The sequence below is a fragment of the Beta vulgaris genome, chromosome 9 (genome assembly GCF_026745355.1).
Source record: "Beta vulgaris subsp. vulgaris cultivar EL10 chromosome 9, EL10.2, whole genome shotgun sequence".
Taxonomy (NCBI): domain Eukaryota; kingdom Viridiplantae; phylum Streptophyta; class Magnoliopsida; order Caryophyllales; family Amaranthaceae; genus Beta; species Beta vulgaris.
In genome coordinates, this window is record NC_079210.1 from 51903787 (window position 1) to 52045985 (window position 142199).

The following is a 142199-nucleotide window of genomic DNA, read 5'->3' on the forward strand; positions in this document are numbered from 1 at the left end:
TCATAACATATTTTCTCCACAAAAATAGTACAAGAATATTCCCTTTCACTTAGAAGGAAAATACAATGAGATCCTTAATAAATAAAATGTTTCAATTGAATTTGGTTCATCCATTGTGGGTGCCCCATTAACTCAAATAAAATTTGCCTAAGTTAAGTGATCATGGGTTTTTATTCATCACCAGTAAATATGGGTAAGCAATACATTGAAACTCCGTCCTCTCGCCGCGTATAGAGGAAGAGGACATCTTAAGTTCCTTATCATTATTTATATTCCTTCTACACTTTATTTATGAATAATCGAATGAAAATATGTACTCTATTCATTTAGAATCTATTGTCATAACTCATACATATCAATTGGGTTGGTGTTAGTGGTTAAGGGTCTCTCGCTCCTTAACTAAGGTTTCGAGTTCGAATTTTGGATATGGAAAAAATCACAGCTGGGAGGGATGTTACCCTTTGAGGTACCCACTACCCATGCAAACTCTCGCAAGAGATTAGTGCACTCGCTGAAGGCGGTGGGAAACTTCTCGTAATAGGGTAAAAAAAAAAATCTATTTTCATACATTCTAATTACTTTGAACGGAAGTAATAACTAAAATTAGAGACAGTAATGTAATTTTAAATAATTTTTAATAATAACTATGCCTAAGTGAAGGTCTTCATTCACCGTCATCTGTAATCAGAGGTTAAGGTATTATAATTAGTCATACTCTAATTATCATTTTTCTTTAGCTTTTTTGGGGTTAAATCCTTAATTAAATTTCACATTTGTGTGACTATGTTCGTGAAAAGAGTAGTTATATATATCAAGAATTTAATTATAGTATAGATAGGACATATATCAAGGACTTTGAGAAAATGAACTAAAAAGAATGAAGGGTGGCTATAAAGGATGAGAAATTTAAGGCTTACTTAACCGTAGTTAATTATAGTTCAATTTATTGCATGTGACTACAAGAGGAATGTCTATAAGTGTAATTATATTGCAATAAAACGTGATGTAAAATTGCTTGAAAATTTCGAAAATGTTACTTATTCCCATTATAATTAGGAGTGCGCCAAATAGAATTCTGATTTGGTTTTAAGGTTTCTGATAACAAAAATTATGATACATCTTTGATAACAAAATTTCGAAATTGAAAATTGAATTATCCAAAGCCAAGTTGCTGATAAGGCTTTTGAGTCGGCAAATTATAATAATTATACTTAGAAATAAAGTCAATTTTCGGATATGCATGCCGCTATAGATTAATTGATGTTACAATAATATCACAAAACATGTCATTTACTTAATTTAAGGGGTATAACATAGCAATATCTAGTGTACAAATTATTCCATTACTTGGCTACTATCAAGCATTATTTTTAGGAACATCTATTTACTTATATCTGTCTAATAAATTGGTAGTTTTAAAGTTTTAATACTACACTCCCTTTTAGAATTTTGGTCCATATTCAGTCTATTGAATGAAAGTCATTTGGAAGATATTCTCTTGCCATTACATCACTAGTGGTTGCTCAAGTCAGGTTGGCAGAAGGCATATTTAGTGAAGTTGAATAAGCGGAAACTTTTGACTGGCCATGATTCCCTAATTGACAACCAAAATATTGGCTAAAACTTTTAACCATCCATCTATATATGTTTTGATTTATTTTCCACAACAGAAGAATTTTCAATTCTCTAGCTAATTAGCTACTTCTTTAACATATATTGACCACATATATCATAAGGCATAGCATAGCTAGGGTTAAGTTAGCATGATCCAGAATATCCCACCAAACTTGTTGAGCAACTAACTAATAAGTTAATCACTTAAGGTAATAATGTGAAATTTAATTACTAATTGAAGGGGGCGAGCTTTTTTTAATTTCTTAAATCAAGTGGATGTATGATTATTTGTATGGAAAAAGTATGAGTTTGTCTTGTAAGAGACCGCCTACTTTAAATAGGCAATGATAAACCCAATATTAAAAAGAGTATTAACCCAATAGTGACTAGGTTAATTTCTTTCGGTAACTAGTTTAATCCATTTAGTGACTAGATCTACTTTTATATTAAAATTAGACTGTCTCTTTTATTTATTTGAAGTATTCTACATTATTGTATTTCTAGCTCGTTTTTATTTTCAGAGTAGAATGACTTGTATGGTCAAATATGTTATTAATAAGATTATAATTTTATATGACATAGTATCTACTAGAGTTAGGTCACTAGTTCATCAATTCAATGCTAGCAAAGTGATACTTAAATTTGTTCAAGAAATCACTAACAATACTAAAACTTTAATTACCGGTTGTTTATTGATGTATCCTTTGGAAAGGATGTGTAAATATTTAATGAATCTTTCATAATTTACTTGACTGATATCTAAAAGCTTATTATTCTTTCGGCATCAAAACTAGTTAGAAACTAAGAATAGAGTACTATAGAGGCCACCCCTCCCACAAGAAGATTAGTTTGTGTGGCTCTTGGATATGACTCTTGGGAACTTTAATACAAGCAAATTATTGAAAAGACATAAACCTAATGTTGCTTTTATTGTGTTTGTAGAGGTGTTTAGGAGGCATGTGTAGGCTAAGGGTTGCTTGAGTAGTCAAGGCACGACCATGCGAAGTTTGGCATGAATGTACAAAATGAAAAGATAGCGAGGGAAGTATCAGCATAAATTTGCGTGGTTATCTCCCGTGCCAAAGGTTGCAACATTATTAATAATATCTTCCTCAATAAGATCTCTTTTTTGGTTTGTAGAAAGCCAACGTAGAGTATTTCTCGAGTATTGAATTGATATGATGAAACGAAACTCGATTCTAAGTTTTAGTTTTAGGGCATCACCCCCCTAAAAGTTCATCAATTAAACTAGTTGATATATCTATAGTCAGTAAAGACCCGACTCGAAATATCCGATACAAAACCGTTTTTCACCGGAGAATAATGACCCGAAATAATTTGATCGGAAAGTAAAATAGACTTGAATATGACCCGAACCCAGCCCCCGAAATTGACTCTAACCCGAAATTGGCCCGATAATGATGACCAGAACCCGAAAAGTTGTCATATTAGTTATTTTTTAAACAAATTAAAGGAAAAAATTATCATGAAATAATATATATGATTTAGCCATTGTCCATTAATTATTTAACTTACTCTCATTAGTCTTATATGTGTTTTATATATATGTGAGATTGAAAACCCGAATTCACCCGAACCCGTTTCGAAACACAAAGTTGATCCGATTACCACCCGATCGACTCGTTATGACACGACACATACCCAACTCGTATGACCCGTTTGTCACCTCTAGACATATCTTATAAATGTCCAATCAAATTATTACTTTTGTGTTTTGAGATGTTGTCCTCATTTAGAAAGCTTGTGAGGATACAAAGAGATCTTGGAAATCCTTGTACACACCAATAACCATCAAATGTTATAAAGTAGAGGTGAAGTATAGTGTCGTAGTTTTTCTTGCGGTTGTCATTAGTTATTTGCGGGATTGAGATTTGCCTAGGTCCTATCCGTCCTAACTCCTAACTGCCTATATGTTCTTTTTTTTTTTGTGATTGAACTTAAACTTCACTTAGATTTTAGACTAGTACGCAAGTTATAAGAGCCAATGGGCTAATACGCAAGTTATAAGAGACATTGTTGGAATGTCTTAATAATTAGATTTGTAGGTGATATATATATGTGCACCAAAATGAGGGATTAGGTTAAGATATTTAGTTTATCTTTAGAGAAAAAGGTCGAACCTAACAAATCACATGAAACTTTACGATCAACTAGTTATAATCCTTAGCTTCTTTTTTTTTGACGGAAGTTGTTATAATTCTTGAAAAAAAGACCTAGCTAACATATTCCTAACGTTGAAATTTTGTCTTCCTTTTTTTAGTATTAATGAGTTATGCATCGATAGGAAGACATCATGTATAACGTTTAGAACTTTTAGAGACCGGCCAATGACTATTGTAATTTGTAGATCATATATAAAATAATCTTGCTCACATTACATGTCTTAGTATGCATGGATACATACAATTCAATTAGAAGGTTCCGTAGTATTTAAAGGTCAAGAATCATAATCAATCGATATCGGAGGGTTGATTTTAGTAATTTTTTATAATTTTGAACTTGTAGGACTAATAATAAGTTGGGAACTTACCTAACCTAATAAGAGAGTGAAGGTTGTCTGTATATAGAGTAATGGAGGTTGAGTAAGTTACAATTCATTAAGACAATATATATAAGGTTTGAACTTGTATATTAGAGTTGGTTTTTCCCTTTTTTTGGGGCCAGACTACTAGTTTGATCATTCACATGTCTATTTTTGCTAACCAATTTATCGATTTCTTTAATAAATACATGGGTTAAATCGTGCTACTTTCGGGTTAATATCTCAATATTAACTAGACCCATTAATTACATCGATGTAAATCGAATTGACTCATTTAATTAAACCGGTTGAAGACCTTAGATGCTAACTCAATCATTTCATGTATTGGATCGTTATAAAATGTTAATTACTATATCATATTAGATTTTGCGAACTCTAGATAGAATAGACCCAATTATCATAGCAAAGAAGATCTCACATCTTAAGCCAACTTGCCTTCTAAAGATCTTACCTAGAGCTTTATGAGATTTTCCCATGACCAAGAACACTTTTTGGAAGGTTTTTAGTTAAAAATATCTCTAACTTCAAGATATACTTTTTACTACTAAGTAATTGAAACGTTTGAGAAAATAATCAATTATTGTTATTTTTCCCTTTCTGTAGTTTTTTAATATAACACATATATTAGGGGGCGTTTGGTTCGTTGAGAGGAAAGGGAAAGGGTTTGAGAAAGGGTTACAAGAGGAATAGAAAGGGTTTCCCTTTGATTAAAAATGTTGTTTGGTTAGGAACATCAAAGAAATTGGAAAATTATTATAATAGATAATAATAAATAAAAATAATTAATATTAATAAAAATAATAATATTTATAATAATAGTTTTTAAATAATATTAAATAATAATAGTAATAATAATAAATAATTATTTAAAATAAAAATTATTATAATAATAAAAAATAAAAAATAATAATAAATAATAATAAAATAATAATAAATAATTATAACAATAAATTATAATAATAATAATATATGATAATAATAAATAATAATAATAAATAATAACAAATAATAATAATAATTATTATTAAATAATAATCATAAATATAAAAATAAATAAATAATAATAATAAATAGTAATATTAATAATAATAAATAATTATTATTAAATAATACTAATAAATAATAATAAATAATAAATAATAATATTAATAATAATAAATATTAAAAATAAAAATAAAATAATAATAAAAATAAAATAAAATAAATAAATAAAAATAAAATAAATAAATAAAAATAAAAATAAAATAAATAAATAAAAATAAAAATAAAAATAAAAAAAAAAAAATAAAAAAAAAAAAAAAAAAAAAAAAAATAAAAAAAAAAAAAAAAAAAAATAAAAATAAAAATAAAAAAAAAAAAATAAAATAAAAAAAAATAAAAATAAAAATAAAAATAAAAATAAAAATAAAAATAAAAATAAATAATAATAATAATAATAATAATTTCATGGTAGAGGGATATGGGGTAATCCCAAACCTTGGGGGTGGTGGAGAATCAATCTAAGGGAAAGGAGGGTAATCCTAATAAGAAAAAGGGGTAAAGGGTTTGAAAAAACACACTAACCAAACACTTACAAAGGGAAACAAGGAACTCAATTCCCTTTCCCTTTCTTGAAACCCTCTAACCAAACGCCCCCTTAGTTTCTTCCTATGTCCTCTCCAAAAAGTTCTTTTTTTTTTTAAATTTCCTTTGTCATGTTGATGTCTGTAAGAACATTTCACCCCAGATGACTGAGCCTAATCAACTAATTAATCATGTATATATATGGTCAATTGAGCTACTTTTGCTAAATCAGAATGCACTAACTAACTTCTTTTTTCTCTCTTTGTAATTAAATAGTAACATTGACGTACATTGACACATTAAGTTTTATGGCGAGTACAGTACGTATAAGAATTACCTCAGTAGATCACACTAATACGCAGGTTAGATTTAGTAAATTATCAGTTAGATATTTCAATTTTTTCCCATTGTAAAACATAACTTACATTTATCTTTTAGGGATGCAATTGGCAAATTTGGATAATCTGTCATCCTTAAAAACTGTTATAAAAGAGTGCAGCTAAACTCAATCACATGTCACTACTAATTAGTCTTTTTATGTGTTTGTTGAACCAACTTAGACTAAAAATTTATTAAAAGCTAACCTTTTGGAAACTTCAATAAATTTCAATAACATCCAATAAGTAAAGAAAAGTTCAATTTAAACTAGTTTAGGAGAAATAAGGTGAAGCGAACCCAACCCCTCAAAAAAATAAAGTTGAAGCGAACACATCCTTAATTTTCTAAAACTTTGTACACATACGTACATCTGTTGTATTATAATAGACTTGTTCAACTTTTGCTATACATGCCGCTAAAGCAACTTTTGCTATACATGCCGCTAAAGCAACTTTTGCATATATTTAGTTTCTAGGAGTAAATATCTATCTTAACTCGTAATTTCTTCAATTGCAATGTATCTCATAATTTCGGCACAAATGAATGGACTCAATTAGTGAGATGAGAGAATCAAAAGAACAACAAAAAAAAAGCAAACTTAATACAAATCAAGCAAACAATTTTGTAAAAAATTACAAAGTTAACTTGCCCTAGCTTGAAGCTGAATAAAGAGGATAAATAATTATTGTGGTTAAATTAAACTTAAACAAAAGTGATAAAATTAAAAGAGTATATAGGACTATTCAGGGAATAAACCATAAAACTGTTTGCTAAAGAGCAAACAATAAACAACAAGTATAAAAGTAAGAGAAGCCAGTGATTTATTTGGAAGGTCAGAATCTATTGTACTGGCATTAAACTGTTAGCATAAAAGTGAACGATCTATATTTAGATTCTATAATTTTTGGTGCAATTGGAGTCAGTATTGTCACTCAACAACTCGAGTAAAGTAACGTGAGAGTCTAAAATGGAGAAATACAGTAAAAGTTTTGCATGTCATAAAGAAGTAAGTTTCATACAAATTGTTTTGCTTTCTTTTAAGTGCAGAATTTAGATATTTAATTAATGTTGTTTTACATCAACAAGGACAGAAGAATATTACTATTAGGAAATTGGAATAAAGGATTTGCGCGATAGTACATGTAGAACCCGAAATTTTCCTTAATTCCTTTAAAGTAACTAGCTAAAATTTTAAATTCTAGAGGGGATTAGGTTAAAAAAATTAACCTATTTTTGAAAAAATTAAAGGAAGGAAATTTGGATTAAATATTAAATGCATTAATATGTGCTAGGGTTAGGGATCCTGATGGTCAATCTTCACTCCTAAATTTTGCAAAATATTGCCTTTAACATTCATTCGATCTTACATCTATTCGGTGAGAAACTGGGTATCCGATCTATAAAATCCTAAATTTCACAATATATACTAGAGATATGTCATGAAATATAATCTAAATTCATGAGTTGAATTTTATTATTTATTAATGTCTATATTTAACGGAGCATCTATCCAATAGATTGACAAAGCTCGTAACCTATGTGGGAGTAACAAAGTAGTGGATATGGAAATGCCGTATAACGATCGACAATTTAATTTACACCATGCATGATGACCTTGGCATTCACCCTAACAATGACAATGTCCAACAATTAGAGGCCATCCCCGCATATGGCTGGCAAGTCCACTCGTGGCATCCAAGGTCACCTACGGTGTAGGATCAATGACACATATATGAAAATGATGCATTATAGACGAACATATTTATTCAGAGTATACATTGCCATCCTTGTTGACTTAAGCATTAGAGGCGGGTTTCTCTGATCAATCTCCAAGATTAGTCGACCTTGTTCAATTGTGCAAGTAACTAACATTTATATTATACGACCAACAACACCTAAAGATATCATGACCTACCATTCCTCGAAGGCTCGAACGTCATCTCTTAACAACCTTGTTTCCACACCTAGAATAGTGGAACATGATGATCTTAGCCTTTTAGGGCAGGCCATTTATTAGCTGAATGTTCGCTTGCCTTATCCAAGTTATGAGTTGGTCCATTTGACTTGGGTATAGGTCTGGATTTCACAAGGCCCTAAAATAAAGGGTAATAATGCATGAGGATTTCACAACACTCAGTTGTACTTATCTAAAATTATATTACAACAATTAGAATTTCGTTGTTGTATTTACTTTCTAATTAAATTAGTGCGTTCGATTCAAACAACTGTCACATTTAAGATGCATGCCAAGTTCAATTTTTTCCCCAATTATTGCTTTACTTTACTTTGTTAAATAAGTTATTATCGCACAAGTGCGAAACATGATTATTAAAAGTTTGCAAATCATCATTATAGGATACTTTTGTGAATTATCACTTACACCTCTCTGTAATATGACACTCAATAATGCCAAATATTTTCATTAAGGACCTTGGACTTTAGGCCGACACAACAAAATAGAGGCCATCGGATATCTGACCGGGTAAGGCAGCCCTTAAATAATTGGCCACTAGTCGGACCACACCTAATTTCGGGCGATTTTATGGCCAAAAAACAACGGCCTTTTCGGGCCAAATTCCGAACTAAAAAGTTATTTTTGAGTTGCCCAAAACCCATACCAAGCCAAAAAACAATTCAGCCCCACCCAAGTTCGGTCCCAACAAAATATGCCCAAATCCGAGTATTTTTCGAGACAGACTCGTACGCTGATCTCACTTAATCAGCTCTACGACAAGGCTTATGAGCCAGGATGGCTCAACACGTACGACACATCAAAAACCCTATGGCTACTCGTCTTACCATAAAATAATAACCCCGTCCTAGTAACATTTAGTAAGAAAAAGTTCAAAATAACAAAGATAAGATGAAGTTGTAAAGGGCCCCAAGACATAGTTCGTACGATACTTGTACAGTTATACTGATCATTTGAAACTAGCGGAACAATACGATACAAGTCGGCAAAACAAAACCCATATCATACAGCAACTCGTGCGTAGCTGATCCGTCGACACAAAGACCTGCCCAGTGCATCCGTAGACTCACACGGCGCCAAAGCAAACATACTATATTAGTCTTAGAATAACTTTAACCTAGTTAAAGCATGTGGCAAAAATCTTGTAGCAACATCATTTAATTAGTCCACACTACCTGAAAAAATCCCCTTTAATACATACACCCAACTAGCATAAATGTAATGTTTGTCTAAAAAATGGAAATAACTTTTAAGTGAAATACCCAAAATACCCTTTACTCCACAAACATCATTCCTCACCATGATGTCCACTATAAATCCCAATACCAACCCCTTGTTTCCTCAACCAAACAAGCCACAAAAAAACAACTTAAAAACATTTCATTTCAAACTTTTTTAGTTTCTTACCAAAAAACAAAAAATGGGTGTAAACTCAAATAGAGTGGAAGATCTCTCAAGCCATAATCATGCATGTTTTGAAACCACAATAAACATCTTAAATTCAACAACACAACTTAACCAAGCAACAACAACAACAACAATGATACAATTACCAAACAATTCCACCACTCCTACAGAGATACACCGTGTTTGTTTGCCACCTAAAAGAAGTACACTCCAAAAACTAAAACATAGAGTTTCAGAGATTTTTTTCCCTGATAACCCACTACATAAATTCAAGAACCAAACATGGCTTAAGAAACTTGTGCTTAGTCTTCAGTTTTTTTTCCCTGTTTTCTTATGGGGTCCCACTTATAACCTCAAACTTTTGAGGTCTGATCTTATCTCTGGCCTCACCATTGCTAGTCTTGCTATCCCACAGGTATTGTAATTCTAAGTTTCTCTCTCTACTTTCTCTCTCTAAGTTTTTTCTATGTTTTGGCTTGTGTCCAACACATGGCAACATTTTTTCTCAGGAAACTTTATTGCAGCATTTATAAGTTTACATATGGCTATATGGGTTTTACTTATTTCATATTGAAGTTTACAAAAATCTTGTTTTTTTGTACTCTTTCACAGTTTCCCAAAAATACTTAAACTGGTTATGTCAACGGCTTGTTCGACAACAGCTTTTTAAGTAGCTTTTTGAATTTCGACACATTTAAAACTATAGTAACGGAAAAAAGCGGTGTTTTGATTACTTAATACTTCATCCGTCACATATTATTTGCATGTAAAAAACTCTCATATTTTTGTTCAAAACTACTAAAGTATTTTAAGTTGCATTTTGGCATAAATAGTGAGAAATTTTGTAGTAGGTTCAAAGTTACAAATATAGTTTCTTATACTAATCTCTCTAAGAACTAACTTTTAATAGTAAAACAGCTAACCGCTAACAACTAACGTAACAGCTAGAGCTATCACAATAGCTACTGTTGGCTTTTGCCGAACAAACCCTTAATAAAAATTCAACCTTTGAGTAACTTCCTTTTATTAAAATATCAAGTTTTTCCGAATTTATGATAGAATCTGTGGGTATTAAATGCAGATATCAAAAAGAGAGAGTAAGAACAAAAAAAAAAAAACAGAGAATAAGTCATAATCAAACTTTGATGAAATTAATTAACCAAATCTTTACTTACTTGAACTGCAGGGAATCAGCTATGCAAAGCTAGCAAATTTACCACCAATCATTGGATTATGTAAGTTTATTTACATCATTCTTACCTTAAGCTTAATTAAATTTTTATTCTTCCAACATGCATGTAAAAAAATGTAGTTAAAACCCAAAAAAAATAAAAAAAAAATAAAAAAGTTAAATGGGTAATTGGGAAATTGAATGCAGATTCAAGCTTTGTGCCACCATTGATATATTCAATTCTTGGGAGCTCAAAGCATTTAGCAGTGGGTCCAGTTTCAATTGCTTCCCTTGTGATGGGGACTATGCTGAGTGAAGTTGTTTCTCCTACTCAACAACCAATTCTGTATCTTAAGCTGGCTTTTACTTCTACCTTTTTTGCTGGTGTTTTTCAAGCTGCTCTTGGTTTTCTCAGGTTATTTTTTCATTTTTACTATTGTTACACCATATATATATATACATATTTACATGAGAAATGAGAATGAATTTTATGTGCTATAACTCTAATGAACAAGTGATGTAACTCTTATGAAAAAGTAATGTAACTCCAAAAAAAGAATATTAGAAAAAAAATCGGGCTCAAAGTTTTTTCGGAGGTACGTATAACTGTAATAAACAAGTGTTGTAACTCTAATCCAATCGTCTGGTTGAGATTCATTCTCATTTCTCATGTAAGGAGTATTCTCATGTGATTTTGCCCCTATATATGTATATATATATATATTACTTGTTTTTGTCTTGTGAGTTGTGACTTCATCTTTTTGGAATGTTATTATGGTTGGGAAGAAATTAAAATTGGTGGAATTACATTAAATGGGATTAATAATTTTATGGTTTAGATCATCATGATGTATATGAATCTTACATATTTCTTCCTATGACATATTGTAAAGTTGCAAGTTTGTAAGTGGTTTGGACAAGGTGGATTCACTATAGACTCATATGTTTGTCATGTGTTTCACAATTGTAACATGCTATGGGAGTTCTAGTATTCTTTTTTTTAAAAAAAAAAATCATTTGATGGGGAGCTTAAGTGTTCACTATACCTAACTGTTGTGAAGAAAAAAATTGTGCTTGGAACAATGGGGAAAAGTACATGGGTTTTTGAGCTAGGTGAGAAAAATATGGAGGTATATTGAGTAGTTTGGAAGAAAGGTATATTAGAGGTTATGTTTTGCAATGTTGAACAGTTCATTAACAGTTAGAAAATTTGAGTTTCCTCATTTTGGGAACGGAGGAACTTAAGGGGTGAAGATTCAAATCTCCGTCTTAGGGGCGTAAGATGATGCAGCTACCAATTTGGCCTAGTCTTGAATACAACCCTTAGTGGTTTTATGAGATAAGAAGGGGGATAGCAACCCATAAGGAAACTTCCAGAGACTGGTAAGGATTTATATACGGAAGCAAATATTTACACAAACTCCCCAAATTGGGGCTAATGAGAGTCGAACACTCGACCAACAAGTTGGGAAGTGGGAGCTCCAACCATTGGGCTCCCACATAATTCTTGCTTAAGATGATGAGATAAATTATCTAAACAAAAGTTGCCCCAAGTATTGGATACCCACCCAGCCACCCTTAAGGAGTTTACAAAGGTAAACTCATTGAATCCATCCTTTACACAAGGTTAGGAAAGTTCATAAAATTATTAGAATCGATTCGATACGAAAAAGAATTATGTTTAGTGATAGAAATTGGAGGTATAGAAAATGCCTTTGATGGAAAGGAATCAAGATTACACCAAAAGGGAGATGAAACCAAAAAAATAAAAATCATAATTATAGTTGCAATTTGTTATAACTAGTCCATAAAAAAAAAAAAAAGCATCTTGTAATGAATGTAAATTAAATCTGTGGATTTCATTGCAGGTTGGGATTTGTAATAGATTTTCTGTCAAAAGCAACCTTAATTGGATTCATGGCTGGGGCAGCAGTCATAGTCTCATTGCAACAACTCAAAGGTTTGCTTGGGATGGTCCACTTCACTAACCAAATGCAAATCATCCCTGTTTTAGCCTCTGTTTTGAAGTACAAAGATGAGGTAATTTATGCTTCTATTATTCTCTCATTTATATTTAGATTTAAATTTAGTGCCTAGGCCTACAGGGGTGAACATCGGGAATTAGTGCCTAGGCCTACGGGGGTGAACATCGGGAATTAGTGCCTAGGCCTACGGGGCTGAACATCGGGAATTAGTGCCTAGGCCTACGGGGTGAACATCGGGAATTAGTGCCTAGGCCTACGGGGGTGAAAATCGGGAATTAGTGCCTAGGCTTACGGGGGTGAACATTTTTTTAGTTTAACTTACAACCTTTGATTTTCAAATTACTATGCATTAGGGTTGATTTTGATATAATATTTTTGGTGGCAGTGGGCATGGCAAACAATTTTAATGGGCTTCTGCTTCCTTTTCTTTCTTCTTAGTGCAAGACAAATTGTAAGTTGTTCTTCTTCTTCTTCATCTTTTTCTTAATTTATGTTTGTTATTTTTCAACTACATTTGACACAATTTTTTTTTCTTAATTTCTTACTCAGAGTGCCAAAAGGCCCAAGATGTTTTGGATATCAGCAGCTGCACCTTTAATATCAGTTATCCTCTCTACCATCATAGTTTTTGCTGTCAAACCTACGCCTCGCCAAATCCCAATTGTAAGTGATATTTAACTTCAATTTCATGCATACAAAATCTTAATGTCATACTAAAAGTTACTTCATGATTTTGCATACAATCTAATAATATCATGGCCTTTTTCTGCAATCTACTAGATTGGTTACTTGCCTAAGGGCCTCAATCCACCTTCATCAAACATGCTCTATTTCCATGGCTCTTACCTCGCTCTTGCTATCAAAACCGGCATTGTTAGCGGCATTCTTGCTCTCACTGTAAGCTTTCTGAATAATTGATCCTTCTCATTTTAGAAAAGTAAAAGATTTTTTTTATTGCTTGCGACAAAATCGAACTTATGAAATGGCTTTTGCTTCCTTACAATCCTGTAGGAAGGAATAGCTGTTGGAAGAACATTTGCAACCCTTAACAACTACCAAGTCGACGGAAACAAAGAAATGATGGCCATTGGTCTCATGAACATGGCTGGTTCTTGCTCTTCTTGCTATGTCACCACAGGCAATCAATTCAAACTCTGATCTTTTTTTTTTTTATCTTTTCCTAGTTAAATGATCAAACAAATTCATTTCAATTTTCAACTTATTTATTAATTCTTACGAACCACAAACTTGCAGGATCATTTTCCAGATCAGCTGTAAACTATAACGCAGGAGCTCAAACCGCAGTCTCAAACATAGTCATGGCGTCAGCAGTGCTCATTACTCTTTTGTTCCTCATGCCTCTGTTCTATTACACGCCTACTGTCATCTTAGCTGCTATCATCATCACAGCAGTCATTGGTTTGATTGATTACCAAGCTGCCTTCCGATTGTGGAAAGTTGATAAACTTGATTTCTTGGCTTGTGTTTGCTCCTTCTTCGGTGTCCTCTTTGTTTCAGTTCCTCTCGGACTTGCTATTTCTGTAAGTATAGATACTCCTTTTTCAAGTAATTTTAGCAAGTAGTTATTCAAGTAGTTATTTCTCTTACGTAGGTCAATTATTACGATATTTCTCTTTAGATTTTCCCTGAATCATACCTCATATCTATGATATTGATAACTTTCAGGTAGGAATATCTGTGTTCAAGATTCTACTTCATGTCACAAGGCCAAACACAACCGCTCTAGGAAATATACCTGGGACTCAGATTTACCAAAGCCTTGGTAGATATAGAGAAGCAATGAGGATCCCTTCGTTTCTCATCCTCTCGGTTGAGTCTCCTATCTACTTTGCAAACTCGACATATTTACAGGAGAGGTTCGACTGTAATCCTAATTCCTCCTAGCCAAGATTCATATATATATCTCATGGAAAAGTCATTGTCCAATCAAATAGACCCTTAAGTCCTTATTTAAAGAACTAAAACCTGATGTTAACTGACATATTACTTGTTTTACAGGGTACTAAGATGGGTTCAAGAGGAGGAAGAGCGAGTGAAAGCTAACAGCGAGAGCATGATGAAATGTGTAATCTTAGATATGAGTGGTAAGCTTAAAATCAGGCATCTCTTGCTTACTCTAGCAGTCTAGCTTGTTCAACTTCTTAGCATCAAAAGTTAAAACTCTATGTTGCATACTGTATCATGATCAGTATACACATATCTTAAATTTGTGCACCATTTTATTCAAAAATTTTGAGATAAAATGAGATATTAACCATTTTGCTATTTCTTTCATGCAGCGGTGACAGCTATAGACACGAGTGGGATCGAACTGCTAAGTGAGCTCAGGAAGATACTCGAAAGAAGGTCACTGCAGCTTGTGCTGGCAAATCCTGCAGGAAATGTGATGGAAAAACTGCATTTTTCAAAAGCATTAGAATCATTTGGTTCGCAAGGACTTTACTTGACAGTCGGAGAAGCAATAACTGATATTTCCGCGTCATGGAAAGCTCAACCTTGAACAACCTCCAAGAGGCCATATATGTAGATTTCAAAAAGAACTGGAATCGGATCTAGGTTAGAAACTAGCTGAGCAGAGTTGTAGCATCGATCATATATACTATATCTATATGTAACTAATGTAAACCATGAAGTTCGAGGTCTTTAAAGGAGAGTTTTTGTGATGAACTTGGTCAAAAACTAGTTGGCTATGTCCCCTTCACATAAAGAGCCTCATCAAAAGAATAATAGGAAAATTCCCAAAGTATCGAGCTCTAACGACTTATTTGGTAGTCGGTAATTAATTATAGTAATAGTTACAGATTTAGATGTAATTCTGTAAACAGAGAAAGAAATCTCATGGTAATGGAACATTGTCTTAAAACATGTGATTTTCTTACTAAATTTCCATTACCACGTAGTATCACCTCTAAAATGATGACGATAATGGACAGTAATGATTTATATATATATATATATATAAAAAAGATACTTAAAATGAACAAGCATTATCATAAACATTGTTGTAACTTTCTTCACGCAATTACAAATTCATTACTTTACTACTCTATTTAGAATTGTCTACCAAAGAGCAAACGAACTGTAAAAATTTAGCGCAACAACCAAAAATACCCAATATTTTGAATATCATGTAGTAACTAATTTTAAGGTGGTCGGTTGTTTAATATCCAACATTTTATAGTACACCCGGGTGTACCATGAGTATGGTACACCCATGGGTATTTTTGTAATAAATTAGAACTTCAAGTGCTCATTTGACACCAAATTTACTCATATGGACATTTTGCTCATTTGCTCATTTTGCTCATTTTGTAATAAAAGTGTTTGCTGATTTTCTTAAATGAGTAGAAATATTTGTTCATTTGATCATTTTGCTCATTTGCTCGTTTTATCCTTGGTCTTTTCTACCGGGCTTTTTCCGGCCATGAATGAAAACAATTTAGGTGAGTTATGTCAAAAAAACTCCTCATTAAAGGATTCAGGTGCTGCTTCTCGAGTTGAAGCTGTTGCCCTTCCATTAACAGAATTAGCTTCTGCGAGCCTAAGCGCTCCTCCATTAGTTCCAAACCTTGACGGTAGGGCTCATTTGCTCATTCGCTCGTTTTGCTCATTTGGAGAAAATAGTCTTGGGTGTACCATGAGCATGGTACTCCCAAATGTATTATAAATATTCTCTACTAAGAGTGTAAGACCATATTCCATTATTTTTCTTTCCTTTCTCCTCTTCTATCTTGTCTCTTTCTCTCATGTTTAGAAAGAAAGGAAAATTGTAGGTTTAAAAATTGTCTTATTTTATCAAAGAGTGAAGAAGAAAGTAGAAGAAAAATGTTGATATACTTTTTGTGATTGGTATAGATTATTTGGCAAAAAAATGGGATACCCTCCATTAACAAGATTCTAAAGGAAACACTAGATGAGATAAATAGTGACATACCATTAAATCCTATGTATGAATGATGATAAGCATATTTAGACTAAGTAACCCTACCACATTCTACTTTTACAAAACAGAATCAAAGATTTTCAAAAGAACCAAAAAAAATGAAAATTGAGAAGTGGCAATTCGATAAATAGAAGCCATGAACATTGCCTTCTCATCTTAAAGATGAGTCAATCTCTATCAACAAATATAAAGAAGGAAAAGATAAAAGCACTAAGAATTTTGAAATGACTTAGAATTCTCTGCTTATCATCTACTTTTAGTAAAATGCAATATGTGAGATGGGGCACAACTGACATGGTGCGCTGACTCTAAACCGTGCGCTGACTCTAAACCATTAAAAGTCGGATTTAGTCACCCAAGAAAAATGACCTGCTCTTTGACACTAGTGTGAATGATTTACGGCAGATAGGAGGTTAGAGTAGTGGGCTAACTTTCCGACTTTTAAATGGGAGGTCAGGTGTCAAATTTCACCAAGCTCGTTGTAGGAAGGAATTCCCCTTATTCTCCCGGCTTAGGATAGATCTAGAGTTGATCATTTTGGCCTGGCCCGTGGGCTCGGCTTGAGTTTTGGGCAGAATTTTTTGGCCCGCGGTCAGGCCGGCCTGGCACGCTTTTTCACTTTGGATAGGCTTTAAGCAAGCCAGAAATGACTTTTTTGTAATCAACCCGGGAAACCCGCTCATTTTGGCTCGAAATAGCGGGCTTGGGCACAAAATGTTGGCCTGATCCAACCAATAGGCAAATTTTTTCACACACGATCCATCTCGAACCGGTCCGGCTCATAATCATCTCTTCTTCTTACCCGAAAAAGAGGGAATGATTTATGTATGGTAACAATAAATTATTGAATGAGAAGTTATGCAGTGTAAAGTATTGAATTAAAGTAGAGAATAATTTACTAAAGTTGATTAGAGTACAAATATCTAAATTAGTAGATCTTTTGAGAAGTTGACACCTATGCTAAAACATACTTATCCAAAACAATATCATAAGCTAAGGTGTTCCATACAATCTCCATCATGAAGAACTATTACACAATTTGGTTTATTGGGGGTTTCTAGTTTTCTTTTTTGAAAAAAGGTGGTAATAGATGATAGTTACATGTAATGTTGAAAGAAAAAGCTGTAAATTAATATTCATGGTGATGAAACTCATTCTCAAACATGAGTTTTATTCAAAATTTTGTTTTTAAAATGGTCATGGTGGTAATCATCTATTATTATTCTTCAAAAAAAAAAAAGTAATAATTTAGTACCTAAAAAAATTAAGATAATTGAGAGTGGAAAAAGGGCACCGTACTTTATCAAACAAATTGACATGAGCTTTCCTTTCAAGATCATATATAAATTCATGTAATATATCATCGTTTATAATTACCTAGCGAACATGTCGTAAATCTAATCAAATTTCATATATATATATATATCGTCAATAACATATGTTGTTCCTTAGCTCATATGCCAAATTTCTACATTTTAAGTTTTTAATATCCTTCTTTTACAATTAAGTTGCAACACTTTAACGTTAGAAAAAAAAAATTGCGACACATTTTTATTGTTACCGTATCATTGAGTTATGAAACCTATCTATCTACGTGCTAATCACATGGGCACATTTTACATTATTCTGTACACAACAACTCAACATTCATCGAACAAACATAAGATCTGATCGAAACTTATAAAACCGACACTTTCTAGTTAAGAGATTAAGGTAAAATAACATAACCATATTAAACCCCAAAAATATAAAGTTTCAGAAAGCAAATACTAGGATAAATGAATTCCTATTATGAGGTGAATCTGCAAGCTACGTGTTTTAACGTTAATCAAGCTATGTACCCCTCTTCATAGAGAAGCTTATTATGCCTTTAGGTAAACTAATAAGTGTGGGTGTTGAACTTGAAGACGATGTTGATAGGACGAGATATTAGGACAAAATTCCAACCAAAACTTCAAGTTGTTGGGGATTATAAGGGAGGGAAATAATTAGATTTGGAGAGGAATCAAAATTGTTGAGGATAATTATGGGGTTTTTTCATTTTTTTTCTTTGATGGGGTGGCTTTTTTAGTTGGTGGGTATAAAATATTACTTTTGCTATTTAATGTGCTTTTAAATGATTAAATATCAATTTTTGAATAAAGATAAGTACCACTTTCAAATCTATACAAATATATTAAAAGGCGTTCCTAAGCAAACAACGATGTCATGTGACGCCTTCGCTTAGAGTGTTTTATGCCATGTAATCCACATACACTAAAAAAAAAATATAATACGCATTACGTAAGATTCAATTCCATGACCACAAACATATATATTAATGTCTTAACCACTAAACTAAGTAATATTTGATGTCATTACTTCAAAGTATAATATTTATAAATGAATGATATAATTACATGGGGTATAACCAAACCTAAAAACTAGTTTTATAATTTAAATATAATGCTAAAACTATGTAGAGTTTTTGTTATCTTATCTTGGGGTGTTTAGTTGGTTCGGTTAACTCCCCCAAGATAAATTAGTGTGCTGGCCTAGCCCAGCACGATTTTGGCCCACTCGAGGCCCGATCGACCCGTTGTTCGCTACGTGGGCCGCGGGTCGAACGATTTTTCCTTTATTTTTTAGCCTAAAACTGTCAAAAATCCAAAAAAAACAACATAAAACACGGAATAGCCCGCAGGAGGCACGAACCCGGCCTGCGGGCCTGGGCCAGACCATGGACAAAATCCGAAAATTTCAGGCCCGACCCGACCCGTCATTTCCCCAAGCCCGGTCCATGCCTAGGTCTAGTTGCTATGATATTTCGCACAATTTTTTTGAATAGTTATTTAGGGTTTAACATTAGAAACAAATACTAGTATAATAATAGACTTGTCTAAAATTAACAATAAATCGAAACATTGTAAAAATGGACATAAAACAATTAATTTCGAACAAAGGAAATGTATTCTCATATCTCTCTCGATTCTCACCTAGAGTTTCTTTCTCTCCGAGTGTATTAATCATACACCCAGGTGTATTATACACATGGTACACCCAAAGCTATAATTTTTGCTCATTAGTCATTTGTTCATATGAAACCTCCAAATCAGCATAGTGATAGCTCCACATGAACATATGAGAAAAAAATAACATTTGATGTACCATGATAAAGATTTTCTTTTTCTCCCCCTCCGTATTTATGTTCTTTTTGACTCTTTTCATTTTTCATTATTGCTCGAGAGTAATAGTTGCTCAAATTATACTCCTACTTTAAATCACAATCTTGAAATGAGTCATTCAACATGATTATGTCACAAATTTGTAAATTAATATTATTTTAAAAAATGTGTTTAATTTTTTAAGGTTACATATATCAATCCATTAAGGTTACATATAAATATTAAATACATTTTCTAAAATAGTATTAACTTAAAAATTTATGACATAATCATATGTAAGTGGATGTATTTATGCTTATTTATAGATTAATATTTCATTTTTAACTGTTGCATATATCATTTTCCTTTTACAACTTAAAGGTTACATATAAGCATTAAATATATTTTTTAAAATAATATTAGTTTTGGAGATTTATACCAAGTAGTATATGGCCGACTTATCAAAGATTTTCTTATAACTTGAGATCACTGGATTAAACCCTCATAATCATGTTTCTCCTAATCTAGATTAATATTTTCACAACTTCGTAGGTTTCAATCTCAAAGTGTCTTGCCTATGACAACGAGTGTCCAATAGGATATTTCTCTTTAAAGAAAACCGGAAAAAAACAATATGCAATAGAAGCGAGTGCACGAGCGTGTGCTCGCGCGCGTGTGTATATATATAGGGGGGGGGGGGGGCTTTATCATATCACATAGCAAGAAGATATATAAAGGATTTCATGTTGAAGACGGAATTTTTCTTGCTGTTATCAAGAAGATATATCCCCCCAAATGAAAAGAATGCACAATCACATCCAATTAGAGATAGTTAAACAAAATCCAAACAAAAATATTCACTTGTTGGGAAGCTGCCTAGAAAATTATACAAGTTCTTGGAAAGCTATTCATACCTAGAAACAGCAAGGCTCTACGCTTCTAAGTACTCACTTGCCAAGTGCTGCTCCCATTTGTAATCAATCAAAACAATAAGAGACGCCATGAAAAGCGCTTCAGTCCATCCTTCGTGAAATATGACTTGATAATCCTCGAAGTATTCACAAGTTGCCGCCACGACCTTCTTGCGATCAAACGCCACCGATCACAAGTTGAAATAACATTCCTCCCACCTAATGAGTTTATAAGATCAATCATACATCTGCACATGTAGAGCGTCAATTAACACCTAACTATCATGAGATATTTTTCATTTGTACTTCTCACTTGATGACATGACAGGATGTTCATCCTACAACCAGGTGAAGTTTTACACACTCTCACGTTCTCTACCATCTGCTTTGCGCATGATCATAAGGGTGATGGTAGAGAATGTGCAGGTGTAAAATCACACCCGAGTTTAGAAAGAAAATTGTAATGACATGATGTTAAGAGTCGATGGACAAATACACAAACAAACCAGAACAATTGCCCAAGAGTTGCACGGCCTCAACTTCACACTTCACATAATATGCACTCTCAAACATGAACAATGTAGCACGTAGATATCAAACCTATATCCCGAAGAAGAAAGAGGAAATAAAGTTCATACAAAAATACTGCAACCAAACCTCTAACTTATAATAGGTCACTGCCATCTTGCCCCCAAAAAAGCTGCAGAGGTGATATGTTACCAAGTGGCTAGTGTACCTATAACTAAGGCAACACTCTCAAGTCTCAAGGCCAAAATTGACTGAGGTCTGAGCCTATTTTTCGAAGTGGAACTGAGCCTGAAATAAGCGTAATCATTTACTTTTCCCTATCTAGCAGTTCGGTTTCCATGGGCAACAAAAAGTCCCCTATATATCAATGCAACAACATCAACAAACATCCTGGCCACAGAAACATAAAGTTATTGCATATGGCCCAAAGAATCAGAATTACTTGTTTACCATCCTCTCTTTCTTCTTCACTATAATATCTCCGCCCTCTTTGTTCCCAGACTCTCAAAATTCTTTTGATAATTGGCAGAGTTCCGTTTCCATTCAGAATTTAGGTATCTTTGACAGAATGTGATACAGACAAAAATAGTCTTTGCTTCACAAACTTTACGCTACTTCTTTACTTAGTGTTACCTTTAGGCAGATGTGGAGCCCGGTTCAGAAATTTTTCCATTGGCTTAATATTTTCTTGGGCTTTCGTTGCCCTAAATTTGAAGGACATGTTCCCCATTTGTCTCCTGGGAAACTTCATGCAGCTTTATTAAAGGTCAGATTGTTCTAAGCCTGGGTTGGCATCCACGTTGACTATTGATGGCCGAATTTCAAAAGCCTATCATCTTCACAGTAAATGGTTGTTGTTCACCCTGTTAACCCTCCACTGGCACAACAGAGGCTGGCATGTTAGCATATTCCATATTTCCATCCATTAGGACTAATATATGTATCTGGAATTCCAAGAATGAAGTGGACATACTACCTCAAGCAAAGATTATTTAGTTCCAGCAGAACCCTACTTCCCAGTTCCCATAATCCAATTCAATCCCATCAAGGCAAAACAACAAGAAGATTTAAATTTAACCACCAAAAAACTCCCAACAGAAGAAAGATTTGACTATCGCCAGAAGAATGTAACTGAGCACACCCAGACGTACTACTTTATTCAATATCTGCCTAATCAGATTGATCAAACCTAATCCTACTTGAAATCTAGAATGGAGATGTGAAGCCAATGATGATCCAAGATGGCCAAATGAGAGTATCAATACAAGGTCATCCAAGATAATGTCAAGACCAGAATTACTAGCACCACGTGCCCATATGTACTAGAACATCTAAGACCAAAACATGACTAACCATCGGAAACCCCGACTAATTAGAAAGGAGATTCTATCACTAACAGTCTGCAGCTAACATCTCTAGTATTCACAGTAAATCAGTCTTAGCCCAACAAAAATCCAAGTGCGGTCAGAAAACCCCTGATCGACCTTAAGCTATCAAAAGATCAGGGAGAAACAAGAAAATCAATAAACAACAGGACTTTATAAGCAAAACCAGATCTAAGGTTCTCCTTCAAACCCAGACTGCTCATCTCAAATCTAGTGGGACATGATCTTCCCTAGATTCAAAATCACTCCCTTGTTCTCTAACTGTAAGTGCAAATCATAAGCGAAAAGAAAACTAAAGAGAAGCTTTTAGACTAGGAGTCTAGGACCACAATACAAGATCTCCCATCATGATGTCTGTGGATGTAAAGATAAGATCATCATTAGTGACAAGCAAAAAGGAAGGGCTCATATCACAAGCTCATTCTGGTTAGCATAAGGGTAACATATCTGATATCTCAGGGTAGACAAGAATGCCAAAATCATCAAGCTACTTAGCCTATTTGCTATCAACTCGTTAGGTGCAGGTATTCAACAAAAAATGAACTCTCCACACCAAAGCGACGATAAATCCAAGGAAACCCCGTTCAGAGTTCAGACCATGCAAATCAAGGATAAACAGCAAAAGAACACAGCATTAAGTTTCTTCTTCCTGGGTGGGAAAGACAACATTGTAATATTGATATTCCATTACTAGTCACTAATAAAAAGGAAAGTGAGAAGATAAAGTAGACAGCTGAAATATGTAATCTCACATGCCAATTATTGGCATATTCTAATTAGAAGAACAAAAGAACTAGAAGATCAAGAATCAAAAACACCTATTGGAGCAGCCATATAACTGCACCGATTATAACAAGCAATATGGGGATTTAAAAAGGATAGGTGGTAACTAAAAAGAAAATTAAAACAATAACAATAAAATATAAATGCAAAGTATCTTGATGAGATCATATGTATTACAAAAGTCATCAGCTTACTTGGACGAAAGCGGGCAATAGGAATTTCCCGAAGTTCACGTTTTATGCATAAATATTCACCAAGCAATGCCATAGTAGCAAGTCCAGCTATATTAACAAGCCACCATGTGAACGTCGAAGGCCATCCACCGTATACCACACAAATGAAGAGATGGATGATGTACAGAGTTGCAGAGAAATCTAAACACTTTTTTGCCCTCTCAACCAGATAAAGCAAGTAACCAGCTCTGGTCAAACATAAAATTTCACATATTAGATCATTAAAGCATTTACGAAGACATGACTCTTCTAGCTTTTTGTAACTCACCATTTCCTAACCAATACTCAACGAAGTCAAATCAAACTCTTTATCAAATTACGATGCATTCACTTCGGTAATATTGTAAAAAAATTCCAACAGAGATTTCTGAACCCAGCATACAAATTATTCTGCTCTCCTCCATACAGCATACACCACATCATTATCAATCAATGCAACACCTTAGATGTGCCTAACTCAACAAAAGTCCTTCATAAATTATCCCTAAACTTAGAATTAGGACAAAATATTGTGAAAAAACTTCAACAAAGTCTAACATAAACTTTCAAAGCCAAATTACAAATCATCTCCTCCAAACATCATACAACACTTCATTATCAACTAATGCAACACATAAAAAATGCTTGCCTCCACAAAAGTGCTTTCAGTCCATGAAGTAGTCCTAAAAGAAAACAACAAAACCTGGAAATCACCTTAGCATGGTTCTTATGCAACACATTATTAAGCCCAAACATTATCTCTCTTGAGTGGAGCAATCATTCAAAGGAACCAGCCTATCTCCTAGCATCATGTATCTTCAATAGTAATCCTAATTGAGACATTCTAAGAAAGCAAACAATAGAGGAGTCCAAGCTCAAAATTCATGTTAGCAATAGCCTACAACCTCCTCCTCCCAAAAATTTGTGTCATCCACTACTTTGTCTTGGTAACCACCCAAAATTAATTCAAAATGATAAACAAGTCGTCTCATCTCAAAATTTGGCTACTAAATGACGTAATTTAGTTCACCTTATTGGACCTGAACTTATCTAAATTGAACTTATTGGACATGAACTGGACTTATTAGACTTGATTGGACCTGATTCAACTTATTGGACATGATTGAAACTTATTGACCTGATTGGAACTTATTAGACCGTATTGGACCTGATTGAAACTTATTAGACCTGATTAACTTTTAGCAATTGGAACTTATTGGACCTTATTAGACCTGATTGGAACTTATTGCACCTGATTGGAACTTATTGGAACTTATTAGACCTGATTGGAAGTTATTGCCTTGATTGGACCTGATTGAAACTTATCTGAACTTATTAGACCTGATTGAAACTTATCTGAATTTATTGGACCTGATTGAAACTTATCTGAACTTATTGGACCTGAAACTTAATTTATTAAGGTGAAGAGAACGCACCCTTAGTGATTGTTTCACTGGGATACTGATGTATCTTCATCCTCCCTTAATTCATGAACAATATATATCCTTTCGTTAACTTTTGGGAACTAAAATTAAATAGCTTTTCCTTACTTTATACATTTAGTTTTCGGTTGCAATCTAGGAAAACTTCTAACTAGTGCTTAAGAACTATGCTCTCCTTCAAGAGCTTATCTAGTACTGGTACATGCCCTCCACTGAAACTCAACATTTCTAACAATCTCCTAACTATCAAAAGAGCCTTCCCTCTATCACATTAGACTTTACAGACTTCAACATCCTCATAATAGTGAACCCATCGAACCCCTACACATATGATTTCAATTGAGTGTTGACAAAAGGATGTGGAATCTATATATTCACAAAGCTACATTCCGGTAAGCAATGACCCTTGGCAGTAGGGAGACTTCAACATCCTCATAATAGTGGACCCATCGAACCCCTACACATATGATTTCAATTAAGTGTTGACATAAGGATGTGGAATCTATATATTCACAAAGCTACATTCCGGTAAGCAATGACCCTTGGCAGTAGGGAGACTTCAACATCCTCATAATAGTGAACCCATCGAACCCCTACACATATGATTTCAATTAAGTGTTGACATAAGGATGTGGAATCTATATATTCACAAAGCTACATTCAGGTAAGCAATGACCCTCGGCAGTAGGGACACTGCAATCGAACTTCCTCCAACTTTTGAACAAAACAATCCAACTTTGGGAACACATTATCGTCGCTTTCTACCAACACACACAACTACTCATTAAACAGAAACACATCAAACGCCATAACCAAGCACCCAACCCTCTACAATCATTTCTTATGATCTGTACTGCAACTTTGTTTTATTTTAGGAAAAAGTTAATTATTCAATTAGTTTATCACAACCTTCTCTGATGACTAATAATCCAAGCAACAAAAGTCTTTCCTCAAATCACATAACTCTAACAACAACCTAATACATAAAACAAGAGGTCTCATAAAACATTAAGAAATTATGACAGCATACCTACTTCACAAAACATTATAGAATTATGACAGCATCGATAATAAGGAAAGATTAACAAAATCCTAGCACATCAAATGATCGAATAAACGATGGCAATGACACACCACCTATTTACTCTACCTACCTCACTTATCACAAAACCTTCCTCAACCAATTCCCTATCACTACCTAACTAATCACAACTCGCCAACATGAACCATCATTAAGCACCTAATCAAAGCGATCAATATTCATCCTGAATCCCTCTTTATTCCGGCGTAACATTACGAAATCAATTCAACTCAATCAACAACATAAAGCATCATAAAGAAGCTACCTCCTTACCCTTAAATTAGATCATACTCAATCTAACAACAAAACCTACCAAACTAAAAACTACAAAAAAAACTAACCGAAACAATTAAAGGACATATTCAAAGAAAAAAGAAGCTTACCCAGCAAGGGAAGTGAGGAGAAATGAAGCAATGACACAAGAACCAGTGACAGTAGAGGCGGTTACAGCGGCGAAATCAAAGAAATAAAAGAGACTCATTCTGGAAACCCTAGTTCCGACTAAAAGGGCAAAAATTAATCCAAGTGTTACGTAATATAAACATTGCAAACAAACAATTTGAGCGACGATTAGACATGGGTCCCACACTACTGCTCCATAGAACATGACTATTTTCTCTCTCTCCTATTATTTTCGATGAAATTCGCCGGAATTTTGATTCCGACGGGTTGAACAAGGTTGTAAATTAATTAGGGTTATGTGAACCCATGAATTTGATTTGGGGTTTTTTTTTGTTTGATGAAAAATGATTATGATGAATTTGATGTGAAGAAATAGAAAGATTTTGGGTAAGAAAAGAATGATTTGATGATGTTTTCGAGTGATCTGGAATTTGATAATTTAGGTGAAATTTGAGGATTTTTTTTTTTTTTGAGAGTTTTTTTTGGAGTAAAAAAAAAAAAATGAGTAAGAAACACACAGAAAAATAACGGCAATAACCAGTTGGAATGGTTATTATTTTATTAAGAGACCGCATAGCGCAGTGGATTAGCGCGTTTGACTTCGGATCAAAAGGTCGTGGGTTCGACTCCCACTGTGGTCGACTTTTTTGTTTTCAAAAATTAAAAGTAAAAAACGATAACAAACCAATCTGTAATTTTAGAAAAGATTTTCAATTTTTTTTTTTTAAAGACAAATTTCATTAATTGAAGGCCAAACGGCATTACAATAGGTATTTTAGAAAAGATTTTCAAATGTTTTTTTTTTGGAAGAGAAATTTCATTAATTGAAGGTCAAACGGCATCTACAATAGGTATTAAAGTAAAACAAGATACAATTAAACAAGACTAAATCAAATTCGTCTTCGAAGAAACTACATTGAAGTCGACCACAGTGGGTTCGACTCCCACTGTGGTCGACTTTTTTGTTTTCAAAAATTAAAAGTAAAAAACGATAACAAACCAATCTGTAATTTTAGAAAAGATTTTCAATTTTTTTTTTTTAAAGACAAATTTCATTAATTGAAGGCCAAACGGCATTACAATAGGTATTTTAGAAAAGATTTTCAAATGTTTTTTTTTGGAAGAGAAATTTCATTAATTGAAGGCAAAACGGCATCTACAATAGGTATTAAAGTAAAACAAGATACAATTAAACAAGACTAAATCAAATTCGTCTTCGAAGAAACTACATTGAAGTCGACCACAGTGGGTTCGACTCCCACTGTGGTCGACTTTTTTGTTTTCAAAAATTAAAAGTAAAAAACGATAACAAACCAATCTGTAATTTTAGAAAAGATTTTCAATTTTTTTTTTAAAGAGAAATTTCATTAATTGAAGGCCAAACGACATCTACAATAGGTATTTTAGAAAAGATTTTCAAATTTTTTTTTTTTTGGAAGAGAAATTTCATTAATTGAAGGCCAAACGGCATCTACAATAGGTATTAAAGTAAAACAAGATACAATTAAACAAGACTAAATCAAATTCGTCTTCGAAGAAACTACATTGAACCAGATCGAACAATACAGCACAACCCTAGATTTTCAAATATTTTTTTTTTGAAAGAGAAATTTCATTAATTGACGGCCAAACGACATCTTCAATAGGTATTAAAGTAAAACAAGATTAAATCAAATTCGTCTTCGAAGAAACTACAATGAACCAGATCGAACAATACAACACAACCCTCTTGTATTTGCTGAATCAAGCAACTATTGATGAGGAAGTCTATCATTCTGATATAGTTTGGGAAAAACATTCTTGATCGAATCAGGTTGACCGCATTCGAGATTCCAATACCTTCATGTTGAGTCTCGAATTTCAACCAATGAGAATAATTTCTCATACCTGAAAACAAAAGAACCATACTCACAACTCCCATAAGGGAGAAGGAGATTTCCAAAACAGAAACTAAAAACCCCATAACAGGGTTTGAGAAAATCTCATAAAGAGAGACTAATTTATTGAACAAAACAAGAAAATGAATTAAAAACTGGAAATAAAAGGGTAAAAGGGGCTTACCATGGATGAAAACATTCATGACATCCCCTAATTGATAAAGAAGGGGTAGAGGAGGCTAGGGTTTGAGAGAGAGAAAAAGAGAGAGGAGGCTAGGGTTTTTTTGTTGTTAGCACGTTGCAATAGAAAAGATTTTCAAATAGAAGTAAAGGTTGGAAAGTTTTTTTTTGGGTGTAGAGATTCTACATTTCCATAACAATTTGACATCAATAGCATTCAATTGACCATAAAGAAAAATTGTATTTTTATGTGCGCGTCTTTTAATATAATTTTTTGAATTTAAATATCTTTCATTATCTATTAGTTAAATTATAACGATTGAATATTCATGATGTATTAATTGAGACGAATCAAACAAAACCTTACATAATTATATTTTTTCTTATAAATTGAAAAAATTCGAAAAAATTCCCTATAAATATGAATAGTGCCAAAATTTCAGGTGAGAAAGATTAAAAAAAAAAAAACAGAAAAAAATATTTTTTCTCCTAACAAACAAATAAAACAAAAGCACTTGACATTATCCGTGGTAATTGTCATAAATTCATGATTCATGAATGGTCCTTCCACCGATCAATATAATGTAGTATAGTCTTAGTCATGAAACCTATTAGCCTTGTTAGTTGTTGTAAAGCTAACTCCAGTTACTCCACCAAATGCATATATCATCATACAACAAATTTGTTTGTGTAACTTGTACTCCTCTCTTCTTAGATGCTTTTCACTAGTTGTAGCACAGAATCAAGAAGAATATAAAAGTTAGTAAAACTTAAGTCTCTTTTTAATGTTGGATAAGTGGTGGAAATTTGTATAAAGAGTATCACTTTGGATAATAATTTTAGATTAGTAACTAAACTAATTCATTATTTGCTAATGAAATACATAACATAATTACGAAACTTAACAACTTGACTTTAAGCTGAAAATGATATATACTTTATCTATTTCTTTATAGGTCTTATCAAGCACAACAGACAATTTTTTTCAACATCATAAAGAGGAGTGATACGGTTATTAAGTGTTAATCCCTCCGTCTTCTTTTGTTGTTCCTACTTGGAATTTTTCTGTGAGAAGAAATTGGTTAAAATAAGAAGAGCTTTCGACCGTGCATCACATCGATCTACAGCTAGCGTAGAACGATAGAATCATCTGAAGATTAGACGTCCGAGAAAAAAGGAGAGCTTCAAGCAGAGGACTAGAGGGTATTTAACTCAACTTTCAGCATCAGGATACACAAGAGAACATGGGAAGAATGTCTATTGATCTTGACAAAAAGGATTTACATACATCCGTATCCAATAACTCAGCTTTACATGGCAATGGCATTAACAATATTACAGAAGCCGTAGAAAGTACAGGCTCAAGTTACGAAAGAATCAATTATAAGTACTCACCTAGGTGAATAAGTTACCCGAGAGTTCCTCCTCGGGTACTTGTTCTTTTCTTCCGCGTTGTCTTCTTTGCAGGTGCTGCAGTTGTATTAAGAACAGGCTCAGCTTCTCTCTCAGGTTCGTTGTCAGAAACCTCCTGAGGTTTAGTTTCTTCCTCAGATTCACTGTTAACAACAGGCTTCTTTTCTTTCATAGGTTCACTGTTAACTTCAGTTTTTAAGGAGTTTACTTGAGCCCTCAAGCGTAAGATTTCACCTTTTGCAGAAGCTAAATCCTCCTCCATTTGTCTGACTATTTTCTGCAAGTTCTCCCTTTCGGTACCCAGCCTCATTATAACACTCTGGGCATCTTCGAGGTTTTCGCTGGCAGTTTGGGCAATTTTCTTTTCATTTTCAAGAGAACTATTGAGAAATTCTTTCTCCTCCTCGAGTGTAGAAATTTGGGAGTTAGACACCTCAATATCTTTAGCAAGCATCAATGCTTGTCGATTCATCTCATCAAGGGATCTAGCAGTTTCGTTGAGATTGGTCTCAAGAGATGTTCTTGCCTCCTTGTCCTTCCCAATTTGTTTTTCCAAGGTTTGTACTTCATTAGTTAAGGAAGCAACCATCTTCTTTTCTTCTTTCAAATCATTAGTAGCACTTTCAGCCTTATTATATGCTTCAACCAATTCCTTCTGTAGGCTGTCACAATTTGTTGATGTAGCTGTCAAATCCTTGGACACAATTTCGAGCTCCTTTTTAGTTCTATTCAAAGCTTCCTTCACCAGACTTAACTCCCCAGCTAGCGTTTCTGAATGTAACGTTGCCTCATTTAAGCTTTTCTGAAATGAATCTCTTGCTTTTGAAAACTCTGCCTGAACTTTCGAGAGTTCAGCCTCAAGCTCTGAAGACAAATTTCTGGACTCTTTTAATTGCTTATTTAGATCAGATGCTTCCTCTTTGGATAACTCAAGAGCGTCTTTTGTCAGTTCGACCTCCTGTTTCAAACTTCGCACACTATTGACCTCTTCATCGAGCATTTTTTGGAACTTGTCCCTATCTTGGGTGAGATCAGATATCTCATCCTGCTTAGCACTAACTTCGCTCACAGCCTGCTCGTACTTTTCTTTCAATTCGCGTAGTTCATTCTCTCTTTCCTCCAGAATTTTTCTATCACTGGCTTCCTTTTTCTCAGATAATGATCTGAAACCATCATACTCATGCTCTAGCGTGCTAAGCTTCAATTTAAAATTGTCTCGCTCAACTGTCAAAGAATCAAAAGTAACATTTAAATCTTCCAACATTGAATTTTTCTGCTCTAGATCACTTCGAAGCTTCGAGAGCTCTCCATTCAGATTCACAATCTCTAATTCAAGAGCATCCACTTCATCCCGAGATTGCTCATAGGAAGAGTTCAACCGTGTTAGATCAGAATCCTTCTGTGCGAGGGAAGAGCTAAGATTTTGTATAGTTTCCTCTTTCTCTTTTACTTCTGAACTCAACAGGTTTGTTCTTTCTTGTAAAACTGCAATTGAGCTATCCTTCTCCTTCACTTTCTCTTCCAATGAATTTTTTTCTTTCCCAGCCTTTTCAAGTTTCATATCAAGATCTTCAATGTTGATTTGAAGTTGTTCGATTTTCTGTTTTTCAGCTTGTAGCTCTCGTCCAAGGCCAGTTATTGTGTTGTTGGCTGATTCTAAGCGATTCACCAAAGACAACTGTTCTTCCTTTCCTTTGTTGAGTAGCTTTTTCTGTTCTTCCTGTTGGTATGATAGTTTTGACTCAAAATTTTTCTCCAAGGAAACAATCGCAGCATCTTTTTGCTTCAGTTGGTAGTTGAGCTGCAATTTGAAGACAACTGTGAGAAAGTGAAACTAACTTACCAAGAGATGCAACATTGCATCAGCGAAATATTTACCCAAAAGATAATTTCAGTACCAAATATTTGTCAGCTTTATGTATGACATGAATTTGAAAGAAGACATCAGGAAATTGTATGAGAAAGTCTAAACGTAAACACGAGGACAACTATATGGGGAAAATCGAAAAAGTAACTATGACGTACAAAGAAAGGATGTCTTACTGAGTAAATATACAAATGCAAGTAGACAATTGATTGAGAGAGAGAGAGAAGAAATATTAACCTAAAAGAACTGAAGGTACCCTTTCTGATATCTAAACTCAGTAAGAAGACATGGCATAGAAGATGGCTTACAGATTCTATCATCTCTTCTGATGTTGCCTTGTCCTTTTGGGCCAAAGAATAGAGAGCAGCAAGCACACCTGAGCTGAGAAGTCCTATTGCATTCAATAGAGATAGAAAGGAATTTGGTGGAGGGCGCGTTTGCTGCCAAAAAAAATTAATTAATTTTAGCAAACATCTAATTGCACCAAGACAGACAGATAGCTCACTGATTGCAGTATCTCATCACAAAGCAAAAGATGGATAAGCAAACCTCGTCGTTTTGTTTTTCTTCTCCCCTTCCTTCTTCATTTTCTGCAATGATAGATGAAGTTATAGAAGCACATAACAAACAGAAGTCAAAGGAAACTGGGGTTAGCACTCAGGGTTACATAATGAGAAACCACGATAAGAATCTGCACAAACAACTTTTCCCCAAGAGTCTGTTCGTCTGTTGCATATGAAAGAACTACTAGGTGGTATTAGGAACCTTGATGAGCAATATGGAGTGTCCAAGATAATTTAGACCCAGAGCCCTCCAAGATGTTTCCAGAAACTTGGAGTCCTGATGACACTCTCATTCATAGATTGTAAAAAAGGAAGAATCTAGAAGCAACTAGCATTTAGCAAACAGCATCAGACATTAGAATACATCAAGCTTTCAAATGCACAATGAGAAATAAAACAAGGGAAGCCCTAAGCGCTAGATGATCTATATAAAATTTTATTTTGACAGATGTGCTCGGATGATGCTATAGAACATGACAGCATAACTGTACTAACATAAGAGGGAAGATGCTCTAAGAAGACAAGAGCAGAGTTTATGGCAGAACAAAATTGACATGTCATACAGCTGACTCAAGTAAATATGAGTTCAGGATCTGCAAGCATATTGAGATCACCCTTCTTCTGAAACTTTTATGTGGTTTGTCACTCATGAAGCCACCATTAGAACGAAATTAAACTCTTCTGCAAAGCTCTGTTATTCGCATTGTACCAACGCCAGTTTGGAAACCAAACAGACCCCAAGTGGACATGATAATCCAATAGCATAAAAAAACCTTCACCATAGAAGACATTGTCTTTTGTCTTCTGCCTCCCATGGCTTTAAATAACTTCTAAAGAGAAAGGAATATTTTGTTCCTCCAACTACTTGACGACCTCATCCTAATTTTATTTAAAAAGAACAAGGGACAGAACAGCAAGATTAGGACGCAAATGAACAGCTCAAAGTAGCCTCGAACGTGCAAACGAATAGGAAATAGCTGCAATATTGGGAAAATAGACCATAACTAACCTAATTACATTAAATCATCGATCCAATTCTGTACTTAATGATCACTGTTCCTTCAAGAGAGACTGGAAAAGGTAGACAGCTTTACTAAGTTCCTATAATATACTTCATCCGTGTTTTTTTCACTTGCAACATTTCCCATTTTTAGGAATTTGCATATTACTTGCAATGTTGACATTTTTGGTCATATGTTCTCTCCGCTCTCTTGTAGCACATGGGGTCCTTGTTTTTATCTCTATCTCTCTCCTCTCCTTAATTCTTGTGTCATGTTTCAATGTTGCAAGTAAAAAAAACGGGGGAAATATAAGCCGACGAGAGATAATTCATTCAATCCCAGAATCCATTTAGTCATCTTCTTTTATGGTAAGTTACAGTACCCATAGAATGCGAACGAATCATCATGAGTATGACTCTTAACTTCCATAGTTCCATACATGAAAGCAAAAGTTTTCCCCTTCACCTTTGGCAGCTTTACTTTCTACCTGCTATAGCATTTACTTGAATTTAACAGAATCTCATATCCATAATGCTTTCCGTATTTTCTTACCCTTTCTCCTCCTTACCTCATCTCCTCCATCGACAGCAAGTACATATCGTGTTCTCTAACCGTTGATAAAGAACAATAAGGAGAGGGGACAGGGATACAGATAACGTGAAAAAACATGTCCGCCTCAGTAACTCAAACGCCTCATTTCCACCTCAAAAAGAATTCCTGTCCGTTCATAACAACATTTGTATATGGCACGTCATTTGAAAACTTTAGATTCAGCCAATTAACAAAATTATATCCAGCAACAGACTGATTGGCTAAGTCACTGCCTTCTGTTCTTCGGTTTTCCCGACAGTCAAATTGGCAACTTGCATATATAACCATTCGCCACCACCAAAACCTCTCTCAATGTATTCTGAAGTCTGAACACCATCATTAAAGGGGACTATAACTACATTTGAAAGTTTGTCCTGTATGTTGATCCTTCATAAGCATCACATTTCTGTCAATAGATCACCTACCCAATCATTGACCAACCCCCCCTTAGGATTTCCAATAGCATAGAAAAGTCAAGGAGCTAACAATTAATATCCAAGATTTATGAACTCTGAAAATCCCACCCCACAAATCCCCAATCTCCTACAAAATTCTAGGCCCAATCATGTTATCACACTGAACTCTTGTGCCTCAAAACATTACCGAAAAGTGAAAACAACCCCAACTTATCATACAAACAGTAAGAAATGAAACAGCAGCTAAGCAAATATATATACTTTAAGAGGGTCTAAATACAACAACAAAATGTCAAATTTAAAGCTTGAAGTCTCTAGAAAATAAAGTACTGAGGAACCATTTCATTCAAAAACCCAGAAAAATTACAGCATTTTCAGGGAAAACAATCAACACCCAACTCATCAAATTGAAAAACAATCAACACCCACCACATCAAATTGGAAAACAATCAACACCCAACTCATCAAATTGGAAAACAATCAACACCCAACTTATCAAATTGGAAAACAATCAACACCCGACTCATCAAATTGGAAAATAATCAACATCCAACTCATTAAATCTACATTATTTTCTATATCAAATAAAAAAACAACAACCTACAAATACAAAGAGAGTAAAAAAAAATTACCAGCGGCAAGAACTTCGGTTTTCCAAGGCAAAAGGGGGAAAACTGAAATGCCCAGAATCATAAAAGCTCTCCTATTGCAAGAATCAACCTCTTGTGGGGTCACTTGATGATGCAAGGAAGCCATTGGAGCTCTGCAAATTCTGCTGTTTTTTCTTTTAAGTTCTGCATTTCTATGGTAGAAGAAAAGTGGAGGAGAAGAGAGGGGAAGAGAAGAAGAGGAAGAAGGAGGAGGAGAGAGAAAATGATGGAGGGGAGAGTGCAGAAAGTAAGAACTCCCCATCGTTGAGGAGGACTGAGGAGTTGAAGAGTGTAAAAATGGCGGAAGTTGGATATTGTTGGTAAGTCAGATTTTCTTAGATAAAAGAAGAGCTCAGAGTTTGACACCTTGGTTGATTCTTTCTATCTCTAAATTTCATTCTTTTCTTGCTGTGTTAATAGTTTGTAGGTTTGTACAGATTTGTCTGATTACCACTGAGGTACAATCACCAAGGATGTATTGGCCCAATGGTTAACATGTTGTGAACGTTAGATCATAGATTTGAATTCCGCTCATATGGATCAAAAAAAAAACTGAGGTACAATCGCTATGCCAGAATTTGGGGGAAATTAATGAATTATGATTTCTAATTTCTCCTCTCTTTGTTAGTTGCAATAACTGGATTTTTACACGATTCATAAATAATCCTATCACAATATTTATGTACGATGTACATTGAAAAGCGTGAAAATTCAGATATAGGCATGTAGCAATTGATGAAAAAACAAAGGAAGAAAATTTCAAAAATCCTAGTAACCCTACTATCTCCTCTTAATATAAGTGCTCATACTTAAAAGGATAATTAATTAAAGATGGTGGGAGTATTTCATACCATTTAGAAGACTTTATATTGCCATAACAATATTTATACTTATAATAATACCTTAGAAACGTTGGAATTCAATTTAAACTCAAATGGATAGCGGTTAAGTTTTTTCTTTCCGTCAGTCACACATATTTTATATTATACAACCGAGTTTACCTACTCTTAATTATTCCGAGGCTAAATTACGCTCATTCTAAGTCCTACCATTATTTATATCCCTATTTAGAGCTCTCCTATAAGCAAATTCACAAAAATATCAATTCCCTCTTTTACAAACTCTGCTTGAACTAAATTGAATTGATAAACTATATGAAATTGAACCGGATAAAAATAAAAAATAAAAAACAATCTAAACAAATACTGCTTTACACCCTAGTTTTTTTAGACTTATTTTCATTTCCGTTCAGTTTCTTTCTACAATTCTGTTTCTTTAGTTCAATTTATCTCAATTCAGTTCAATTTCTTTAGACTTATTTTCATTTCTGTTATTTTCTCTCCTCGGTTCAATTTATCTTAATTCAGTTCAATTTCTTTAGACTTATTTTTATTTCAATTCAATTTCTCTCTACAGTTCTATTTCTCTCGATTCAGTTCAATTTATCTCAATTTACTTCAATTTCTCTCAATCCAAAATAACTAACCTTAATCTCTTATAATCATCTCTCTGTTCAAAGTAGGAAGTGGAGCCCACGTATGATTGCATGGCATGGACGGTTAGGATTTATGAGCTGAAGCACAAATGAGATGATGAATGATGATTAAATTATCAGGAGAAGGATAACGCACTCAGCTCACTTTAGCAGGGGAACACATTCACATTCCCTTCCTTCCAAAAATCTTCACTTTTTGTGCTCCACTCTCTCTCTCTCTCTCTCCCTCATCATTTCTAACCTTTCAATTCTTCCGTCTTCTACTCATCTGAAACTCTTTAATTGCAAATTCCATCAAAATCTTCAATTGGGGTTTCCAGAAGTCCTGATTTTGGGCGTTAATCAGGTGAGATTCTTTGGATTTCTTGCCTTTTTTAATCAATGTGATGTAGAATTTTTGTGGGTATCTAGTATTTTTTTGAGAAATTTAAGGTTTTTGTTGTTTATTTTAGATTTCTTTTATACATTAATGATGGGTTTTGGATTGCATGAACTATTCACTGGTAATTTTGAGCAGATTTCATTACTTTAATGAGAAATTTTCTTTCTTGGAAAATATTGTTGTTGTGCGATTATGGAAATTTGGTGCAAAATTAAAAGTTAGTTGCAATATGAGCTGTTGTGAGTTGTGAATTTTGGGTGTTTTTGGGGTTGGAATTGCAATTCCATTAAGATGCTATCAGTGATACATTTATGATGTTTGGGATATTTCCAAGTTTTTAACTTGAGAATTCTTGTAAGTTTTGCTGCATTAATTGAGAATGGATGATAAGGAGAATGATACAAGATATCCTCGAAATTCGTCGTATCAACAAGATTATGATTCAAGGTACCCTAGGGAAAGTAATCAATTTACTGGTGGAACGGAGGAAGATTTAGATGATGAAACGGGGGAGGAAGAAGTCGAAACGAATGGAGTTATAATGATAGGCAAAGATACCTTTGATGATGATGAGGAAGAGGATGATGAGGTTACTGATGATGATGAGGAAGAGGAGGATGATGGTGACCAAGGTGATGGTGAACAATTTAATGAAAAGGAGGATATTGGCAATGGAAGGCCTCAAAAGAAGCGAAAGTTAAGAACCCTAATATCGAATTATGAGTTTGCTCCGCGTGTACCCAACCCACATGTTCAGAAAGCTAAGGTAACTCAGCCATTATCGTGTGGGACGCTGTGTGTGGGAGATTGGACTGAGAGAGAGACATCTGCGTTATTAGATGCATGGGGAGAGCGGTTTCTTAGACTAGGAAGGAAGAATCTTCGTGCCGAGGAATGGCAAGAGGTTGCAGAGAAGGTATCACATCAGACTAAAATTGAAAGAACTGATGCTCAGTGTCGAAATCGATTGGCTACGTTGAAGAAGAAGTATAAGAAAGAAAATATGAGATTGGCAGCCCGTAGAAGTGGCAGTAGCAGTAGCAAGTGGGTTTTCTACAGAAAGATGGATACGTTGCTTTCTTCTCCTTCACAGCAGCATACTGGTCTTTCATGTGGAATCGACTCAGGGGAGTATGTTTTTATGAACCCTAACACTTACTTGAACCGTGCAAATGGATTGGATGAGATGAGAGATAGTCCGGAGAATTCAGAGTCGCGGAGAAATGAGAAGGATGATTCAGATGGACTTCCTCCAACCAAGGGAAAGAGGAAAAGAGGAAGAAGAGTTGACGATTCTTTCCAATTGCTTGCAAATTCTATGCAGAAATTCAGTGATATGTATGTGAAGATTGAAAGTAAGAAGAGAGAGCAGATGGTAGAGCTGGAAAACATGAGGATGGAATTCCATAAGCAAATAGAAACAGAAAGGAGACAGATTTTGGAGAGAGCTCAGGCTGAGATTGTGAAAATAAGGCAAGGTGATGATGATGAAAATGATCTCTCTGCTGAAAATCTGAGCGGATAAATTGACACTATTAAGATCATAAGATGTAAGAATTAGTTAGTATTCAGCTGTAACTAGTAAATAATGTAGTTCATTGATTGCCTGTTAAATGTTGTACCATATTCTGTAACTACTTTGCCAATTCCATCTTTAGATTAGGAAGATGTAATCAAGATTAATATGATAACACGGTCTCTCGCTCGACCGTCTGTGTGTTGTATCGTGGCTTCTGTGGTGAATGTAACAGATTCGAGCATTCAGCTTATCAAAAGTTTGTACAATTGGCATTATTTTGATTCATAGATTAACGAAGTTGTTGCGCTTGTTTTCAGTAGTTTCCACTTAGCTGCAGAGAGCTTTTTTACCAGTATAGTTGCGAGATCAGGGTTTTCTGACTTCAGTAGTTATACCTTTTTTTTTGGGGAGGGGGGGGGGGGTTCTCCACTGGGAACCCTTGCTAAGAAGAAGGACCCTGCTGGAACAACACCTATTGCAGATCAGCCAGCCTAGCTGCACAGGTTGGCGCTTGAGAATAGGGGATTAAGAAAATCCCTACTTCCAAGCACAAGTAAGTGGGTTCGAACTTGTGACCTCAAAGCCACAAGGTGAGTTTCACATCACCTCCACCAAGCAAAGCTTAGTCTTCAGTAGTTATATAAGTATTTCAATTCTCTCAGTGTAAACAAAGTCATTATTTGTTCTACTCTGATTCTACCATCGTATATCATTATGCCTAACAAATTAGGCACCTCATAAGTAACTGAATCCGTATGCCTATCAACTTAGCCATTTAACATTGCTCTTTTTGCAATCAAGACTAAGTTATTGTTATTTGCTACATGAGACTAACACTGGGTTTGGGTGTGATTTTACAATAGACTCAAGGAAAAAGTAAAACTGTGAAATAAACTTCTTCTCATTGGTCTGGATGTTTGATGTGGAAAACTATTGCAAAGTAAGTTTTAGTTAGTAAAGGCTTTAGGAAAAGGCGTAACTGTTCTTGTCGGAAGGGCTGGGCTATAGATAAGATTTCGTTCTTTATTCAAGTTAATATATATTACATTACTTATGCAGTTGATGATAATCTAGTGGTATTAACATTACTCCCGAACCCAAACGTCTTGTAATCTGAGTCTCATCCCATGCAAAAGAGGCATCTCCAATTTCCCGTTGCAAGGAATTTCAATTTACCTATTAAAAAATATATACTTCTATAGTATATTACTTGACTTGCAAAAGATAAAAACGAGAGGATATATATAGCTAAAATTGCCATAGAGAATCCTAGTCCGTTTTTAAACACAGCATATAATTTTCGATATCCATTATCAAATCAACGAAACAAGGTGAGGAAGGCAATAACTGCTCAAAGTACTCCATATGGACCGAATTACAGCATTTGAGTAGTAAAGGGCCCGTATGGATCCTGCCATCAGCAGCTGAACTCCATTCAATTTCAAGCTCAGTATACCCTAATTTTTTGATGGCCTGATGTTTTTCTCACCTCCGAAGATCCTGTTACTTTTGCTGAGTCAAGGTGCAAAACAATCTGTTATAAATTTTACCGAAAGCTAGTGTGAAGCTCTCCTTAACTATCTTCCCAAACCATAAGATCAGGCCAGATTGAGCAGCAGCTGCACTTTTAGGGGTTTCTGACGTTGCCAATACCCTCAAAATCAAAGGGCAATCAATCAGTCAGAAACAGAGAAGCACCGAACAAAAGAAAAGAAGAGAAAGCAAACGCTTTGCTCCTACTTCTGCCATTATTGCTGTCAACGCCACTCCTGCCACATCCTCTCTTCGAGCTCTCTAGGATTTCATAGTCAGCTCTTATGTTACTTGGACTCTTCATTTTACCTCAAGTATCCATGTTAAATACTCAGCATTTCAGCTTATTTTGACACCTGTCCCATGCACAAGCTATATCTTACAGGACAAATTCCCAATCCTCTATCACACATCATAGAGTTGTGTTTCCGGTTTCAATTCATCCCTTGCATTCATCGAGTAATGATGGCTGACATTAGCCCGAAACTTCACCAAAAATGGGTTCAGTTCTACAACAAACAATAAGTTTGCCACCTTTACTACTTCTTGATTAAAGCACACTCTGAGCTAGGTTAAGGACATCACTAAATATTGCCAACCAAAGAACATCTGCAACATCAATGATAGTACTCAATTATCCAGGCCCGATCATATACAGCTATAGAATAGCTAGAGAAAAAATATACTTATACAGAAGATAATTAGACAAACTAACATAAATGATGGTTACCGATCATTAAGGGGCTTTATCTATTCAGAACCAATATCTTGTGTATAACTTTTAAGGGCTCTACAATCATATTATGCTCCCTGTGTACCCCAAATTCCATTTGTTTATTCAGGGTCAAAGTTCATCAACTTTGCGCATCTATTTCTTACAATTTAGAAGTATATTCTTATACGTTATGGAGTGAGATTATGTTAATTTGCTTCAATATGTATTTTGAGACAATAACTTTGTTTTCTTTTTTAATAATAGAAATTAGAAAAGTGAAGAATAATGGACAAAGTTTGTTCCTGGAGACCGTAAAAAAGCAAGTGAGAAGTTAAACTTGGGACGGAGGAATTATTTCATATTCTTTAGCGTAGGATTACACTTACAAGTTTAGCTGAAAGCATGAGATGCCAGCACGCAAAAGATGTAAATTTGGAAAAAATAAAGAGGATACTGACCTTGATATTGTGGCTTGTTGTCAACAAAGAAGATTCACTTATGATAGCAGCATAACTCGACGGATGATGGGATCTGCAGCAATCTATTTGCAATAAGGACTATTCTGTTTGATGCTAGGGATATAAGATAGGAACACTAGGAAACATAAAAAACAAGCAGAAAATCAGAAAAAGCAAACTAGCCTGGTTGTCAAAGCCAGAAAGGGAGTTGCAGAAGGGATGTTTTCTTATCACAATGAACCTAGGGTATTGCAGCCTCACTTCATCTGGTACTGAAAATCTCCATGGCTCATCACATTAGTCTGAAGACAGAAGGAACAACTGCCTTTCAGTGCAACATAAACAGAAAGAACTCATAGAATCGGAGAATATGGACAGAGAATATCGACCAGTCCATTCACTGACACAGAATCTTTTCTCCTACTAATGATAAAAGCATTATTTTGTAAAAACAACAAGCAAGTGATACCTGGTTATTGTCAAAAAGTTGGTGGCAGAGAGTCATCATCAATCTTGCCCACAGCCTCAAGTAGTGATGAGTAGGTAATCATGTCATACTTGAAACCGTTGTTATTCATATCTTTCATCAACTTTACAGACTCCTCAAACATACCGGCACGACTAAGACAACTAAGCATTGTATTGTAGGAGACAACATCTGGCTTAGTGGATGAGTGCTTCATCTTCTCAAACATTTCCATTGCTTGATTTGGACCACCTGTTCGAGCCACGCCATTTAAAATTATATTTTGTGAGTTTGTATCTGGTGCACAGCCATTTTCTTCCATAGTTTGAAGCAACATTTGTGCTTCATTTATCATGCCAGCCCTCACCAATGCAGACATTAGTGCATTATAGGCATAAACGTTAGGACTGCAGCCAAGTTTCTTCATCTCATTGAACAGATCCACAGCTTCATCAAGACAGCCCCTTTTACCAAACTGTTTGATCATTACTGCATATACTCTAGCACTTGAGGTTCCACAGGTTTCTTTCAATTCTTGGAACAGCTCCTTTGCAGCATCATAACGTTTTGCTTTTCCAAGGCTATTAATCAGACTGCAATATGCTGCTGGACAAGGAGGGAAACCTTTCTCATCCATCTCTTCAAGAAGCATCAAAGCCTTCTGAATTTTAAACTTCTTGCAAAAGCCATCAATCAGAATGGAGTAAGTGTACGAGCTAGGGGTAATCCCAATTGCCTTCATTTTCTCAAACAATGCAGAAGCCTGAGCTGCCGGAGCATTGGCTTCAAACAAACATTTAATTACTGTATTATAAGTGACCACATTCGGGATACACTGCAGAGATTCCATATCTTCAAAAACCTTAAGGGCCTCAGCCAAAAGACCAGACCTGCCCAGAACATTTATTAAGTTGTTAATTAAGACAACATCTGGCTTGCACCCCTCTTTTAGCATACTCAAAAAGGTGCCATAAGCCTCATCCACTCGGCCAAGTTTACCAAGTCCCTTAATTAATTCAGTGTAAGTGTATACAGTTAGAGAACAACCCTTTTCTTTCATTTCTTTTAGCAAATCTAATGCCTTATCAGCCTTACCCAGCTTGAAATGAATGGCCAATATTGTTGTATAGATCTTTGCGTTAGGAACTAATCCATTCTCCTTCATCTCATCAAACAACCTCACAGCAGCATCATCACGGCCCAGTTTTCCAAATGCTTGTATCAAAGCACCATATGTTATTGTATCAGGAAAGCAGCTATCGTCATCACACATCTCGGAATAAAGCTCATGCACCTTTTCATAGTGACCTTCTTGCATCAACATTGAGATGAGGAAATTATAAGTACTTGATGTTGGTTTGCACTTGTGCCGTTTAATCTGATAGAATATTGAGACTGCTTTGTTCAGCATCTTAGCCTGACCTAGAACTCTCAGAACTTCAGAAAATTCAGATGGGCTAATAAGACATGAGCTTCGGACAAGGTCTTGGATTGTCTTCCACAGTTCACCAACTGACCCAGCTTCAAGCAAACAATGGATCAGAGACATGTAAGTGGAAGAATCATGCTCAAAATTCCTCCTTTTTCCTACCCACTTAAAGAACTGAATCTTGACATTTACATCAACATCTATTTTAAGAACTTCGCACACCAATCTATGATCCACCTTTAGCTTAAGTACTTCCAAAGCCTTTTCAGCATCAGGCCCCCACTTAAAAATTTTCAATATTCGGATGAATCGCTCGTCTAATATTCGAGCAGATTTTTTTTGATTAGGTGAAGTGCTATGGGAGTCAGATACTGGGTTTCGTACGAGAAACATTTTGACAATCTCGTTATCTGCAGTGTGAAAAAAGACATGCAGAAGTGAGGACACATTACTCTATTGTTTAGAGCAGAGGACACATGACTAGTAGAAGATAATGACCACATCGTACAAATCTATAAATCACTCAACCAATAGAAAGACCAGAACTGATGTTCCATTAACCATCAAAAATTCTTTAGCGCACAACTTGATGCTAGGTAAATTGGCTAAAGTCCCCAGTCCCCCTTACATGCACAATTGAGTCAATTCAGTTCTTTTTTCTATTATTACGTTGAATACAATTAGTAGAAAGTAAAATAAGTGAAAAAAACGGACAAAAAAAAAGGAAGCAAGCGGAAACGTCATGATACCCCATTAGGCTTTAAGTAATAAGATCAGGGAATTAATAAGAAGGTTCTTTTAAGGTATTACTTTCCACTGGATTGGCAAAAAATAAATGGAAAGAAAAGGGAAAAGGTGAAAACTTCTTTGCACTTCACTTCTTCCAATGCCTTTAGATTAGAGCACCAGATTTTTCATAAATTTTGCAATTACTAAACCAAACAACCCATATGTAACTTCCTTCTTTATCTCTTTTCTTCTCTTTTGCCTTTTTCCTTTGCACTCATCTTAGGTAAAAAAAGTAACAAGAAGCAGTTCAGAGAAAAGAATGTTCTTTATTGCCAATTAAAATACCACAAATGCACTAACATAACCAGTTCCTATCTTCACATTTGAGCACTTACTCTTTGTTTTGATAGCAATATAGGTGGTAAAGAAAGGGGAGGGATAGTGGAGGAATGGGACGGAAAAGAAAGGGAGGGGGAAGATGCTGCTCCATTCTCCATCCAAATTTCTCCAACTCCGGAAGGATGATATCCCTTATTCAAACAAGGAAATTTGATTTCCTAACTTTCCCTTCCTTCCTTTCCTCTCCATTTCCTCCTATCCAAACAGAGTCTTAAACTAAAAGAAGCATAAAAGACCGAACCCCTCCCCCTTATTTCCCCATCATGCAAATTTAATCGTCATTCACAGAACTACAACTTCCCATTACATCATCGTGTTTGGGAACTTAAACTTAATGAGGAAACTAAGTAGATAAATAAATGGAATCCTTAACCTCACAATGTTAGTTTAATCGTAAAGAAAGCAATCAAAAAGTAAAAAGCTACAGGAATCCCTAGAAATCTTCTGTTCATACTTGGTCCAATCAATTACCCATATTTTCAAATCAATACAAAAAACATGGAATTGTTAAACTTACATTCAAATTCAATAGTTTTTCCTCATTGAACAGACCAAACAATCGATATCATACTATGCAAATCATTTACATTCTAATAATTTCCTCATCAATTAACCAAAACTCAAGAAACATAGATATTTGGACAACATCCACTATAAACAACACATACTTACTACTTACTACTCCCTCCGATTTCGAAACTTCTTCCTACTTAGTTTCCATGTAAGGTCATTCCATAAAGTTATTCTTACTTTCGCTTTATTAGTAAATATAAGTGCAATACATAATTCTACACTCTCTCGCAACCACATTCTCTATCCGAATTAAATAAACAAAGACAGCAAACGAAAGTGCAGTCTAATTCTAATAATTTCCTCATCAATTAACCAAAACTCAAGAAACATAGATATTTGAACAACATTCACTATAAACAACACATACTTACTACTTACTACTCCCTCCGATTTCGAAACTTCTTCCTACTTTGTTTCCATGTAAGGTCATTCCATAAAGTTGTTCTTACTTTCGCTTTATTAGTAAATATAAGTGCAATACATAATTCTACACTCTCTCGCAACCACATTCTCTATCTGAATTAAATAAACAAAGACAGCAAACGAAAGTGCAGTCTGATTCTAATAATTTCCTCATCAATTAACCAAAACTCAAGAAACATAGATATTTGAACAACATCCACTATAAACAACACATACTTACTACTTACTACTCCCTCCGATTTCGAAACTTCTTCCTACTTTGTTTCCATGTAAGGTCATTCCAGAAAGTTGTTCTTAATTTCGCTTTATTAGTAAATATAAGTGCAATACATAATTCTACACTCTCTCGCAACCAATTTCTCTATCCGAATTAAATAAACAAAGACAGCAAACGAAAGTGCAGTCTACCTGTTTGCTTAATCCGTTGGCAGAAACTAGGAAAAGTTGAAATTGCTCGTTTTCCGACAGCAGCTGCAAACATCATTGCTAATTTCCTGCAATTTAAGAAAATTCATATCAAAAATCACATCAAATGATGAAGAATCGCTCTTTCATCTCCGTAAAATTAAATTTCGATTGCAGAATGTTGTATACAAGTGCAATTTACCGTAAATCTTCGATTACCAACTTTAAACTAGAAAGACTAATTTCAATTCAACAATGAATAAACGAGACTCGAGAGAATCAGCTACTGCTTACCTTTGAGCCTTGAAGCGTAAAGACTAAACAGTAAACTAATACTCCATTTGTTCCTATATAGTGCAACATTTCGACTTTTGTAATATTCACACACTTCACTCTAATTGTATTTTTTATTAATATATAGAAAATAATCTTATAAAATATTATTTAATTTGTTTCAATAAATATTTTTATATCAACGTTGTGTAAGTTTTAACGAGAGTATAACTAAAAATATTAATGGTCAAGTTTATTTATTGGCAAGCATGAAAATCTAAATATTACACTTATTTAGAAATAGAGGTTGGTATTTTTAAGACTATACTCCCTTCTTTTTGTAAAGATCTTCTGACTTGTGATTTACATGGTCTCTAATGCACTACTCCCACCATTAGTATTTTATTGTATAATATAAAAATTATAAAAAAAAAATTAACAATAAAGCTCTCAACTTTAGATGACAATTTTTAAAAGGTCTGAATTATTAATTAACTTATATAGGATTCAACTTTAGGAGATCTTAACTTTTAACAAATCATAGTAACTTGAAACTGACTTAATAGATCATAATTGTAAAACTCAGATCAAACTTAAAGGGTTGATTGAGGCCTGAGGATTAATTGGGTCTCCACCTCCTCTCATTTAAACTTAATTAACAATTCCCTCCTTTCCGAAAAGATATTTCCATAAGAAATATTAATACTATTCTAAAATTGAGACTCTTTTAAGTTTTTAGAGAAGACATAATCATACATATCTTATTTTGATTCATCTTCATTTGCATTACAAAAATCAAATTTTATATTTTTTATTAATATATATTTATTTTTTTGGTGTTTGCACCCGGTTCACCCTTCGGACTACATCCGGATTAAGGCCAAGTTCGGGATGGTTAGGTTTCATTCTCTCCCAAGGGTGTTGCGGGGATTCGAACACGAGTCCGTCCTATCAAAGTCAGTCCCCATCACCACTGGGCCAACACTTGATATTTTTTCATTAATATATAAGTATATATATATAACCAAGACACATTAATAATATAAAACATGCATAGCATGAATGAGAGAAATAGGAATGTCTTTTCAGAATGAAAGAAGTTATTACCAATCGATGTTAGGTTGACAAATGCGAATTGATTTTATATTTCCGGGACATATGTTGCTTTTTTCAAAAGTCTGAGACGGTCGTCAGGTGCAGGTCTATCTCTATTATATAAGGCAACATATAGGAACACCAAAAAATAGAAAAAGGAATAAAAGAAAAAAAAAAGAAGGATAAAAACTAACTGTTAAATGAAAAAAAGGAGAAAGTATGACATTCAAATTGAACATCAATTTTTTGAGAAAACAAAATATAAAACTCAGAGAAAAATTCATCTTACAATTCTCCAAATCATAGTAGGTGAAAAATATAAATTTTCCTTCCTTCAAAAATGGAGAACAAATGTTCTTCCTGACGGGAAAGAAGTTACATATTGCTACAGCTTCATCACTTTATGTCTATTTTCTCATTGGCCCGTATACCACCATCTTCTTTGTTCACCTCTCACGAATTTCTCTTGTAATCAAACAAACAGAAAAAGATGTAATTTAAAAGTTCAGTTTTCCTCATAAAAATGTATTTCCATACAAAAAATTTCCATTAAAATCGTTTTCTCCTAACAAAGCCTCAAACCCTCCACTCCAATATAGATACCAGTCCATCCCTATCAGGGGGGCAAAAGATCAACACATTTAAGACTCAACACGGGCGATAAACTAAGCTTCAAATTTAGCCGAGAAAGATTACTTTCCAGTAACGAAATAAAAAGAAAATTCACGTAAAACAATGAGAACTGAGAAGAGGTGTACTCTAGTCCTCAACATCCTCTTGAAAACCCATCCATAAAACTGGATTTCTGAGGAACCCCCTACGACCCTCTTCACAACTATAATAGATATAAAGCACCCCTACTGAGGAAACAATATTACAATCTACTAGACCAAATCAAGAACATAAGTACTGACAGCTCCTCCCTGTAAGCCCCGCGTAGAGGTCTTTGGGCTCGAAAAGAAATTAGAATTTTGAACAGAAATCCGGTCCGAACCCCCATAAAAAAATCATCCAAGCAAAAAAATTACATCACACCAACTTAAGCACCACTTGGAGCAGTCTCTGGCTTCTCTGTGTCCATTGGCTCTGCATTTGGCGCCTCGTTGTCATTACCACCAGCATCAGCACCGGCCTCCCCACCGGGAGAGGGGGCCTCACCTCCTTGAGGCTGTTGTGGCTCAGGCGTAGTGGGCTTTGGAGGGGCTGGCTTAGGTTTCGTCATTATTGGTCTACACAGCCTGTCATTTTCAAACACATTGTTAATAGGGGTAACAATGAGTTACCAGCAGGAAACAATTCACAAATCAACATTCAAACAATTAGCAACATGAAAGTTAGTACAAGGAGTTATTAAAAAAGAACGGCTGTGATACTGCTCATAACGACAATAGATCAAGGTTAACAACACAAGGAATCATCATCCGACAATAGAGATAACCAACACCGGGTTGTCATTCTAGCAGACTCAAACAGCAAATCACATGAAACACTACCTGTCAACCTCCTCAGTCTTCTTAATCACCTCCGCTGTCCTGAGAACAGGGGTTGCATACTTAGGAAGTGCTTCCTGTTGCTGCTGCTTCTCTCTTAGCCATGCTTCTGCTTCCGAACAGGCATTTAAGACCTGGAATAATTCCAGAGACACAGCCAACCAATGGTTAAGCATCAAAAAGTATATTCACAGTATCACATCGGCTAAAGATTAAAGCAGTCAACAGCATATTACCTTTTGTTTCTCCTGAAGGTCAATGTGCTCAAATTTGGTGTCGTTAGACACTGCAGCCTCTCGATAACTTTTGACACAATGAGTAAACTGGCTGACAACATTTCCCCGCTCCATATGCTCCCTGTATCGTTCTTCAACTGGATCACCTTGCTGCATTTATAATACAAACATCAGTGACGCTCTTACCAGTGATATTAATAGAAAGCAATTAATGAAAATCAACCACCTAGGTCAAAATTTACCTTTTTCAGCTCCTCAAGCTTCGCAACATAAACACTCTTGATTTCATCTTCACCGTCCTCATACAACCAATCTTCCACCTCTTGAAGTCTAGCAATAAACTGGTCTTTATCGGCAGGAGTGACAAACTCATAAAGTTTGTCATTAAGCTGTTGCATATACAACACATGAACACAGAAATTCCACATTTATATTTAGGCACAGAATTACAAACCACCCAAATCACCAATGAGCTGCCACGAACACCTTACCTTGTTTCTCATGTCATAGACATAGGCCTCCACAGCATTTTTTCGATCCTTTGTTTCCTCCATGACGCGATCTTGCAAAGCCATTTCAAACTCTTTCTCAACTGCTTTTTGTACATCTCCTTGTGACAAACCACCATATACCGTCTCAGAAAGCGGTACAGTTGTTTTCTTAACCTTCTTCTTCAAAGCATCGGCCTGTAAAATAGACAGCATAGCGTAAGATCCACTACCAGCAAAGTATTTTACAGACCACTACCACGAAACTCAAAAAGGAAAGGATTTTTATCTTCTGCCAATCAACCAGTGCCTGTAGGTACATTCGTTATGAAAACGCCATTTATATAGTTTTATCAAAAATTGGGGAAGTTCCGATTTAAGTTATCTTAAAGCATTCCAACACGGAGAGGATTACCTAAGCAGTCTAGGGATATTTTCTTGTCCATAGTGAGGTGTGACTTGTGAGTCATCATAAAGCATTCCGACACGGAGAGAATTACCTAAGCAGTGAGCAGTCTAGGGATATTTTCTAGTCCACACTGATCCCTGAGGTGTCAGTTTAGACAAGCTTCTATTTCTTGAAGCTAAGTTAAAAAATCGCACTGGGGCATGCAACCTCCAGGGTAACATCAACCAAGACGTTAGCTCAACTGATAATCTATTAAATTGGAACATAGTTTCCAGGTACTGCGAAAACAACACATTAGGAAAACAAATAATCGACGGCAGAAGCCCCTTCAAGTTTCCTTGCAAATCAGGTCTAAGAAAAATAACCCAACTTTGCAACACCACAACAATAACTTAACTCAACTCCGCAATACAGCAACAATAACTCGACCTCGCAGTACAACGACAAAAACCCAACTGTAGAATGACACCAACAAATTAAGAGACCAAGCATACCTTGGCATCGGTATCCATCTGCACTGGCTTTTCATCAGCTTCAGGTGTTGATTTCTCCCCTGATTCAGGGGCACCATTTTCGGCTGAAGGGGCTCCCGCAGCATCCCTAGCATCTTGCATATTTACATCAGCTTCACCAGTAGAAGTCTCATTTGGAGCATCATCAGTTTCCATCTTAGTGGCTTCCTTTGTAGTCTCTTTAACTACAGGAACCTCAACTTCTTCCTCTTCTAAGAGCTGGAATATGAAAAATCAAGTTCCATAAGCGATATGGGCATAACAGAGTATAAAACATCTTCACCACCAGTTTATCATAAGCAGACTCACCGTTGCTGATTCAATAGCCACAATTCCATGCAGGTTTAACCGCACTCTGACCTTAAGTTTAGCGCGATCACCACCACTTGATTGGAAAGGGCCAATCTGTACGTCCCGCAGAAATGAATAGAAGTCTTAAGAGGCAAAACAACATCGAGAAAGGCAAATGGAAGCAGGAAAAGAAAATGTATACATGTTGCGAGGGTCGTTCATAGACGTAATGTGACCAAGAATAACTTACCGTGTAGGAGCTGATCTTTGCTGGGGCCTGCAGCTCACTAACATCAGCATACTGCACATCAACAGTAAATGTACCTGACCGGATGATTGTTACAGCCTTTAAACAGGGAATAGGACTCCCTTTGGGAATTACTATAGTAGACTGCTGCCCCTCTGCAGCTCCATTATGACCATCAGCAGCAACAGCTTTCCATGACAATGAAATGGAAAAGGGGAATCTTTCATTGACCTGCAGCAAAAAAACCATTAAAATGGAATTTAACCAATTCTGGGATATATTCATTATTCAAACAGCAGTTACCCTACAACAAACACCCCGTAATTGAATAACCAGCTCAATTACATTTTACAAACCAAGCTCTATACCACAAAACATCCTGATGATCCTAGTCTCGGCCTCAGACATGGCAGCTAAGGAGCCCTTTACAACACCCCCCCAAGAAAATTATAATAATATCAAGCTGAGTACGGTGAGACAAGTATATAACACAGCAGCAACATTAAAATTTGGAGAAGAAATTGATCGATTTTGACATGTCTTTAAGATGACCCCATTTAACTGAGAGACAACATATTAAATGATTCAAATTACAGGAGCTTGCACCATATTATTGGAAAAGGTAATAATTAAAATCTCTATTCTATATGGGAAGAGGGGTACACAACACCAAAATATTAGAAACCCTATTTTACCCTCATTACATCTCTATTCTAACTGTTTACTCTAATTTAAAAATAAAAAAGGAAACTACCTAATTAATTTAAAAAATAAAAAAATACATTATGAAAAAAAACCATCAACAATTCAAATATCCCTAATTTATTAAATATAATTAACAATTAATTTAATTTTTTACATTCCCTAAAAAAAATTCTACTTATTTTCGCACACATCGCGTGCATATAAAAACTAGTATACATAAATATAAGTCTACTCCCTCGTTAACCGGACCACTACAGCTTCACGGCGAGCTGTCATATATAGCAAAAACTTGAGATTGGACCATGACAGACAGAAAAACAAGTAACAATACAAGAGAAGACTGCACTAGAAAGACCAAACTAACAAAGTCAACACTTGCAGCAGACCAACATATCCACGAAAAACTACATTATATAAGAGCAATTCACTCACCTGAAACTCTTTAACTTTAAAAGTTGGACTGAGGATAGCGCATTGCAGAGCGCAGCCTTTTGCTACACATTCACTAGCATTCATCGTTCTGCGAGGATCCTTCCCAAAGAACTCGGTCAAAATCTTAAATACAGCAGGAATTCTAGAACCTGAGCCAACCACCTCAACAGTATGAATATCATCAACAGTAAGACCCGCTTCTGCAAGAGCCTTTTCCAAAGGCCTCTTCACACGCTCCAATATTGGTAAACTAATTTGCTCAAACTCATCCCTCTTGATGAACCCTCTAACATCCTTCTCCTCCATAAGGCACTCAATGTTCAATGGTGCCTCTGGATTAGCACTGAGAACCTTCTTCAACTTCTCACATGCTGTTCTGAGCCTGAGGCAAGCCCTTGCATTCTGAAACACATCGATCTTATATTCTTCCTTAAACTTAGCAGCAAAATGCTGGAAAAGAACCTCATCAAAATCACGCCCACCCAAACATCTGTCAAATGAGTGAGCCAGTATTTTGAGTTGGGCTTTCTTGAAAGCAGCAATGCACACTTGCAAGCTCGAGTGTCCAACGTCTACGAATGCAACATTTATTGGGTCATTTTCAGGCAAATCTGTCTTGTAGATTCCATAAGCCAAAGCAGTGGCTGTTGTCTCATGAATCAATTGCAGAGGATGAAGTCCAGCAATCACTGCTGCATCTTGAACAGCCCTTCTCTGAAGATCAGTGAAGTAGACTGGGATACCGATACAACAATCCACAACTGCAGCATTCAAATTCTGCGCTGCTATGCTTTTCAAATTTGAAAAAAGCATACCCAACACCTGAGTCGGGGTAAATGCCCTGGTCTCCCCCAGGTACCTCGCATGAATCAGGGGGAACCCATCAGGCCCTTCAGCCACCGTGAATGGCAAAGACTTAAGATCCCTCTGGAGCTCGGGATCGGAATATTGCCGGCCTATTAATCTTTTTATCTGGGAAATGGTATTTTTTGGGTTCATTAGGGCCGATGCAGCTCCAGCTGTCCCAATAAACCGCTGCTTTTCCCCAAAGCAGACAAGAGCAGGGGTCTCCCGCTTAGATTCATCATTGAGAACAACATCAATCCCCCTTTGCCTTGCGACAGCAACAACGCAGCTCTCATTACCAAAGTCAAATCCGACCACGCTCATCTTTCAAACAACTCACACTCAATCTGAAAAGTAAAAGAAAGAGCATAAGCAGATTGCTTCAACATAATGTCTTCCAGTAGTTCACTAATCTGTAGTAATATCATAATACAAAAGGCATAGTAAGTGCATCCCAACTCAAGATCAGAATGCCAAAGCACGGAATGCATGGAGATCATATCAAAATAAAGAACACAAACAAGTAAACAACGCATTGCTAATCTCATCCATCCTAAGACCCTGAAAAGGTAATTACATTTACAGCTAACTGAGATAGAGTTCACTTCTAAGGGGCTAATGCAACAAGACTCAGCTACCAAAACCTTAAAAAGTCTGCGTATATATTTTTGTACAATTTAAATAAATCAAAAGATATTCTCGACCACTTCACAACAGAAAAGAGTACCATTTTAAGCTCTCCCATGGTATATGAAACATTTACTAAATTATACCCTTTGACATTTCCCTTAACTGAATTTCAAAAAAGAAAAAAACTTGTAAAATACTTTGATTCATCTTGGTTAAACATGAACAAGGATTCATAGTAGACAACTTCAACATAGCAACAATTCGGTCCATATAATAAACAAAATGATCAATCGCACAGACAATAACCCATTAAATAAGAACTATCACACAATACATTGCAATTATGGATCTCCTCAAACATCCTCAGAGATTTCCATCGAAAGCAACAGCAAACCATCCCCGTAAGGAGATACATTTTAATAATCAATCTAGAAAGACTATCTCATGAGAGGTCAAACCTGCCTAAAAGCAGATTACTTTGATGACATCTCTTATCACAGCTCCTCATAATAGTCTATAGAACATGAACCAGACACGATAACAGGCTAAAAAATACTCCAATCCAACCGAATTCAGTTCAACAAGCAACTTGAATAAGAAACCGAGAAATCCTCGGACACATCAAAATGCTAGAATATCCACAAACTTCAACTCAAGACTACAAAAACTACATCAAAATTCAAAAGCCAATTAAGATGTATTTCGTCTATGGAACATGGACAAGACACAATAACAGATTAAGAAGTACTTCAATCCAACCAAATTCAGTTCAACAAACAACTCGAATACGAACCGAGACGTCATTGATAGATCAAAATGCTATACTTTCCACAAACTTCAACATCGAAATTCAAAACACAATGACCGTCTACAACTAAACAACCTTATCATTTACAAAAAAAAAAACACAGTAACCCGGGACAAACAGTACAACCTAAATCAAACACAAAAATCATACAATAACATCAATCTAACATAAACAATAACCGATCTTCTAGCTAAATTAACCACTCCAAAAACACACCAAAAATCACTCAAACAAATACGAACAACAACATGCAACATCAAAACCTAGAAATCGTATACAAAAACACAAACTAAATTCATCGAAAATCTAACCTAAAATTCAGAGCAACAATGCATAAAAAAAAGCAACAAAATTAAACAGATCTGAATAACAAAAAACGAAACAAAATCAGATATAAATCTCAATCTAAAAAAAAGATGAAAAATCAAAAAAGCTAGGGTTTATCGATCGAAGAGACCTGTGAAAATGAAGATCTAAGGAGCGTGAAATGAAGTGGCGCAGAGAAGATCGAACGGCGGAGGAGAGGAGAGAGAAAAATGAATGAAGAGAAGAACGTCGTGGTTGTAGTTTAAAAGAGGTTTAGTTTTTCTGGAGTTCTCCTAAATATACTTTGAGGGGAAGCAAGGAGTTGTACGTAAAATACTAAGAAAAATTCTTAAAAATTGTTGGGTTTGGTTTTTAAACGGGTGGTGACGGCTTAAGTTGCTGGACATCTCTAGAGGTTTAACTTTGCTTCTAGAAACATCTTAAATCGTAGGGGTTTGTTTGTTGTTGTTGCTGCGTCACCGTTTTCTTTTTGGGGTTTTACTTTTCTCTTTCTTTCTTTTTTATATGGTGAGAAATTGTGGGAGTTCTTTGACCGATTGACTCAACTTTGTGTTTTTTTTGGACGGAGAGAAAATGAACAGATATAAATTGAAATACGTATAGTAATTATACTGAACTGAAAATAGGTTTAAAAGAATTGGGTCTTGAACTTGACTAGTTGAAGCTTGTACGATGTAGATTATAGGATGACCTGGTTTATCTATGATAAGAATGAATTGGAGTAGATGTGATTGAATTGTTTATGAATAATTAGATAATTTGAGATGTAAATATGTAATGATTCGTATTAAAATAATTAGTGGTATAATTAGATTATTGATGTATATGTTTGGATTTGGGTTTGTTCTCTTCGACGTAAAACACATGAACTGAACTAATTGCAGCTGAATGAACTAAACTGAATTGATTGCAACTGAGCTGAATTAAACTGAACTAGATTAAATTATAACTATTAACTAATAGTAATGATAAAAATTTAACTATTGTTAATTAATAAATAAATAATGGGTAATAATAATGATAATAATAATAATATAATAATAATCCTTCTTTTTTTTATCTTTATCACTTCTTGTGCGCATCTCCCGATACACATCTTTAAACTTAAATATTTTTCATTGTATATTAATAAAAGTTACAACGATTGAATATTAATAATGTACTACTTGAGACGAATCAAACAAGACCCTGCATGGCTATATTTTTTCTTATAAATTGAAACAAATTGAGAAGATTCTCTCCAAGTATGAATAGTATCAAGATTCTAAGTGAGAACGATAAAAAAAAGGGTTTTTTGTCCCAAACTACCTTTAACTTTTATGTTTTTGCGAGAAACTACCTTATAAAAAAATTCTTGTCCCAAACTACCTTACTTTTACCATTTTGTTGTTGACAACTACATTAGGCCGATTTCCGACGTTGACTTTTGTTTTTTCCGCTTTTTTATTGTCACATTATATCACTTGACCTCTTCAAACCATTTTTTAAATTTTCCCCACCCTAATTTCCTCATTTTCCGGTGTGCGCGCGCTCTCTCCCTCATATCTATGTGACACTTTGTACCACCAATCCACCATTAAATTCCTCTTCTACTTAAACTAAAATTGAAACAATCACCCTCCTCAATTCCCACAAGGGTAATTTTGTTTTTTCCACAATTTTGAACTGAAAAAACAAAAGTCAACGCCGGAAACCGACATAAGGTAGCTGTCAACAACAAAATTGTAAAGTAAGGTAGTTTAGGACAATTTTTTTATAAGGTAGTTTCTCGCAAAAATTTGAAAGTTAAAGGTAGTTTGGGACAAAAAATCCTAAAAAAAACTAAGGAAGTATAAAAAAAAATACAATATAATATAATACAATAGCGTCGCAGCCTCCTTCCCCCTCCCCTCTGCCAGCCCACCTCCAACGCATCTCCCAGACAACAAGTTGTTTGGTCCTACCATCGCAGCACCACCGTTGCTCCTGTTTTCCTCTATCTCTCGTGCTCTTCCTCGACCGCCCCCCCACCCCCAGTTTATCTTCAAATTTTCATTTTGAGCTATGATTTTTGAATTTTTGCTTAATTCAGTTGCAGGATTTCAATTTAACTTCGTTTCTTTGGATTATAGTGAAAGAAATGGAGTTGTTGTTATGTTGTTTTAGTTTCGAAGGGGTGTTGAAAATTTTCGCCGAGCTGAAGTAACCCCCACCCCTTCGATTTAGCCCCTCCCATGCTCCACGACTCTCTCTCCTTCGTCCTCGCGCACCTCAAGTTTCAGATCTCGCGTCTCCCCCGTCAAATTTCGAACCTCAAGCTTCAAATATCACCTAAATTGCGAAAAGTCGTGCTTCGTGTGTGCTTGTGGTGGCGGTAGGGGAGAAGGGTTGGGCTGGCAGAGGGGAAGGGAAGTGGTTTGGGCTGGCAGAGGGAAGGGAGAAGGGGGTTGGGCTAGCGGGGGAGGGGGATCGGTGTTGTGCCGGTGGAGGGGGTGAGAAGGGGTGCGACGTCGGTGGATGGGAGAGGTGGGTGTAGGGGGCTGGTGGATGGGATGAGTAAGTTATGGTTTAGATTTTAGGGTGAGGGCTTAATGATGGCAAAATCATAAATAAAGCTAACAGTGAGTTAACGACAATTAGAAAAATGGCATCTGGTCAACGTTTTCGAAAACTCAGGGGTATGTTGTGAATATCTAAAACATTGAAGGTATATGGTGGATTTTTTAATTTGTCGGGATATTTAGTGAAAAAACCATTTTAAAAATTATGAATTTGAGCAACCATACAAACTCCACGGTTATATTGAACTAATAGGGAGCAAGTGCACAATGGCTCTGAACTGAAAATTCATCAACTAGTTTTGCAATCATGCTCTCTTAGGCCTTGTTTGGTTGTATATAAGAAGTTATTTTTTCCATGTATTTGAAATTCATAGGAAGTGTAAAATTGTGTTTGGTTGATAATGGGAAATATAACTTCCTATGGGAAGCTCTACTTACCTAGGGGGACCTAGGTAAGTAACTTCCTCCATTTTAGAGGAAGTAGAACTTCCTAGGAAGTGCAAATTCTCATGGTTTTGCCAACCAAACAACTTCATATATACTTCTACTTCATAGGAATTTGCACTTCCCATTATTTGTTTTGTCAACCAAACAATACCTCAATATGTTAAATTGCATGTTCATGAGTTATACTTTATTATAAAATTCACAAAATCGTCTGATATTGTAGCAAATTAAAGCTATAAAATTGTCTATGAGTCACTTAAGTTTTAAACTGGAGTCATGGAAATAACTATGGACAGAGACTTTGGTAGATGAATAAAACGGGGTAGAAAAAAAAGTTGAATACAAGAGTTGTTTCTATCAACAAGTCATTTTTTCCTTGAAAAACAATATGTCTATCATTATAGTTAGATTTTAGTTACCTTATATGCCATTAAAAAATATAAATGAGAACTATATTTTGGGACTGAGGGAGTACATATTTGAGATTTCACCCTTTACTTATCCAACATTTCAATCCCAAAAATTGTGTTGTTTTGGTTGGAAGCTATTTTCCTTGCCAAATATAGTTTAGAGTTTAGATGGTAGAGTTTAAAATTCGTTGTTAGAGTTTTAACTTTTTGTGCACTAGACTTGACTGCTTATTTGACAACTCTTTTCCATAAATGTGTTGGGTAATAGTTAATTAACTGATTGCTTACAGCTTATTGTCATTTATTTGTGTGAAATGACACTTATAGACATTTTTGTACATATGTGTAGTATTATTATTAGAGGCAAAAAAGTAACTGAACATATTTCTACCTAACTCTCAAAATAAAAACTCATATTAGGAGCTTTTCATTTTGAGAGTTTTTATTCAAAACCCTCTCAAAAACTCTCTTTTACCAAACGCCTTTTTTTAGAGTTATTGACTAGACAAAAAACTCTAAAAATGATTCAAAACTCTCTTTTTGCTCCAATACTCTAATTGCCAAACATGTGTTTGGTTGGAAGGAAATGAGAGTATCATATGAAATACAGATACCAAAGGAAATATAATTTCCCATGGAACATGGGAAATCACTCACCAAGCTCTACGTGGCGAGTAATTTCCTATGAAGTGTAACTTCATATGGTGTCAACCAATCAATTTTGCCTAATTCCTATGAAATTAACAAGGGAAAGAATTTTTCATGAAATGTAAATTTCCATGGGAAATTACTTCTCATATGAACCATACGAGGCCCAAAGGTTGTAAATTGTTCAAAAAAAAGATAAATTTTGCATTTTATTCAAGGCTTTAGGTTAATACATTGCAATGAAAGTTACTTCTGTAACAAATTTAATTTACTTATATTGCTAATTACTTAACTCTTCTGAAATTTCACTTAAATTTTTGTTCTGTTATGTTAACGTTAGTCTGTCATGGCTAGTAAAAATATATTTTAAACATATAACTAGTAGAATAATTATTTATTGCTACGGTTTTACCTATACGCAGCAATAAACCACGGCAAAAGAAAAGAATAAATCGAAAATAAACTTATTGATGCGGTTCCTAGCAAAAACCGCAGCAATAGATGTTAACGGAACAATTTTTCAAATTTAATTGACTACTTTGACCAACTATATTGCTGCGGTTTTTTAAAGAAACCGTAGCAATATATTAAAATATTAATATTTAAATATATTGCTGCGGTTTTTTTAAAAAACCGCAGCAATATAAAACCTCAATATTAATATTTGTTTGACGATCGTAGTTTTTATGAAGGAAATTTTTGTTTGATTCAACTTATGTATTTGTTTGATTCGATTGCTTATGTAGATGTCGTATGACTTTTTATTAATGAATTAATTTTACTATTCAAGAAAAAAAATAAAATATAACAGATTCTCTCTCATTAAACCTTAAATTTTACTCAATCCTAGCCTCCCTCGCCTCTCTCTCCCTTCTCACACTCTTCTCTCTCCTCTCACGCCGCTCTCTCTCCCCTCTCACTCTCAATTCTTCGAATGAATCAACACATCAATTCTCACATTGGGTGATTTTATGAGATTTCTTCTCGTTTTCTCGTTGGATGTTCGATTTCTTTGTCGTTTTTATCGTCGTCTGTTCGATTTCTTCATCGCCTTTCCGATTTCTTCGTCGGCTTTTCGAGATCTTCGTCGACTGTTCGATTTCTTCGTCGGCTTTTCGAGATCTTCGTCCGTCGAAGTATACCCTCGTCGGTTGTTCGATTTCTTCGTCGGTCGAAGTCCTTCCCTCGTCGGCTGTTCGATTTCTTCGTCGGTCGAAGTCCTTCCCTCGTCGACCGTTTAGATCGAGAAGAAGCCCCAGCCTCGCGCAAGTCGTCGACCGTTCTTGGGGCTTTATGTTTTTTTTCGTTTTTTTTTTCAGAATTTTGTGTTTTTTTTCTGTTATTATTTTCAATTGTTTTTTTTTTTTTTTGTAATTGTTGTTATTTTGGTTATTGTTGTTATAATATTTTCAGATCTAATGTTTTATGGTATATCTTATTATAGTTGTAATATAATTTTTTTTTTTATATTTTTTTGAAGTTACATTCTCGTTCTTGTTGATTTTTTATAATCTGCCTCAAATATATTGTAATAATATAATCTTTTTTTTTTTGTATTTGAATTTTATATGATAATTTGTTGTCATTAGTTTCAATAAGTAATGTTTTATTTTATTTCAGCCTTTTTGTCTTTCAAATTTGATGTCAAAATGCAAAAAAAAAAAATAATAATAAAAATTCTGCCCAACTTATATTGCTACGGTTTTAGGTAAAAAACGCAGCAATATGCGTATTTTTTATTATTAAATACAGCATATTGCTGCGGTTTTCCATAGAAACCGCAGCAGTATGTTGTACTATTCTAATATATAATACTAATATTGTTGCGGTTTTTCCCATAAACCGCAGCAATATAATTATTACCTATTGCTGCCCCCTTAATTGCTGCGCGCCCAAAATTGCAGCAATAGACCACTTTTTTACTGCAGCAATAAGCATTTTTTCTACTAGTGTTTGGTCAAAATTGAAATGAAGGTAAATTATTGTAATAAACAGTCTGATTTTAGCTTAAAATTTGACGAATCCAAAAGTGAATTTTTCTAACAAGCCCATTCCATTTTACTCTAACCCAAAACTATCATAGTTATCCCTTATCTTCTCTTTCCCTTTTTTTTTTTAATTAGCGAACTACAACAGATAGCTTAAAAAAACTAACCCGATAGTCTTACTGAACGAATTAAACTAGTCATCGAATGGATTAAACTAGTCATTGAATAGATTAGAGAATGTCATTTCTGAATACAGTAAACTAATCACGAGATAGATTAACTTGGTTCTTAAATAGATTAAACTAGTCACAACTAGTATTTTTTGCACGCTATGCGTGCGTGTCATATTAACATTTTTTTTCTAAATTACTTATTCATTAGCGCTACAAAAAAATTAATCTGAACAAACATTTATAATGATTTTTAATTTTTTAAAATCAATATTTCGTTGGATTTTTTAGTTATTTGTTCATCATTATTCAAATATCTATTATATAAGCGAAAAAAATACAAAGCAGAAAAAAGCCCATGCTTAAATAAAGTGGAAGAATTTGTGTATCAGATTCAATCATTGAATATTAATAAAGTGAAAGAATTTGTGTATCAGATTCAATAGTTGAATATTAATAAAGTGGAAGAGTTTAATTTATATAATAGAGATTATCGAATAATAATCAATATTTAGGTTTTAAAATATTATCATTTTAATTACTAATATGAGATAAATTAAAGTTTTTATATTTTGTACGGATTGTTTCAATCAAGTTATTACATATTGTCAATTTAATTTTTAATCAGAAGTTTTCTCACAGATTAAGGGAAAATCATCCTCTTTTATTTAATTAATATTTAATTGAAATTTAACATTCAATTTTATTATTAACTTGTTCAATATATCTCTATTATATAAGCTAAGGGAGGAGGTGTGGTGTCCTCTTTTGAAGTGACTAAAATACCCTTAATGATCTAATTAATGGAATGAAAAAAATTATAAAAGCAAATCATTTAAAAATTCTCATTCCAACTTGCCATTTAAAACAAGTTTAAAATGGTATATGCATCAAATACTTCAATCAAAAATTAAATGGACAAAATATTTATACCTTATAAAAAAAAATGGCATACATAACGTGGACATGAAAAGTCTGAACATTCATTACCTTTGATACTCTTTAATTCAGTTAAACCAACTCATTATTTTTGTTCTTTCTGTTCAATTTTCATTCACAAAAAATTAATGTTAACAATCACTCAAAACTTTTTATTTTTTTACATTAGCGAATTAATAAATCTAAATTCATCTAACTGTTGAATTTTTCACATTTAAGTTTAATCATAAATAAAGTATGAATGGAGTATCTAATAGAATAACAAATTTTGAAATTAACGCACGCATCGCGTGCATATGAAGGCTAGTATAACAAGTAGGAAGAAGAAAAGACTATTAAATATATAAAGAAATTTAAATCATTAAGGTTATATCAGACTTTTTGTGAAAGGACACCATTATAATAGAGATATTAAAAAAAAGTAGCATGTTTTCTTCTTAATATTGAACTTAAGTCGTCTATAATTTTATGGTAAAATTAGGCGATTTTTTAAAAGGCCAACTGACCAAGGTAATTGTGAGAAAAACAAAAAAAATTTCATAAGGCGGTTGACAAAAGCGTCTTCTAATTTCTAGGGTAAATTTAGAACAAAATTTTCCTAAAATACTTACAGTTTACATAATGTGGGGGAAAAATTAGCAAAACTTGGAAAAATGGCGGGAAACCCCGTATACTAGCAAGCAACGCAACTACGCAAGTAGTGCCAAGTACGCAACATACTCCATTTTCCCCAATTTTTAGGGTTTATGAACTATGTGATAATTAACATCAGTTTTCTCCCCCCCAAATCACAAATTAATCCGTAGTAAAAATGCCGATTTACAACATCAGAGGAATCAATGTGGATTTTCCTTACGACGCCTATGATTCCCAGGTCGATTACATGGATAAAGTCATTCAAGCACTTCAAGAAGTAAGATTTAGTACAAATTTCGCAGATTTTGTTAAAAATTTCTTTAATAATCGAAAGAGGGTAAAATTGATAGTGCATCAGAATGAAATTTAACCTTGCTGTAGAAAAAATATATTTTGATTGCTTTATTAGATGTTGTGCTTTTGAATTTTATGGAACATTTAACAAAATTAGCTTGGTTAATTGAGAGTTGTTATGAATTATTACGGGTGATTGAATGTGATTTATTGAAATGATGTTTGGTATGGCAGAAAAACAATGCATTGTTGGAAAGTCCTACAGGAACTGGGAAAACTTTGTGTCTTTTATGTGCTACATTGGCTTATAGGGCAAGTTTGGGTCCTTTTTCCACCGGTCAACGTGCCAAGGAAAACGGGTCCTCAGACGTGTCATCGTCGCAGTCTGCTGGCTCAATGCTGCCAAAGATTGTATATACTTCACGGACTCATAGTCAGCTCCGGCAGGTGGTTCAGGAATTGAAGAAAACCAATTACAGGTGAATGTTTAAAATGTATGCCTAATTGGCTAAATTTACCGGATTGAATTGGTAACAATGTGAATTGAAGTCCTTTTTTTTTGGTGGTTGTGTTTGCTTTGATCTTCTTATTTGTTGAATTGAGCTTTCTCGACAGGTTTTATGCGTTCTTTACTTGCTCTTGCTCATTGTTATTTACAGTGGACAAGAAGGGGTTTATGTTAATGTCTTACAGTCAGTTTATTTCTTTTCTGTTTGTTCATGTAAAGTTACTTTTGATTGTTATGCAACAGCTTTTGGCTGGTGAACGACGTTCTTACCAGCATTGTGTTAACTTCTTTTCGTTTAGATCCATTTGGTTTTTGATGGAAAATATTTTGTGGTGGAAAAACACCAATGATATTTGGTTTTCCTTTGTTTGGTGTGATGAAAAACTATTAAGTTAAGAAGGGGAAAATGGAGATGTTGGGAATGAGAGAGTGGAGGAAAATGATTTTTCTTCAAAATTTGAAGGAAAATGTTTACAAAGGGATTAAAACCCTTTTCCACCTTAGTTCTTGTCCAACCAAACAATGGTAAATGGGGAAAATGTCCAAAACAAACGGAGCCATATTGTAAAGCACCTATAAATCTATTGATTCATATATTTGATGGCAATAGTTCTAAATGTTCCTATTTCTATATTTGATTTCTTTCATCTTCAGTTTCGTTCAATGTGTGGAACAGTTGCTTATGTTAAGCCACACTATCAAAGTATTATCTGGCTTTGTTTAGCTCCATACCTATGAGTTGGTTATTGTGCAGGCCTAAGATGATAGTTTTAGGATCTCGTGAGCAACTTTGTATTCATGATAAAGTCAAGTTACTTCAAGGGAAAGCTCAAACCAATGCTTGCTCTTATGTTCGAAAAAGACGGAGCAAGCACTACTGTAAGCATCACAAGCTCACAACAGGTAATCATAGGATTTACATATAATTTTCTCACCTTTGTTGGAGTATCTGATATCTTATATGCTCTTTATCTTATTGATAGGAACACCGAGCATTGGTGTTTGGTTTACTAAATTATTTACTTCTTTTATCCCTCTCCTTTACATCACTATTCAGTACGGCGACATGAGAAACAATTGAATATATATCAATATACATGTGCTGGGCAACCAATCCTTGTTTGCAGTACCTTCTACTTATACTAAAAGCTCTCTCAATTCATCTCTTACCAGTCTCTGCTGAACTTTGATATCTTGATGATTCAACTTCCAATACCTGTAAAATTGAAGCTTAAAATTGGGACCATAGCACTCATTTAGAAGATGTTTCCTCTTAGTTGGATATTAACTTGTACATGATTCTGTGCTCTTAAAATTTAACATCCGTAATGTTTGTAAGAACCTGAAAAATTCTGTGTTCTGCTTCTTAATTCGACAGATTTTGTCAAAAGCAATCCTCAGATTGGAGATGAACCTATTGACATTGAGGATCTGGTCAACATTGGAAGAAGCTGTGGACCGTAGGTGTTTACATTAATATCAATTTTTTTTTTGAGCTCTACTTTTCTTCTTTCTCGCATGTGTATAGATTTCTTAATGTGCTGTTAAATTATTGTGTATGGAGATTGGTGATTAGTTACTTTTGTGTAGGTGCCCATACTATGTGTCACGAGAGCTGATCAAATGTGTTGACATATTGTTCGCACCCTACAACTATCTCATTGATCGTGCATATAAAGATTCACTTGGAATAGAGTGGAACAGCAGCATACTTATATTTGATGAAGCTCATAATTTGGTTAGTAGAAAAATTCAAAAATGCAGATATTTTATATCTCTTCTGGTAAAGTTTCTTTATTTTAGTGTACTTTTTAGTATGTAAATATCCCAATCTCATCATGATTGATGGTGTGCATGTTTTTTTTTAAAATTTTCCTTTGATTCTCTTATAGTTTCAAGTTTGTCAGTACACTTCATTGTACATGTTATAAGTATTATAATTATCATGAGAGCACTTTAATTTGAGACATTTTGTGGCCATCGTATGATGTGAACCCGTGGAAGTAAAATTCTATTGTGATAGAACCGGACATTGACCAAGTTGGCTCATCGTTTTAATGGGTCATGGAGAGTTTGGATACACATCAAGCCAAGTAGATCATATCTGTTATCAAGGTCTGTGTTCATTTCATTTTGTTTCCACTTCAGTTTCCCGTATTTTCACTGTTCCTAGGCAGGTTGAGACTCATTTCACCGTGATTATGAGAAATGCACCTCATGACCATGAGAATTGATCCTTGCACCTTAGTGTTAGGAGTTTCTTAGTGATCATCAACACATATACATACTTGTGCATCTGTATTGTATATATAGTACTCCCTTCATCTCAAAATAGACCTCCACATAGCTATACCTGGAATTGGATAACCCCTCCAGAAAAACCATTTTCTAATAAAACAAAAGTTAGGGGTCCAGGAATCATTTTCTTGTTCTCTTTGTCTATCACATCAACCCATCTTCTCTCTGTATTGTAATGCTTTTCGTTATTTCTGTTTTGCTCTCCATCCACTTCCACTATATTTTACCTATGATTAATAGCTATTCTCATTACCCATGCCAAAGTCAACCATGAAGTTAATTTTGGAATAGAGGGACTAATGCAGCTTTTAGATGCTTTAGAATGTTAGGTCTTGAACTAAGAGGACTGGTCATTCATTGATATCATAAAATTTGAGGTTTATTGAATTATTTTTTAGCATTGTGACGTCAATAGTTAAACTAACTGTAGAAGGGAGGGATAGAAGCACTAGGAGAGGATGGACATACATTGTGTATGTGTCGGGACTTGGAGCTGAAAAGTAGAGTCTGTATTTCTTGAAGTCTTTGCTCACGTGAACAAAATGGTAGAATCTGCAGCTTATTTATTAGGCAGAGGGGGTGGGGGATTATTTTTCTTGGTAAATTCCTTTCAGAAATTTCAGAATGTGCTTCATATCACGACAGAGTAACGCAGCCTAGTGCAGATCAAGGTATATCACTATTTGACTCATGAAATAGTGGGGGATTTTATATGGTAATCTATGTTCTCTCTATTACTTAATTTGAGTCATACTCAAAGTTTGGTACTACTACAACATATGATTATGTTCAAGTTGCAGATGAGTTTAGACTTTTCACTGTCATGTAAAATGCAGGAAAGCATTTGCGCAGATGCAGCCTCTTTTGACTTGCCTTCTACACTGTTGTCTGCCTGTATTTCTGAAGCAAAAAACTGCATTGACATCTCTATTCGAAGAAGAGACGTAGAAAAGTCAAGTGACAATAACTCTAACCCAGATAATTTTGCTATCCTTAGAGGTATTTGATCTATATGATTGGTAATGCTTCATGTTTGGAAATTAGCCAATGTTTCTTTCTAACCTTATTATTTTGATTTTCGTGATAATAAGTTTATTATGTCTTCTGAAGGGGTTTCCTCATAGAGCTTTCTTGCCCCCTAGTCGCATGAAAATAAAATAGATGAAAAGTCATTTGATGAAAATTAATTCGAACATTTCCTGTCAGAATAAGCATCTAGATCCAATCACTCAAATTATTAACTAAAAATTTCAAATGATTAAGATAAATGAAAGAAATAATTGTTTCTTTTGTAAAAATCCATCTTTGCTCTGAAACCTTGACTCTGATACACTCTGACTGTATTTCGTATAGCCCTTTTATTGAAACTTTGACTCTGATACACTCTCACCGTATTTCATATAGCCCTTTTATTGAAGCTTGAAAAGAGAATTGCTGAAGTGCCAATTGAGTCCAAAGAACTTGGCTTTACTAGACCTGGTCCTTATATGTATGAACTACTTGCTGATTTGAATGTCACGAGTAAGACTGCCAACATGCTCACAGGAATTATTGAGGAAGCTGTTCTTCTTCTTGAAGAAGGTAATCAAGGAATCTTTCATAGTTGATGTGCATTAATATACCAAGTTATTAACAATTACAATTATGTCCCATCCCCGCTTTGTGGATACGTTTTTGAGTCATTGGGTATGCTATGTGCATTTGAGCTATGTTGTAGATGCCAACGGAATGGAAAGTAAAGATTCGCATGGAACCACCTGCAGGTTGCAGACCATGAGTGATATTCTAAAGACGATTTTTAGAGATGGAAATACTTCTCATGCGAAGTATTATCGTGTAAGTTCTGCTATCGTTCATCAAATTTCTCTTGTGTATTGGTTGCCTTTATTAGAAAGGAGATACCTGAGTAGTCCACTCCTTTTGCACGTTGATTGCAGGTACATGTTCAAGAGCGTTTGACAAGTGATTCTAATGCTTTTAGAGGTAGTGTTTCTTAAGCTGCTTTCATCCGAACTCTGAAGTTTTGGACCAAACATATAGAGTTCTGTTTACTTGCTCTTTTGCATAAAATGATGGCATTTGGGAACATGAGAACACTTTATTATACTAACCAATATATAATCCATTTTGGCTAAATTGTAACCGTTTTTTCCATGTGGGGCCCATTTTCCAAAAGGATTAATTTTTTTAAGAAAAAGGATTATCATGTAATATCATAAAAGAGGATTACATGTTCACTAAAATGGATTATAATTCCACTATTCTCATTTCTCATATAAGAAGTGTTCTCATGTATTATTTTAGAATTGAGGATTCCTTATCCTTTATTGTTTACTTTGTTTTCATTTTTTTCCATTTGTTGACATTGTCCTTTATCTAGTAAAGAAGCTTAAATCTAGGTTGCCCAGGCTCGGGTACGTGTCCAAGTGTCCGACTCGGTTATTTTTTTGGAATATTTTCTAATTTTTAGCCCAAAACAAAGTGTCCAAGTGTCCCACCTATGTTCGAGTGTCGAGGATCCGACACGGATACTTGAGGTGAAATGAAGAGTCCGAGCAATATAGGCTCAAATAACCTTATTGATTGCAAAAAACTTGGAATCAAAATTAGGGATATAAGTTACTCCCTTTGTATATTTTATCTTTCTCACTTAGAATCTTCACACTATTACAATTAGAGAGAATCTTCTAAATTTTTCATAATATATAAGAAAGATTATAGTCATGTGGGGTCCTGTTTGTTTCGTCTTAATGAGTACTTTATTAATATTCAATCGTTATAATTTTTTACTAATATGTAGTGAAAGATATTTAAGAGCAAAGACGTCCATTAGGAAACGTGCACAATGAAAGATAAAAAAAATACAGAGGGAGTATTCATACCAAAACCAAGTCCAATCTAATCCAAACGGAAATACTTATTCAGATTGGATTCTTTTTCAAATCGGATGGTTATGGTTTCGATTTATTAAAAAATCGGATTTAGGGATTGGATTGGGATTGAATTTGAAGGTGTGTTTGGATCGAAAAAACCGGATAATCCGTAATTTTATACGACCTTCTATCAGGTTAGTTTTTCTTGAATAAAACTTACATTTATAATATTCAATCTATTTACCATTATTGCATGTCTAATTAACATAGTATTTTATTGCTATTGTTGCTGTCACTTGTTTAGTTAACTTGTTAATTGTTATATTGGTTGATTTGGATTTATGGATTTATCCTCTTTAAGACTTGTATTAAGGTTACATTAACTTTACAAATTGTTTAAGATTGATGATATGATTATGTTTAGGAATTTGAAGTAAAACTTTTTATTAAGGTTTGTGGCCTAATGTTTGGGCTTGTGAGAATTATTTTTGACATGAAAATCAGATATCTTAGCCATTATGCCCCCACAAAAGAACAAAATTTAGGCTTTCGTAGGTACCCAAACTAACAAGCTCTCAGATTGGATCAAATCTTACTTGATTGAAATTCGGATGAGATTTGAACTCAAAATTCAAAAAACTAAATTAATTTTGGATTGGTTCGATATTTGCAAATGGGCCAAATCCAAATCCAAACAAAAATACTGAACTTACACCCCTAATTAGAAATATACTCATGGATAATAACAACTCTTCAGGTTGATGAGTCTCTGCAGATGTTTTCTCTTACCTGTCTAATAAAGACCCTCTCTTCAACTAGCTTTTATTTCATCACATCTTGACTCTTCTATTAAAAATATATGCATTCAAAATTTTGTGCTGGAGAATCAAAATTCTTTTGTTTGGCATGTTTTGTAGTTGTATATTTGCATGTGGTAGGTGCTGTTCGCTGTATCTTGAAAACATAAAGGTGGTCATTTCTTACCAGTTTAATTTACTTGTTCTGGTTCTCCTGCTTTGCTCAGGCAAGTATTCTGGAAATAGGTATTCACAGATTTTGTGGTTCAGGTAATATGCCTAGTGGTAGGACGCTCAGTTGGTGGTGCTTCAATCCCGGAATTAGCATGGAAGATTTCTCCAGAAGAGGTGTTGGTTCTGTTATTTTAACATCGGGAACATTATCTCCCTTGGATTCATTTGCATATGAATTGAAACTGTAAGTCGGGACTGCTTATTTCCTGCATGACACTAGAACATAAATTTTAATAGCTCTCTTACCAAACCAAAAGGTTATTTTTCTGCTCATGACAGGGATTTCCCTATACGATTAGAGAACCCGCACGTTATATCATCAAGTCAGATCTGGGCTGGAGCTGTACCAGTGGGTCCATCTGGTTTTTCTTTCAACTCATCTTACCGAAATCGCGATGTTCTAGAATACAAGCAGGAATTGGGGAATGCCATTGGTATGCTAAAACTGATAATACATCATCTGTTTTTTCAAAATGTGAGGAGTGCTTCCATTTTTAAGACATTTGTGATTATAACCTCAATATATCATCTTTTGTGTCTAGTATAGGGGATAAAGTGTGTATTGCTTATGTAGGATTTAAGAAAAGAAGAAAAAAATTTAACTGTGCATCTCATGTTTGAGAAGTCCAGCTTGTATCTGATAGACCTTGTGGCTTGAGAAATATATAGTACATATGCGAGTTTAAGTTTCTTTAGTGTCTTCAGAAGTTAGGACCAGAATAATTAGGAGAATATATATATATATATTATGTCTCCCTTGCAAAAGCCAAAAGTTTTATTAAAAGATTGAAAGTGGAGGTCGTTGGACATTATAATATAATGTTTCTCCTTCTGTCCTTGTGGCTTGTCCTAAATGTTTCACTCTTAAAAGTGGTACTCTCTATATAACTCCTAAGGGGGAAAAAAGAAATGAAAAGATTTGATATTTGCAAGACAGTGCAGTAAATAAAGGAGAGGATAGATGTCCTAATATAATACCACTGTGTAAGGAGATTGCATTTGGCAATTATGTTAGGACATCCCAGGTGACTTAAATGTCACGGTGATAGGTGACACCGTGACATTAAGAGCAAGCCTGTTGCTCAGCCTGTTGTCTCATAGGGACAAGACTCGTTATGATCAAGGGAGCTGCAGCGCTCATGCCCTTCAAACAAATTAACCTCTTCTCTTCCAGCAAAACTTAACATTTGTAACATCCCTTTGGTTATAATCTTGACCACAAAGTTCCCCTAGTCATACTCCAAAGTTTTTAAGTGGTTACCTTCTTTGATTTTGTTGTATAAAATTGACTACCATAGTAAATCTACAGTTTTCTATTTCGTTTAAAGATTTTTCTTGTCCAGATGCTCCTGAGTCCTGATTATCATATTGCTTTTACTAAGTTGGCTTTTTTTGGTTGTGAGTAACAAAGACATCATAGAAAGCACAATAGGGTGTTGTCACTTATCTACAAAAAGACTAAGGTAAGATATATCACGCCTTCCTATGTTACTTGGACTCTTCATTATACTTTAAGCACCCGTGTCGGGCCTGTAGGAATTATAGCTCTGCAAAAACAGTAGATGGATAATAATGTGGGCCAAAAAGATTAATGTGATAATGAAGCTGTGATGTGTTAGAAACACTGTCTTAGAAGCAAAATTCGCCCCGACTATGGTGCAACCGGAAGTGGCGTTGCTCCCAAGATTTCACACAGGTATTCCCCCTAATGTGCACTCAAATAAGGGAAATTAGGAACTCATAATAGTGCTCAGAACTAGATAGAGAAAATCAATAAAGAATAGAGGAAGAAGATAATGTTTTTCGGTATATTTCTGAGGACAGCAAGACACTTGTTTTAAAGCCAAAAACAAACGATAACTGGAGAGATTTTAGTGAGAAATCTGCCAAACTAAATCTGTCAAATTAAACCAGAAAATTAATCCATAAAAGCTCTGTATTTAAGGAAAGAATTCAGATTTAGGGGAGAAAAATAAGCAACTATTACAACACATTTAAAACAGAGTGGAATAAACTTTGTAATTGAGAAGTTTCATAAATCTGAAGTCTCAGATATAACATGGCCCTTTTAGTCTATACCATAACTTTCATTTGCATTATATCCAACAGGGCCCTCAACACTACGAGTCTACGACATGGCTATGTATACTTCGACACTTCATTTTAGGCCAAATCGTATGATAATAGATTGTGTGTAAAAGCACAAAGTGAATAGTCTATCTTCTATGAAAGAGTCATGGAGAAAGAGAACATAAAGCCTTTGAAAAAAGCAAGGGAATGAAGGAAAATATTGATTGCTATTTGTTTATAAGCTCGAATCAACTTCCTCTTTGGTTGCATGCTTCTGCAGTATACTAAATAAAAGTTTCCCAATATCCTTTCCCTGTGGAGCTGCAGTAATAGTTATCATATGGTAGGAGCTCTGCTTGAGTTCTCGGAGGTCCTAGGTGGGGCAATTGGCTTTTTGGGGGTTGGAGGAGGGGGAGAAGAGGGCTTTTTATAATAACTCCAGCACTTAGTTAAAGTATTAGTGAAAGTTTACATTGTTAATTACCTCTCTTTTTTGTTGTTTCTCAGTTTTGTATCCTATTAATACATGCAGTCAATTTTGCTCGGATAGTGCCTGATGGGCTGCTTGTTTTCTTCCCATCATACTATGTCATGGAACAATGTATCAGTTGCTGGAAGGACAATGTAAGACATTGAATTTGTCCCAAAACTTCGTGTTTGATTGAAATGTCTACTCATTTTAAGCTTCATTTTGTTTTAGTCTCGTGGCAATGTGGCCTCTCAAAGTACAATATGGGAAAGAATATGCAAATTTAAACAACCTGTGATTGAACCAAGGCAGTCTTCATTATTTGGTTCATCGATTGAGGTAACTCAATGGTTCATTTAAGCTAAAAGGCGTCTATTACCAATTTACCATTCTGCCATGTGGACCTTATGCAGAGGTTTATTTGCAGGACTTCACATCAAAGTTGAATGATCCATCTACATCTGGAGCAGTATTTTTTGCTGTTTGTCGTGGAAAGGTAACAAAATTCTGGGATGTTATAGTATACAGAGCAGGGGCTATCAGATTCAGCCACCGAACTATGTTCTTCATAGTTGTGGTGGTTTATAATTTGCTACCACTCTACATTGCTAGCACTCTAAATTTGCTGCACTTCCTCGCGGACACATTAACCTGGAACTTTGAGAAGGATAGCCCAAAAATTATTGAGAAAGAGAGGATACAGATATGAGCTGCCTGTGTAACCTATTGAATGCAAATTTTAGTTTAACATCAATGATCAAAGTACCTAAAGTAATTTACAGACATAGCTTTTCACTCAATAAGCCCTAGATCTAAGAATTATTATATCAAATGATGCAGAGGTACCACAAAAGATTAGGGCTTTGGTCGAATGGTCGCTGGAAGTTGATGACATGACTGGCTGCTTATCTGCTCTTAAGCCAATCTCAAGCAAGGGGAGAAAAGGAGTGGCTTAGTTTTAGTTAGAGGAAGTGAAACGGTTTAGTTGAGAGTTGAGACTTGAGAGCTTGAGACATTAAGTATAAAGGGGAGGATGCTTCTTAATTTTCTATCTAACTTAGATTTGGACCTGACCCTTCTTTAGCAAGCCCAATTATAATATCTTGAGCATCTTTTCTTATCTCGTATTAATTTTTTTTTTGTTCTTTATTAATTTATTTTTTGATTTTTCTGATGGCCAGCATCTGTTCTTTCTAAGCTTGTGAAGAATTAGTTAATCTTAGTAGACCCAATGATATATTTTCTTTGGACTCTCACTGTCTCACATACATTTCCCATGAAAATAGCAAACTTGTCAGATGCAAACTGCTAAGAACTAATATTAGGGGAGGGGAGGGCATTTAGATATCATCCGCTTTTAGTTTACTTGGGGAATAAGTTGGATACTGCTATGAACTGATATTTTAGGGTAAGGGTAATTTAGGTATTATCTTAATGAGTAGCTTAGGGAATAAGCTAGGTAGTTATGCTAAGGAAATTACTCTATATATAGGGTTAATTAGAGAGAGGAAAGTATGTTGAAAATTGTTAAGGAAAACTTGGGTGAGCTCTTGTAGTTCAATTGGGAGAGAATCAAGCCTCTCGAAAGCTTGAATATCGGTTACTTTTGCTGTTTTTACTATTACTATTCAATCAAAGTTCATTTTCTTCTTTAATCTCTCTATTTTACTTTTATAATCTGTCCAAGCTATGTTAATTCATAGCAGATACTTTGTTAGGGAAAATAGTATAGATAAAGAGCAACTCAGAATTGAAAGGGCATCTTGAAAATTGATAAGAAATTGGGTGAGATTTTAAGAGTTCAATTGGGAGAGACTCAAGCCTCTAGCAAGCTTGAATATCCTTTAGATTTGTTGGGCTTACTGTTTATAATCAATCAAGCTCATCCTCTTTCCTTAATTTCTCTATTTTAGCACTATAATCTTTCCAAGCTAAGTTAATTCTTAGCACAAACTTACACTTTTTCAAGCTCCCTCACCTCCAAATAAAAAATCAAATAAAGACAAATCCACCTTATTTGAATTACTGTCATAAGCGAACTGCATATCTGTACCACGTTGAGCTGACCATACTATGTTATTTACGTCACTCTGTCTCAGTATCCAGTAAAGATTGTATAATGTATACATAACATCTGACAAGTGACAGCAGTTCACAAACCATTTTTCTGTCAGTATAATATGGTGGGCTTGCTTTGATGTAATTTTATGCAATATCTTTTCAGAGGTGACAAAAGGATCAAAAGTAGGGAGGAAAATAGAGGGATAGGAATATTGTACTGAAGTATGGAGCTCCTCATAGAGGAAAATTCTTTTTTTGCTGAAACTAAACTACATAATCTTCTAATAAATCTCATCTGTTCTACATTGATTTCAGGTCAGTGAAGGATTGGATTTTGCTGACCAATTTGGAAGGGCTGTGATCGTTACTGGATTGCCATTTGCCACAAGGACAGATCCGAAGGTTCAGTCCGACTCAATTGTTTCTTGAGACAAATATCATGAGTTTCTGGGGGAGAATCTAGTTTGCTATTGATGTTTTCGTCTGTGAGTGTCAATTCCTTGATGAAAATGAAGTTACAGAACACACATTTAAGATTATTGCACTTAATGATGCTAGTTGGCGCTAGAAAACGCATCGATAGAAGGCGTGCAATTTGCATTTAAGATTCCTCATTCACCCTCTTTCGTATGCCTTAGCTACGTATTGAATTGAAATAAATTGTATTGAAAACTATCTCAATGGAACTTGTAAGGAGGCTCACTGCTCACCTGGGGGTGGGTTTATGCAACCTCTCTCCTGTGATAAAAAAGAGGCTCTTTCTATCCACAAGCTCATAAGGATGAGGTCCAAATAACACACCTTCCATAGGCATGCAGCCTCTCTCCTGTGATAAAAAGGAGGCTGGTTCTATCCAATCTTCATCATAAGGATTAGGTGAAAAATTTAACACACCTTTTGTAGTCAATATTTTAGTCTCTAAAGAAATTTTTGCATAGAAGTGGTCACCTTTTGAACATTGTTGGGAACATTTTGAGTTGGAAGGGTTGACTTTGGATTCTATAGACTGTTCTTTCTTGATCTTCTTCATTGCTGTGCGGTGTGGGTGTTTTGAGCATGTGTAACGATTTCTTATAAATCTAGCTATGCTACAGAACTAAATGTTTGACTTTCATCTTCATTGGCTCGTTAAGAATGGACAATTCGAATAAATTTACAGGGTAATAAAAAATAAACATTTTAGACTACATAATTGATCTTGTCAGAGTGACTTAAGTTATGTCTTCTTCTCTTAGAATTTAGTATTGCTATTACTTCTTTTCGCTATCGATTTTCATATTTTTATTTTTTATTGGTCCTGAAGACGTATTCACGAATTTGATTAATTGCAGATCCGCCTCAAACGAGAATTTTTAGATGAACATGCACGGGACCAGAATACAGGTCATAAGGTATGTGGATTGTGGATACAACATTATGAAAGATGGCTCTCAAAAGGGATTTCTTGCTTTTCCTAACTGAAGATGTTGAATTACAGCCTCTAACAGGAGAGGAATGGTATGATCAACAAGCTTCTCGGGCGGTAAATCAGGCTGTTGGACGTGTAATCCGACATCGGCATGATTATGGAGCAATAATATTCTGTGATGAAAGGTTTTTTCCAAGTATCATTTTCATTATTTCTTCCCACTGTTACAATCATTGAAAATTGTAAACGCTGTTATGTTATTTGTGGGGCAGTGACCTAGAGAATCTTCAATTATCTCTGACACTACAGGCTGCTACCCCGTGTCATGCTTTAATTTTTTTTATTTTGAAATATTTCATTTCATTATTTGAGCTCTTTTTATGTCTGTCATGTCGATTTGTTTAGTTAGACCTAAGCTTATTTTTCAGTGTGGTAGTTGAGGTGGGACTGTAGGGGAGATAGTAACGATGTCCATTTTTACCAAAAATAACTGGCTCCTCAATAATAAAGCTCTTCAGAGTACTTCTCGAGAAAAAGCTCTTCAGAGTACTTACTCAGACATATCGTTTATTAAGGACTATAGGAAATACAGGATTATGTTTCAGCATAATATCAAGGAATCTTAAGACAATGGTCGTACGATGGAACAAATACGACAGAAACCAGAACTTGCTTTTCCAGTTTCCCACATAATGGCATTCATCTGCACTAGAAGGGCTGAGAATTAGACATGTATTATCACGCTATCATCTATAGTTATTTCTGCAAAATCAAGAATAGATATGCCATTGATCTAGCTTTTCAACATTTTCTGACAACGTATATTCACTAAACTGACGGAGCTTTGCTCTTGAATATTCAATATCCTGTATTTCTTTCATTCTACATGCACCACCAGATTGCACATTGAAGGATCTGACTTCCACTCTCCAGTGATTTAAGGCTACTTCATCTTTCACTTCCCAGCCACTGGAACTTCTGTGGCCTTAGAGACTGAAACCTGACTAACTCCTAACAAAGATGAAATACGAAGGAGAAACAACTCGAGGACAAAGATCAATAGAGGAATTGCGACTGGGTTATGGGAGAGGGTATGAGGGATTAGGTGGTTCTTCTGTTCATTATTCATTTGCTGATCAATCCGACTTGCGAGTAGATGCTGTTCTTATCCTTAGTCAAGGTTAGCCGACGTTACTCTTGTTCTCAAGTGCCTTTTTAGATGAGAGCTTTTTACTTCAAATTTAGGGAGCAATGAGAAGGCCGAAATAACTTTGTTTTCAAATTTTTCCTTGCTTATATCGACCATATTCCCTTCACTATGCTTGTGTGCACCCTTTTTCCTGTTCATAGTTTACGTTCCTTGGCATTCTGGTCCATGAGTCAAGTTGATGGGAAGGAAGCAGATGAGATCACATCTATCATTTCGTTCTTGAAATCCCATGTGTCCACTGTGTCCACTGTGTCATAACATCAGATCCATGGTTTTCCTTGGTGCAAGTTCAGGATAGTAATCGTTAGGGGTGTTAATGAGAAAAGATAGCTCGCTAGCTACTTGAGATTGACTCGGTCAAAACTCGACTCGAGTGAGCTTGAATTGAACTTGAGGTCGACTCGAGATGTTGATGATTAGAATCGAGCAACTGGAAACTCAACTAGAAAACTCGTGAGAAACTTGAATACACAATTATCAACTGTTATCCAAAGCAAACTGTATAAATCCTTTATATTATCAACTCTAGGGGTGCCAATGAGACCAAACAACTTGCGATCTACTGGTGACCGACTCGAAGAAAGCTCGATCTAGGTGAAAACTCGGCTCAAGTAAACTTCACTCAACTCGAGTCCTAATCGAAACACTAGCAAGTCGAGTCGAGCCAAGCTACTCCAAACTCGAACTTGACTAGCATCGATTACACCCCTAGTAAGTAGTAACCTTGTACCCAAATCCCTACTATCCTTTAATTTTAATTAATCCTTTGTAAGTGCATTATTGGACGGGATGGATCTCTTTTAAGGGTAGGGCTTTCACTCTAACTGCCATACTTGATTCAAAACCAACAGCCTCTTGTTGAAAGAGTTGTTACAAGCCTGTATCTTGAAAATTGTGTTTTATGTTTCTATAGTCCCTAAATATGAACCTAATCCTCCCTGGATGCAGTAATCCAACTGTTTCATGGAAGAATTGTATTTCTTAATGAAGAAACAAATGGCTATCAGATTCACAATTTGCCCTGTGCATTAACAAAATCGGGTGAGAGTTTTCGCTGTGTGACAATGATTGGTATTGTGGGAGCTTTTGCTCTGTTAAAAAGTATGAGATGCAAAAAGTTTTTGAAGTTGATCATTTCCAAGTTTCCTAAGCTAGTGTGATATACTTCTTTGAAGAACATTCCAAGCCGTTCATTTAGTTTTCTAAACAAACAATGCTCATACCTTTTTTAACTATATAGCATTAATGTGAGGCATCAAGTTGCATGCCTGTCGGTCCAGACTAATAGTTATGTAAGCATTGCAGCTAAAACACTTGCTCCTTTTATTTTTATCAGGCATACACAAATTTTGGAAAATTTACTTTGATCACTAATATCTCTCACAATATGCTAAATACTACGATTTATTATAACATTAAATTCGTCTTATAATATTCCTTTTATAATAATTTTTTCTTATCATTTTTGTCACTACATATTAAGAGTAACTAATAATAATCAATAATCTACCTCGAATATTGTGTTGTCCTTATAAAAAGAAACAGGGGGAGTTTATATTAGTGCGGATCACTGAAACCCTCAGGAGATCATAACTCATGATGTGGTAGAATCCCAATTTTTTTTCGTTTCATTTATGATAAAGTTATGCTTGAACGTAGAGCTTTTCTTGCATCATATATTACATGCTTGATATTAAATCTTCTAGTTTTAAGCAGGTTTGCATCCTCACATCGTCAGTCCCAGGTTTCACGTTGGATACAACCTCATATCAAGGTTCTTCCTTGTTATTCTTTTAAGATCCATATGGAATTAGTGAACATTTTCATTTTCTCATTCTGGTCTGTCTAAAGTGGTGTTATCTGGTCTTGCAGTGTTATTCCAAGTTTGGGGATGTTGTCTATACCTTAACCCGTTTCTTTCGTGCTGGAGTTGATCGTCCTGTGAAGATTGAACCAGTAGAATCTCTTTGTAATGGTGAAGTTTCTTCTGCTGCTGGGTTTTCCATGTAAATGCTGTTTGTGATATATGCACCAATTCACGAGTTTTCTTAACCCATCAGAAATGTTATTTTACGAATGTGTGCAACTGGAATTGCATTCATTTTCAAGATTCAATGTGCACTTGACTAACACCATGCTTATGCACTACTAATCTATGCATCATAATCACGCAGCAGCAAGAATGCCTTATTTTTCTTCCTTGGTAGCTTTTGACCATACCTGTTTTGCCACTATGAACAAAATTGACAATGCCATATAAAGTATCGTGTACATTTTCTGGCATTTCAAAGTTGTACTTTGATTTTATTGAACATATCATCTAACTTGAAAAGAAATTTCTGGCGAAGATTTTTATACATTGAAGAAAATACTACGGACATACAGGTACACAGGAATTTTGGGGCAGGAAGAATTAGGATGTTATGTATTGTTTCTCAAACATGATTTTCCCTTATAAAAAGCATATACCAACAAGCTGAGTCCAACCAACCCCCTGCCCCAGCAAATTTAGTAATTATTATCTCCTATTAAGGCAGTCTATGTCCAGTTTTGAGAAAGATTTAGACTGAAAAATACGAAAGCAGAATGCAATTTGAGAATAGAGGTGGCGGAACCATTGTTTTCCCATTTTATAGATGCTAGTTGTCAAAGCAGTGATTCATGTTTGAGTAAAACTATTTGAACTAGTTGCAGATACTATCACTTCTGCGTATATCTCCATTTCCAACTCTCCATGTCGTGAACGGTGCCTATTGATGTGGGCATTGGACACTTGGGTCTTTCTGAACCAATACAGTTAGTTTTCCTTCACCATGCCTTCCCGCTCTTTCCTTATTGAGTTATTGTGGATTTCTTCAAATCAGATTCTCTCTCTTCTCATGATAATTGATGCTCGTGTTATCACTGTTCCTCTGCATAGTAATTGATGACTTGCGAAAAACTTTCGTTAGTTAATATTTTTAATAGGCTGCTTCTACTTATTAACAACAAAGACATGCTCAATGGTATGTTGTGAGTTCTTTTAATATAATACGTAATTAGTTGTATGCTGCTGGAAAGCGGACCTTGTGCTGTGTATCATTGGTTTCACCAGTACTTAAGACATAGCTGACACTTGACAGAATCAATTTTGCAGGGAAGGCCTATGGGGAAAAGTTCTCTCAATCTCGCGACAGTTGCTGTTCAGAAATGAAATTCAATACTGTGGTAAGTTTGCATGTTCCATTGCTGATCTTTCACTGGAAAAAGAATGAGCTGTCAATTTCTCATCTTCTGCCTCTTATTCCGTTGTGTTTTTGGTAATCTCCTGGCAGGCTGTTGATAAAGACTGCTGTATAATGTCATCATCTTCCAGAAACAGTGCTGGAAAGGGCGGAAGTGATAGTCAGTTATGTGAAATCCTTCCTGCTAATAGATCATCCCTTGCACATCAAAAGCAAATGCAGGCTGTTTCAATGAAGCAATCAAGTTTTTTATTAGGGAATGGTAGCAAGCTGCGTCTGTCTGGAACTACTTATAGACATAAGACCTCTGAAATAGTCGACTTGACGAGTAATGATTCATCTAATCTAAATTCAGATGCCGAGCTAATTGTAAGCTGCTCTTCCAAAAGACAGAGAGTTCCTGAAATAAAGCCTGCTAATACACAGTATAAAGCAGTTCCCTGTGACATGACCTCAGGTATCACAAAAGTGAAATCGGAAGGCACTCCTTTAAAAAGTGGCTATATTGAAGAAAATAGATTTCAGAGTAGTTTGAATAAGAAAATGAAAAAAACGATTGCTAGTTTTTCAGTAGAGGCTGTCGGTAATATAACTGCTCAGGAATCAGGTTCCAGCCAGGCAAACCAGGGTACTCTCTCTTTATCTTGTCAGGATGAGGAGGCTAAAGGATATAACTTTTTAACTCAGGTATTACTCTCTGGATGAAACTTTTATTTCTTCAGATATGTGCTAGAGATGTACAAAGCAAAGTTATTTGGTGTTGTTTCCAGGCTATGGAAGCAGATATTTTCCTTCCTGCCAGGCTATAATAAATTAGTAGTACCTCTTGAAACTGAGTAGATGGATATGGAGGCCTTAATTTTTTTTTACCTATAAAAAATAAGTTTCGGGAAAACATAAGTTCAGGTAAGAAACTGAAAAGAAGTTCAGGTATGTAGTTATTAGGTGAAAAGAAAGCAACCATGTAGATAGTAAAGAATCACGAAATAGGTTATTTTGTCTGTTAAGCATTGCAGTATATATCAGTGTTCAGATGTTGTAAATTGAGAATATAATCCCTCTATCCCACTATCAGGTGATCATCTTTCATTCTGTAACGTCCCACAATTAAGTTAACATGACATCGACATAGACCCACCTACTTTTTTCTGAGTCTCTACCTTTTCACCATCTCCATGCAAAAACAGATGCTAACTTAAGTGTAGGGTGGAAGGAGCAGTTATATTGTTAAAATGGTTTTCATAATCAAATGAATTTAGCTAACATAGCTTCCATCTTAAGGGCTAAGCAGTAAAAACAAAAGAAACTCGTTTACTGCCCGTTTGTCCCCACCCCAAATCTTTAGCTTGTTTAGCTGATGTAGTAACTTTAGCTCATTTACATTATGTAATAATTTAAGGACTGGATGCAGAGGTGGCAGTTTCCTTCTTTTGTCAAAATCTTAGACCAGAGGAATATGAGGACCAGTGCTAGAGTCATGCTGAAAGCAGTTAGGCAATAAGTTAGCCCAACATTCATGGACGTTCTATCATGCTTTACTGCAAGAGAGAGACTTTTGGCGTGCATTCTAGTTTTGTATTGTACTTCATTTGCTTAGAGTTGGAACCATTTATGTGCTTTATGAGATAGCAAATGGATTAAATGCTCACTGCAAAAGAGCTTTCACCTGATTTTGCAGGTGCAGCAGAAACTGAGTGAGTCAGAGTATAGAGAATTTGTTGGCTATATGAAGGCGCTGAAGTCAAAGGCTATGAAAATAGGTCTTGTTTTGCAATCCATTGCAAAACTTTTTTCTGGGCAAGAGAGGCTTCCTCTTCTTAGAAGGTAGTGCTATTAATGCTGGCAGCTTCGTCATCACTTCCAAGTACCATGACACTCAATATATCTACTTCTTACATACACTTGTGCACACATAAATACATACACCCTTATATTAAAGAAAGGTATGAAACACATGCACTGGGAGAGGACCAGAATTCTGTTACAATCTTGGGGTAGAAATTGTCTGCCAGCCATGTTGATCTGAAAGTGATAAATCTATGAAGGCCAGCAAGGTATGAGTGTGAAAAAATGGCCAAGAATCCAACTTAATCTTGTGCAAAGACTCAGTGAGAAGCCTTACTCAATATGGATGACCATGCAGAACGCTGTGCATGTCATTTCTCTCCGTTTGTGACTCTCAATATGGATATATATGCAGAGTGCTATGAAATATTTTAGTCCTTGAGTCTATCTGTAGCGATTTAAGAAGCTTGCAAATGCATTAAGATGGAATCAAGATAACCTCACACCAACCCTTCCATCTTAATTATAATGCACAATAAGTGAATTTCAATCTCCTACTCGTGAAACACATTAGATTCTTGTTCTTTCAATTTTCGACAGTGTAATGCTATATTGCTATGACATCCTCCCTCCCAATTTCCTGTTCCCGTAATACTGCAATTTTGATTTGAATGTTATGTGCAATATCTAAATGATTCTTCTGCTGCTCTGACAGATTCAAGCAGTATATCCCAGAGAAGTACCATTCTTTATATGAGGAATATTGTAAATCAGCTGGTCTTTAGTATAAGAGATCCCTCTTCGCTGACTGCATATGGGCCATTTTGGACTTGTCATCATCTGATATTCATCGTTATTCTGGAAGGAGGAATTGTTCCACTTCTGGAAGACGTTGCGTTATGTCACCAAACCGCGATTTTTCATATATAAATGTAACTAATGTATCCCCTTCATAAATTATTTCCCCTTTTGACCGGTGTTAAGCAAGTATATTTCTCTGAAGCTATGCTCTAACCATACACATCATCTGGAGTTGGACAGTCCTCTATCAGTCCGAATCCGATAAGATCTGAGTCCAATAAGAATCTTATACCAGCTAACTTAGTTGGAAAATGCTGCAGCTTCTAAGCCTCCTTCAAAGTGTGAAAGATGCCTCTAGCATTATCTTGTTCCGCGAGATCACAATTAAAGGAAGAAGAGAGTTCAGACTTCTGTGTAGGAAGTTGCACATCCTCGTCTCAGGACTCGGGAAAATTCTGAGCTATTAATCTTTTGCTGCTGTGGAGAAGTTGAGCTTCACAGCTATAATTGATATTTATTGTTGGACTAGAAATTGGTATCTGGTACATCCTGATACGAGTTTGAGTCAAGTTTTCAGGCTCCATTTTGCGTGATAAAGTTAGGTTGCCAATCTTGAGGTCGCTGTAGATTCTCAGGAGAAACTGGAGCAAGTGGATTCATTGTGAATCTTTATATTTTCCATGCTATAAGCTAGATGAAAATGTATAGTATTTAGTATTTACACCTGTTTTGAACTAATGGAAGAGTTTCTAAATTTTCTGGTATCTTATGTATATGTTTTTTTTTTTTTTTTTTTTTTTTTGGACATCAGTAAAACGTACATTAAAAAAAAAAGCAATTAAATACGTAGTAACGGTAGATGGCCCTTCCTGACATGTGTTGCTAGATCGTGAGCCTTTTGAACCTGGATCCGAGAGACCTTGGTAATCCTACACCATACAAATTCCTGGGCAATCAAACGAATATCACGAGTGTCCAAGTAATCGAAATGGGAGATGCCAGTGGTTTTAATAAACTTCGACGATAATTTCGGAATCCGTGTACAGGGATATTTGTGAAAACCTTGACCTTGTGCCCAAAGCAAGGCCTGAAGACATGCCTTAGCTTCTGTGAGGAGCGGCAGAATCTGCATGAATACAAGATGCTTCTCCTGTCTGAATCTGATTTTAGCAATCTCAGCCACCCAAGCAATACCTGCCAAGGTCGACGTAGAAACCCACGACCCATCCACTTGAATTTGTAGTTGCGGACCCCTCGAAAGGAGGAACCAAAATGTACCATAAGAACCTGGTGGTCCAGGACCTTCTTCGATCATTTGAGGAGAAAACATCGGCCTAGCCAAAAATGTTATATGTTGCTGTCTGACCTGTTGTGTAAGGACATGTAAACTATCTCCATCAGGCGTGAGTTATTAAAAACCAAATTATTCCTACACTGCCAAATGTCCACAGTGTGGCAATGAAAACCGGAATACGATCCCCCAAATACCCATCCGTACGATAAAATATAAAATCCATGCAAGAAGCCATTCTCTAAAGGGAACGTAACTAACTAAGTTCGAAATAATACCCAACTGACTGGTCCGCCAGGCATAGTAGCTAGGGGGCACATTCTGAATAGATGTTGGCAGGTCTCGGATTCCACGCACAACAAGGACAGTCACTCGGACTGACAGCCCCCGAGCTGACAGATTAGCAACTGTTGCTAAACTGTTATGCCAAAGTTTCCATAGAAAAATCTTCCATTAGGCATGATGCGCAACCCCATAAAATCCGAAAAAATTCGAATTTAGAGGAGGTGTTATGCGGCAGATGTCAATTTGTCGAGAAAGTAAATAGTAGCCAGACTTAGTGGTGTATTTACCCGAAGCTGTGTGAGGCCAATACGGAAGTCACACTGAGTTGCCAGACTTGGCAATTCTAACCCTCGGATAGCCCCTATCGTTTCTGTAGTGAATAGGAAGTAATTCTGGGAATATTCCAAGCTTGCTGAGAGGGTAAAATGAGGGACCCAACAGTGACAGCAGCTGCTGTTCGCAGTGTTATCCGATCACGGAATATCGGTATTTGACCATTGACCCATCGATTCTGACCAGCCCGTAGAGTTGAATTAGACCCAATTTTCCAAGCATAATTATCAGTAAGAATCCTTTCAGCCTGATTTAAACTCCGCGCCCCAAGACTCTGTCCTTTTAAGGAATGTAACATAGAAATATGCGAAGTAGATGTAGGGAATTTGATGCAAAGACTTGGCTGACTAGTAATTCGAATTCCGATGAATACGCCAAACTTTTTTCATCAGCAATGCACGGTTATGAACGTAACACTACGTAGTCCGAGTCCCCCAGCCCTTTAGGCATATTGCAAACAATCTTTCCGTCGCCAAGCAATTCCTTTCCCTGAAGGTTTAGCCCAAAAAAATCTCGATACCATGGCATCCACCTTTTTAGCAATGGTTGTTGGAAGAAAAAACAGAAGTATGTGAGCAATTGAAGCAATGAGAACCGAGTTGATAAGAATCAGTTGCCAGCTTGTGATAAGGGGTATGACTCCATGCAGTAATACGTTGTGAGATTTTATCCAGTAAATAGTGAAATGCTGAGTCTTTTTCCCCTGAATATCCACTGGTGTACCAAGATATGTTCCCAAGAACTTGTAGCCTCCAATTGAGAATACTTTTATACTCAGTGAGCACCCTTGAGGAATATTAGGACTAAATTTCACATATGACTTGGTGAGACTTATCATTTGACCCGAATCAAGCAGAAACGTGCGAGAGTCTTGAAACTTTCGTACAAGAAACAGTAGTAGCCTTAAAGAAAAGAAGAGCATCATCAGCAAAAAAAAGATGGGAAATAGGAGGTGCGTACCTGTGTGCTTTAATACCATCAAAGTGCCGAATATCTGTGGCTTGTGTTAGCATACGGGACAAGATATCCATACAGAACAAAAACAAATATGGGGAAATAGGATCCCCCTGCCTTAGCCACATTGAGGAGTGAAGGCCTCCGAAACCTGTCCATTGACTAGAATTCGATATGTGACAGTAGAGATGCATTGTTGAATCAATCGTAACCAATGTTCAGGAAACCCATATGCTCTGAGAACTCTTAAAAGAAACACCCAGTTAACACGATCATAGGCCTTATTCATGTCTAGTTTAATCCCCCAAGATGTACATTCCCACGACGATGTTTATTGATGACGTGAGTGAGCTCATGACTAATCAAAATGTTGTCGTCCATATCCGCCCGGAATAAAGGCACTTTGATATTCACTGATCAGTCCTGTAACAAGGCCGTAATCTGTTTACCAAACATTTTGACGCACATTTGTAAATGTGTTGCATAAACTAATCGGCCGAAATTGAGTAACCTCTTCGGATTAGGACCTTTAGGTAGTAAGACAATAAGCGATTGGTTCCATTCCCGCAAAATGAATCCCGTGGTAAGAAATCGACTAACCGCCTGGAATACCGGTACCCCTAGCAGTCCCAAGTGCGTTTTGAAAAATTCTGCTGTAGAACCGTCTAACCCTGGAGACTTAGCTTCCCAATTCCAAACATGGCATCATGAATTTCTAATTCTGAAAAAGGAATAAGGAGTTGTTGTTGCTGGATAGCAGAAAGTTGTGGAAGATTTAGTTCCCGAAGCAACAATCCAATATTTTCATCATACGCTGGATCAGCTCCGTAAAAGGAGAAGGTAGTAAGCCTTTTTAAAATGTCGCGAGATTTCAATGGAGATAGCATGAACATCATCAGTCCAATCACCCTCCGCAGTTTTGAGGAGATAAATGTAAGCCGAACGTTGTTTCTGTTTCAATTTATTAAAAAAGAACTTGTAGAAGTTCACCATCCTGAAAAACTTATCCTTAGAACGTTGCGACCAGTAAGTATGAGCCAAATTAGCCTGGCGCATTAACTGTTGTCTTGACTCATAAAATCATTTCCTTGCTGAAATTACAATAGGCCAGCGCAAGTAGTTAATTGTCAGAAATATCCTTCCAATCAATACCCCATACTACCTTGTGATCCAAACACCATCTCTTTAGATCTTGACGTAATAATGAAAGATGTTTGGTAAAACAGTACATAGAAGATCCTGCAATGGCCTTTTCCAAACAGGTGATAATATTCGGAATATCTGAATGTGTAAGGCACCAATTTTCAAACTGGTAGGGTCGCCGCCGAGGAATAATGGTGGCGCTGACTGGTAAAATATTGCGAGTGATCAGAATGAGGATTGGAAAATGTTTCATAACTAAGCGGATATTTTAATCCATGCTGGCGACCCATATGTACGATCAAGATGCTCAAGAATCAAACCTGACCCTTCTCGGTTATTTGTCCAAGTAAACCGAGGTCCCACAAAAGGAATATCTTGTAATTCTAAATCATGTTTCCAATTAGTAAAATCCTCCCATCCCCTAATAGTGCATCCCACCTAATTTGTCCTCATAATGATCTAATTGGTTTATATCACCAATAATGAGAAAATCGGATAGGAGATAATAATTGGAAACAGGTGAGCCCACACATTGGGCGTAGTTGATGACTCGGTTCCCCGTACAAGAACAAAACGTACCATTCATTCCATTATTACAGAGATTTTACAAAAAACATAGTTACACATAGAACTAAGTACAGTCACATCATAAGGAGCCCAGCAAAAAACAACCACTCCTCCACTAGCACCTACAGCATCAACCCAACTACACTACGTGGCCTAGTACTATGAACAAACCCTGTACATGATGTACTGTAGATTTTGTTTCCTGCAAAACAAAAACATTGGACGTACGGTAGATGTTAACCAGAGTATATACGGAATTATCGGAGCGTCCCTGGACGTCAAACCCCGACAATTGAGCGAGAGGATATTCATGGAATAAGGTGGTGACCGATCTGGGTCAGTCACTACCACTAGGAGAATCATCTGACAATTTTCCATCATTGAAAAACGACGATCAATCTTGTCAGCTTCATGTGATAATTGGTGGCCTCATCATCATTACTTTAATGCGTTGAAAATCCATTTTCCCGTGGAAGTGGTGGAGAAGTTGCTGCATTGCGCTTTTTGGAAGCTTTGGAAGTGACTTCATCACCAGGTTCAACTCCCATGGATCGTGCCATGGACACATCAGTCAATGCCTTAGTCTGAATCCCAGTTGGTGCAAATCCACCTTTAGTTTCCCATTGTGCAAAACGGTGTCTTTTACTGCTTTGGCTTGCTGAACTAGAGTCCCCGAGCAAATCATCCACCCCGTCAATAGAGTAGCTGCGAATATGGCGTTTCCGACCACATATTTCACCCTCTTGGTCGGACGAACGCGGTGGTCGCATAGTGCGCCATTCACTAGGTCCAGCCTCATTTGGTGCCGGTGGTGGATTCCATGTCCATCCTTGTTCTACCAGAGCCTCAAGAGTGCCATTCCCATGTAAATCATTCCAAGCACCAGTAGGACTAGTAGCAAAATGCTGACAGTTTCCCCCATCCACGCCATTACCCGTACCCGTATCTGGAATAGGATCCTTGCTAACAACATCTGCACGAAAGGTGGTTGGAAGTCTTGTGGTAATACCCAGGTGTCTACGAAAAGGTCGTGGCCTCCGAACTGAGCCCTCGGCCGCTGCATGGCCACTCGACGGATCACCCCCTACCCTCGTCGAAGCCCCTCGCATCACATTTGTTTTATTTCCCGGCCTTTGAACCGTCCCACAAGTAATATCATCCACACCAACACGCCTCCCCGACAACGCCACCACTTCTTGTGGTTCATTTTCCCTGTTAACACTGTCGACAGAACCGCTGGAAAAAGTCATGGGTGGATTTGTATGTGCCTCAGATTCACGGCCTGAAGGATTATTTGGTTGCGAAGGAATGTTAGGTGGTTCAGGCGAATGCTCGTGTAAACTCGGTGAATCAACATTGCATGGTTCCTCCTCGGAACTCGAATCAACCATATGAATTTCAACATGCCTCTCGTCAAACATAAAGGGATCGTTTTCCGGAACAAACCTTGCCAAATTTACACGAGCATTGCGATAAATAAAACGATCAGGTAGTCCTTTGAGAATATTTGTGTAAAGCGGAGTCTCAATGGGGCCAAACATTAAAGTCAATCCGTCATGCTCAAACTCCGAAAACCTTCGATGAATAATATGATGAGCATCATAGGCGGACATAGGACACCTAGCAGTATGATGGCCTACACACCCACATTGCTTACAAAATTTAAAAAACACCTTCATACCTAAAGTACACCCACACCACTTCACCATCATCTAAAGGCAAGAAACAACCTGGGACAAGTGGACGAGAAAGATCAACTAGTAATTTCGCACAAGAAAACTTCCCTAGTTAACCCAGGCCCGGTATCCTCCACAAATTCCACCACACCACATGTGATAGTACACGGCAAGTCCAGTCATGCTCGAGAAATCGCCATGGCAGGTTGTGAACTCTCACCCAGATAGTGGCTAAATTAAAATTGATGGTAGAAGGCACCTGATTAGCTGAACTAGAACGAAAGGTAAGTAATTTACCATCAATAACAGTGGTGTGACACTCAAGTAATGCATCACGATCGCGTTGGTCTTGGCACTCGAAGATATAGTAATCACCAGTTCGAAGCACCCTAAAGAACCGCGAGTGACCCAGTGATTATTCACTATATTAGTGATGAAGCTTTGAAGGTGGCGCTATCAAAAAACCGCCCAACAACTGAGTGAGTCCACTCAATATTTGGTAAGCGCGGTGGTTGGAACGATGGTTGTGGAACGAAAAACACCCATGCGATTGTGTATGGAGCGAATGGGAAGGTTTTCAGTTTGCGTGGTTTGGGTTCCAGTACTCATTGTAGTTATATATAGGTTTGCAAGGAAAAAAACAACAGTAAAGAAAAGCAGTGAAATTTTTCGGATTTGGGTGAGTAATAATACACGAACAGTGATAAAAAGGAAGTAAGAACAAAGCAAACCTGGAAGAAATTACTATTCACCGCCACGAATCCACACTTAATTCATGCATGCTGCCAGGTGTTGATCAACAAGGCAAGAAAAGCGGCTGAAGATTGAGGAAAGGAAAGGCGGCTGAAAGATTGGAATTCCACCGAAGGAAGAAATCCAGCTGGCTCACAATTGTTAGTGAGATAGGCTCTCAATTTTTAGTGAGAGAAAAGTTTTTATGTCTTTACGCCTAGCATTTTATGTATATGTTGAATGGAGTACACCTTAGGAATATCGATCGACTAGCATCAGATGTACCATATTAATATAATTGTTGATGTAGTCATTTTGCCTATTCCTCCTAATTAAGGATGTCTTGGCCTAATAGTTAAGATTGAGGTGCTGTGGATGATAGGTCACAGATTCAAATCCCCCTTCCCCTTCTTTGTACGGTTTCCCTTCCCCTTCTTTGTACGGTTTTCGTGGCTCATATGGATAATTTTTTTTTGCAATATTCCTCCTTTCCTACTAGGCAACTAATGTATAATAGATCGTCATTGCCATCCCATAAAAAATGAACATTATTAGAGCTTAATAAATAAATGTCATTTTAATATGGAATTGTAGTAAAATGTCTTTAATTTATTTTCTTTTTGATCTGATGTAGTGTATAGAAAGGTGCAAAGATAATTACGTAGATGTGACAGAAGTATTTGCTAATTAGCATGAAGCATTTATTGCGTAAAAAAAAGGGAGGTTAAGAGAAAGAAAAAGCGTGATAGTGAGTTTCACTATGACTTCATTTGATGCGTATAGGCTTGGATGATTGGTAGAGAGAAAGATAGGTAACGATAAATTGGGCCTTTTTTTTAATATAATAAAAATAAAAGGGGCTGTTACTTTAATTATAAAAATATAAAATAAAAATTACAACATTAATGATTGTATTTCTATATACTTTACAAATTCATATTCACATTGGCATATTTTATTAATAAACAAGAGATTTGCTTACGTAAAGCAAGGTGGTTCACACAATGTTTGTTTTATTTTGTCTAATTGTGTTTTTCATGCACTTTTCATCCTACGTTAAACAAATGGAGTATTAAAATGACAAAGTATAAATATTTAATTTGGTTAGTTGGATTGGAGCAATCACAAACGAAGATATTATTTGTACACATAATGGTGTTTAAAAGCTTGGCCATCCTTGAACAATTTCCAATAGACAGTTTACCTAGATAAAGATAAATTGCATTTAGTTTAATTTGGTGCTTTGTCTTCTCGTGAAACTATCTAAAATTAAATTTATTAGGCTAGTTTGGTCCTAATAAGTTTTGATTTTCCTTTATGTTTACACTTGATTGTACCTGATCAATCCCAATTAAACTTGATCATCACTAAAATTTATATTTTCAAGTGAAATATACACCTCCTTAATAAAATCTTGCAAATATGTATTAAAATTTCGGGTCGATAACTATCATTTAATTTCACTAAAAAAAAATAGCATGCTTTCAAAGACACAATATAATGTTTAGCAATTCATATATGTCCTTTGTTTGCCCCTCAAATTGTTGTCACACCACTAACAAAATATATTCTCACATGTACCCAAGTTTCAAATAGAAATATCTAAAATCCCACTTAAGTCATATTATATATTGACTACGAAAAGGGACAATGTTACACTGAAGATCATGAAAATCTCATTAAAAATACAACTAATCAAATTCATATGTTAATGGAGTATTAAGCAATGCTTAAATCAAGGAAATACAAGATTATTTGAAATTCATTGCAACGTTTATCCCCATAACATTCCACATGAATTGATTTCGATTAATGAGAAAGCAAATTGTCTTAATTTTTTGGGTTATTGTTGGTGCTTCTTAACTAGCTCCGTGGCCTATCCGGCCCTCTATTGCTCGAATTTTGACGCAAAACCACAATTAAATCCACAAATGCACTAAGAATGTACCTATATTGTTTTTTCTCATTCAACCTTAAGTAACAAAATAATAGTTCTTCTAAGAAATCCCAATCTACCCTTTGATTGTTGTTAATCCTTGCTTCTAATATTTCTTGCATGGACCTCCTAAAATCTTGATATGGACTTGGTGACACTGTTAGGAGTGCAATGCAATCTTCTATTCCTCCCGGAATCACCAACGTGTCATCCTTAACAAAGTCGTCGGGGTGGGCCCGGGTGTCCACCGTGGAGGCTGAAGTGGACCCGCCGTCCTCGGAGGTTGATGTGGTCCCCACATGACTCATCCTCGCCTCCTCGATTAACGAGCTTGAGGAGACTGGGGAGGTAAAAAAACGATGGAACCCACAAAGGTCAGAAGGGGGAGTAAAGAATCTCGGGGAGTCAAATAGTATCCCTACTCCCTTAAGAGTAATATCATCTTTTGGGCCTAGTTGATACTCTTGAGCTTTTCCTTTCTGTTTACTATTACGAGTAAATTCGTAATCAATATTGTTATGGTTGTTATTATCATGGTCTTGAGTGTACAATGACTTAAAATTCTCGATAAGGAATTTATCGATGTCTTCTAAGGTGGCCGCTGTCTCATTATTGTGGTTGTGATTATCTTGATAATTCTTTCGAGACTTGCGATCGCCGTTAAACGAGAGGCTCTTGGGGTGCTTGCACCCTGATAAGATCTTGCTAGTGGTGGAGGAGAGGGAACTATGAGAAAATTGTAGGTGTGGAGTTTGTTTTTTGATCTTGGAGAGGTATTCTTGTAGGGATTTTTGGAGGTTCTTAGGCATGTTGTTGTTTGTATTTTTTTTTCTTTGATTTGGTTAAAGTTGAGGAAGGAGTATTTGATGTTAACAAAACAAAGATTATATATAGTAGTGGTGACAAAAGGGTTTGGCTAATTTATTAGTTATATATTGAATATTATTAAGGTACCTATCTAAGGTAACATAAGATATTTGTATTAATGCTCTTGAAAACCTTGACGTTTTTAATGCCTCAATCCACCTGAATATAGAAATCAGTGAAAGAGTAGTTACCATATATGCTCCCAAGATTTTGACCTCCTCAGATCTCTTATTAAAGCAAGAAAATTAATTTTTAAGGCAAGTTACTCTATATGCAAAAATATGCAATGGATGATTTTGTACTCAATTTGTCAGATGTTGGACGTTATGTCTACATTATGTGAAGAGCTAAACTAGCATTGATTTCAATTTTGCTCCCATAGTTTTACATTACGCTCAAGAATTAAAATAGTGGCTGGTTGTAGTATTAACCAAACAAACAATTCCCGTTCGGTAGTATTGTGGTTTTATATGTTTTTATTTTTATTTTCAAAGTTATATGATATATGTATATAACGAATTAAAAAATTAGTCGAATTTATTGGGAGCATGATGATTTTGAAAACTGACAATTGAAAAGTGAAAACCACTTTTTCTGATTTTCAGTTTTTGATTTTTAGTTTTCAAAAAAACTGAAAACTGAAAACAAAAAAACGATAACGAACGGGCTCTTACATACCTTTTTCTTGACTCAAATATCCAGTAGAGAATGCCTTGTTTTTATTATATGTCACAGTGCACATTAGAGAAAAAAATTATTATCTCGTAGTGTTTGACCTGTGTGTGATATTACTCCTAGTTTTTAATTTTGTGTTTTAAAATTTTAAGATCAACTTTAAGTGCTCTTCATCTTATCTTTCGTGATTGTATCTAAATTGGAATTATTTGAGATTATTGAAGTTTATTTTATGAACCTAATTGGATTATTAAACCTGAAACTTTATAAGGTGAAAAGGACGCACTATACCCTTAGTATGGCTCAGCTGATAATATCATAATTGTTTGAGTTTTGGTGGTAATTGAGTAGAAGATATTATTGCGATTTGCGAGTATCAAAGTAGAATGACACATCGGATATTGGTAGATATTGCGAGTGTTCGCATAGGATTATGGAATAATCTCTGAAGATATAAGCATTTAATTACTTGACTTTGGCGGTCGATTGAATCACTCTCTTAACTCGAGCGTTTAAAAAAGTAATTATAAAGTCGATTTATTTTTCAAATTACCCCTTATACTATTGCTTTTATTTTAGATTGCCACCATTAAACGGATTCCACTAATAAATCATCAATTTTCACACGGAATGTTCCATTTTTTTTTTCTCATAGATACATCAATTGGTTATCTAAAATTAAAACAATCATACTTCCTCCGTCCCATAATATAGTTCTTGTTTCTATTTTGGGAGTCAAACTTTAAAAATTTGACCAAATATTCTCATTAATATATACAAAAAAATATACTCATATAGGGTCTTATTAGATTCGCCTCAATGTCTACATTCATAATATCAACTTTTATATTTTTTACTAATAATATAAAATAGAAGATACTGTAGGTCAAAAATATGTCTTGAAAACTACACCAAAAGAAACCGGAACTATATTTTACACCAAAAAATATGTCTTGGAAACTACAAATGAGAATATTCGGTCAAAGATTTTAAAGTCTGACCACCAAAAATGAAATAGGCACTATATTATGGGACGGAGGGAGTAGAATAGAGGGAATATAAGATTGTTATTAAAAAGAAAAAGTATTTATAAGATATTTATTTCCGAAAAGTCAACCTTATAAGATGGTTATAAGTAAAAAATTCTTCCTCCCAACCAAAAAAAAGTCACATAATCCAAAAAGAACACAATAGTAGTAGTATTACTCAAGGTGGTCTGCCTTCTCGCATTGCTCATTTGCTTGCCCAATGGGCAGTACAAATGAAGTCAACCTCTAAGTAAGCTACATCATGCATCTAAAATCTAGAATGGTCAGTCTTATTGCATTGCTTTCCCAATGCGTGGTACAAACTCAAACCCAAAGTTACATCAATACATCATCTACTATCATCATGTTTTGTTTATCTAAGGTGGCAAGAAAACCACCAAATCAACATGAAGTCCCTCTCATTATATTAGTCTTTCCTCTTGCTTGCTGTTTTTCATGCCTCATCCTTCATCAGTCATCATCATATATATGCTACCATTGGCCATGTAGGTTGTACATAGACGGATACGAAAATGGGTACAGATTCGGGTATGGAGACGAAAAACGACAATATTTTGAAATTTTAGAAATGGTACGCTTACCCGTTGTGGTATGTCTACACCCGTAGAGGATACATATTGTATCGGACATGGGTACAGGTACAAATACGTGACCTAAAATAAAGAAGTATATGTGCTATATAGTTGGCCATTGCTCTATTCTTGATAATCAGTATCTATGAATATGACCATTGTTAGGCCATTAATAGTTCACATTAGATCATCATGCCACTCAAAATGGACGTTAATCGCATGCAAAAGTACTAAAAAGCCTTTTGAAACATGTAACACTTTATGTTACTGTAGTGGCAAATCTTGGACCAAAAACTTAATAGGGTCAAGTTTTGATCGCACTAAACATTATATTAGAAGTTGCATTTTTAGCCATTATGCTCTAAGGTGTTTGTATCTCTATTATATAAGCCAAGGGAGGAGGTGTGATGTCCTCTTTTGAAGTGACTAAAATATCTTTAATGATCTAATTAATGGAATGAAAAAAATTACAAAAGCAAATCATTAAAAATTCTCATTCCAACTTGCCATTTAAAACAAGTTTAAAATGGTATATGCATCAAATAGTTCAATCAAAAATTAAATGGACAAAATATTTAATTATACCTTATTAAAAAAAGATGGCATACATAACGTGCACATGAAAAGTCTGAACATTCACTACCTTTGATACTCTTTCATTCAGTTAAACCAACTCATTATTTTTGTTCTTTCTGTTCAATATTCATTCACAAAAAATTAATGTTAACAATCACTCACAACCTTTTTATTTTTTTTACATTAGCGAATTAATATATCTAAATTCATCTAACTGTTGAATTTTTCATATTTAAGTTTAATCATAAATAAAGTACGAATGAAGTATCTAATAGAATAAAATTTTGAAATTAACGCACGCATCGCATGCATATGAAGGCTAGTATATATATAATACAACTTGTGTATTATATCTAGATATGCAAACAAGGAAAAATCGAGGCCAGAACCTTACAAACCCCAACTAATTTGATCCTCTCTTGTCTGTTAATTTGTGTATGGTTCTATAAATTTTAGGTCCATCTTGAGATTTTATGGGTTTTAGACATAACATAAATAAGGGTATCTATCTTAAAGACATGTTCTAACATACATGTATTCTACACAAAAATATACAAGTTTCAATTAAAAGAGTGTGTACCTTCTCTTTAATATAATAAGTGAATAACATTGTTTTAATAGATTAAAGAACATACATAACATATTTCATGTAATAAATATTTATATTATTATCCGTTGGCAATATAAAGATTTAAATTAACATATACTTTAAAGGTGAATTTCGAGAACCCCAAAAGTTGGACAAGATAAAAAAAAGGGGGTCACCAAATACAGCTCCCTTTTAACTCATCCACTAGTGGAAAAATGAAGAAGGGCTGCGCTGAAAAAGGCCTGTAGGGCTGTGCTTTTTGACAGCAGCCCTTTCAGTAGCAGCCCTTCACTTTTTAAGTAGGACTGCGCTAGAAAAGCGCAGCCCTTAAGCTAGAAGGGCTGCGCTAGTTAGGAAAAAGCGCAACCCTTCTAGCTCAGAAGGGCTGCGCTAGTTAGGAAAAAGCGCAGCCCTTCTGAGCTAGAAGGGCTGCGCTAGTTAGGAAAAAGCGCAGCCCTTATGAGCTAGAAGGGCTGCGCTTTTTCCTAACTAGCGCAGCCCTTCCTACCAAAAAAAAAAAAAAATAATTTTTTTTTTTTGACATTTTTTTACTCATAATCTCACATTTTCTGAAATTAAACAGAAGAGAAGAGAAACGAAACGAAAATGAAAATACTAAACCCAAAACAAAAAAAAGAATGAAACGAAAATGAAAAAAACGAACAAAGAGAAGTATACAAGAACATTAATCAAAACAAAGAGAAGTATACAAGAACATTCATCAAAATAAAGAAAGAGAAGTATACAAGAACATTAATCAAAACAAAGAGAAGTATACGAGAACATTAATCAAAATAAACAAAGAGAAGTATACAAGAACATTAATCAAAACAAAGAGAATGAAGTATACAAGAACATTAATCAAAATAAACAAAGAGAAGTATACAAGAACATTAATCAAAATAAACAAAGAGAAGTATACAAGAACATTATAGATCTGAAAATACAAGAACTACCTCCAAATATTAACCTAATAATGTTTAAATACATAAAACAAAACCCTAATACATAATTTAAGGGAAAAAAAAATTCGGAAAAACTTAAAATGGCTATTTGGAGGCTTAAACGAACTTGGATGGCTTAAAAAGCCTAAACGTCACAGCATAGCGGTGTGTTTGACTCGTTGGCTCGTTCCGCTTCCGAAAAGGTATCACAATAGGCAATCGGACTCCGTCGGCATGATTCGTGCAAATCATTTCAGCGTTTTTGTCGCAACATTTCTGGGAGTTTTTGAGAGGATTAGAGAGAAGGAGGAGAGGAGGAGGGATGTGAGAGAAGGAAGAAAAGGAATGATGAGGGACGTGAGAGAGGAGAGAGAAGAATGAGGGATATATTTGACGAATCCCGCTTAATATTTGAAGCCCGCGAACTTGAAATTTTCAAATTTTTTTTAAGAAGGGTTGCACTTTTCTTCAAAAGCGCAGCCCTACTTAGTCAGAAGGGCTGCGCTTTTATAAAAAAGCGCAGCCCTTCTGTTGTGTAGGGCCGCGCTTTTGTACAAAAGCGCAGCCCTTCACTAGTAGGGTTGCGCTTTTAGAAAAAGCGCAACCCTTCCTCCGCAGCCCTTCCTTTTTTTCCCCTAGTATTACAATATAGTCCCACTTTATGTATTGAAAACTAGTATTTGGACCCTGACGTTGTTCCGGGTTGGTATTGTGTTTTCGAACTTGATATGCATTTTTTTCCATTCCCACTAAAATATATTAAGGAAAATTCAACATTTAAAAGATACAGATATAATAATGTGGACGCTTATAAGATGATTAAAAGTAGGTTGAGATGGTAATTGTGTCATGTTACATTATAATAGCAAGAGGTCACGGGTTCAAATCTTGTTGCAAGCTAATCTCATAGGATCATTTGAACCCTCAAGTGAGTCCCCTTCATCTTACAAAAAAATGCCTAATTTCAAATTAAAATTAGATGGTCTCTTATAAGACTAACTCAATTTGCACATAGGTCACAATTTTTTTTTGTTTCTATCTCTTTGCTTTTTTTTAATTTCAGTCTCCATCCACATCTTGCTTATTTTCACAGTCTCGTTAAGTCTAGCTCCGCCCCTGATCGCTATTTCATGAAATTCGTCATAACTTCGATATTCATTATATTCATGAAAACGTTTCATATCGCACAATTCATATAACAATACCATAGCGCGAGCTACCATAAAACTTATTTATAAAGGGATTGTGGATGTTAGCAGAAGACATTGCATACTTTTCATAGGTATAATATAACCTATAAGGCTATAACGAGTAACACTCCGAAAGACGCAAATTCGTCAATTCCTTTAGAACAACTAGAAACTCTCATAAGTCATACGCAAATTCGTCACTCATACGCTAATTCCAAAGCTCGAATTGCAGAAGCTCGAATTGCAGGTTGTTGTTTTGTTCCTTAGATGAATCTACTTGTTTTGTTGCGGATTTTGGTGTGGAATTGCGATTTTTAAAGTCTACTTCATGTGATTATTCATGCGATTGGTTTTATGCGGTTGTTATTGTTTGTTTCATGAATTCAACTTATTTTTTCTTTATCTCATGAAGTATATGTTATTTCATGTTTTCAGGGATGGATAGTTTACATGTTATAAACTTATGATTCCAATGAATTTCTGGTATAACTTGTTAATTCATGTTTGTATATTTCATGGAACAAAATGATAAGAAAATTTCTTGTTTACATGTTATAAACTTATGATTCCAATGAATTTCTGGTATAACTTGTTAATTCATGTTTGTATTTTCCATGGAACAAAATGATAAGAAAATTTCTTGTTTACATGTTATAAACTTATGATTCCAATGAATTTCTGGTATAACTTCTTAATTCATGTTTGTATTTTTCATGGAACAAAATGATAAGAAAATTTCTTGTTTAATTTCGTCAAATCAATTTTTCAAGTGACCTGTCATCCTCGGGCCCAGGCTCAGGGACGGGCCTGGTGGTTAGTTATTGTGAAAATATACATTGACACTAATCCGATAACATATTAGTATGTAATAACATTTACTTGATGTATGTTAGAAATAAACATAATCAACGTTACATTAGGATATGAATAGTGCAATAGTAAAAAAAGTTGCAATAATAGAAGGATGGAGGAAGTAGTTATTAGCTTATGAACTGTGGAGTTGTGTATGTATTAACTTAGTTTGTGATAATACTGATTTAGCAGCCTAATTTTATGAAGTATTCAGATTTCCAAGGCTTATGATCATTCTGGACCTTGTGAGATGCTAATGCATTATCGTTCATTTTATACTTGTAGGTTTGTTCATGTGAGGAATTGTTTGTGCTGAGCTCAATGGCTGCACAGGTTGAAGTTGAAGTTCTTGAGGAAAGGCTGAAGTCTTTTCTCTGTCAGTTGCAAGCAGAATCCGGGATTCTTGACCGGATCATATATAAAAACAAGAATCAGCATCGGAGATCCTCCTATTTTCAGTATTTATTAAAGGTTCTTCTGCTAAATGTTGCTATGTCTACAAATTTCATTTTTTTTTAAATTTTGGTTTGTTGGATCATGTTTGTCGTTTTTGTAGTATATACATATCAAATTCATGCTACTGATTTTTACCTTTTGTTACCATCACTATTTTGCATTTCCTTGTGATATAGGTAAGAAGAAATCTAAAGCTTTTTCATTCAATTCACATGGAAGAGCTTTTAGATTCATGTTTTAATGTATTCACTGGAAGAAAAGCCAAACAAAAGGCACATCTTCTGGAAAGGTAAGGGAGCTGTGTATGTTCAGCTTGATTTTATTCTTATTTTTCATGTAAGTGAAAATTTGGGGAAGAATTTTGACGAGGAGTTTTCCTTTCTGTAAAGTAGTATAACTTTGAAGAATATTTTTACGAGTAGATTTGCTGAAGAAACCTCAAAAGCGTCTATTGTTGCTATCATATTTTGGAAGTAGCCATAATTCTCTTTTAAAGGAATTATCTAATTTGACTTCAAGGGGTGAGGAAGTAGCCATATTAGGTGTGACTCAAATTCTTTATTCTTGAAATCGCTAAGATCAGTTTATCTCCAGAACATCATTAGGGACCCAACCACAGTTCCAAATGATCTTTCTCCCTCCCCCCCCTGCCCCTGTGAGTTTGATTTTGATCCTCAATTAGCCTACACTTTGGACCTGTTTGGTATGGAAATGATGTTTGAAAGTGTGATTTCTGTTTTTTTTTTTTGTTTTTTTGGCATTTGCTTACTGATATAAAGCAAACCTTGTGATCTTGATAGAAACTAGGGTTTGGAAAGATATCACTAACAAATTGTGCGGGGTCCACCTTCTAATAGCCATTCCTTGGTTGAGCTGATGGAACTTCTGTTGGGGATACTTTGGAACTCTAACAACATCAACTTTTTAGCTGTTACGGAGTGTCAACTTATCACTGGTGTTTGTCAAATGTTGTTTTCGAGTACTATTAAGACAAGTTTAGAAAAATTAAAAATTAAGACAAGTTCAGATTAAACAAGATAAATTTAGTATAAATAAGTTGAACAGAAGAGACCTTTAGTCACCAAAAATTGATGTGGCTTGGGAGAAGAAAAGACAGTTGTTTATTTTACTACTTGTAGCCAATGTATATAAACAACATTTTCCATCCTTTTCTCCACAGTTTGAAGAGGAGGAAATGTGACAGTGGAAGATTCAATTTCATGGAACGTCTTCATGGGGCAGCACGCCTGCTATCCGAGGTGTGAAATAATATGTCCTCTGTCTCTCTTTCTTCCTCTCCCCTTCCCTCATGTCGTGTTATCTTAGATTCTTCCCTGCTCCCTCACCCCTGCAAGTTTCCTTTTTTTCTTTCTTTATTTTTTCAGAAGAGAGTAGGGTGAGGGTGGGGCTCTAGTGCTCTACCCATGAAATCTAAACTTGTTTTTTCTTAATTGTAGCTATATGAATATGAAGCCTTGTTTTAACTTTGAATTGACGCTGTGCATTTGATGTACAATTTACTATATTCTTGAATTTAAATTAACCTATCATCTACTGAATTTTTATATGGTGCCATACATGATACAGCTACTCAATAATTACTTGTTAATGACATGTTCTTATACTGTTGTCAATTTTGGTGCTGCAGATGGTTGAGCCGATGCTGAAGGCAGCTACGCATCCTTTGTGTTTTGCTTAGATGAATCTCTGAAATTAATGATTGTATCTTGTTAGCTTACATGCGAAGTGCACTAATTCGTGTTTTCTGCTCAAGTAGGGTCTTTTTGGTTGATGATTTAATGACAACCACAAAAATATCTGGGTTCTTCCTTGACTTTCTTACAGCGAAATATCTACTCTGCTTGCCCGTTCATTTTTCACGGGGTTCTCTGTAATGATTCTTGCTCTGCTTGCTCGCCTCAGAGTTTTGGTTCAGCAGGTAAGAGTCTGTTTATCTTCTTTGAACTTTTATTATGTTTATTATGTCACCTAAAGCTTGTCTAAATTCATTATTGGATCCAATGGTTTGGTACATTGAGTTACTGGCCATAGTATTATTTACAAAATCTCTTAGACAGCAGAATTTTGTGCCACTTTTACTTTTAACCAGTTGGCTTCCAACCTTTTGTTTATCGATACTAGAAATCAAATTTGAGTTGTATTTCTTGATGCTCTTTCATTGATATACGGAACACAAATGGTTTTTGTGGACCACTGCAGAGAACTCACCCAAACCACCAGTTCTCTTTACTTATGCCAGAAAAAAGGGAAAGGAGCATTAGAGTGAGGGCAATTAGTTGAGATCATCCTTCAAGAGTCAGTGACCGAGGGTACTAGCGGGAGTCCCTAAATAGTCAGTCAGATAGTTTCTTAAACAACTAAACTGGGGAAAGACCCTCTTCTGGTCTTTCTTTATTTCGGCCTTGCGGCCCTTAGCTTTCTCCCAGGAATGACACAATGGCAATAGGAGAAATCCCACTATTATGGTGGGAAAGTTAAAATCCCATGAGAAGAAAAGAAAAAAGTGGAAATTTTCGCCGATTAATGTTGGTGTAACTAAACAGGTAAGGAGAAAGAGCTAAATAGAGGCTATCCAGAAAATTTCTTGTAAGAAAGTGTAATGGGAGAGAACCTCATCTCTCAAAATGTTTGGGGGTTGTAACTTGTAAGTGATTGGATTTTCCTGATTTTGTCAATATTGCAACTACCCTGATTTTCTCTTAATTCCTTGTTATCTGGTTCCTTACCTCAAAGTTCATAGTACTCCACGGAGCATCTAAAACTTTTATCTTTTTGTTAGCAATAGTCGTCGTGTTTTTCTTATGATTATATGTCATATTTTCTTGATCATATGTGACATTGTGGTCATGTCACCGAAGAACAATCTGAGTCTAGCATGAATATACCTGAATAAGAGTATGTTGTGCAGGCCTACTCCTCAGCTATAATCTTTCCCTTATCTTATGGGAGTTCTGCATGGTAGAAACAATCATGATCAAGTTTGAGAATCTACTTTGGAACCTGCTCCCTATAGGGTAAGGTTTTGTGTATTTGACCTCATCGAACCAACCTTGGGTGTGAGTGAGATCCACACTGAATTATGTGTCATCGTCATCATTGTAATGCTATGAGCTCTTGTGCAATTGCGTTTAGAAATCTAAAATCGTGCTCTCTTATTCACTTGGATTTACTCTTGTATTACTTTTCCTCTTTCCAAAATCACAAGCTCCTAGGATGAGCATACTTGTTATTGTTGTGTGAACATAAGTTGTATCCCCGTATGGGCCAATTGACCAAGTTGGTAAAAAAAAAGTGATCCTCCATGACAATTTGGTAAAAAGAAGGGCTCTAGCGACAAATTGGTAAAAAAATTGAGCTCCGGCCTCCAGCGACATTTAGGCCAAATTTTTTCTATAATTTTACGATTTGATCCAAACGTGCACTTTATAAGATTTTATTTCGAATTGGGTAAATAGTGTCTAGTGAAAAGAGAACTTAATTAGATAAAAACACGAAAAATCTATATAAAAAGCATGTAAATGCACATATTGAATGTTGATCAAGCTGAAAAATCATAGAAAATATGGCCGAAATGTCGCTAGGAATCCATTTTATTTACCAAATTGTCGTCAAAACTCGTTTCATTTACTTAAATGTCGTCTTAGCTCATTTTTGTTTTACCAACTTGTCGCTGGAGCTCAATTTTTTTTACCAATTTGTCGATAAAGCAAATTTTTTTACCAAATTGTCGTTGAGGGTAATTTTTTCTTACCAATTTGGTCAATTGGCAGGGTGCGTAGAGCCTTCGGAAGGGAACAAATGGCACTCTGATTACTAGCAGATACTGGACTAATTTGTACTTTGCATGTTGAATGACCTTTTGCAACTAATATAGGCTTCGCTAGCCACTTTGTTTTCTAGATCAGTCAATTACTTGGTATCTGGCCGTGAGAAGAATTACTAGTGTCTTGGCTACTGCTTGGTCAATCAATATATTTCTATATATTACTCCTCCTTTCTCTTAATATAGGCTACATGTGTTCGAGGGTCACTCACTCACTTGTAAGGAATTGGGTTAAGGCTCTGTTTGGCAACACATTTAAGTCACCTTAAATGAGTAGGTGCTAAAAGTTTAAGTCACCTAAAATAAATAGTCGTGTTTGTGATAAGAGCTTAAATAAAATTTCAAGCTAAAAAATTGACTGAAATCGAGTTGCTATCAGATATAGCATCTCAATTTAAGGTGCTGAAATTTTCAGCTACCTTATCCGATCGCTCCTTTCAGCTACCTTGTCAATTTCAGCTCTATTTCAGCTTATGTTCCCAAACATAAACTTAAAGTAACATATCTATCTTTCACTCTTTTGACTTTTTCATCTCAACCTGTCCATCATACTTTTCCAATATAGCAATATAATCTTTCTTTGGGGTTCATGGTACCATTGAGGGTCACTAGTATTAGTATAGGGTAATTCGGGAAGATTTAAAGTTTAACTTACGAAATAGAAACTATAGTGGTCCATTTTTTTTTGGAACGGCCTAAAATAGAAAGATCACATATATTAAAGAAATGGAGGGAGTATTTACTATGCTAATTGCTAAGTAGGTGCATTGTCTGTAGAGGAGGTGAAGTTTGGGAATGAGAAAGCCAGGTCTTGGTGATAAGGCTTAACAATCTGTGCAGAGCCTTTTCAATCAATTTTCAGTTGGTTGTTAATGCTTGTATATTGATTTCACCATTTCAGTTGAAAGTTCAAGTTATACTTCTGCAAAATTCTATCCGTCTTAGTAGCTGATGTTTTCTGCATGATACAGATGCTACTGGATGTTGTTTCTGTGTTCAATGAAGTCTCTTCCCTTGCTCAGAAGAAACAGTCCATAAAAATAACTCGAGATGGAATAGAGGTAACGTGTTGCATCATCACAGTTTCTTTGTTTCAGTCTTCTGCTTCTTTTTCGAAGAGCTTTGCATCTCTATTGAGCTCAATGACCAATAATGATTTAGGTTTTCCGCGAGTATCATCCTACAATGGAGGAGGAGGAAGTTCTGGTCCTGGAGGGTGTGTGGAAAACAGATAAATTTGTGTTGGTAGAAACATCTGCTAAAAGCAATATACATCAAGGTGGAAGCTCAGAAACAGTACAAACTCTGGGAACATCTGTGAAGTATCGTAGTATTGGCTCTCTTCTTGGAGGTAACTTCCCCACCTCATCAGCGACCTCTATACATTGTTTCTTTTCTTTTCTTTTCATCCAATGTCCTTGCACACTATAAAAAATTGTAAATCAACCACTTATTTAGCCAGGGAAAAAACGGCGGTATGACGGAAACATTAAAATTACCCTTGAGATTGAATGTTTTCGGCCCATCTTTGAGATCCGGACTTCTTGTATATTTTTTTTGGTGAAAAAAAAAAATGCAATGTATATACATGTATGTTAATTACAGTTGAAGTGCAATTTTTTTGAGTCACTGAAATCCATCATCTTTGATATCTGATCTTCTCTTTTTTACATTGTGTTTACATGCTTATTTCTCTTAGACGATGAATTTGATTCTAAGAAAGCTGATGTAAACGAAGAGGGTGAAGATAGTCTCTCGAACTCCAAGAGGAACAGTCCTGAATCACCACCACCAATGTCCAACGAATACAAAGACCATCATACCGAGCGAACTCAAATGCCTTCATCGACTGAACAAGGCTCTGGAAACGTGTTAAAACCAAATGAAAGTATCCCGTTGGAAGACAGTTCCCTTGCTAGTTCAATGACTTCCCCAATTTCGAGCTCATCTAAGCCTAATTATATGTCAAACAAGAGAGTTGCTTTCATAGCTGTAAAGAAGACTGCTCCATCTTTATCAGAAGCACCAGCTGTATCTCAAGCGAATGATAGTAGTAAAGGCAAGAGACATGATGATGAAGACAGTTCTCTCTTCAGTCTTTTAACAGAGGATGAAACAAGAGGCAGTATTTTTTGAAATATGAATGTAGGATAGTTAGCCGAATAGGATTACATTGACCATTGTGGCATTGTATCGCAAAACAATAATCAAGAAAAAGGTGTATTTAACTAAATCTTAGATAGCTGAACATATACAAGGTATGACTTGTGAGGTTGTCACTTACTCTTCTGTTTTTTTTATTGCTACATTATGTATTACACAAGAATTTAGTCAATGTTAGGCGATGACCTCCCATGTTCGTAGGAGGCATCTCGTGGCGTTCAGCGCTAGGGTCCAGGGAAAGTCCAAAAGCGTTGTAACCTTCAATTTTGGTTGTTTTTGGACATTTTTAGACTTCTCCGAGCCTGGTTATATTTTCTCCCGGAACGTTCCTACGGAGGCCGACATGACTTGTAATGTTGCACGGGTGCTTGTCACCATTTGTGTTGCCTCGAAAAGCCTCTAAACACCCCATTTGTTCATTTCTCTTTAACCATAAAATTGCCTCGAAATGAACGTAAAAGCATCCATATGTTCGTTCTAAGCCACACGACTCATTTCCAATGACCTCCCATGGCCCTAGGAGGCATCCCGTGGCGTTCAAAATTCAGGCCCCGAGAAAGTCCGAAATCGGGTATTATGACCTTCAATTTTGGTTGTTTTTTGGGACATTTTTGGACTTCTCTGGGCCTGGTCATATTTTTTCCTGAAACATTCCTAGGAAAGTCGACGTGGCTTGTGATGTTGCGCGTGTGCTTGACACCATTTGTGTTTGTGTTCAAAGCTTTCGACACCCCATTTGTTCATTTCTCGTGAAACCCAAAATTCTCTCGAAATTAACGTAAAGGCAACCATATATTCGTTCTAAGCCACATGACTCCTTTCCAATGACCTCCCGTGTCCCTAGGAGGCATCCTGTGGGGTTCGGAGCTCGGGCCCCGGGAAAGTCTGAAAGCGTGTATTATAACCTTCAATTTTGGCTGTTTTTGGGACATTTTTGGACTTTTCCGGGCCTGGTCATATTTTCTCCCGAAACGTTCTTAGAAAAGCCGACATGACTTATAACGTTCAGCGGGTGCTTGGCACCATTTGTGTTGCCTCAAAAAGCCTTTAAACACACCATTTCTTAATTTCTCGTGAAACCTTAAATTGCCTCGAAATGAACGTAAAGGCATCCACATATTCGTTCCAAGTCACATGGCTCATTTTCAATGACTTCCTAGGTCCTTAGGAGGCATCCCGTGGCGTTCGGAGCTCTGGCCCTAGGAAAGTCCTAAAGCTTGTATATAACCTCTAATATTGGTTGTCTTTGGGACATTTTTGGACTTCTCCAGGCATACATGGTCATATTTTCTTGAAATGTTCCTAGGAAAGCCGACTTGACTTGTAACATTGAGCGGGTATTTCGCACCATTTGCATTGCATCGAAAAAGTCTTTGAACACCGCGTTTGTTCATTTATAGTGAAATCCAAAATTGTCTCAAAATGAATGTAAATGCATCCATATATTCGTTCCAAGCCACTTGACTCCTTTCCAATGACATCCCATGTCCATAGAAGGCACCCCGTGCCATTCGAATCTCGGGCCACGGGAAAGTACAAAAACATGTATTATAACCTTCAATTTTGGCGATTTTTGGGACATTTTTGGACTCTTCCTGGCCTGGTCATATTTTCTCCTGAAACATTCTTAGGAAAGCGAATGTGACTTGTAACATTGCGCGGTGCTTGGCACATTTGTGTTGCCTCGAAAAAGCCTATGAACACCACATTTGTTCATTTCTCGTGAAATCCAAAATTTAAGATTAAATAACTATTGTTGCATAGAAATCTGTTGTAGTTTTTTTTATTACCGACAAAAGATGTATATAATAGGGCATAGACTATAGATTTAGCTAAGAGATTTTTAGTTGAGAAAATATCATTTTGTGACTGAAGATGATTGAGGCAGGAAAGTCGCTGGTCTTTCAAAGAAATTTTGTCCTCTCGTGTTTCGAAAGTGGGAAACATATTTTTCATGAGAGTTTCCGTGCTAAATAGATTTTTAGTTTTTTTTAATGTTTATTGATTTACACATCCTTACTTCCACTTCTATAGTTCTATAACTGATGTTTTCATTTTTCATAATGCAAAACGATGGCCTCCGGGTTTATTTTTACCAAATGGGTTGATTATCTGGCGGTTTCTTATTGTATTATGTCTTTTTCTAAATGGTAATTTAAATTTTTATTGTGGACATTTAAAGCATGATTAAAAATTTGCTAAGATGGTAATTCTGTCATGTTATAATAGTAAGAGGCCAGGGATTCAAATCTTGTTGCAAGCTAGTTTTACTTTTGTTAATCGACATGACTTATGTACACATTGAATAATTCTAGTGGAGTAACAGAGGTGATACGTGGCGTGTATACATTGTCACACACGCCTTTTAATATATTTGAATAGATTTATTTACGTCGATATATGATGGGTTTTAGAATATATATATTAGCTCAGTATTTTTTTAGTTGCATCATTTGTCTTTTTGGCACTATTAATCAACCAACTTTGTTAAGTTATCTCACACTATTGTATAAGAAAAAAACATAGTCAAGTGGGGTCTTGTTAGATTCGTCTCAATGCGAGGATTCCAAATATCTTTTTATAATTTTTACGTATACCCAATAAGAGATGTCAAAGTCTAAACAAGAATCTCAACAAATGTGGAAAAACAAATGTTGTACCTAAAAAAATACAGAGTTAGTATATCGCAAGTGTATGGTGTCTGTTGTTAGTAGAAACTGGCAAATACAGATCAATCCAAAAAACGAGGAGGAATTTGATTAAATAATTAATAACTAAACTAGAATAAACTAGAACACAAAATGATGGAAGTTAATTATGAAATAATTTAAAAACCTAGGGCAATCGATCGGTCAACCATGATTATACCCAATTTAATCACTATAATATAATTCAACAATACATGGATTGAGGTTCGAATAATTAAAGTTTTTTTTTTTAATCCGACGGTCGGGTCTTAACAACTATTAGATCAACATATGCTAGTTCGGTCGTTCAACATAATGAGAACCATTAATTGTAACAAGCTTCTAATGAGTACGATATTTCGATTCTAACTCCTATTAGCTAAACATAACCCATGATATTACGCAATTACATGAATTAAACAAGCATAAAAAATCAACAGGAATTACTCTAATTCAATCCAAATATTGAAGAACTTTAAACCACAACTAAATAGGTTAAACATGACTTCCCTCACTAAACCCTAGAAAAATACTACTCACCCATGATAATAATAAACACAATAAACATAATGCAAATAGAAGAATTCATCAAAATAAACAAAGTAAGAAAGAATATTGAATAATTGAAGAGAAATAGAAACGAAATCAACGATCTTCATAATCTTCGAAGCAAAGAGTAATACCAAGGTAGAGAGAGACAACAAGTGTTTAAACCTAACAACGAAAAATAATAGATGATCGAATCGAAAATACTAAAAACCTATTTATAATTTTTATAAAAACGGGCTAAAAAGGCAAAAAATAACGTTCCCGAAAAACCATGCGGTCGGGCGACAGTGTTCTATATTTACGAGCTCAAGAAGAACTGTGCCCGGCCGGGCGCAATTTTTGGCCCTCTTCTCGCCCAATTGACCGGGCGACACATGGCTTTTAGTGCTGAACTTTTTGGCTCCCCCGGTCCGGCCAAACCGGCCGGTCAACCGGGCGAGAGTGATTTCTCGGATTTCCCGTGCAATCTTCGTACGAACCACTTGTGAAACCTCTCGAATCTTATGGGTCATTTGTGACCATTGGACTTCCTTTTCGCAACTCAAATAAAGGCACTAGATGCATAATATGTACAAAAACATATAACACACGTAAACAAGTCCAAACATATTAAATTACGCAAAAATCGAGCTCAAAAAAGCTCAAATCGACTCTCAAAGATAAGGGAATTTGGCTGAACAATCTATATGAAATAAACACATCATATATGCAACCAATCTAAATCCCTATATTACTATTATTATTATATGTCTAATTATCTATACAAACATATTAAAAGGCGTGCGTGACAATGTATACACGCCACGTGGCACCTCTATTACTCCATTAGAATTGTCCAATGTGTACACAAATGACAAGTCATGTCAATTAACTTGCAACAAGATTTGAACCCGTGACCTCTTGCAATTATATATGACACAGTAACCATCTCGACCAACTTTTAATCATGTTTTAAGTGTCCACATTATTATATTTGTATCTTTTAAATGTTGAGTTTTACTTAATATATTTTAATGGGAATGGAAGAAAATGCATATCAAATTTGTGAAACGTAACCAACCCGGAATAACGCTCGGGTCCAAATAATAGTTATTATTTAAAACTAAAGGTCAATATTGAAATGAAATAGATTTGTAAATATTATTGTAAAAGTACTAGTTGGCATCCAAAATATATCATGAACGTCTAGTACATGGTCATCCAAGCAAAAAGGGTGATTTATTAATTGTTACATTTGCTACTTTGGGCTATCCATTGAAATTGGGCATCAGGGGTGGTTCTTGGCCCATGCTGTATAGGCGATGGAATAGGGCCCCAAAAATAAAGGGGCCCCGAAATATATTATATGTATTAAATGTTTGAAATTAAAACAAAAGGAAAGCATTTTGGATTAGTGGTAAAGTGGTAAGGGATTGGCAACAGGGGCGTGGGTTTGATTTTTGGTAGGAGCAATTTTTTTTTTAGTTTTTTCTCTTTCAATTATGACTGTTGACTCATCACTTATTCACATTAATACTAACCATCACTCTTTGGCTGCTTATTCCCTATTAATAGCTACTCTTTTCTCTCTCTTCCTAACTCTCTCATTAATTTCTACTCATACTCCCATATTTTTATTTTTTTTTGCAATTTTCCAATAAAATTTACTCTTAAACTTCAATTCAACAAATTTTGCCAGAGAAGTTCAAGAGATGGGCGGTTTTAAATTGATGTACAATGTGTGGTTGCTGATTTTGTTTAGATTATTTTAATATGATGTAATTAGATATTATTTTCAATATAAAAGTATTTTTTAAAATTGAGAATCTAATATCTTTTATAAATTAAATAGAAGGGTCCAATTTTAAAATAGCGTATAGGGCCCCCGCTATGTTTGCCCCGCCCCTGTTGGGCATACATGCAATTTTGCGATTAAGTCATGTCTAATATATTGTTTTTTTTTCTCCTAAAAAACTATTGTTTTTTTTTTGTTATATACACAAAAAATAAATAAATGCAAATCATATTCAAGCTAGTAGTGATAAAATAATTGCTTTCAATTAACTTGCAACAAGATTTGAACCCGTGACCTCTTGCAATTATATATGACACAGTAACCATCTCGACCAACTTTTAATCATGTTTTAAGTGTCCACATTATTATATTTGTATCTTTTAAATGTTGAGTTTTACTTAATATATTTTAATGGGAATGGAAGAAAATGCATATCAAATTTGTGAAACAGTACCAACCCGGAATAACGCTCGGGTCCAAATAATAGTTATTATTTAAAACTAAAGGTCAATATTGAAATGAAATAGATTTGTAAATATTATTGTAAAAGTACTAGGTTGGCATCCAAAATATATCATGAACGTCTAGTACATGGTCATCCAAGCAAAAAGGGTGATTTATTAATTGTTACATTTGCTACTTTGGGCTATCCATTGAAATTGGGCATCAGGGGTGGTTCTTGGCCCATGCTGTATAGGCGATGGAATAGGGCCCCAAAAATAAAGGGGCCCCGAAATATATTATATGTATTAAATGTTTGAAATTAAAACAAAAGGAAAGCATTTGGATTAGTGGTAAAGTGGTAAGGGATTGGCAACAGGGGCGTGGGTTTGATTTTTGGTAGGAGCAATTTTTTTTTTAGTTTTTTCTCTTTCAATTATGACTGTTGACTCATCACTTATTCACATTAATACTAACCATCACTCTTTGGCTGCTTATTCCCTATTAATAGCTACTCTTTTCTCTCTCTTCCTAACTCTCTCATTAATTTCTACTCATACTCCCATATTTTTATTTTTTTTGCAATTTTCCAATAAAATTTACTCTTAAACTTCAATTCAACAAATTTTGCCAGAGAAGTTCAAGAGATGGGCGGTTTTAAATTGATGTACAATGTGTGGTTGCTGATTTTGTTTAGATTATTTTAATATGATGTAATTAGATATTATTTTCAATATAAAAGTATTTTTTAAAATTGAGAATCTAATATCTTTTATAAATTAAATAGAAGGGTCCAATTTTAAAATAGCGTATAGGGCCCCCGCTATGTTTGCCCCGCCCCTGTTGGGCATACATGCAATTTTGCGATTAAGTCATGTCTAATATATTGTTTTTTTTTCTCCTAAAAAACTATTGTTTTTTTTTTGTTATATACACAAAAAATAAATAAATGCAAATCATATTCAAGCTAGTAGTGATAAAATAATTGCTTTCTTGGAACTTATCTGGATTAGACTATTCTTGCATCATCCAATAATTGAAGAATGAAGTCTTAGTTGCTTCCCACGCCGTAATATAACTTATTTTATGATTGTCAAATATTGGGAGCTCAGTAGCATCAACTTATTATTATTTAGATAGATAAGTATGGGAGAAACATCATATGAAACCGACATTTCTTGTAAGTATATTAACTTAGCTTCATAGATCAGGACGTCAGGTTTATTGAAGGTGAACTAATAGGGCAAACCTCAATTTAAAAAAAACCTAGCAGAGTTTGATCATGTGATCTTAAAACTCTTTACGACTAGGTCAAACTTACTTGGTAGTTAAAACTGTACCAATACGTACGAGTGTGAATCATCTAGAGTTTTAGTGAAACTTTATAAGGTAGAGTTGCATCTGATCCATACATTGTAAAATTAAGGGCTCATATTTGATGGGAGGGAAAAAATTAAGGAGTGGATTTTGATGAGAAAAAATATGAGGATTTTAAAAAGAGAATATATGAATCATTGATTTTTTATTCAATGGTTGATATTGCTCAAACTCTATTGTAGAGTTATTTTATAACTCTAGAGGATCCAAACACAAGTACGTACATATTTTTTTTTTCTGGTACATAAGGAGAAGTTAGGACACCCTTCTCTCAAGGGAGTACAAGTACGTACATATACCAAGCGGGAACATATGTCATTTTTTACTAGAGAGTAAATACTCATACTTTTAGTATACACAATTGCATATTTCTCGGTTTTTATATAATTTTTGGTTGTTGGTGATTATCACTCTATGCACTTGTTCTTGACTTCTGGACATAATATTTGTTGTGAATTTTCCAATACAATCAAAAGATTGTAATCATAATATAAAACAATATTATGAAGGATATTCTTCTCTCGAAAGTCTAAAATCGCAGTTATCTATTTATGTCCTTCTGTAATAAGGAATGTTTGACTTTGGTGATTGAATTGGTACTTAATCTCCAACAATCAACCACTTCAATGAATTTTCGATTGTCTTTTGGCAAAAGATTTTAAATTCTAAGTATGATTACGATCATAGTAGCTGGAATTTGCTTAAGACTGATATAATACAACCACATAATGTGTTTCTCGGACACTAATTAATAAATACTTGACTTAAGAAATTGATCATCTCTATAACTTTGTACTTCATTACCTAACTACAGATGAAAAATCAGCTAAACATACTACATGCAAAGCATGGTTAGTGTGCATCTCGTGCTATGAGAATAATGGACTACTCAACAATATTGTAATATGACTTGCTATTTGAGCTCGATTGTTATAGCATTTGATAGTTCAAATTTTGACTTTAATTATTTGATTAGTTGCTCTCTATATACTATCTCTGTTTAATATTATCTGCAACAATTAGATTTTCTACTCACACCTTATGTCAAATCGTTACAAAAAATATGAAACGGAGATAGTATTACATGATTTACATCTGATGGGATATAGTTAATAATCATTATAAATATGATCGATCACCTTGGTACAGTTTGACTTTCGCATAATTTGAGACGACTAAATATGATGTATAAATTACACCTAATGTACACAATCAAGTATGTTTTTTGCAAATCAAAGCTTATTAATTTAGCAAAATCAAACCCTTTTTATTGTAAGCTTATGTGCATGCATTACCACCTTCAAAATCAAGGGAATTTACATGTTATTCAATGAATGATATCTCATATTATGTACATATATCTGCATCATGCATGATTCATGCACAAATATGTAGCTCTTCCTATTTCATGACCTAATTAAATCCTACAACATATCCTCATTTCTGAGAAAAGAAAATACTTAGAAGAAGAAAGAAAAATAATATCAGATACATATATATATATAGTTCACAGATTTTTTAACGAATCATATCATACAATTTCACAACCCAATAAACACCAAGACTTAATAGTGTTTATATCTACAGATTATACACAGTTTTCAGAAATGAGAAACAAAAAAAAATTCTACAAAAATTTTCTTAAAACCAACCTTATTACAGATGACCTTATTCTTGATTTCCTTTGATAGAAACTTAACTGTTTTCATCTTACAGTTTGTACCCGTTTAAGCATCCCAGTAGACGAGGCGGCGAATCGAGCAGAGAATGATCTAGACAAGTTATCAGGCTCAGCTAAGGCCAAATCTTTATCATCAAAGTTTTTGGAATAAGTATATGAGTTATAAGGTACTATAACAAGGTCTGAATGACTAGAACCAAATACTTTCTTCTCTTTTCTAAACTTCCTTCTTAACTTCCTGAAAAGTCCTTGCATTTTGGATGATCTTGATGATGATGTTGAAGAAGTTGATCTTGTTGTTGTTGTTGTTGTTGTTGGTGGTGGCTCGTGGCGGCGAGGCGGCGGCTCGAAGCGGCCATAAGGGTGTTCAGAGAAGCTTTTGAGCAGATAAACAGTTTGATGGTTATTAGTTGAGCTTGATGATGATCTCCAATTTGTGTTGTCCATGATCATATCATTGCAAATTTGGGTAGTTTTTCCATGGGAAAAAGGCATTAATATTAAGGGATGGATTTATTGACTTTAAATGTAGGAGGATAGGAAGAGAATAATGGTTAATTTGGTAGCTAGCTAAGTCTAAAACATGATGCTGAAGTTGGTTATGTATGGTATATGAATGCTGCCTTGTTTGACTATATGAGCTGTAGAAGGTGGATGTTTGTCATACTTGTCAAGGTTAATGTTATCATGTCGAATGTCAACTTCTATAGCAGCTTATGTAGAATCGGTTTTTCTTATACGCCAACATGGCAGGGTGACATGGGATAGTAATCCTGAAATTGGCCGAAGTAGGAAAAACTTTAAAAAAACGGAGAAAGTATTAGCTACCTTGTAGACTTTAACTGAAACATACATAATTTCCCGATAACTGGAATATTGTAACGTATGAACTTTTATATTGTTCATACACTTTCCTCTTACCACCTACGTCCTACTGTGATTACGTAAGGAAAATATGTCATGTAGAATCTTGTTACATGCGTTTTGGTATATATACTTTTAAACTACCAACTTAATTATCATAATTTTTACATATAGGTAATATGTAGATATTAATTATGGTCAAAATTATGCGCTAAAAGCGTAAAATTTGTCTTATCGTAATTTACATGAAACAAAGAAAGTAGTATGAGATATAATAGAATTTACCTTTATCCATAATAATTACCAGAATTACATAATTTGTAAAATATTAACATTTAAAGACTATGTGTATTAGAGATTGTGTAAAAATAAACATGTAAGATATAAAAAAAAATTAAACACGTGAAAATTCTTTAAATGTATTGACATATATAATTTTCTAGGTTCTAAAGCATAATTCATGCTATTTTAGTGCTATGAAATCTTTTAAAATTTGAATTTAAGTCATATTACTAAGACCAGACTAATAATTATACACGATATATATATATAACTAACTAGTTATTAAGTCCGAACTATGCCTCAAGTAAGGAAAATTTTCATTTATTAATATTATACTTACTTTGAGATGATAATACTAAATATCACTCAGTCTAGTGGTTAAGACTTTAGTATATAAAGTTCAAGTTACATGATCGAACCCTATACTATGCAATTTCTATTTTTTTAGTGAAGGTATTGGGTCAGACCGTCTGACCCAAACATTTGGTCAGACGGGCCGGCCCAAGTTCATTATAGAGCAACTGATATAAGATGCGTTCTTTCTTCTCCATCACAACTTAACACCTTCAGCTACCCCTCTCATATAAATTCATTATGGTTGCCATATTTCTTCTCCACACCTTCTGCACGAATGAGAAAATTCACCATGGTTGCCATATTTCTTCTCCACACCTTCTGCACAAATGAGAAAAAGTACAAAAAAATCATAACATAACACCATCATATACTGAATTTAGAAGTACAGAAAAAGTATCATTTCGAACAAAATTTTACAAATTCACAAATCATTGTAGACATTTGTTACAGTGAAGTACAAAATTGTACAAATTGTACAAGTATCATTTCGAACAAGAATCGGTTACAGTGATGCAAAAATATCCTGCTCATCCACCTCGCTCGCGTGAAGGAGGAGAGAGAGGAAAGTGGAAGTGGGGAAAAGGTGAAATAGTGGACGATTTCTGATGATGTTCTTGGAGGAGTGGGTATTTGACATGGTGGTGGACTGGTGGTGTTCTGAACATGAGTATGGAGTATCAGCTAAGAGGAATGAAGAAGAAGGAGAAAGTGAGAGAAAGTAGAGGTTAGTGTTTTGTTTTCTTTTCAGTTGGACTTTCTTTTCTTTCAGTTAGACTTTCTTTTCTTTCAGTTAGACTTTGTTTTCTTTCAATTGGACTTTCTTTTCTTTCAGTTAGACTTTCTTTTCTTTCAGTTGGACCAACTGAAAGAAATAATGGGCCAACTGAAAGAAATAATGGACTAACTGAAACAAAATGAAGACTACCTGAAGAAAAATGTAGACTACCTGAAAAAGAATAAAGACCAACTGAAACCCAAGTAAGTCTAACTGAAGCACAAAAACCCACTGAAAAACAAAGAAGACTAACTGAAAACAAAATGAAGACTACCTGAAAAAAAATTGGAACCACCTGAAAAAAAATGAAGACTACCTGAAAAAAAATTGGAACCACCTGAAAGTCGTCCGACCAAGATTATGAGCACTATAATTTGGGCCAAGTGTTCATCACCCACATCATATGGCAGAGGAAATTAGCACCAAAAAAAAAAATTATGGCAGAGGAAATACGCCAAATCCATAACTCTTGGGACTCTATCCCCTCCACATAAAGTCCAAATCTTAACTTTTAGCACAACTCTAGCTGTACGGTATCTTAGTTTTCATTTAGAATTGGCCTTAAGAATAACATTACTTATAGGCATAGCTAACAAATAACGTACATCACTATTTATGTTCTCCTTCCTAAACTTCACCACTTCCTTACTTGTTACGCCTCAAATAATTATACTACTATGTGTTATCCAATTGTCCAGCTTCCTAAAGGCACCGATGATTCTCGCCGTGGCGAATGGCGAACACCAAGGATGGTGGTGCAGGCGGAGGTGGCGGTGCAACGCGAGGTTGTTATAAGTGGTAGCAACGATGGAAGAGAAAGACAATGTGTGTGTTCACCCACAAGTCATCCAGGATCGTTTAGGTGTAGGAATCATCGTGCTAATTATAACTGGACTAGTCATGCTTAATACTTCCTCCATTTTTTTTTATTGTAACGTTTTCTTTATTTTAAAGTTTCCTATTTTTTATCACATGGGTCATACTTTTATTTATCTTTATCTCTTTCCTTTTCACATGAATTATGTAAAAAAGGTGTCATTAGAATATGTTACAATTATTATAGAACGGAGAATGTAAAATTAAGCTCCTAAACCATGCAGTATGAAACCAAGCAGAAAATTGAAGGTTTGATGGACATGATAGTTGATTTTGATAGTATTGTTGTACATGTACATGAATGTGGAATGGTAAGTTTGTTTTACTTGTAATTCTCTAGTATAATTGATTTTGGAATTTTATGGGGAAAATTTTGTTTTGTTTTGTTTAGCTTTCCTTTGTCTTCAATGATTAGCATATACATGCTGATTTTAAGAGTAGAGAAATTTTATTGACTATAAATGAGTTTATTTTGGGGTCCAGTGATAAAAATATATTAGGTGGTGTGATTTAATAATTTAAGACGATATTTCAAAAGTTAGGTTTATTAGCAGATAAAGAGTAATTAATAGATATGTGACTTAAGCAATCATTTTCTAGGTTCCTAATAAGTTTTTCATATCTATTTTGTTTTTCTTGGATATATTTTACTAGGTATGGATTAGCAATGTGAAGACAAAGTTTTATTTTTATGGAATAGAGAGGAGGACATAGGCCTCTAGAAGTTGCATCATTGTTGCCTAGGTCTTAGAATGAAATGTTGAACTTTAAAATGAACTTTAGTTTAGCCTTGGGGAGAATGATAAAGAGTTTTTCTTATTGGATCCAATGTGTAAACAAGCAAATATAGCCATATAGGTGGAATCGACTCTTATTTATGGGAATTTCATATTATCAAAAGGAAAAGAACAGTGCAATGCACGAGCCTTGCATGTAACTTATACATCTGCGCATGCGCAATTAAGTTGCCAATGCACACCTTTGAGCGGCAATTGCCTTGATTGCAAGCCCTTACAAGATGGTGCACGTCGCACACAAGTGATGCACGATGCGAAACCCGTAAGAGGCTGCTCCAAATTTTATCTACACCTCGCTCATATAATGTTTAAGTCGAAATAGCAATCCACTTCTTATAGGTGTGTAACACCTCACCCATTATGCCCCCAAAAATATGTGGCTTATATTGCTTAAGAAGTTATATGACCCCACATAATTATATTTTTCGTAACTTTGTTAATTCTTGGCCTGGCTTGAAAACTAAGTCCACCAAGAAAATGTCTATGATATTTATTATATGGGGAGAATATACCCAAAGCACTAAGCAAACTACCAGTCAAAAACTACCAAGCAATGAGGTATTCCTAGTTCTAAGAGCTCCTTTCCCTGCATTATATATTCATCTAATATTTTCTTTTTTCTCTCTTTAGTCTTAGTTTTTTTATCAACCTCAACAATTACAAAGACTAAATTTCATATTATCTGATAAAATTATATGCTAATGATCAAATTATCTTATCTTAAGTCACAAAATGGCAGAGTCTGACAGCAAAGTTGTGCAAGCTAAGCTGGTAGGTACAATGGTACATTCTAACTTTTTTATTTTTTCTTTCCTTCTTATTGCAAATCAAGCTAGTAATACTGATATTTAAGAACATAGAAAGAAAGAATTTGCAAATACATGATTAAAAATCTAGATTGTTTTCTTGCAAAATGCATAGTTTCATTATCAATGAAGCTAATTAACTTAAATAACATGTCTTAGAGAATGAAACAGGTATCAGGTTGTATCATGTCGGGTCAATAACAGGTTGGGTTGAATTCGTGTATCGATTTGTTTCAGGTCATGTTAAGAACACATAAAATTTACTGGTTGTATGGAACTAATATTGTTGTTATTACATATTATATACTAGGTTCTTCTAGGAGATATGGGTACTGGAAAAACAAGTTTAGTGTTGCAATATGTAAGAGGACAGTTCTTTGATCGTCAGGTACCAAACTTAATTCATAGTTTTTCCCTTGAATCTTAGTCATACTTATTAGTTATTAATCATGTGTATACTAGTATAGGAAGCAACCATAGGAGCAGCATATTTCACTAAAACAGTATCATTCGACGAAGCAAGCATTAAATTTGATATATGGGATACTGCTGGACAAGAGCGATACCATAGCTTGGCTCCTATGTATTATCGAAACGCAACAGCTGCCCTTCTTGTTTATGATATCTCAAACATGGTATATGTAATATGTTTTTCTCTTCATGTATAATTTTGTTTTTCTGCCCTGATTATCTGCTTTGTATGTCTTGTAATCACTTGTTCAATGTACAATACTGCTAATCTGCTATACTAATGAGGGCAATATTCAATCATGTTTCAAGTTTAAATTTATGGTTAGATTGGTTGTTCATTGAGTTGCGACTATGGAGGACTAGTTTTTTTACAATCTACCAAGATTATATATCTAAACAATGGTCTGGCTGCAGGATTCCTTTGTTCGAGCGAAAAAATTGGTTCAAGAACTACAAAGACAAGGTAAAGTCATCAATGGTTTACTTAAACCTGTTGTGAGTCTAAAAATCCATGACTTGAGTCATCCAGTGTGCTCTCTACTACAATAGAATTATTAAACTTCAGTTCAATTTCATACTACAGACAGTCGAATTCCAGTAATGTCGCTGGTTGGTAACAAAGTGGACTTAGAAGCAGAAAGAGAGGTTACTACTGAGGTGGGTGTCACTAAAATCTTCTTTCTTATTTTACCTCTCTTTGGTTCTTAATTTGTTAAAACTCTGAGCTATGGTTGTTTTCGTTAGCTTTGCGTATAAACGTTTTACTATGAGGTCATATACTCATATATTAGTATGTTACTCCTATTTGATGTTTAACAGGAAGCAGAAAACTTGTCTGAAGAAAATGGACTGTTTTTCATTGAGACATCTGCAAAGACTTCGCATAACATCAATGAGCTGTTTCATGAAATAGGTAATTAAGTAAATCCTCTGCTGACAGTTATTATCTTATTTTTTTTCTGGATCCCTTGAAGAATTACACTTAATCACTTATTATTAAGTTTGGTACACAAAATAATACTAGCTAGATTCTAGAGAGTCTGCAGCAGATATAACGATTCTTCACCCTCGGTTGCACATACCATTAGGCCACGGGCCACCCCTTAGTCCTTCACACCAGCATATCCGATGATCCTTCCCAGCAGGCCAGCACAGTTACATGCTCCATGAATATTCCAAGAATGATAGAACCATAAAAAAAGATAATAATAAGGGATTAGAAAAACAAGTCATTGAGTCAAGTAACGAGTTCACCTGGCTTCGAAGGATCAAAAGATTCTCCAGCCTTTTCATCTTTTGACGAAACTGTGACTTTGTAGATAACAGGTTGACTGTCAGCTGCATTACATTATTTAGCTTCAATCAACAAATTCACCACACAAGTGTTGTGCTCAGCTCCCCCAATGTATGCGAACAGCAGTTTAATAAGCTCAAGCTTCGAGTCTGAAATTCTGTATCTGAGTCCTGCACAGTAAAAAAAGTCAGTTGCTTGAAGTGACTGGTACATATGGTAAGAAGAAATAATATTCGGATGGAGATTCTGTATACCTGGATAGCCTGAACACGCAAATTGGCTTAACAGAAGCTTAGACCTGCAGTATTGTAGCTTATACCCAGCCACTGGCATGAAGTTGTTCCAATCTTTTGTAGCTTCTACCTATTTTTTCATGTGCCTCTGTCTAGTCTGAATTGCAGAAGAGTTAAAAAAAAAAAAGGGAAATGGGATCGACGACACCAATTATGGCTCCAGTGCTAATTAAGCGGGTGTACTAGAGGTTGGGTGCACCTCACTGCACAAACATCAGATATCTAACATCAAAGTTGGGTGCACCTCACTGCACAAACATCAGATATCTAACATCAAAATTGTGTGCACAAACATCCTTACGTTAGACAATTTGATTTCTTATTGATTTAAGCGATATCTTAGAGTTTGAGATATGCTATAACCTAAATTTTGCTTAATTTGTATGGTTTCAATTGGCTCTTTCAGCAAAACGAGTAGCGGGAGTTTGCCCTGTTCAGCAGCCTTCAGTTATGAATCTACGCGATGAAACACAAAGCCGAAGAAGATTATCATGTTGCTCAAGATGATTTGGTGGCCTTTTGTCATGTGGTGTGATGACATAAGACCGATCTATCTTCTATCAAGTAAGACGAACTTGACGTGAACCAAGTTGTACTCCATGAGTGAGTGTCTTCACTCTTCATGCATAGCATGAACGATTGAATATATTGAGTTGTGTTGTGACTTGTGAGTGCCAGACTGCTGTAGCCTGTATATATCTACTTGTCTGAAATGCTTATGCATCAACTCTACAGTACTTTGTAAATTGGCTGTGAAAAATTATGGAAAAAAGGGTTTTCTAAGAAGGCTACTGTAATCAGTTTGTCCGTGACACTTCCTTTTCAGATGCACCTTATAATTACCAAGAATTGGCTTAAGAGACAACCTGACATGGGGTGCGTTTCTCATTCTCTTTACTTAAATTGAATTGATTAGATCTAATTAAACCTAATCAACCCATATTTCATCTTACGTGTACACCTAATTAGACCCGATCAATCATAATTATAATTTAATCAGCCCGGAAACTTATCGTTTATTGGTGAAGAGAACGCACCCTCAAACATAAATTTCAAGAAAGGCCTCTTTCCAAAGGTATCAGGGTAACTTGGTTAATTCAACCTCTGAGTTTTGCAATTACAATCTGGCAAGTGCAACTGTGCAACTACAACTATCACTGATGCTTGTATTATAAAAGCAGAATAATTTTACACACTTGTATATATATATAGGCCATTTTTCACCCCTTCTCCCCTAGACCCCTACTTTCCAAAAGAACAAAAAATTTTACAGCATAATCACAAGAAAGAAAAATCCCAACTTCAATTGTCTTAATAAATACCAGTTCTAGGCAGTCGTACTCGTGGTTCCCTTGTGTTTACGGCTCTGAGAAGAGTGACAGAGAGCCTTTAGATTACTGTACATTTCTGAAGCAGAAAGTGCAAATTCTGACAATGACAGGAACAACTCTGGTAATCGAGTCTTAAGGCTTGTTAATGACTTCTCCCTCACATGAGTACATAGGCGCTCATATTCTTCAGTGTCATCCTCGAGTTTCTTCTTTGCATTCTCCACCACAAATTCCTTGTCCACCATAATCTCATCCTTGTTGACGCCATCTTCAATTGAACTGGGGTCCATGTCATCGGAAGGCACCCTTTTCTGCATATACTCATTAAGCCATTTATTATACTGGCGCTGCTTTTTCTCAAGATCTCTCCTTGATTCTTCTACTTTTGCCCTTTGTCTGATTTCGTCGTCTTGTTGTTGGACTAGAGTATCCAAGACAGCAGCAAAGTTGTAGATTGCACCCTTTGCATGCTCATCGGGAAGTTTCTCAAGATGATCATGCCAAGCAAAGAGGAGGTTTTGAATAGGAGGGTTCTGAGCCCTTGGGGGAGACGAAACCTTCTCTTTCAAGCTGCTTTCGATGGGAATAAGGTTAAGCTTTAACCAGCTATTAAGGGCTCTAATGTACTCTTTCTGATGGTTCACCATTTTTTCAAAATGTGTGTTCCACTCCCGAACTATAGCCCAAAGCTGAATGGTTCGCTCGTGGTGGTGATCCGTTGTTTCCTTGTTGGACTGAGAGATGTCAATGAATCTCAAATGTGCAGCAATATTTCGCTGATTCTCATGGTGCACTTGCATAACTTCCCACATGGTGGCCATCCTGAGGGAGAGAAAGGCATAAATTATGAAAGGAGAAAGAAGCACTAGAATGATGCAAATGTACTGAGGTAACAAGATGTCAAAACCAATATAACAGTCGCCATACTACAAAGATGGACCAATGAGCTGCAGCAGTTACAACATATGAAATTTAAAGTATTCAGGATGTTCTTTCAGATATTTTTATCAGGTAATCCTCCAGCAAAAATATTTTAAGCTCTTTCAAATTATTTTTGGTATTATTGACGACCAATTATTCGAACCTTGGTTTCCTGTGATGCTAGTTTCATGATAGAGTATCCGCACGTCATTGAGAAACATACAATTAAGGCAAACAATGTTGCTCCATTTACAATTGTTTGCTCTCTTCCGAAGACCACACATGGAACAATAATCTATATAGATTTACATTTTGCATATTTCCAATTAATCTCCAAACACAGAGTACAAGTCAGCAAATGGAGTAAAATTACTAAAATACATAAAGCATCATTTTTCTGATCTCCTCAGTTTAGGAATTCTGAAGGCAAAGAGAGCTTGTTGCATTCACAGAAAACTCGGTACATGATAAAAAGAAGCATTGGACTCGGCAAAATTTCAGTGCATGCCAGAGTGCTCAACAAGAATTCTCAAATCTCAAGGACAAAGCTATGTAATGCTCAATAGTACTTCAAGTTCCAAAATATATTAAAAATTAGGGAAATTCCCATTGGTAATCCTAACTTTGGCTTATTTTCAATGGTAAACCAAAACAATTTGACTATTAAAAATAACCCTATACACCTGCCATCTGTGAAGTTTTGCTCACTTTCCGTTTCAGTCCGTTAGGTGAAATTCTACTTACTTTACTTTATTCCTAAATTGGCAAAAGAAATATTATTAGTTAATTGGCCTATGGTCCACTTTTATTTGCTATTAATATTTATTTCGTACAAGTGGACCCAAAAAGTGGATTCAATGTTCTTTCTCAGCCCTTAAAGGCTAAAACCACCACCGTCATACCCCCCTGAAACCACCTGACCCATTGAAATCCCAGCCTAGCCATGAAACCACCACTGAACCCCCACTCACTCCAGCCACCAAAACCTCCATTCCTCCCCTTGAAACCACCGGATCTATAAGAGAGGTGCAGGGCAGCAGCAATGCAGGCAGAGGGAGGAAGTCAGGAAATAGACCAATAGGGGGTGACAGCAACAGTGGCAAACCAGTGGCTACCAGCAAGAGCAGTGCAGCAACGGTGGCAGCACCACCATCAAATTAAGGAAAAAGAAATGGTGCAGCAGCGCCGCCGACCCCATGAACACAAGCACCAGCAAGGTGAAGGGAGAGAGAACAGCGCAGCGACACTGAAGAGGAAAGCTCCGGCGAGTGCAGGAAACGGCAGCGGAGGTTTGGGGAGGTAACAAAGCAGGAGAAAGAGAGATGCGAACAGAGAGAAAGTCACGGGTTGGGACTTGGGAGAGAGACTGAATGAGGGTTTTGGGGGAGGGTATGGTTGTTGGAAGGGTGGTGGGGTGGGGTGGGGTGGGAGATACCAGTTGGTTAGGTGATGGTTTGGGATTAACCTGGGTTAGAATAGTAAATAGGTTTAACGTTTTAACCATCATATAATATTAATAAGTATAGGGTTACTTATAATAGTAACATAAATTGGTTTACCATTGAAAATAAGCCAAAGTTAAGTGTTACCAATGGGAATTTCCCAGAAAATGATAACTGATACAAAAGATGACTCTCAAGTACTACTTTAAGCAATAAAGCAACTATTTAAGAATCTTGCTATGCAGAAAGATACTTTATTGTGATAACACCATGAGGAAAGTCTATTTCAGATAATCTAGTCTTGACCACAGAGTCCATGCACATGAGAAAAGGGATGCATGTGTTTTTCTTCGTCTATTCCTTTTTTGTTTCACTTTCTAATTTTTATTACAGCTCTGTTGGAAAGAGCTTCAAAAGGAGGGGAACCAGCATCTATAAGGTATAGAACAAGTATTGATAATACAAGGAGTCCAACACATCTCCAGAACCAAGATTCCCGATTTCCTAAAGCAAACTGTTGTCAACTAGCATCTTGATTAGTTAGATCTGGTCACCAAATTGTCAACCTCAATAGCTCATCATAGTAATATTCCCAAGCATCATGGATTACTAGCTGATAATACATCATACGCACCCCAAATAAATATATTAAGGGGGAAGAAGGGTATGGATGCAGTTGCTTAGGATTGTAAAGGGATAAGCTTATGGTTCAGAGTGTACTATAGCCAGTTTAAAGCTTGCAACATCCATAAACACCACTATAGTCACTAAACTAGTGCTAATTTTGCCATTTACTGTCTCACATAGCATCCTATTTTGCAGTAATTTTGAAAAACCTGTTGAAAAAGTAGCAAAGCAATACTCACATAAAAGTATCCAAGTGCCTAACTGATTACCTCAATGATTGACATGACAGATAATGTCTTTGGAACTTTCATAAAGGGCTCAAGTCTACAGGTCACTTCAAAAATAAAACCCCAAACAAACAAGCAACAAACAGCTCTCTGGAGCAATCCCACAAACACAAAGTACTCAGTGAAGCCAACATGAGTTTGTCAAATACACAAGCTGAACTTGAATACATAATTTGCCCCTATGCAGCTAACAGATTATAAAGGATACTGCAAGGTTGCCAACCCTGTACAGTAAGAGTAAGAGGGCTAGGGCCATAATGTAATTTCAAAAAGGTGTGCCTTAGGTGTGTGGTGCACCTAGGCTAGATGGGGGCTTGGTTACACTGAGACCACCTAATAAACTTAGATGGATGCATGAAGGTACTCCTCAGGCTACCCCAACCCAGGCGCAAACTGTAGCTTCTCATCTGCTTACATGCACTGAAGCATCTTACACGAGGGATAAGATCAAGAATCACCACCTCACTCACATGACATGAAAAGGGATTTCCTCACCCCTCCTCTCATCTATCCTGATTAGAGCTCGACCAAACCCTAACACTTCAGATCTGTTCAAGCAAGGTTCCTCTTTTTCTCAATCTGCTAAAGCCTGAAGCCAACACCAGTAGCCAGCCATAGCAGGCATCTCTCTCTGTCTTCAACCCAGTGCTGATGCCATCAATTTTCAATACCAATCAATCTACAAGTATGTCATAATCTCTCAATCTACTATTTTGATTCATTCTTCTTTGATTCATTGTCTACTCTCTTGAACAGTCCAATTTTTCGTGAGCATCTTCTTCTCTCTTTCTTGTTTCATCCTCCTCTCTCTGTCTTCTCTATTTTTTCTCTTCTTTGATGCTCACCCTTCATATTTTTTGTTTTTCCTTCGGCTCTCTTTTGTCAAATTTTTCTTCACTTTTTGATGTATATTGTTAATGTGCAGTGTTAGTGTTCACTGACATAGCTAAAACTCTAGGAAGCAAAAGCTGCTTACTACCCACAAAGAGAAAGTACACACACCACACACACACACCACACACACACACACACACGTGTGTGTGTGTGTGTGTGTGTGTGTGTGTGTGTGTGTGTGTGTGTGTGTGTGTGTATATATGTGTGTGTGTCTCCCAGAGAGCCTGACTTGTAATCATGCGAAGCAATAACCTTTTAATGGGAGAATTTTACTTGTAACATTTGTCAAATAGTACCCACAAAGAGAAAGTACACACGCCACACACACACACACACACACACACACACACACATGTGTGTGTATGCGTGTGTGTGTGTTCGTGTGCGCGTGCGTGTGTTTATGTGTGTGTGTGTGTGTGTGTGTTTTTTCCAGAAAGCCTGACTTGTAATCATCCGAAGCAATAACCTTTTAATGGGAGAATTTTACTTGTAACATTTGTCAAATAGTATCTAAAGGGTGCAATTTTACTTGTAATTTACGAAAGCATATTAATCAGAAAACAACCATATTCAAAGTTGAGGCAGGTACATTGGGAGATCCAATGTATTAAAGTGAAAAGTAACTTACGCATCAACAAGTGCCACAAGCTTTGGGTACAACTGCTCATCACGCAGCCGACTTATTTCTGATACCGTTGAATCCATCGACTGCATATCCACAATATACCTTGTGTGTAAATGGCTTACAGCAGCCTTTGTCTTCTCCAATGATTCAGAGTTGGTGCCACGTTTCTTTTGTTTGTTCAATAATGCAACTTTCCTCTGATAGTCAAATTTCATAATTTCACCCGCCTGGCCAATATCATGAGGCAAAAAAGATATTATAAGGATGCCCAGAAAAAATAATCTACAGATTGCAACAGAGACAAACTACTATCACACACTAGGACATCTATGCTAAGTACAAACTATGTTGCAATGACGATAGCATATAAAGGCAATGCATGCCACTGCACAATCAGAAATAGGAAATGTTTGAAGGAAAAGGAAATTACTTTAACTTCATCATATAATTTTTTCTCCCATGCAAGCAACTTATCCAGCACAGTCGCATGAGTTTCATTCTCTTCTGAATCAAAATCATCCTTAAAATCTTCAGTATTGGAGAGACCTCTAAATGATCTATTCCATGTGATAACTCGCATAACTCTTGCTGAGTGATCAATATGCCCTATAAAAGTAAATGCAATTTCAAGTTAGAGGTTACCTTGTAGGCTCATTCGACGTTCAATTGCCACAAAGACAACTATTGGAGAAATACAGTATTGGCATTTTAAATTTTTTAAGAGAGAGAGAAATCGGCCAATTATGTGTACATGTTTAGAAGCTTAAGTTCAATCTTCAGGAAGCAAAAGAACAGCCTTTGCTTTAAAGGAACATTAGCTACTACTGCTCTCTTAAAAATCTAGTAGAGGCTTAAGAAAGCATAGAAATTTAAAAGAACCACCAGTGAAAAGACAGTAATCTACAACCTAGCATTAAAGCATCATGACTTTCTTCAAAATTGTTAGCATCAATATTTACAACACACTCGTTTACAGCTTCATCATACTCGCCAATGAGAATCCAAGCCAAAAGAAACACAAAACTTGATCTACTAAGGCCTCATTTACTAATTGGCACATTTCACACAATCTAGTCCATAATCCCTCCCCCCACTCTATAACATATCTTTCTTATTCATCATTAAAATCAACTAATTGGCATTATCTAGAACATGTTCTCTTGTAGATTGATCATGTACACTACTCTATAACCAGAGATTCGAACATCAAAAAGCAGAGCCGACCCTCAACTCTAACACATTAGTAACATATAACTCATCAACAAAACAATGTACTACAACCAAATCACATACTTACATAATAAAGATCAACATGTTAGTTCAAAAACCAAAAACAAAGAAAGAATCAATACCCCTATTATCAGCAAAATTAGAATGATAATGCAATCGAGTCGCCTCAAGCATCTTAGAAACCTGATGAGCACTCTCAGAAGCCTTAAGAAAACAATCATCCAACTCACTAAAAACTTGCACTAAATTGACATTCTTCCTCCTCCCTTCTCCACTACCACCACCACCACTCCCTCCTTGCCCCACAACTTGCTTCCCCTTCTTCAAACCCTTTGGCAATGGCATTGCTGGCATAACCATCTCCTCCACTACTTCAATCGACGGCGGAACAGCCGTATTAACCGTAGCTTGAACAGCTGAACTCCTCATAGCCCTTTGATGATACACAGTTCTCTCATACTCCTCTCTATCCCTCCTTATATCATCATCATCCCTCAAACTCCCACCAGGCATATCCTCTGTATTAAAGAAGTAATCCCAAGTTGGATCATGAACTTGTGGAAGTGGTGGCGGTGGTGGTGGAGGTGTCCTACTTTCTCTCTCCTCCGGTGGTAACGAAGGTGGCGGACCCACCAAATTATTTACATTATTATTATTACTAGGAATCGTCTCCATTCTACCCCCAACACTCTCACTATGTTTATGCTTGTGATGATTATTATGATTATGATTATGTTTATCATTCTCATTCTCTCTCCTCCTCATTCTTAACCTCCCCAAATCCTCTTCTTCCTCTTCTTCATCATCTTCATCTTCTTCTTCAACAATAGTTTCCTCCAACATAGGTTTCGCACCCGGTTTCGACACCACAAACTCTGGCATTGAGGCAGCGCGTTGAAGGGGAGGTGGCATGTCAGGGACAGGTGGAGGTGGTGGTGGAAGAGTTCTCATTGGTGGTGGTGCTGGTGGTGCTTGAGATGAAATTTTTGTGGGTCCTACACCAATTCCACCAACTGTAGTTCCAGAGGAGAGAGAAAGTGGGTTGTTTGCAACTTCACCTTGTGCGAAGTCGCTGAGTGCAGCGCCGGCGTTTTTGAGCGACATAGCGTAAGAAGAGTGCGCAGCTGCGAAGGCGTTGCGCGCAGAAACGGCGGATTTCATGAATGATTTCCTGTCTTTGCATCTTGATACTGCTTCTTCGTTCTCGATCTTTGATTGAGAACAACCCATTGATTCAAATGGGTGTAATTCTGGGAAATAATTTATGGGTTTGCTTTGATTTGGTGTTAATTTAAGTGGGTAGTAGATGAATTATAGTATAATTAAGTGTGGAAGGAATATTAGAAAGGTTGAGTAAAGTAAAAATGGGGGAAAAATAAGTAGAGAGAGAAAATAAGAAGAAAGATGCTTAAACAGGAAAGAGAAGGAGGAAGAAGAGCACAAAATTGTGTCTCCCAGGTTGAACAAGAGAGTAGTGAGAGTGACGTTTGTTTCCGTTCTGTATTTTTCTTTTTTTATTATTATTTTTATTATTTTCTGCAAAAAAAATTTTTATCACAAAAGTCATTGATATACAGCAATTATGTGTTGTTAATTTCCATATTATGTACAAGTTTTCTTAATGACGATTTGGATCATATTGAAAAGTTTATTTTCTCCAAGTGGGACATAATTTTTTCCTTGGTGTACAAGTTTGGCATAATAATATTAGAGAAAACCTTAATATAAGAATAATTTTACGATAGTTATAATTTTATTATAGTCATTGTAATTTATGTTGTATAGATCATTTAATTTTTGTGTTTGAACTTGAGTGTTGGTTTCATCAAAAGAAATAATAAATATATTTATTATAAAAATAGATAGACAGACTAATTTTTATGATGTGTTGTAGTCAGGTAGAAATTTAGTTTTAAAATAATGGTTTTGTAGGTCGATTTTTGTACCAATTTTGTAGTATTTATCTATATGATATTCAATAAATTATATTTTCTTTGTATTCCCCTTTAAGTAAACTAAATGAAAGGATAAGATTTGTTAATACGAACAAAGGGTTGAGCTTCAAGCAATTACAATGGCTACAATTATTATCGTCATTGAATAACCTTCTTAATATACTAATTAAGTGTCAAATATCTAAATATGAAATTAGAATATGATGAATTTTGCACATTGTGTATTTGTAAAGATATTCATATAAGTTAGATTCCAAACTTTATATATCTAACAATTATTTAAAAAATTATATGATATTAGATTATAGAGATTAGAGAGTCAACCTAATTTTTTCTATAAAAAAAACCTCGATTTTCAATCATTTGTATGAGAGTTAATTTTTTACATGGAAATTTTTTTGCAATTATAAAAAAGCGGAATAATTATTGTAGTAACATCATGAAAAAAACTTGAAAAATTGAAACTAGTAATTGACCTAAGTCAAAAAATAAATAAATTAGCCAAAGTAAAACATTACTTTTATACAGTATGATCTTTTAGGCTTAATGTTAAATTGCTAATTACTTAGCATGACAAATGACATATAAAACTGGATTAGTGAGATATCTGCTTGCATCTCTATACGTGAGTTATGATGTTCAAAGTAAGTAGTTATTTCACCCAAAAAAAAAATAGTTAAGGAAATATACTACTTTATATATTGACATATAATTTTCTGACTCAGAAAATCGGCTAATAAACTCAAAAATATAACAATCCATTCTAGGTTGAAATCAAGCATGTGCGCCGCACACACACATAAATGAAATAATTCAACCCTTTAATTTTATAGCCCACCTTTTATATATGAATATCATACCAAAATGAACAAATACAACCAAAGAGAAATATATGTCCCTTATAGTCTGTTCATGCATATATAAGTTTAAATTCAACGATGATATACTCACATGATGAAGATTTAATGCTTTCTAGTAAGTGTTATCTTTTTTTTGTAATTATTATTATAGTTGTCTAGAGATTGAACTTATAAATTACTTCATCTATTTGACTTTTTCACTATTCACAAACTGCAATATACTAGTTTATTTTTGATGATTATAGTCAAGTGTGGATCTTGTTAGATTCGTCATTTAATTTTTCGTTACATGCTCTTGTATCATGACACTAATCTCTTTCTTAATATGATGTACTATTTTAAAGAAATGACAAAAATTACTACAACCTATATTGAACTATTATATTTACGAAAATCACATAAAATAACACGTATTTTTAAATCATTGACACCAATTTAACACTTTTACAAAAGCACATCAAATATAGCAAATTGAAACAAGAAGTAGCAATGTAGCATGAAGGTTATTGATCACTTCATCTTAAACAAATATCCTAGAACTAGATCATTCCCTACTACTATAACCTCTATCATTAGTTCATTACTAAAAGCATCAACAAGTGTATCTTCCATCAGTGAATAATTCTAAATGCGCCAAAATTTGTGTGAGTGCAATTTTCCTTTGTTTTTTTTGGAACTTGCATCAACAAATACTCATTTGTCCTTTATCCTCTTAATGGCATAAATTTATCAATTTTGTTCTGCACATTTTATTGGTTTAGAAACTAGTTTTTAGGCCCGGGCTACGCCCCAGGCAATTATATCTTCATTTATTAATATTTTACTTTGAAATATTAACATCAAGTATCACTTAGTTTAGTGGTTTAAGACATTAGTATATGTTCTTGTGATATCGAGATCGAATCTTACATAATGCATTTTCTATTTTTTTAGTGTATGTGGATTACATAGCATAAAATTCTCCAAACGAAGGCGCCACGTGACATCGTTCCGTGCTTAGGAACGCCTTTTAATATATTAGTATAGATAGATTAGACTGCTGCATTAAATCCAAGGTATTATCATTAAAGAAAAAGAACGAACATGTGCAAGTGGTACCCCAAAATAGACATAACATCCAAAAACATCAACACATAAGAAAAGATGTCTTTTTTTTTGTTCACCCATTTGTAGGCTTTCATCTCAGCTTTTGTTCATTGGCTGTACTTTTTATTTTTATTTTTTATTTTTTTTTATTAGGAACGATAATTGATCCAAAAATCTGGAATTCGGAATGGTATTTTTTTTTTTAATAGTAAAATTAATTCATTAATAAAAAGTCATACGACATCTACATAAGCAATCGAATCAAACAAATACATAAGTTGAATTAAACAAAAATTTCCTTCATAAAAACTACGATCGTCAAACAAATCTTGCAATGTGGAACATCTCCGCTTATATCGCTGGAAAATACAGCCTTGTTGGAGAGACAATCTAACGATCCCTTGTAGTCGTGAGGACGATTTCCGTCGGATTCATCTGACCGTATTCGAAAAATTGATAACCTTTGTGATCCCGCATAATTCTTCACCAACAAAATAATTTCACGGCAATCCATTAGATCTAGTATCCCGGATTGTAACCTATAGAAATTCCCCCTCAGGAGAAAAACCCTGTCTTTCGAAGGAGGTCGAAAAACCTTGTCTTTCGAAGGAGATCGAAAAACCTTTTCTTCAGAAGGAGATCGAAAACCCTGTCTTTCGAGGGAGAAATCGTTATTGGAAACCTAAAAAACAAATAAAAAAGCAAAAGTGGGGGCTTTCCAACGGTAAAAACCGATGGAAGCCCCTTTAAAAAATCAACAATGGAGGCTAGGGTTTTTGAAAGTAGAGAGGAGAGAGGGGAGAGAGAAAAAAAGGGTGGAGTCGGTTCTGATATGTGTCGAATTCGGAATGGTATTTCACTGAGCTACCACCTCTCCCTCCATTGGAGGTACTTTTTAAGTAGGCTTTAAAAGTGATATTCTCAAGCCTGAATGTGATAATTTACTGTGAGAAAAGAATATAAAAAAAAAACCGAAAGAAACTTCTAGATCTAAATTATCAGATTAATTATAACAACTTACGTTGCTTTTGGCTGTAAAGATTCTTGGTTGAGGTACATTATACAATGCAAGAAATTATGATCTAGATGTAAGCTCATATTCGACTGTAAGAAAATTTGAAGTTTCAACTTACAATGTAGTCATAAATTTCATGTAGGATAATACTACTATTACACACTTTTATAAAGCTGACTGAGATTTTAATCCGTGACAGTTTTTGCTCATTGAAGAAACATAATATTGAAACAGGGAAATTATCATTAATCGATCGCTATATGACAATTACACCCATACATAAAGATAATCTAAAACATCATTCCGAAAGATTTCATCCAAGTACTAAGATAGACGCTTCCGGATCGCTCTTTTAATCACAGAAAGGATCCATAAAAGTTTTGCTAGACGATCTTTACGACACAGTAATGCTATTATAATTTACAACCTTCGTGAGCTGTAAATATGTGCTCTAATTAGATTGCGAATGCTCTAACTAGTTCGATAGTATAAGCTAAAAAAATTTACTTGAGACTTCCGTTGCAGAGGTGGCTAGACAAGACGCCTGGATACAGTCAAGGGAACTACTTCTCGAACAACCCGAAATATGTGAACATGAAAGATGGGGTTTCTCTTGATACATGAGTCTCCCTTCTGAACAAGCTCAAACACACAAACATCACGCTCTTCAAGATTGTTGTCCAGAACAAATGTAGACCACCCTCGTATGATCTGACACTGTGAAGGTGTCCATCTGCATCCGACCTTCCAGCTCTTCTCTACTCTGGGGACCCGTAATATGCCCTCATGAGACTCGGGAAGCATATGTTCTACTGCCCATTCTTTAGGGACAGTCTGCATCCATCCACACCAACTTTGATGTTATCTAGCAAGGAAGTTTTATCTCTCCCTAGCTTTCATAAATTATGTGCAACTTTTTGTTTTGAAGTACAGTAATAAATGTTTATGATTAGTTGATTATCCTATAACTCCAGTAAAATCTCTTATAGTATAAGAAGTTGGTCTTGTATAAAAGTTTTTGGACAAAAACTGACTTTTTTTTACATTTTATATTTCTGTGATCTTTTTTAATTATTATTACCTATTTAACTACCCAACTTTTCAGCTAATTGTTAATTGATGACTGTTACACCTCTTTTAAAGAATTTCACTTTGCAATTCTTGCTAGTTTAGGTGTTTTTACAAGTCAGATGATCATATGAAATACGCGTAGAAGTAAAGAAAAAACATACCAGATGAAAACCATGATAGACATGTGTAGGAAGCATAATGATTTCAATCATATTATCTCTTAAGCTCTTATGTTTCTTGTACTTAATAGCCCTGTTAGAGGCACATTGCTTTTCTTTCTCTGTGACCTTCCGCCTTTGAGATATGTAGAACTTTTTAGATTGTGCCCCTGCAAATAAAATAAAATGGCATGAAACAAATGAACTAATGGAAGTAGTCTTGCAACGTAAGTATATAAATGATTTTTTGTTGAAAATAGGATGTGTACCTTGAGAGCTCCCCCTTTTCTTATATAGCATAGGACTAGTAAACCCCTCTTGAGTAGAAGCTCTTTCTTTCCTGTCTTTGCTTTCAGTCATTTCATCTACTTTACTCTTGCCTTTAGATTGACCATTCTCATAGTGCAGGAGACTTCTACAAGTTCTAGAGGATAAATTCATGTTCGTTGCGAAGTGCGAACCTTCAACCTCACATCCCGTAGTATCAAAAATCGAGACCTCAAACGACGAATCACCAGCATAGCAAAAGACTAAGAAATAACCCATCATAAGACCATTATCCCTCACAAAGTTCCCCCAACCATCTGAAAAGAGGACATCTTCCTCTGTTTCAACAATTTCAACTCTCCATACATGTCCACTTTGCCCTCTAAGTGTGCATGAGCTTGATAAGTCCCCCTTAAAACACTTAATAAATTTCCTAGGAATTCTCTACAAGAATTTTCACCAAAAATGTACATTAATTAGTTAGTTAGAACTGATCTAGGATTAATATACTAATCACTTGAATTTATGAGCCTTTTCAGGCGTAAACCTACCAGCTGATGCTCAAAGTTTCCAAGCATCACCTTGAAGAACTTCTGCTTTTCGGATGGGATCTCATTCCAATATTCGTATCGCTCTAAAGTCTTGCAACTTTCACAAACATTTGCCATATTGTTATAAACTAAAATGCTATCAAAGTATCAACACCTGAGCCAAATTCAAATCAATAAGACATCATCATTTCTCAAAATCAGAGGCCATTTATACCTATGTATGCTACTAGAAGATGAATCATAGCAAGAGAGCAGGCTAAAGATCATCTATCCCTCGGTCTATTCATAAGGTTGATACTCTCGATTTCTCTACTTGACCTAGTAAAAAAAACACTACTAAAATCTTATATTAGTTAAACTGAAGAAGGAAAAATGAGGTATAGTACCCAGAATTGCTACCCCAGTTTGAATGAAAGCAAATGAAACAATGATCTAAAGTTTGGCATATGGAAAGATCATAGATCAGCACTTAACTCCCTATTATCCATTCAAAATAAAAAGATAATCTGGACATCCAAAAGACCAAATAAAGCACTAGATAGCTCAATTCAAGGTGCAAAAGAATAAGGTATTTTGTCAAACTCTAATCGCAAATACAAAATTAAATAAAACAAGACACTATTGCTAGATTCCTGAAGCTCAAGATCAAAGTTCAGAAAGAAATTTCAGCAAAGAGAAGAAAGAAACACTCAACGATCCAAGTAGTAATCATAAAGCAGTGCAAGTATCTTTGGCCTTTATAATAAAAGTCTGACATTAACCTCTATAATGAAGCATGTAAGAAACAAATTACTCCAAGACAGTGATTTTCAGCTTGCGGGAAATGTATGCTTATTCTGTTATAGGAATTTGCAACTTCACTAATCCCTAACCATCGAGAAAATTACTAGGTGGATAAAGAGGTTACTATATATGGAGGTTATAGAAAAGTAATAATATTGCTCTGTAGGAAATGTTGCTTGGTTAAGCAAGCATGACGGAAAAATTGGCAAAAATCCAAGAATACAACAAATGGTGATCCTAAGCAAAATTTCTATCTACAATTACAACCCATTTGGTAGACAATAAATTACCTGTAATAGTACATACTGATCTTTTATGAGACATCTTGTAAGAAAAAACTCGTGCCTATGTCCATGTTAAGAAAACACTTCATCTCCAAATAAGCGCATGTTCTTCATAAATTTTACCAATACCACTCAATTCCACATAATGAATGGAAAAAACTATAAGCTACTGTATTTATACAAAAATAATTCCTCTAAAAAAACTACAAGTTTCATCAAAGAAAAACAATTTGGCCAAAGGCTAAGAATAACACAAGCATAACAAATGAAGAAAAGGAAAGGAGAAGATAATACAGAAACAGAAAAGAGAAGAGACAAAGAGAGAATGACTGACCTGAAAATTTCACCGCCGACTGACCTGAAAGCTTCACCGGCAAAACTAAGGTAAGAGCAAATTAGTCCAAGGGAGAAATTTGTCAAGAGTTGAAAGCTTAATATTCATCACTATTCTCTCTGAAAATTCAATACTAAGGTGAGTTGAAATAAGAGTTGCACATGGAGAATATAATGGAGGAGAGAGAAAAGTAGTGTAAAGGATGATTAATAATGGGGATTGGCTGAGGCAAAGGTTTTCCATTTTTGTTAAGCTCAAGTGCAAAGTGTGTCGGAGGGAATTTTTGGCAATGTTTGATATGGCGTTATTTATGAGAGAATAAGGTTGGTTTAACTGATAATGACATTTCAGCCTTAGGGGCTGTTTGATTTGAGTTTTCAGGAATACAAAACGTTGCCACTACCGCCACAATTTTGCTACCACCACAACCACCATTTCCATGCCGCCGCCGCTGTTACGGTGAGGAAGAATGGGCAGAGGCCGTAGGGGTACGTTGGGGGTATACGGCTGCTGGTGAGTGATAGACTTGTAAATGAGAAAGATGGGGCCAGAAATAAGGGGTTTCAAGCCTTCAACCAAACACTTCATATGGTTTCCCATATGCACAATAATGACTAATTTGATCCTGAAAATGACATTTTACCATTTCCAATGGGTAAATTACTATGAATATCTGTTAAAGTGCATGATTTTCAATTGTTGCTAAAGATGGGTAAGAGTGCACATAGGCTCTATGAGCTGGATAAAATAAGTAAAGCAAGCACAAAGAATTTAAGTTCAATAAAAATAAAGTTAAATTCAGCAAAAAAAAGTCTTAACCCTTTTGTATTTACTGGCGTTGGAATTTTAGTGTACCTGGCTAAGATTTTCTATATTCCCTTCTTCAAACTTTTGTCTAGTTATAATATTGTAAGATGCACCTCCTAAAATCACAAGATTAATGCATATAATTCATGAGATAATTCATGATTGCATTCTAAGAAGATGCCAGTCTCCCCTCACCTTTTCTGTGACTGTGTCTAGTACTAGATTCGAGCCAAATAAGGCAAAATGGTGAAGCCACATATTTCAGCAGCAATGAGACAACAGGCTAATGTTTTTGCAGATCTATTACTCATAGTCCTTACTAACATCAGGCAAACTAGAAGCTCCACAGAAGAGCAAAGACAGACTAAAACAAGTTTTACGATTCAACACTCATACAAGTCTCTCTTACATGTGTACCTTCACCTTTCCTAGAGAGCCTAACCCAGAAAAAATCTCAGTTTTTTAACATTTCGCTGTGACATACTTTATCTCCCAGAGCTCGACATCATTTCCTCTCTCGTACTCTCTCACATATTGAGGAATTTCTGAAAGATCAATACACTTGCCAGTAAAACCTGGAAAAAAACAAAAATTGTGAGGCATATGGTCTCCATCATCAATAATATCTAATGTCTGTGTAAAAGTGTCCGGGAATGAATGAAGTTTATGATTTAGTATGACGCAGTGAAAAGATAATAAGATTGCTAACCCTTTTCGACCCTCAAGAAGCTTAGGAAATGTGAGTACCCATTTGCAACAACGTCAAGATCGTTCAAGCTGAAATTGTATCGCTTTTCCAATGCAAGATATAGCACCTGAAAGGGCATAAAGAAATTCAAATTACAAATTTCTCATCTACAAGGCTAGAGGTCGTAATTTAGAAAACGATCATAGGAAAGTTTTAAAAGGTCAAAATATCCTGTTAAGCATCGCTATAACTTAAACACAGCCATGGCAAGTTGGCAACAGCAAAAACAACAATGACCAGTCAAAATGGATACTGCCATGGGTGGGGTTAATTTACAATCACCAAGTGCCAGAACAACATGTTATTTTTTTATCATTCGCAGCGAAGGTTAGAGGTTCGATTCTTATCCGCCTTTGCGCCCCATCTAAGACCCATAAAAACAGATGACTTCTGAATTCCTCAGAATTTTAAATGGGAGAAGAAACACACGCGCCCACACACATGCACCCCCCCCCCTCCCGCGCGCGAGCACACACACACAAGAGAAACACGCGGCACGGACACGCACACAACACACACACACGCACGCACGTAACACACACACAAAATAAAGAGGAAAAGGAGGATTGGGATTTTAGCTTTTAGCATTAGAATTTCAATACCTTTTCAGGGTGTTGGCACATCATCTTCTGCAGAACACTGAAAAAGGCATCAGTTAATTCATCACTATAAATCACATCAGCAGCTAGCAGCAGAGATGCTCTGTCGACTTCTTCCACCTCTGAAGACGTCCAGGAATACCTGGATGGCAAACTGTACAAGTGTAAAATAACTTGCTACCCTCCCACTGAAATATATAAGGCAGAACAAAATAGTGAAAGAGAATTCCGCTGACCCCATTATTGGGAATTAGGGACTAGAAAAAAGAGGGGGAAAAAATGCAGAACTCCATAACCCTGATAAATTGTTTTCCTACCTAACACTGGAACCTAAATCCAGAGGTGGCCATGGTTTCTGCCAATCAAGCTCTCGTACTTTGACTGAAGATTCACTTCTGAACAATCCAGAGTTGATGTGAACATTCCTAGCACAGTTGTCAAGAACTTCAACACCATGGTCTGGGAATGAATTTTGTTTTGCGGATTGTTAGTAGCAACATTTGGGGACACAAGAAAATTCATAACATATAAACAGGCATTTTCAAGACTCCAGCATCTTTAAGATATGAAACGCAGATGTTAAAAAACAGAAATACCTGTTATGAAAACAGCCTCCGCAACACGTGCAATTAATATACCAACCAATCCTGAAAAAGACAGAATCAGGATCCTGTTTAACTGTGAGTTGGGATGCTTTGGGTTGCCAGCATCAGCTCCGAAAGAAAATTTAAAAACCAAGCGACAGAATCTTAAGTATGCTAGAGATGAGCTGAACAACAGTCTCCCAAAGGCCCCACTTCATTACAAGCCTACTATAAGAGTGCTTTATCTTGGTTATAGCTTAATACTATTCCCTCCATTTCATGATGTTTATCCTCCTTTTCTTTTCAATGTGTAATGAATCAACCTAGGGTGAGGGGCACTTTTGGTATTGCGATAATTAGTTAGTTTTAATAGTAGCGTGAAGAATAAGATTGGGAGTTAGGGAGGAAATATCTCTATAAATAGAATAGAATAGAATAGAATAGGGAGAGAGAAAGCATGTTGAATATTGATAAGAAAATTGGGTGAGCTTTTAAGAGTTCAATGGGAGAGAACAAGCCTCTCGAAAGCTTGTAACTATCCTTTATATTTCTGTAACTTCAGTTTAAGAATCAAAATTTCTCTTTCTTCCTTAATTTCTGCCATTACTGGTGTCCAAACTATATTATTCATTACAAGATGTTCAAATTAAATGTCTAAATTAATCTCTTTCTATGAATTTATTGCACTACTTCTTCCAGAAGTACTTTTCTTAAGTTTTGTGGAAAATCATCCAGGTCAAACATTCTGGAGAAATGGGTATGTAATCCTTCTTAAAACTAACAGTCTGAATCATATATCCAAGTCCTAACATGGTAACACCTATTCCCACATGAAGAACATATCACAGGAATAAACATTACCTGTTCCAGCACCAAGTTCAACGGCAACCGCACCATTGAATACTGAAGATGAAGACATCTTGTGCAATATGTAATCTGCTAATAATAGTTCTGCCCTCCAAACCTGAAACGGGGAAAATGTAAACAAAAAATTCACAGCCTAGAAAAAACCAAGGTGTCATTCTTCTGATATCCAATAAAGATAATAGCTATCTGACACTGACATGAGAAGTCAATCACTGATAATTTCCAATAGAAAGGGCATAAAATTCAATTAGAACAGAGTTCAAACATAAAGCTTAAATTCTTTCACTGGCAGTGTCAAATAAAACTCTCATGATCTGTATCAATGAACTAATAAAGAAGAATTCCGACTTTGAGCAATAAATGTAAATTCTGGAGCATAATGACGACTGCAGTAACCCTAAGGCAGATTGTGAACAAAGCTTTCAGTATATAGTATCACAATTGCAATGACTTGAAAACATAAGTAGACATAATCCTCCATACATCTTGGCTTTATTTTGTGTTCCTCTTGTCCTTGTTTAAGTCAGTATTATAAGTTGGACTATCACCTGTAAACCCACACTTGGGATGGTTGATGTGACATTATGCTGGATACTGACAGCAACAGTGTACGATGATTGTTCTGCACGAAGATAGATCTCCTCAGACAAACATAAAACAGAGGTATGCTAACTTACATTGCGTTCAGATGAGAGAATATGGAGGGAAAGGGTGGGGAGAGAGAGTGTGGGATCCATTTTCCTTTATTTGGATATAAATTGAGGAACGGGATGGGAACGAATGGCAGGATCCATTTTTGTTAATTTTAACCAAAAACCAACTCCTTCCGCTGTTGGAAGGAAAATGCGGCCTATTACTTTCCTCCTCTCCTCTCCTTCTCTCGCTCCCCTTCGTTCCACCAATTTATCCAAGAACACAGCTACTAAAATGGAAGAAGTTTACAAGGAAAAAAACTAAAAAGAAGCCAAGGTCTGAATAAGGCTGATTACAACTGAACTGAAACAAAGTAGTTCCAAATCATTGACCAAATACTAACTCATTCCATAATAAGTTGGAATAGGGTACATATCCGAAGGAAATTTTAAAGCGCAACAGGACCAAATACTTTACTTAATAACACAAGATTACAAAGAGGGTTGGCATCTAGAAATCAGTATAATACAAGAAATTACGAGTGGAAGGCTTTAAAAGCTGCAATATTCATGACTGATTCAGTTATATATTGATCACGATGCACACTAGGGTAAGCTCTAAAGTCTGGTCCATACAAATGTAAGAAGCAGTAAAGTAGGTAAAGGTCGAAAAACACTGAAAAGAAAGAGGACAATTGATTCTTTTCACTTACTGTTTCGTCGAGCCACAATGAGATCCCCATCTTCATCCAAAGCAATAGTCTTCGTGGGAGGTTTTGGTTCGGATATGACTTGGTCACCACATCTACCCACAGTGTGTTCAGCTTCTACAACAGGCCAGAAAGAGAGAAACCTTGATAGGTATTATATCAGTTCTCATATAGGACAAACTTTGATAAGGAAAAAGGAAGAATAAGAGCGCGAACAAGCAACCATTAAGGCCCACCACAACACGACTCAGTTTTCGTTCCGCCGTTCACTTCAAAGTATGATTAACAACTATCACCAATCACCACCTCATTTGGATCAATCCAACCTAACATCATCCACAAACTCATACTACTATTTTTCACAAACTTTTGGAAAACATTCAATGAACAAAATCTTTAACCTCCTCAAAATTCACATTATATAACGAATACATAATAAAATTTAATTACTCCCTCTATTCCACAACCAATTTTCCAATTTAACTTTCACATTTGCCAACTAACAAGTCTGAAGATGCATTTATGCATAAAAACAAAATGATATTTTGAAATTATATACATCCACACAATTCCAACAACATTGTTCTTGACATATACTATGTTAACAAATTCATTGTCGATAATGATAATACAGTAATTGTAAAAGACGACGATTTTAAGGAAGAATTTAGAAGAAACACTTACGAGGAGTGAGAGAGAAGGTGAAGTGAGAAATGTGAGGGCCGGAAAAATTAGGGGGGCATCCCAGATGAACTTCGCTCATCACCACCTCATCTTCCATTAGCTCCATCGTTATCTGCGGCGAAGCCTCGCCTGTGTTCATAGCACGTCAATCTTAACAACTTGATCAACCATTCTTGGACAGCGTTATAGAAATACAGTATACTTTAGTGACTTAGAAAGTTAGAAGGTATTTGGTATGAGAAATTTTGATGTAGGAATGGATTCAAATAATCGTTTCCATTTTAATTGTTTGATATAAGTGTTAAGCAACAAATACAGTTTTTGGAGTGAAATATAATCTCCATTTGTTACCCTTATCAAAATAGTGGAAACAAATTTCCTTTCAACAACTATTAAAGGTAACCGTTATTATTTCCATTTCTCCTCCTTATACAAATTCTTTACATTCCGTTTACATTGATTATACCAAACGCTCTCTTAGTGTTAACTAACCTTACATGCACGCAATGCGTGTGAATTGTGATAGCATATGAAGTAGAAAATGAAATTAATTGGGTAGAAAAACTGTCTTTACATTTTTTTTTAGAAAAAAAACTAATGGTTAGTTTAAATGTCTTACTTTTTCGCCTTTTTTTATTCAAA

General features: G+C 35.4%; 13 protein-coding genes and 1 non-coding gene across 31 annotated transcripts; 6 read left to right on the forward strand and 8 right to left on the reverse strand.

Annotated features, from left to right (window-relative positions):
* Positions 1 to 9420: 9420 nt before the first annotated feature.
* Positions 9421 to 15431, forward strand: LOC104904655 (probable sulfate transporter 3.4). The gene is made up of 12 exons (XM_010692980.4): positions 9421 to 9912; positions 10684 to 10732; positions 10876 to 11083; positions 12537 to 12708; positions 13039 to 13104; positions 13203 to 13316; positions 13434 to 13550; positions 13665 to 13791; positions 13908 to 14194; positions 14340 to 14530; positions 14673 to 14758; positions 14954 to 15431. Exons 1-12 carry the CDS (start codon positions 9511 to 9513, stop codon positions 15172 to 15174), a joined length of 2040 nt encoding a protein of 679 aa, XP_010691282.2. The 5' UTR covers positions 9421 to 9510; the 3' UTR covers positions 15175 to 15431.
* Positions 15432 to 20472: 5041 nt separating this feature from the next.
* LOC104904656 (uncharacterized) lies at positions 20473 to 26980 on the reverse strand. Its single transcript, XM_010692982.4, has 3 exons — positions 26486 to 26980; positions 23562 to 23788; positions 20473 to 20919 (listed from the first exon to the last, which is right to left on the reverse strand). The coding sequence occupies exons 1-3, from the start codon at positions 26707 to 26709 to the stop codon at positions 20912 to 20914; spliced, it is 459 nt and encodes a 152-aa protein (XP_010691284.1). The 5' UTR covers positions 26710 to 26980; the 3' UTR covers positions 20473 to 20911.
* A 91-nt stretch (positions 26981 to 27071) lies between these two features.
* On the forward strand, positions 27072 to 27145 carry TRNAR-UCG (transfer RNA arginine (anticodon UCG)). The gene has a single exon. It is a non-coding gene; the product is annotated as a tRNA-Arg (tRNA).
* A 2647-nt stretch (positions 27146 to 29792) lies between these two features.
* LOC104904657 (MAR-binding filament-like protein 1-1) lies at positions 29793 to 35466 on the reverse strand. The gene is made up of 4 exons (XM_010692983.4): positions 35045 to 35466; positions 32391 to 32431; positions 32150 to 32281; positions 29793 to 31775 (listed from the first exon to the last, which is right to left on the reverse strand). Exons 1-4 carry the CDS (start codon positions 35322 to 35324, stop codon positions 29970 to 29972), a joined length of 2259 nt encoding a protein of 752 aa, XP_010691285.1. The 5' UTR covers positions 35325 to 35466; the 3' UTR covers positions 29793 to 29969.
* A 1222-nt stretch (positions 35467 to 36688) lies between these two features.
* Positions 36689 to 38766, forward strand: LOC104904658 (trihelix transcription factor ENAP1). The gene has a single exon (XM_010692984.4). The coding sequence runs from the start codon at positions 37319 to 37321 to the stop codon at positions 38462 to 38464; it is 1146 nt and encodes a 381-aa protein (XP_010691286.1). The 5' UTR covers positions 36689 to 37318; the 3' UTR covers positions 38465 to 38766.
* On the reverse strand, positions 36984 to 45967 carry LOC104904659 (pentatricopeptide repeat-containing protein At3g16010). Of its 3 annotated transcripts, none has more exons than XM_010692986.4 (5): positions 45883 to 45967; positions 45592 to 45677; positions 41634 to 43469; positions 41165 to 41466; positions 36984 to 40600 (listed from the first exon to the last, which is right to left on the reverse strand). In XM_010692986.4, the coding sequence occupies exons 2-3, from the start codon at positions 45665 to 45667 to the stop codon at positions 41644 to 41646; spliced, it is 1902 nt and encodes a 633-aa protein (XP_010691288.1). In that variant the 5' UTR covers positions 45668 to 45677; positions 45883 to 45967; the 3' UTR covers positions 36984 to 40600; positions 41165 to 41466; positions 41634 to 41643. The 3 variants fall into 3 exon arrangements, with proteins under 3 accessions (XP_010691288.1, XP_010691287.1, XP_057247887.1); XM_010692985.4 differs by lacking the exon at positions 45883 to 45967 and adding an exon at positions 45791 to 45872; XM_057391904.1 differs by lacking the exon at positions 36984 to 40600 and having other exon boundaries at positions 41220 to 41237; positions 41348 to 41466.
* A 1645-nt stretch (positions 45968 to 47612) lies between these two features.
* LOC104904660 (heat shock 70 kDa protein 15) lies at positions 47613 to 54705 on the reverse strand. Its single transcript, XM_010692990.4, has 10 exons — positions 54508 to 54705; positions 51767 to 52959; positions 50633 to 50860; positions 50401 to 50496; positions 50074 to 50310; positions 49174 to 49368; positions 48925 to 49071; positions 48683 to 48832; positions 48450 to 48580; positions 47613 to 48194 (listed from the first exon to the last, which is right to left on the reverse strand). The coding sequence occupies exons 2-10, from the start codon at positions 52934 to 52936 to the stop codon at positions 47996 to 47998; spliced, it is 2553 nt and encodes an 850-aa protein (XP_010691292.1). The 5' UTR covers positions 52937 to 52959; positions 54508 to 54705; the 3' UTR covers positions 47613 to 47995.
* A 7395-nt stretch (positions 54706 to 62100) lies between these two features.
* On the forward strand, positions 62101 to 82951 carry LOC104904661 (regulator of telomere elongation helicase 1 homolog). Of its 5 annotated transcripts, XM_010692991.4 has the most exons (23): positions 62110 to 62432; positions 62684 to 62928; positions 63712 to 63860; positions 64336 to 64417; positions 64548 to 64695; positions 66092 to 66254; positions 66660 to 66836; positions 66973 to 67091; positions 67193 to 67238; positions 69196 to 69343; positions 69439 to 69593; positions 71762 to 71853; positions 71930 to 72037; positions 72126 to 72194; positions 74075 to 74161; positions 75091 to 75150; positions 75237 to 75352; positions 78094 to 78151; positions 78250 to 78352; positions 79514 to 79584; positions 79692 to 80288; positions 81280 to 81425; positions 82102 to 82951. In XM_010692991.4, the coding sequence occupies exons 1-23, from the start codon at positions 62331 to 62333 to the stop codon at positions 82169 to 82171; spliced, it is 3111 nt and encodes a 1036-aa protein (XP_010691293.1). In that variant the 5' UTR covers positions 62110 to 62330; the 3' UTR covers positions 82172 to 82951. The 5 variants fall into 5 exon arrangements, with proteins under 5 accessions (XP_048493387.1, XP_048493386.1, XP_057248101.1 ...); XM_048637429.2 differs by lacking the exon at positions 81280 to 81425 and having other exon boundaries at positions 62105 to 62432; XM_057392118.1 differs by lacking the exons at positions 81280 to 81425; positions 82102 to 82951 and adding an exon at positions 81013 to 81249 and having other exon boundaries at positions 62105 to 62432.
* A 7924-nt stretch (positions 82952 to 90875) lies between these two features.
* Positions 90876 to 91946, reverse strand: LOC104904662 (transcription repressor OFP14). The gene has a single exon (XM_010692993.3). It carries the CDS (start codon positions 91911 to 91913, stop codon positions 91032 to 91034), a length of 882 nt encoding a protein of 293 aa, XP_010691295.1. The 5' UTR covers positions 91914 to 91946; the 3' UTR covers positions 90876 to 91031.
* A 6684-nt stretch (positions 91947 to 98630) lies between these two features.
* Positions 98631 to 105102, forward strand: LOC104904663 (hypothetical protein). Its single transcript, XM_057391802.1, has 9 exons — positions 98631 to 98663; positions 98752 to 98889; positions 99051 to 99163; positions 100055 to 100133; positions 100523 to 100551; positions 100720 to 100813; positions 103690 to 103779; positions 103880 to 104069; positions 104418 to 105102. The coding sequence occupies exons 1-9, from the start codon at positions 98646 to 98648 to the stop codon at positions 104852 to 104854; spliced, it is 1188 nt and encodes a 395-aa protein (XP_057247785.1). The 5' UTR covers positions 98631 to 98645; the 3' UTR covers positions 104855 to 105102.
* A 9990-nt stretch (positions 105103 to 115092) lies between these two features.
* Positions 115093 to 121019, forward strand: LOC104904664 (ras-related protein RHN1). 10 transcript variants are annotated; one of them, XM_010692998.4, is made up of 8 exons: positions 115093 to 115617; positions 116367 to 117899; positions 118458 to 118535; positions 118615 to 118788; positions 119033 to 119081; positions 119202 to 119275; positions 119438 to 119531; positions 120612 to 121019. In XM_010692998.4, exons 2-8 carry the CDS (start codon positions 117702 to 117704, stop codon positions 120710 to 120712), a joined length of 768 nt encoding a protein of 255 aa, XP_010691300.1. In that variant the 5' UTR covers positions 115093 to 115617; positions 116367 to 117701; the 3' UTR covers positions 120713 to 121019. The 10 variants fall into 10 exon arrangements, with proteins under 10 accessions (XP_010691300.1, XP_019107626.1, XP_048492883.1 ...); XM_019252081.3 differs by lacking the exon at positions 115093 to 115617 and adding an exon at positions 118307 to 118351 and having other exon boundaries at positions 115624 to 118112; XM_048636926.2 differs by lacking the exon at positions 115093 to 115617 and adding an exon at positions 118319 to 118351 and having other exon boundaries at positions 115624 to 118112.
* Positions 121020 to 121255: 236 nt separating this feature from the next.
* LOC104904665 (hypothetical protein) lies at positions 121256 to 129050 on the reverse strand. The gene is made up of 4 exons (XM_010693005.4): positions 127685 to 129050; positions 126763 to 126938; positions 126336 to 126559; positions 121256 to 122358 (listed from the first exon to the last, which is right to left on the reverse strand). Exons 1-4 carry the CDS (start codon positions 128790 to 128792, stop codon positions 121533 to 121535), a joined length of 2334 nt encoding a protein of 777 aa, XP_010691307.1. The 5' UTR covers positions 128793 to 129050; the 3' UTR covers positions 121256 to 121532.
* A 3651-nt stretch (positions 129051 to 132701) lies between these two features.
* Positions 132702 to 136066, reverse strand: LOC104904668 (B3 domain-containing protein Os01g0723500). Its single transcript, XM_010693008.4, has 5 exons — positions 135927 to 136066; positions 134526 to 134679; positions 133977 to 134418; positions 133711 to 133877; positions 132702 to 133312 (listed from the first exon to the last, which is right to left on the reverse strand). The coding sequence occupies exons 2-5, from the start codon at positions 134640 to 134642 to the stop codon at positions 133010 to 133012; spliced, it is 1029 nt and encodes a 342-aa protein (XP_010691310.1). The 5' UTR covers positions 134643 to 134679; positions 135927 to 136066; the 3' UTR covers positions 132702 to 133009.
* A 259-nt stretch (positions 136067 to 136325) lies between these two features.
* Positions 136326 to 141779, reverse strand: LOC104904666 (uncharacterized). Of its 3 annotated transcripts, none has more exons than XM_010693007.4 (10): positions 141558 to 141779; positions 140877 to 140990; positions 140080 to 140153; positions 139526 to 139628; positions 138677 to 138727; positions 138398 to 138539; positions 138084 to 138222; positions 137443 to 137548; positions 137218 to 137308; positions 136326 to 136551 (listed from the first exon to the last, which is right to left on the reverse strand). In XM_010693007.4, exons 1-10 carry the CDS (start codon positions 141694 to 141696, stop codon positions 136326 to 136328), a joined length of 1185 nt encoding a protein of 394 aa, XP_010691309.1. In that variant the 5' UTR covers positions 141697 to 141779. The 3 variants fall into 3 exon arrangements, with proteins under 3 accessions (XP_010691309.1, XP_010691308.1, XP_019107627.1); XM_010693006.4 differs by having other exon boundaries at positions 138084 to 138234; positions 141558 to 141778; XM_019252082.3 differs by lacking the exon at positions 136326 to 136551 and having other exon boundaries at positions 137086 to 137308; positions 138084 to 138234; positions 141558 to 141777.
* Between the last annotated feature and the right edge of the window lie 420 nt (positions 141780 to 142199).

Excerpts from the sequence above, each read along its gene's own strand:
- LOC104904655 (XM_010692980.4), top strand. The coding sequence starts at position 9,511 with ATGGGTGTAAACTCAAATAGAGTGGAAGATCTCTCAAGCCATAATCAT. Across the intron at positions 14,195-14,339 it reads CTCTCGGACTTGCTATTTCT|GTAGGAATATCTGTGTTCAA; the intron begins GTAAGTATAGAT and ends GATAACTTTCAG. Across the intron at positions 14,759-14,953 it reads TGTAATCTTAGATATGAGTG|CGGTGACAGCTATAGACACG; the intron begins GTAAGCTTAAAA and ends TCTTTCATGCAG.
- LOC104904656 (XM_010692982.4), bottom strand. The coding sequence starts at position 26,709 with ATGTTCTATGGAGCAGTAGTGTGGGACCCATGTCTAATCGTCGCTCAA. Across the intron at positions 23,789-26,485 it reads CTCCTCACTTCCCTTGCTGG|AGCTGGTTACTTGCTTTATC; the intron begins GTAAGCTTCTTT and ends ATGTTTGACCAG.
- LOC104904657 (XM_010692983.4), bottom strand. The coding sequence starts at position 35,324 with ATGGGGAGTTCTTACTTTCTGCACTCTCCCCTCCATCATTTTCTCTCT. Across the intron at positions 32,432-35,044 it reads AACCGAAGTTCTTGCCGCTG|AAAATGAAGAAGGAAGGGGA; the intron begins GTAATTTTTTTT and ends CTATCATTGCAG. Across the intron at positions 31,776-32,149 it reads CAGAAGAGATGATAGAATCT|CTCAACTACCAACTGAAGCA; the intron begins GTAAGCCATCTT and ends TTCAAATTGCAG.
- LOC104904658 (XM_010692984.4), top strand. The coding sequence starts at position 37,319 with ATGGATGATAAGGAGAATGATACAAGATATCCTCGAAATTCGTCGTAT.
- LOC104904659 (XM_010692986.4), bottom strand. The coding sequence starts at position 45,667 with ATGATGTTTGCAGCTGCTGTCGGAAAACGAGCAATTTCAACTTTTCCT. Across the intron at positions 43,470-45,591 it reads CCAACGGATTAAGCAAACAG|ATAACGAGATTGTCAAAATG; the intron begins GTAGACTGCACT and ends TTCACACTGCAG.
- LOC104904660 (XM_010692990.4), bottom strand. The coding sequence starts at position 52,936 with ATGAGCGTGGTCGGATTTGACTTTGGTAATGAGAGCTGCGTTGTTGCT. Across the intron at positions 50,311-50,400 it reads TGGCTATTGAATCAGCAACG|CTCTTAGAAGAGGAAGAAGT; the intron begins GTGAGTCTGCTT and ends TTCATATTCCAG. Across the intron at positions 48,833-48,924 it reads AGCTTGAGGAGCTGAAAAAG|CAAGGTGATCCAGTTGAAGA; the intron begins GTAAATTTTGAC and ends TTATAAATGCAG.
- LOC104904661 (XM_010692991.4), top strand. The coding sequence starts at position 62,331 with ATGCCGATTTACAACATCAGAGGAATCAATGTGGATTTTCCTTACGAC. Across the intron at positions 64,418-64,547 it reads ATTGGAAGAAGCTGTGGACC|GTGCCCATACTATGTGTCAC; the intron begins GTAGGTGTTTAC and ends ACTTTTGTGTAG. Across the intron at positions 67,092-67,192 it reads CTCATGCGAAGTATTATCGT|GTACATGTTCAAGAGCGTTT; the intron begins GTAAGTTCTGCT and ends CGTTGATTGCAG.
- LOC104904662 (XM_010692993.3), bottom strand. The coding sequence starts at position 91,913 with ATGCCTAAGAACCTCCAAAAATCCCTACAAGAATACCTCTCCAAGATC.
- LOC104904663 (XM_057391802.1), top strand. Across the intron at positions 99,164-100,054 it reads AAGGCACATCTTCTGGAAAG|TTTGAAGAGGAGGAAATGTG; the intron begins GTAAGGGAGCTG and ends TTTTCTCCACAG. Across the intron at positions 100,134-100,522 it reads CAGCACGCCTGCTATCCGAG|ATGGTTGAGCCGATGCTGAA; the intron begins GTGTGAAATAAT and ends TTGGTGCTGCAG.
- LOC104904664 (XM_010692998.4), top strand. The coding sequence starts at position 117,702 with ATGCCCCCAAAAATATGTGGCTTATATTGCTTAAGAAGTTATATGACC. Across the intron at positions 117,900-118,457 it reads AAAAACTACCAAGCAATGAG|GTTCTTCTAGGAGATATGGG; the intron begins GTATTCCTAGTT and ends ATTATATACTAG. Across the intron at positions 119,082-119,201 it reads TCAAGAACTACAAAGACAAG|ACAGTCGAATTCCAGTAATG; the intron begins GTAAAGTCATCA and ends TTCATACTACAG.
- LOC104904665 (XM_010693005.4), bottom strand. The coding sequence starts at position 128,792 with ATGGGTTGTTCTCAATCAAAGATCGAGAACGAAGAAGCAGTATCAAGA. Across the intron at positions 126,560-126,762 it reads AATTATATGATGAAGTTAAA|GCGGGTGAAATTATGAAATT; the intron begins GTAATTTCCTTT and ends GATATTGGCCAG. Across the intron at positions 122,359-126,335 it reads CTTGTGGCACTTGTTGATGC|GATGGCCACCATGTGGGAAG; the intron begins GTAAGTTACTTT and ends TCTCTCCCTCAG.
- LOC104904668 (XM_010693008.4), bottom strand. The coding sequence starts at position 134,642 with ATGGCAAATGTTTGTGAAAGTTGCAAGACTTTAGAGCGATACGAATAT. Across the intron at positions 133,878-133,976 it reads GAAAAGGGGGAGCTCTCAAG|GGGCACAATCTAAAAAGTTC; the intron begins GTACACATCCTA and ends TTTTATTTGCAG. Across the intron at positions 133,313-133,710 it reads TCTATCATGGTTTTCATCTG|ACTGTCCCTAAAGAATGGGC; the intron begins GTATGTTTTTTC and ends GGATGGATGCAG.
- LOC104904666 (XM_010693006.4), bottom strand. The coding sequence starts at position 141,696 with ATGAACACAGGCGAGGCTTCGCCGCAGATAACGATGGAGCTAATGGAA. Across the intron at positions 138,540-138,676 it reads GGAGGCTGTTTTCATAACAG|ACCATGGTGTTGAAGTTCTT; the intron begins GTATTTCTGTTT and ends ATTCATTCCCAG. Across the intron at positions 138,235-138,397 it reads GATTTAGGTTCCAGTGTTAG|TTTGCCATCCAGGTATTCCT; the intron begins GTAGGAAAACAA and ends ACACTTGTACAG.